General features: G+C 44.5%; 1 pseudogene across 1 annotated transcript; it reads right to left on the bottom strand.

Annotated features, from left to right (window-relative positions):
* Window positions 1-49,629: 49,629 nt before the first annotated feature.
* On the bottom strand, window positions 49,630-110,945 carry LOC308151673 (piwi-like protein 1; annotated as a pseudogene). Its single transcript has 20 exons — window positions 110,877-110,945; window positions 110,146-110,247; window positions 76,119-76,247; window positions 75,743-75,957; window positions 73,765-73,886; window positions 73,561-73,641; window positions 73,250-73,447; window positions 72,901-73,009; window positions 72,677-72,803; window positions 72,473-72,576; window positions 72,229-72,343; window positions 71,839-72,026; window positions 71,426-71,498; window positions 71,121-71,321; window positions 70,414-70,507; window positions 70,234-70,313; window positions 69,924-70,077; window positions 50,485-50,610; window positions 50,223-50,374; window positions 49,630-49,746 (listed from the first exon to the last, which is right to left on the bottom strand). The product of its transcript is annotated as a piwi-like protein 1 (transcript).
* Between the last annotated feature and the right edge of the window lie 33,234 nt (window positions 110,946-144,179).

Genomic DNA, 144,179 nt, shown 5'->3' with positions numbered 1-144,179 from the left:
AAAGGAGCCGCGAGCCTCACACGTAACCATAACAAAACAGCTCACCTGACGACGAACACGCAGCTTGAGGACAACGGTAAGATCATACGAACTAGTAGTTCATACTAGTATATATTATATAGTAGTATACCAAAGTCGTTGACACTACCCTTTCATTAACCCAAGAAATGATAGTCTGGCTAGCCAGCTTTTTCAGGGTTTGCTAGCTAACGTGTTAGCTTCTACCACACTAGTAAGCAGCCGTCTTGCTGGGTAGCTAGCTGGGTAGCCAGTCAGCCAACTACGAACTCTGGCTTGTTGATTTTCAACCTTTATCTTTTCGAGAGCATTGATCATTAAGCAATATCACACGAGAGGGAGTGTGTTATACTGAATATCAGCACGACAATCACAGCCGTGATATTCAGTATAACAGCACGACCTCGAGTGTGATATTGCTTTTATACAACAGTTCTACAGCGCGATTTATTAGTTAACAGTAATAAGCGACAACAGATTATGATTTGTTTGTTTATTTAATCATAAAAATAAACAAAAAATAGTTCCGCAACTGAACTTCAAATGGACTGTTGCCTAGTAACCTGAAAACAAACAATGTAGTCTAATTAACGGTCATTTAGTAGAACACCTGTGCGGCGGAGTGATACATATAGTTAAAAGTCCCAGTGCTGTTATACTGTATCGTAACTCATGGAATGCCTCTCGTCCAATCAAATTACTTGGTCGGAACTAACTGTTGTATAATATGTAAATAACGGTAGTGAGCTTTTGTGGCTGCAACTGCTAGCGTTTGTCTGTCAGTGATGGATCTGTGGCTAGACAATCAATGTATTGCTATTGGGTAGAGTTACTGCACACAAAAAAAAAAGTTAATATAGATATTAGCTTCAGCCAGCTCTGTCTCAAAACGTATAAATGTCACAGCTTAGAAAGTCACACCGTAGTAATCCTGGGAACCAGATGTACATCTGTATGTTTTGTGTACCTTAAAAGTTGTCGAAAATGGGTTTGAAATGGAAATTCCCAACTGCCAAGTGTGGAGTTTTGAACATTCCACCACTAGAACACACACCACTACATGAAATTCCCAACTGCCAAGTGTGGAGTTTTGAACATTCCACCACTAGAACACACACCACTACATGATTGAAAGCCTCATCGCGCAGAAACGGTCACTCTCTGCGTATGTGGCTGAACATGACCACTGCCCTCAGCTGCCGACTGTCTGCATGATCAGCCATCTCCTACCTTCCTCCCAGGTCTCCTTCAACAGTACATCCTCTTGATAATAGCACTTTTGGATTTGGAAAAAAAACATTTTAGCCATCAGAGATAGATAGAATAAATACTGAGAGGACATGATGCTCAGGACATATTACTTATTAAATTGGTCTTCATGTAAAACATCAGATTTGGGTTGTAGATTTATCATGCATCACACGTTTTGTTTTTACAAAGTAGTTTTTTGCTTGTTTTTTTGCAAGCTTTATAAATGAGGCCCCTGATGCCCATTAGAATACTCTGATACCCAATTCAGATTTGATCTGAGATTTATATTTACATTTATGACATTCAGCAGACGCTTTTTTATTTATTTATTATGATCTGTAAAGGCAAGGAAGAGCTGGAGGCCATGCTGGAGTCCAAAGGCGACCAGGTGGACCTGTTCTCCCTCGCCCAGGAGGACGAAAGGTGGCACAGCTCAACAAGGCCCTGCTGGACTTTGACTCCCGGGTGGGGCCTGGCAAGCTGCACCCCAAGCACCGGCTCATCCCCGACTGTGGCCGCAGCACCAAGATGCCCATGTATCAGCTGTCACTGACCATCAAGATGCCCATGTATCAGCTGTCACTGACCATCAAGATGCCCATGTATCAGCTGTCACTGACCATCAAGATGCCCATGTATCAGCTGTCACTGACCATCAAGACGCCCGTGGTGTTTGACAAGCTACACTCAGAGGCGTGGAGCATCAGTGCCAAGCTGCACTGGTTCGTCTTTGGGCATGCGCCCCAGGACCCGCGGGAGAAGTTTGAGATCTACTACAAGCTCTTGCCAAGCTGCAATCAATGTACACCTTCTCAGAGAGGACGTTTGAGAGCATTCAGTCAAGCCCTTTCTCCATCAACCTGGATAAGAGCACATCAAGCTCCAATAAGAAGGTGCTGTCAATCCTTGTTGGTTACTTTAATCAGGAGCTGAAGCATGTGGTCGTCGAGCACCTTGGCTCCATTGAAGTACTAAAGGGCACTGCTGAACATCTGGAAAAGGCCCTAGTGACCTTTTTCAAGGAACACACAATTCCATTTACTGACATGGTTAGCATGATGATGGACTCCTGCAACGTCATGCGAGGGAGTAAGTCCGGGCTGGAGACCAGGATAAGGTCCAAGTACTGTCAGAACCTCCTAGATGTTGATGGAGATACCTGCCACCACATCCACAATGCCGGCAAAATTGGAGATATACAAGATCCACAGTGATATAGTGGAGATATACAAGGACCACAGTGTTGGTGAGCGGGCAAAGGCCAGGATACAATTTTTCCACCAGGACCCCCCAAAAAATTCTTTAAATTAATCTAATATTGTAAAGGGGAGCCTCAGCCGCCAACAATCTTATGTGATTAATCCTCTTGTATACTGTATGTAGCCCAAAATACATATTGTATTTAATCTCTCTCTTCCAGGAATGACGCAAGTTGGGAAGGACAGGAAAGAAAGGGTGTGGAAGAAGCTCTGGTTTGAGAGTCGCGACACAGACCTCCAGCTGAGCATTTACCTCGGCGTCCTTCCCATCATGAAGGAGTATGTTACGGTGTTCCAGGTGTGTGTTTTCACACTAATGAATTAGTGAATTATCAATCTCTGATAGATAAACTAAATAGGCCTATCCTTGTATGCTCTCATCAGTTAGATTGTGATATAAACAGACCCTCAACTGCATGTCTGTGTATGGTAATAGAATTGTTGTAGCATTTTATAATAATGCCATTATTCACAGGGCAGCCAAACCCTTGTCCACAAGCTGCATGACAAGCAGCTTGAAGTTGTGAAAACCTTCATGGGGTGCTTTATCAAGGCTGAGAATCTGCATACCACCCCAAAGAATATCATGGAGTTGGATTTCAACGACAAAATGCTGCCTCTCTGTGAGCTGTATGTCGGACAGGTGGCGGAGAAACTGAAGGCAGGAAATCCACGTAATCAGGTTAGTAAATGTATTAAAAACGGCAAATCAAACATTTATACATTTTTTCCAGGTAAAATGATTTAATTGCAATCGTTTTAATGTTTTACAGAGTGTGCTGCAGTTTCTCGAAACAGCGAAGACTGCATACATGTCGACAGCAGCCTATATGCAGAAAAAGCTGCCACTGGACAGCAGGACCCTGCAGTCACTGTCTGCCTTGGACCCATTGGTGAGGGGACACTCAGAGACAGGCATCCTCCTGAAGTGGCTGGCAGGGATGATGAGCCACTTGGTGCCACACCCCAATTTGACGTGCCACTGGAAGTTGTCAAATTCAGCACAAATTCCACCCTTCCCCTGTACACTGATGGGGACAACATGGTTAACTGGTGGGCAAATGTCATTGACACTGGAAGGTACCCAGGCCTCAACCATGTGGTTCGAGCAGCGCTCTCCATTTTCCATGGACCAATGGTGGAGTCATCGTTCAGTGCCATGGGAGATATTATTGACTGCAAAAGCACCAGAATGAGCATGGACACCTTTAGGGACAACCAATCCAGACAACCAAGTATGCCCTCAGGTCCAGGGGTCAGACAGCAATGCAGATGTTCAGGAGAGAGGATGTCAAGTTCTCAAAGGTAGACAAGGTCCTATGCAGGAACATCCACACTGCAGGCTCAAAAGACAAAGCTCGCAGACAACAGGCCCTGTTGAAGACAAAAGGGAGGCAGGAAGAGTTTGGTTGCCAGCCAACAACCAGTGCTGCACAAAGCAGGAAGACTGCAGTGGAGGATGACAGGCAAGCCACAGTGAGGCACATGGCTGCTCAAAAAAGAAAAAAAAGCACTGGAAGTGCTGGTACAGGCAAAGAAGGCAAAAAAGCACAAGTGATGTGCTTGGTGGGATGGACTTCATCAGAATTTGTTTTATTTGTTCAAAAATAAATGTTCAAAATATATTTACAGAGCATCTTCTCCTCTTTCATTTGGGAGAGTAAGTCACCAAGGATTAGCCAACAAGTTTTACAACTTCCATATAATGATGGTGGCTTAAACCTACCGAACCTTAACATTTACTTTCTGGCTGCCCAACTTACCCAGATTAGGCAGTGGTTCTCTAGCTCATCTAGCGCATGGTCAAGACTGGAATCTTATGACATTCTTCCATATGAACTGAGATACCTGCCTTATATTGGTTTACAACAGGTTAAAAAAATCACAAATAATCCTATTATTATTAACAGTTTACTAATATGGAAGAACTCCCATAAACGTATGGGTCACAAGGAACACCTTTCGCCCTATACTCCTATCTGGAGAAACCCCAATTTTACATCTTGTTTTAATGATGACACCTTCAAGTCTTGGTACGACAAGGGGATAAGGGAAATAACACATCTTTACGACAGTGGTACATTTGTTTCTTTCCTTCAGTTAAAGTCAAAATATAATTTATCTTCCACACATTTATTTTGATTTTTTTCAAATCCGCCATATGATACAGACAACTCAAGGCACTCTTGAAGAACCCAAGCCCTCCAAAATAGAAGGCCTTATCAATAAGGAGGTTCAAAGTTCTAAATGTATTTCTCAAGTTTATATATCTCTGCTTGAATGCTTGTCTACAAGTACAGATGCTACGAGATGTAAATGGGAAAAGGATTTAGACATGGATATAAGTAAAGAGGACTGGTCTTTCTTTTGTTTTAAAGTTCATAAATGTTCTTACAATATGAGGCACAAACTCCTTCTTTTTAAAATTTTTAAATTTTTAAAGTTTTGTCACAGCGCTGCGCCAAGGACAATAAGACTCACCCCTGTGCCTTTTTTTCTCGCAGGCTGTCCGCGCCGGAGCGCAACTACGACGTGGGGAACCGCGAGTTGCTGGCCATCAAACTCGCGCTGGAGGAATGGAGGCACTGGTTGGAGGGGGCCGCGCATCCTTTTATAGTTTGGACGGACCACAAGAACCTGGCCTATATCCAGGGGGCCAAACGCCTCAACTCCCGACAGGCCAGGTGGGCGTTATTCTTCACCAGGTTCCAGTTCACGATCTCCTATCGACCGGGCTCTAAGAACACCAAGCCCGATGCACTGTCGAGGCAGTTCGATCCTGTGGACCTGGTGGAGAGTACGGATTCGATCGTCCCCACTGGCCTGGTCGTCGCCCCCGTGTCCTGGGGAATCGACAGGGTAGTGAGGACAGCGCTGAGGCGGGAGCCTGACCCGGGCGGGGGTCCGCCGGGGAGGCTTTACGTTCCCAGGACTGCGCGCGCACGACTGCTGCAGTGGGCGCACGCCTCCTCCCTCACCAGTCACCCAGGGGCCACCAGGACATTGGACTTCATACGAAGGAGGTTCTGGTGGCCCACAGCGGAGGGGGACACGCGTGCGTTTGTGGCAGCCTGTGCCCTATGCGCGCGCAGTAAAGCCTCCCGGCAACGGCCGCCGGGACTCCTACACCCCCTGTCCATCCCCAAACGTCCCTGGTCGCACATAGCCCTCGATTTTATATCGGGTCTACCCCCATCTGATGGGTTCACCGCCATACTCGTGGTGGTAGACCGATTCTCTAAGGCGGCGCACTTCATCCCCCTCCCCAAACTCCCCACGGCCCAAGAGACGGCGGAGCTAGTAGTCCAGCATGTCTTCCGGGTGCACGGACTACCCCTGGACATGGTATCCGACCGGGGTCCTCAATTCGCCTCCAGGTTCTGGAAGGCATTCGCCACCAGCCTTGGCGCCTCCGTCAGCCTCTCCTCCGGGTTCCACCCCCAATCCAATGGGCAGACGGAGCGCGTCAACCAGGACCTGGAGGGGGTCTTGAGGTGCTACGTCTCCAGCAATCCGGCGACATGGAACCGGCGGCTGGCGTGGGCTGAATACGCCCACAACACCCTCCTCTGCTCCTCCACTGGCCTCTCCCCTTTCCAATGCCAGTACGGGTATCAGCCCCCCCTTTTCCCTGAGCAGGAGGAGGAGGCAGCTGTACCATCGGTCCAAGCCCATGTCAGCCGCTGTCGCCGTACCTGGAGGCGGGTAAGGGCGGCGCTTGTGCGGGCTTCGGACAGGTCCCAACGCCAGGCCAACCGCAGGCGCCGTCCGGCCCCGGTCTTCCGTCCTGGTCAGAGGGTCTGGCTGTCTACCCGGGATCTCCCCCTCCGGGTGGAGTCACGCAAGTTGGCTCCTCGCTTCGTGGGGCCGTTTAAGGTGGTGCGGCGGGTCAACGCCGTGGCCTACAGACTGCTACTCCCACCCTCCATGCGAGTTCACCCCACCTTCCATGTATCACTCCTCAAGCCCGTTGTTTTCTCCCCCATGGCCCCTCCACCCCGCCCCGCCCCCCTGCCCCGTCTCATTGATGGACAACCTGCCTACACGGTTAACAGGATTATTGACTGCCGGAAGGTGGGGAGGGGTCTCCAATTTCTGGTGGACTGGGAGGGTTATGGGCCTGAGGAGCGTACCTGGGTGCCTCGGCGGGATATTCTAGATCCGAGCCTCATCACGGACTTTCGCCGGCTCCATCCCGAGGCACCCGGGTGAACTTCTGGTGCCGTTCGTCAGGGGGGGGCACTGTTACAAGGGGGGTCAGCGAAGAGGACTCCCCATCGCCCCTACTGGTCGAAGAGCGACAGTGCTCCAGCCCTGGACTAATTATCTGATGATTGTTGTCACCTGTGAGTGTTTGTCTGTGTATATAGGTGTGTCCCATTTCCTTGTTCCCTTGTCAGTCGATCACTTGTGTTACCCCGTTTGGAATGCTTCAGTATCCTGTGTATGTATTACCACTTCACGTATCCGTTACCCGGAACGTAATTTGAACTTTGACTTTGTTTGCTGGTTTGCAACCTTGTACCTCTTTTGGAGCCCTTTGCTCAAACTTTAGTTTTCGTGCACTTTATTATTGACCGCAGTGCCTTAGTTATTATTACCTACGTGCTGAGCCCTACTGCTCCCCTTTTGTTGTACCGTCTAAGTTTATGTTTGTACCTGCGAACCATACGTCTCAGTAAAGAGAGTCTTTATTTTATTATTATCTCCGTCTCATTCTTTACTTACACCGCACCTGGATCCGACACTATTGTGTACATACTGAACCTATAGAGAAACGTAACACTATTGTTTGATGGACAGTGTTTCTTGTAGGGATGCACGGTGATGTGAATTGCTGTTAATATCATAGCGCATCCCTAATGAATGTATTATTGTGTGTGTGTGTGTGTGTGTGTGTGTAGGCATGTGTGTTTTGTCTTATTATTATAATATTTTTGTTGTGTTGTCGTTGGGCGTTGCCGCACAATGGTGGGTGGGGGGGGGGGGGGGGATACAAGGGGGCTGCGAAACAAGAAAAAATTTGTTCAATTATATTGTAAAAATGTTTGAATCTTTGAAAAAAAAAAAAAAAAAAAAAGAGGCGGCCCCAGGTCATCCAGGAGTTCCAGAGCCCCGCTCCTGACGGCCCCACGATCATGCTGCTGTCACTCAAAGCTGGCGGGGTGGGACTCAACCTGACAGCCGCCTCCCGTGTTTTCCTCATGGATCCAGCGTGGAACCCTGCAGCAGAGGACCAGTGTGTGGATCGCTGTCACCGCCTGGGCCAGAAGAGAGAAGTCTTCATCACCAAGTTCATCGTGAAGGACTCTGTGGAGGAGAACATGGTGAAGATTCAGAGGCAGAAGCAGGATCTGGTGGACAAGGCTTTCGGCTCCAAGAACCCCACCGACAAGAAGGCGTCACGCATTAATGAAATAAAAGCCCTCATGGAGCTGTAGACGTCCCTACGTATGGGAACCTTGTTAAGAAATTCCCATTTTGAAGTTTAGTTTTGATAGTTTGTTGTGGAATGTTCTCTCAGCACATATGTCCATCGTTACATTCCCACTCACCACACTGCCCTTGGTTAACAAGTCTCATGATACATTTAAATTTTTGGGCATTTAACAGATGCCTTTATCCAAAGCGACTTTTCTTTTTTGGGATTGATGTGTGGTTTCATGTATGTGGGAATAAATGTTTTAAGTGACAAACCCAAAAAACAAAAACAAACAAAATATATTTACAAAATAAATACATCTTTCTTCTAATTCTAATAGATGCGTTTTCATTATTGTTACCGCTGCTTCATAGGTCTGAATAACACTGACAGGCTTTATATGTGTCCCTTGAACAGAGCTTGTATAGAAAAAATATAGCATGCATCATAGGAAGGTGCCTGGGCGCCGCGCAATGATAATATCCGTCGTTTTCAGTGAAAATAATTGTGTCACCTTTTTGGGCCAGCACCCCTGCATTCCCAAAAAATGTGATAGAAATGAGCCATTGAATTGTTGCACTCTCTCCAGCAATTCCCAGTTCCTGGTGTACCATTCTGTAAGTATTTTCTTCGTGGGGTAATAAAAAACCTAATAATGTTCTTCCATGAAACTTCTCTCCATTGTCCAGAGCTAGAGGTGGTGGATTGTATTTTACATGTTCAACCATTCTTCCTCAGTTAGGACTATGTTTGCTTTCTTCTCCCACTTATCCCTAACATATAAGGTGGAGTGATTCTTGGTGGACTGTATACTCTTCTGTATAATACTTGACACCAGTTTCTTGTGGGTGTTGCCCTTATACGCATCAATAAAAATGTTGACGAGACTCATTTCAGAAACCTCATTATTCTTTATATTCTTATAGAAGTAGTAATGCCTCAGTTGTAAATACCTGTAGAAATCTTGTTTCTCTAGGTTGTGATTATCAATAAGATATTGAAAGGCCTGTATTGGATGAAATTAGGTAGGGATGTCCCGATCCCATTTTTTCACTACCGATACCTGGGCTTCAGGTATCTGCGATACCGATATCAATCCGATATTTGTATTTATTGTTTTACTCCTGAATAATAACAAATACTTCCTCAGTATAGTCCACAACATTTGGCTATTAAAGACTGCCAGCCTTTATTCAAGCAACAAAAACAGTACTCACTGAGTCTGTTACTCACTACTCAGTGACCAACTGGTTTCAAGTTAAAACAATTTAAACAGCAGCATTCAGCATTGTAGAAAAAAATGAGTTACTGTCTGATTTCTAGTTGTAGTGCCTTCAGTTCTCTTTCATTGTATTTTTTTCGTATCTCACTATGGGGAACGCCCCCTGCGTGACCTCATCAGAAACTGAATTACACTGCGCCAGCCCATTGGCTGGCCCAGGCGACGCTTGTGTCACGAGGGACGGGACCCTCCGCCTATATAAGATGGACACACGGCATCCAAAAACCTTTGCTCCCTTCTCACTGGAGCTGTGCGGGTGGCTAGAGCTAAACAGTCCACAGATACGAGCGACCACAACACACACACACACACACTGTATGGAAAGTTTGAGCGGCAGTGACGGCCGCGCGCTTCACTTAGTATTTATTCTTTATTATTTTGAACGTCTCGTTCAGCCCGTCAGTGACGGTGCAGTGTGTGTGTTAGCCCGTCAGTGACGGTGCAGTGTGTGTGTGTGTGTTAGCCCGTCAGTGACGGTGCAGTGTGTGTGTGTTAGCCCGTCAGTGACGGTGCTGAGCCGTGCTGTACATTAACAAACACGTTTGTACAGCTGTTCCTTTGTGTCGACATCCCTCTGTGCCTAGAGACTCTTACACTAACGTTACCACCAGGTGCTAGTTAGCTACGGTAGCTAACGTTACCACCAGGTGCTAGCTAACTAAGGTAGCTAATGTTACCACCAGGTGCTAACTAACTAAGGTAGCTAATGTTACCACCAGGTGCTAGCTAGCTACGGTAGCTAATGTTACCACCAGGTGCTAGCTAGCTACGGTAGCTAACGTTACCACCATGTGCTAGCTAGCTACGGTAGCTAACGTTACCACCAGGTGCTAGCTAGCTACGGTAGCTAACGTTACCACCAGGTGCTAGCTAACTAAGGTAGCTAATGTTACCACCAGGTGCTAGCCAGCTACGGTAGCTAATGTTACCACCAGGTGCTAGCTAGCTACGGTAGCTAATGTTACCACCAGGTGCTAGCTAGCTACGGTAGCTAACGTTACCACCAGGTGCTAGCTAGCTAAGGTAGCTAATGTTACCACCAGGTGCTAGCTAACTAAGGTAGCTAATGTTACCACCAGGTGCTAGCTAACTAAGGTAGCTAATGTTACCACCAGGTGCTAGCTAGCTAAGGTAGCTAACGTTACCGATGCATCATCAGACAGAAATGAGCAACTGCGACTCCGCTGGCAGAAGGGTGAAAGAGGAGAAACGCTTTGAAATGGATACCATTTCCACCGACATAAGAAATATTGCCTCTCACGTAGGCTATTATGAAGGAGTGCACACAAAGGATACGTGCACACTGCACATATCGTATTCGTCCATGTCCTATACGCATCACACTATATACATATATATTTACTGTTCATATCATATTGATATTCATGCAAATATATTTACTTTTTACATTCATATTCATTGCACGTATAGCGCGAGGTTGACCACCGTCCGCATTGACTTCACAGTAATGTACGTCTTTGAATGAATGAATGAATGGTCTTTATTGTCATTGCTATAGTACAGGTACCAAACAACGAAATTTAGGAGGGGTGGCTCCCCTGGTGCTAGGAAAGAAAAAAACACAAAAAAAAACACAAGAAGGGAAGGAGCTGGTTTACATAAATAAAGGCTATGTACACTATCCACTATACTATACAGATAGACGACTAGGGTTGTCATAATGCACATAGTGTTATTGCACATTCATTTGAAGTGTCGCAGTTTGCAGGCTAGAAATGTACATATTTGTGCCTCTACTACTTTATAAGGGTAACATTCCCGATAAGTCCAATGATTGCAATATCCATACAGTGAAGAACATGAACAGGCCCACTGTAGACAATTGACTATCATCCCCAAGTAGGCCTGTATGCATGTTATTTAATTATCTTGTATCCACCTAAGGTAAGGTGACCAGATTTCTCAGATGCAATCTGGGGACATTTCCAACTTTTTAGGAAAAATGTATACATTTTATCATGATGAAATACAGAAACGGGGACAATTGCGGTTTCATTTAGTTTGACCTTATTTTGACCAATGTATACACATTCAAGCAAGAATACTCAAGTGTAACAACTGGAATGTGCCTCTCAACATTAGTGTCAGTGTACTGTAAGTGGTATTAAAAGTAATTCTTAGAACTGTTCAGGTTGACGAGCCAACCAAAGCTGTTCTGGTTGCATTATGGATGATGTGGGCAGGACAACCCAAGCCAATCACCTCCCGCTGCAGAGAATCTTTTACTTTGGTGTGGACATTGACCCTCCCTGCCCTATTCAGGCCCCCAAAGTTTGTGTTTGTATTATCTGCAGAGAATGCCACCACTTTGTTCTGAAGAGTGTATTTCTCTATGACAACAAGGATCTCAGCTGCCAGTTGCTCTGCTGTTTCCCCCGTAAGCTCAACAAAATCAAGTAGCTTTGTTTCTACTGACAGGCTCCCATCATATATTTTGCAGTACCTGACTAGTACTGGCATCAGCTTAACATGTCCATGATTTGAAGCATCAGTTGAAATGGACACAAATTCAACTCTATCTAGGTCCTGTGTTACCATAGTGGTTGCCCAAGGTGCAAAAACATTCTGAACAATAGCATCACCTTTTGTCCTGGCACAGGTAAACTTCGGCTCATAAAGCTTCCTTGTCAGTTGAGCAGTGCAGTCGAGGGAGCGGTAACTATGATTGTGTTTCAATGTATGATATGCCAAGATTCCCTCCTTTATGGCCAGATCATACTCATGTTGGGTAGGCTCTACCCTTTTAAAGAAGGTGGTGACACTGGGAACACCTGCACTGGCAGTTATAGCGCTTTTGTGTCTCTTGGTCTGTTGGTGGTGCTCCACCACAGCAAACCTCCCACCACTGCCTATTGAAAAGGAAGATTTACAAAGGGAGCAGAGCACCATGGTCTCAGCCTGGCCAGGTCTACAAGAATGAATAAATGGAAATTCTGCTTGTAGTTTATCAGTGAAATGACACTTCCTCTTCTTTGAAAGAGCCATCTTTTCAGCCTGTCTTCTTTCCTCTTCTTTCCTTCCAATAGGCCTACTCTTCTGCTCTTGTCAATCCTCTCTCCTCTCTTCTTCACTCTTCCTAATCAGTCCTCTTTCTTGTCTCTCCTCCACTCGTCGTCTCTCCTTCACTGTTCAGTCTTCTAAAACAGAGACACAATCCTGTCACAACACATGGTAATCTATTAATAATACATTTATTTTATAAGGCGCCTTTCAAGACACTCAAGGTCGCCGTACAATCAGATTAAGATTAATGACATTATTACTAGTTTGAGAAAGTAATAAAGGCACACTTCCATAGGCTATTATACAAATACATAAACATTTGTTGTAATATGTATAGGGGTCATTATACGAAAACGTGCCATTTTATGTCACTTGAACAAAACTGCTCTAAGTTTTGAATAAAACGATTGGTTCCATCCATACTATCATCATTTTTCATCACCGTCTATTAATAAATCTGTGTCCAGACTATTCTGATTAGTAGTTTTGAGTTAAAGGTTTATGAATGTACCATTAAGCTCCATTAGACCTATAACTGTAACTTAAACAAGCAGTAACCAGTTGACAACCAACTGGTGTCAACCCTGTTACTGAGCTGTCAGCCCTGTTACTTGTATAATATTATAATATAATTTAAACAATGAAAAGACTAATGCAAAATCAACTCATTTTATATGTAAAGTAAAATAGACCAGTAATCCACACAAAGACATTTTATTATTATATATTATATTATTATATATTATAGTATTATTATGTTGTTTCCATAACTTTTTCTTAAAACAGAAGATGCTGTTAAAGTGTCAATTGTAAATGAGCATATTCATCATGGAAAAAAAGTAAACTCCTCATTATTCTCACTTTACAAACACACTTATTGTAACAAAGGGGACTTTATTTACATTTACATTTTTGGCATTTAGCAGACGCCTTATTCCAAAGCGACTTACAATCAATACATTTGAATACTAAGCATGTGAATCAGCAGTCCACTATTCGTTGCAGGAAGAGTACTCTAGCTCGGGCCCGGGGCCACTGATAGAAGGAAAAACCTTCTCCCTATTATCGCTTCTACTAAAACTATATATATATTTTTTTTATTATTATTATTTTTTTATATTACTGGAGAAACTGAGAAACAGTACAAGGGGGGCAGTAGAAGTTCTTAGGGACACAGTAGAGGGGAAAGCGGGTGTCTTTAGGAGACGTAGTGGTGAGGGTCAGAAGATGTCTCAGGAGGAGCAGTTAAGATGTAACCTGAAGAGATGGGTCTTCAGTCTACGACGGAAGATGGGTAGTGACTCTGCCGTTCTGACAGCCGTGGGGAGCTCATTCCACCAGCGGGGAGCCAGTGTTGTGAAGAGACGTGATCGGGCAGCCCGACTGCTGTGTAGAGGAGGTGGGGCCAGTCGGCCAGCCGAGGTGGAGGAACGGAGTGAGCGGGCAGGGGTTTGGGGGGGGTACCATTTCCTTCAGGTAGGCAGGGGCTGTCCCTTTAGCTGCCTGGTATGCAAGCACCAGGGTCTTGAATCTGTACACAGCTGAACTGAACAGAAATACAAACATAACACTGAGACAACAAACTATGAGTATAAGTAAGTTATGTTAAAACTATTGTTTGTTACATTGAGGCTCTTCAACCTTTAAACTTTCATAACATCAAAAATAAGAAAATCACATTTATTAAAAAAAACATCATTAAACAATCTGTACACGCAGGCTAGAGGCCAATCTAACAAATGTGGGGGAGGAACAGTGTTGGAGTACGTCCAGGCGTATGTCCAGAAAATAAGCTGTTCTAATAGAAAACTGAGAAGTGATAGGATCTATATCTTAATATAATATGATGTACAACATCTCAGTCTTCCAGCTGAAACGTTAGGAGGATGTATTGCAAACATAACAACATACCAGTATTCAGTCACACTCGGCTTCTAAACACCAAGGCCACATCTGGGTGGAAGGGGCGGTGACATGACGCAGGAGGGGACAAGGACATCTCAACTCCTACAACCTCGATTCCTCCTTCACTCTCCATGAGGGAGAGGATGGGAGGAGAGGAGAGGAGGGGAGGAGAGGAAAGGAGGAGACAGGAGGAAGAGATTAGGGAGGAGAGGATGGGAGGAGAGGAGGGTATGAGAAGAGGACAGGAGGATTTGAGAGAAGATGATCTAGAAAAGGCTCATGTCATGACACAACCTTCTCCCTGATCCGATCAACAAGCACATGCACATACAGTAGATGATGGTGCAGCCAGCAGACCCCCCCTTCTTCTTTAGGGCTCCTGTCTCCTTTAAACTCCTCCCACACTGGGAGCAGTCGTGTTAACTAGTGTGTGTGTTCTCTGGTGTTTCTTTAGGTTTCCTGCCTGACTGAAACTCTTCCCACACTGGGAGCAGCAGAACGGCTTCTCTCCTGTGTGTATTCTCTGATGTCTCTTTAGGTTTCCTGCCTCACTGAAACTCTGCCCACACTGGGAGCAGTAGAACGGCTTCTCTCCTGTGTGTATTCTCTGGTGTGTCTTTAGGTCATCTGCCCGACTGAAACTCTTCCCACACTGGGAGCAGCAGAATGGCTTCTCTCCTGTGTGTATTCTCTGGTGTTTCTTTAGGTTTCCTGCCACACTGAAACTCTTCCCACACTGGGAGCAGCAGAATGGCTTCTCTCCTGTGTGTATTCTCTGATGTCTCTTTAGGGATCCTGCCACACTGAAACTCTTCCAACACTGGGAGCAGTAGAACGGCTTCTCTCCTGTGTGTATTCTCTGGTGTATCTTTAGGGATCCTGCCTGATTGAAACTCTGCCCACACTGGGAGCAGCAGAACGAATTCACTCCTGTGTGTGTTCTCTTTATATTTCATAGAATATCAGATTTGTTCTAAATATGGATTTAAAACATTTTCAAACATTAATTAATATGTCGGTAACAGGGTTGACGAAACAGACTTACGCATGTTGATTATGTGAAAATAAATAAATAAATAAGATACCCTGAGATGGCACGTCATTTTTTTCTAAGAGGTGAGGATCTACTTCATCCAAAAAGGGGCTTAAACTTTTAAATCAAATACTCCGAAAACCAAACATTAAAAATGGAAAATGGCACGTTTTCGTATAATGACCCATAGGTGATTACCAGCAAGACAAACAACATAACACAACGCAAAGCACTCAGCTAGTACAAGCACAACCCAGTCCTAAACAAAATAAAGTAAATTCAAACATACCAAAATGCAGTATCTCCAGCCAGGAAAATCCTCAAGCCGTGCCTGGGTCAGTCACTGGAACAAATGACAAGGAGGCTGTCAGCAACTGCACTATTTATACAAACAGAAGCTAGCAATCATAATGAGCTCGCTAATGGGGAACAATCACTGAATCGTGGCTGAAATGATTCCTATTGAATGTAACGATCGCCCATTAACGTGGTAATATGCATACATTGACATTATAATAGGGTCTATAATTCTAACGTAACGCTTCACACAACAGCGCTGACATTATAGCTACCAATATTAGTCTGGTTAAGTGATCACTAGCTAAAGTAAATGATCAATGCTCTTTACAAACACCACGAAGCATTGTCAGCTCAAAATCAGCAGATTATTCTGTATTTATAACGTCAGGGCTTAAAGTGGGAAAAAATCCTGTGCCTGAAACTTTTTCTTGGGGAGGGGGGTCACAGTTTGAGATATTGGGAGAGCGGGTACAGAAGACAGCTTCTTGTCTCAATGTTTAAATGCATTAATACTGTTTTATACTCAATACAAAATAAAATAATATATTTTGATGTCTTTAAAAGAACAAACTGATTAAATCACTTAAGGCCAAACTGATTGCATCACTTATTAAGCCACTATCACTATAACAATAGATCAATAGATCTACATCAAGTAGAATACTGATGACTAGTGACCAGTCAAGACCATTGGACTCCAGGATATCTTTTGAGCTCCTGCATGAGGGCTGATGAGTTGGCGATGTTTACTTTCCTGCTGACTAGGTGTTGTGTTGTTACTTTGGCCAGATCATCATAAAAAAATCGAACAAGGACATTGAGGATTGTGTCCATGTTAAGATTAGTAGCTTCGTCGATATTAATTGAAAACGTTGCTTTTTTAAGCTTTTCACACAGCCGTTTTTTCAATTCCGGGACAAAGGCCATGTGTGTTTAAATAGCTGGCGTGCTGATTGGAAACGGACAGCTTTGTCAGTGCATTTTTGTCTTCTGATAGCTTCTTGCACAAATCGACCAGTGGCTGAGCCATTGTGAAAGACAGATCATGTTCAGCTATAAACGCGCACACTCGGATCTTTTGCTCGCAAACACGGTCGGCCATTGAAGATGGCCTTCTTAAGGCCCGCCCCACTACTCTGCCTCCGATTGGCTAGAAGTCGTTGGTTGCCTTGAGCAATGTGATACCATCGGTAGGCGGAACTGTCTCTTTGCTGAAGATGACTCTTTAAATTACGATGTAAACAAATGGCATGTGATTTTATTTTATTTTATTGCTCAAAATTCCCCCGTGCCGGAGAACTTTAAGCCCTGGTGTCCACCATACTAGTGGCACCACCTTCACCAGCTGTGACACTGCAGGTCTGACCAGCCCAAGACTCTCCGGAGGTGATTGTCTCCAGCGTGGCGTCAACCTCTCTCCTCATCTCCTCAGGGGTCTGGGAGTGCGAGGAGTCTTCCTCTCCTGAAGACGTCACTGGGGAGGGCTCAGGGGAGGATCCAGAGGGCAGTCTGGCTCTGTCAGAACGGAGTTTGACCTGGAAGACGCCGACCAAAGGCCTGTGGTCTGAGGTCTTAATCGCTGTACAACTCTTGTACTAGGTGGCCATGCACTGAGTCCTGAATAATCATATATAGCCTTATAATACCATCACCATCACCATCAGTAACAACGATCTCTGGCAGAGAACGGGCGAACAACCAGTGGAAGAACAAATCAAGAGAAGAAGGTGGGGATGGATCGGCCACACACTACGCAAACCAAACACCAGCACCACCAGACAGGCCCTTAGATGGAACCCCCAAGGCAAAAGGAAGAGAGGCCGGCCCAAGAACACCTGGTGCAGGGACTTGGAGACAGACATCACACAGAGTGGACTAACATGGAAACAGCTGGAAAGCAAAGCACAGGACAGAGGACCCTGGCGAACTGTTGTCGACGGCCTATGCTCCTCCAAAAGGAGCGATAGGCCTAAGTAAGTAAGTAAGCCTTATAATAGGACTTCCAGAATCAGGCACAGAGGAGGAGTGGGGTGAGGAGGGCTCTTGTGCTTTCAAGACCTCTTCACCCCCACAGCTCACTGTGTCTGTGTCCACCATACATGCCTGTCTCCACTACATTCTTCTGGGATTCAACAAGGAACGCTGAAATCAGCTTCAGACAGTGAAGGTTTTCCTCAGGCTCCCATGTGTTATCCGTATCTGTAAATCCTTTCCATTTGAGAAAGAATTCAACCTTCCCGTTGACGATTCGTTGGTCCATCACCTTCTCTACCTCAAACTCCTCTGGTGGCCCCTTCTTCCCCTTCTTCCCCTTTCTCCTCTAGATTCAAAGTTAAGCACAGTGTCAGATTTGTACAAATAAGAATGATTTCCTTGTAAGTCAATGAGGTTTCAGTGTAATAATAACTTTAATTTCTATAGCGCCTTTCAATTGTGTAATTGGGATGTTTCTGGTAACATGGAAAGCATATCAAAGTACAAAAGACATAAGTCGTACCTGAGGCATTTCTGGACTCAAAATCCACCCCATCCCAGTAAAACGGCCAAGTTTGGACAGGGATGCCAGTGCCCATTCCTTGTCCTCCTGGGTGACCGGTCTTTTGATTCCAGCTGAAATAATAGTATGAAATGAGTAATACTAATTGAGAATATGTGTTGTTGTAGGAGTTGGAGCGTACAAACGAAACGGAGACTTGCTGCCAGTATAAAGCCGAACTTGTCGGCGTTTATTTAACTCATGACATAGCGCCCATAGCAACACACAACACTTCCTTATATGTTACCTGTAACCCCATACGTCACACCCCAGTGACCGGCGTTAAAGTGCCCGCACACAATTCCCCATTACCAAACACACAGGTGAATTATGTACATCATACATCATAGTATTGTCCGCTACAGACCTCCCCCCAGAATTCACCATAATTGAGAACAGTCACCATTGCGGGGCCCGGATCACCCGTCCAAAACGGCTCCGTAAAACCGGAGCAGGGACTGAAAGTTCAACAGGGGTCTGCTTATGAGGGACAGCAGGTGTTTTTTTAGAGGCTTTGCGGTGGCGTGGGGGCATAGCTGGAGGGCGGCCCCGCCTCGGGGGCCGAGCCAACCCCACGGGCTGGTCCAGATCCACGTGAGCTGGTTTAAGCCTGTCCACTGAGATGTAATCTGGCTTACCCCCGATGTCCACCAGAAAAGCCTTGTCTCCAGCCTCCAGAACCCGAAACGGTCCGTCATAGGGCGGTTGAAATGGCCCTCGGTGGGCGTCATGGCGGATGAACACGTACTCTGCCGTTCGCAGGCAGGGTGGCATATATGACTGGGGTTGCCCATGCTGTGAGGTGGGTACAGGTGCGAAAGCCTTGGCCTTATCCAAAAACTCGGCTCGCTGTTTGAGCGCCGACCAAGGGACCGTGGCGTTAGGGACGAAATCCCAAGGAACCCGTAGCGGCTGTCCGTAGACCAGCTCGGCGGATGACGACCGAAGGTCTTCTTTAGGGGCGGTCCTAAGGCCCAACATGACCCACGGGAGCCTGTCGACCCAATCACTGTCCTTGAGGCTAGCCCGAAGTGCAGCTTTCATAGAACGATGAAACCGCTCACACAACCCGTTGGCCTGTGGGTGATATGCGGTAGTGCGGTGTAGCTTCATCCCCAGGCCTCCGGCAACCGCACTCCAGAGCTCAGACGTGAACTGTGGCCCCCGGTCAGAGGAGACGTCAGATGGAGCACCGAACCGGGCGACCCAAGTGCCAACGAACGCCCGAGCCACCTCAGCAGCCGTGGTAGATGATAGTGGAACGGCCTCCGGCCACCGTGTGGTTCTGTCGACCATTGTGAGGAGGTAGGTGAACCCATGAGAAGGTGGCAAAGGCCCCACCAGGTCCACATTGACATGATCAAACCTCCTTTCCGGCACTGAAAAATGTGCCAGAGGGGCCTTCGTATGTCGATGCACCTTAGAACGCTGGCACATGACACAGGCATCTGCCCACTTCTGAATGTCCTTTCTAAGCCCGTGCCAGACAAACTTAGCTGCCACCAGTTTTTGAGAAGCCTTCCTCCCTGGGTGGGACAGGCCATGAATAGCGTCGAAAACCTGTCGTCTCCACTCAAGGGGCACGACGGGCCGTGGCTGCCCAGTGGACATGTCACATAGGAGTGTGGTCCCGGTGTCGTTGAAGACCACGTCCTCCAACTTAAGCCCTGTGACAGCAGTCCTGAGGGCCTGAGCCTCTTGGTCAGAGGCCTGATCGCCTGCCATGCGGGCGTAGTCAATGCCCAGGTGAACCGCACTGGCGACCGCCCGTGAGAGGCAGTCAGCAACCTGGTTGTCCTTCCCTGCAACATGTTGGATGTCGGTCGTAAACTCAGAGATGAAGGACAGTTGGCGCTGCTGACGGGCAGACCATGGCTCTGAAACCTTCGCCATCGCGAATGTCAATGGCTTATGGTCCACGAAAGCTGTGAATGGCCTGGCCTCCAACAGAAAACGGAAGTGCCGAACGGCGAGGTAGAGGCCCAGGAGCTCCCGATCGAAGGTGCTGTATTTACGTTCGTTAGGGCGGAGCTGCCGGCTGAAAAAAGCGAGTGGCTGCCAAGCTCCCTTCACCCACTGCTCATGCACCGCCCCGACTGCATAGTCAGAAGCATCCGTGGTTACGGCAATCGGTGCATTCGGCGAGGGATGTGCCAGCATAGTTGCCCTAGCCAAAGCTCTCTTAGTCCCAGTGAAAGCATCGTCCATCTCCACCGACCAGCCGATGATGTGCTTGGCGGTCTTGCCTTTAAGAGCCTCATACAAGGGCCGCATGAACCAGGCTGCTCGGGGAACAAAGCGGTGGTAAAAGTTCACCATGCCTAAAATCCACGATAGCGTTCACTTTTGAGGGCAGGGGCACTGCCCCGTCGTTAGTGATGCGGTGTCCAAGGAAATCAATTGACGTCAGTCCGAACTGGCATTTGGCTGGATTGATGATCAGGCCATGCTGGTTAAGCCTTTGAAAGAGAGTTCTTAAATGCGACACATGCTCTGCCATGGAAGCGCTGGCGATAAGAATGTCGTCCAGATAAACGAACAGGAATGGCAGGTCCCTAAGCACGGTGTCCATCAGCCGCTGAAAAGCCTGTGCCGCGTTTTTAAGACCGAACGGCATACGGAGGAACTCAAAAAGGCCGAATGGGGTGATCACTGCTGTTTTCGGGACGTCCTGTGAATGGACAGGAACCTGGTGATAGCCACGAACTAGGTCCACCTTAGAGAACACCAACCTCCCCGCCAGCCGGGTAGAAAAATCCTGAATGTGTGGGATTGGGTAACGGTCAGGGGTCGTAATGTCATTGAGACGGCGGTAATCGCCACATGGACGCCACCCACCACCAGGTTTTGGGACGATATGTAGTGGAGAAGCCCAGGGGCTGTTTGACCGGCGAATAATGCCAAGCCGCTCCATGGTGTCGAACTCCGCCTTAGCAACGTCGAGCTTAGCTGGATCCAGGCGCCGGGCATGAGCATAGACTGGTGGTCCAGTAGTGGCGATGTAATGCTCAACCCCATGCTTAGTGGAGGCTGACGAGAAAGTGGGCTCCGTAAGACTCGGGAACTCAGCTAAGAGGCGGGAAAACACATCAGCAGCAGAAAGAGCACTAGACAGTCTTGTTGTGCCCGTACCACTGAGTGCACATGCGAGGGAACTAAAAGTTTCTGCGTTGATGAGTCGTCGGTTCTTGACGTCCACCAAAAGGCCATTAGCGCAGAGGAAGTCGGCGCCAAGAAGGGGAGTAGACACAGTAGCCGTAATAAACTCCCAGTTAAAACGCTGTCCTCCGAAGCACAGTGGTATTTTCCTCATCCCAAACGTGCGGATGGGGCTGCCATTGGCAGCTTCTAGAATGGGGCCATGTTTATCGCTCTGGATCTCTATCCGTGATGCAGGCAGGACGCTCAGCTGAGCCCCTGTGTCACAGAGGAACCGCCGTCCCGAAACTAGACACTTGTCTCTGCCGATTGGGCACTCGCAGGTGCTGTACCTGACTGACTGACCCTCAACGTGCACCTGCATTGAAAACAATGTTATCCCTAACCACCCTTACATAAATAACTTACTGCTAACTTAACTCACCTCAGCCAGAACATGGCATATCATCTCAACTAGCTAACTTACTGCTCACCTCAACCTCGTAAATCTTTTTTTTCATGGATGCCTGGACACTACCCTTGATAATACCCCCTGAGAAAACCGTGACACTAACCACTTTGTTGGAATTGAACGAATTTAGACCCTTTTTAACTCTCAATGGTGCCTCACTAAAGAAAGACGTGATCGTGAAAAGGTTCACAGGTTCAGCCATTGTTGACTAACTTTGTAATTGTTAGCTAGTTATATGTTACGGACTGGATCAAGTGGTCAAATGTGGTAGTACCCCAGAACAGACAGACACAGAGACTAGTGTAATAATAATGGTATTTATTAAAAGGGGCAGGCAGGCGGGTAGGAGGGGGGCAGGTAGGCAGGAGGGCAGGCAGGAGGGCAGGAAGGCAGGAGGGCAGGAAGGCAGGAGGGCAGGTAGGCAGGAGGCCTTAGGCAGGAGGGGAGTAGTCGGCTGGCAGGCAGGGAGGCAGGAGTAGACTGGGGGAGGAGAGAAAACAAACAAGATGATCAGATTACAGATCCGTACTGTACTGTCGCTCTTCAACACTGGAACAATGGGGGCGGCCCAAGCTGAAAACTGTACAGGCTGGATGACGCCCAGCTCCAGTAGACGGTCCAACTCCTCCTCTACTTTGCTTTTCATAGCATAGGCTACTCCCCTGGCTTTGAAAAACCTAGGGGTAGCCTCCGGGTCCACGTGCAGCTTGGCTGTTGTCCCCCTCAGTGTACCGAGCTCATCTCTGAACACATCTGGGTACTTCCCGATGACATCCTCCGTCACCCGGGTGTGTTTGATCTCGCCCAAGTTCCACTGGATCTTCTGGAGCCAGTCACGTCCCAGCAGACTGGGTCCATTCCCCTTCACAACTACAAGCCGTGCCTTTGCTTCCTGATGGTTGCATCGAATGTCCACATCTAATGAACCTAACAGTGGTATAGTCTCTCCTGTATATGTCCGTAAGCTGATACTTGCTGGGGTGATAGTGGGTGCATTGGCAGCCTGGTGCCATGTCTCTCTGTAGGTCTGTTCGCGAATCACTGATGCTGAGGCTCCTGTGTCGACCTCCATCCTCAACTCCCTACCATTTACCTCCACTGTAGCATAGATAGGCTCTGCCCGGGGCCCGCTCAACTGAAACATGTTGTACTCTTCCTCCCTCATATAATGCTCTGTCTCCTCAACATAATGTGCTGCTGACTGAGGCGTCCTAAAGCTAGCATTCCCCTGCTTTGCTTTTCCCCTAGCCCCCCTGCACTTTTTAGCAATATGCCCCTTAATGTTGCAGGCATGGCAAACAGCTTCCTTGAATTTACAGGTGTTAGCATAATGACTCCCCTGAAACATTCCACTGGCTTAGCCCTCTCTGCCCCCCTGACAACCTGGTGGACCTCCCCAGCCTGCCCTCTAGCCTCCGGTCTGTCTGACTCCTCCCCCACCTGATGCACTTCCCCAGCGTAGGTAGTAGCGCTACTGCATGCCCTCTGAATGTCCTTGACATTGCTCGCTGCCCATCTCGATCTCCATACCCTGAGCTAGCTCAAAAACCCTCTTGAAAGTCAGGGTGGCCTCTTTCAGCAAGCAGCGCTGCATCCTCTCATCACTGACTCCCACTACAAATCTATCACGGAGCATCTCTTCTAACAATTGGCCATATTCACAATGTTCAGAAAACTGCCGCAACTCTGCTACAAACTGCGCCACCGACTGACCTGGCTTGCGGGACAGAGTATTGAACCTAAACCTCTGCACAATCACTGAAGGTTTGGGGCAGTGGTGATCCTGAACCAACTTGACCAGCTCATCAAAAGTATTTTCCCCTGGCTTCTGTGGCGATGTCAAATTTCTCATCAGTTTATATGTCTTTGCACCGCATACACTCAGGAGTATGGACCTACGTTTAGCCGCGTCATCAATCCCGTTAGCCCAAAAAATTTGCTCCAGACGCTCCACGTATTCCGTCCAGTCACCGTCCCCTTCAACAAACTCACTGATAGATCCAAAAGTCGCCATGGTCGCAACTGCTGCTCTCTCTGGGTGATGAATGTCCCCTCTCGCGTCGACGCTGTCCTCCGAAACCGAATTATTAACGCTGTCCCCGTCGTCCTCTTCTCCGCTCACGAATCCGACTGGAAACTAGCTAAAAACAGCAAAAATATCCGCACGATGCCGCTGTAAAACATCCTCAAACTTCCCAGTTTATCCTCGTCGCCAGTTGTGGTAACCTGACTTCAATAATCACGCCAGTGGTGCGGTTTCATAACTTTAATACCGGAGACTTGTAGTTCACAATACAGAGTACATTCACAGACTGATTTCCCCTTCCACATAACACACATTGACCACACCCCCACTTCCTGTGTCATGACCTGTAAGGTTAGGGGTCATCACCATAACGATCTAATAATGTATCCAAATTACCCATTATAACAAAAGTCCCGGGGCAATTTTCTCTCTTCCACGACCCACAAGTTGACCATCAGAAGTGGAGTGAACTGGCCGTGCTTCCTCCTGAGGGGGAGCCTTTAAGAAAAAACATTCAAATGTAATCAAAAATACTTTATTGAAAGCCCTTACCAGTTCCTATAATAACTCATGTTTCATATCAACAACACTCCACAAAATTACTGTGAAAACTCATAAAGGTAAGTGAAGTAATCTTAACCACTCAATTAGCAGTGCAAGAGCATTCAAATACAGTCAGAGCTGAATTAATGATATGCCTGAAAACTATTACAGTGACAGAATACAATAGTGACCTTATAAATTCAGCATTACATTTGTTGTCTTCTGGCAGGGATGCCATCATAGGATTATTTAGCCTGATCCATTCTCATCCTATTATATTTATATCGAGGATACACTACACAATTTATAAAATCTTCATACCGGAAAACCTCTGACATTTTGTGATCACCCTTGCCCAAATTATTGTGTCTTGCTGTTGCTCTCTCCAAGATCAGGGGTTCTCACATCACACATTTTAATTTATACATTTACATAAGATTTGACCATCAAGACCCTACAGTAGCCTAAATTCATACAGCCATGTTGGTACAGCCATGCGTAACGGCGAAATCCTGTGGGCAGAATTAATTCCTACAATATGTTGGTAATTGATGTGTATAAGGATTATTAATGAACTCACCGACACCGCCCCTGGTGGCCCAGTCTCTTGACCGCGTGCACGACCCCTCGATCTTGCTCTGGCTCGACCCGTCATTTTAGGGTTTGGGTTAAAACTGGAATGGAACTGGAAGAAACATACAAATTAAACTTCTCATTCTACAATTTTAACATAGCAAAGTTTGACATGACTACCACGTGTACATTTGGAACACAATTAAAGACAGTCACGAGCACATGTCGTGACCACAGTCGTGACCACATACTGGCACAAAGTGCTGCACGAGGCAAGAAACAAGACTTAGCTAGCTAACTAACAACCACTTTGTAGTTCATAAATTAGCTAATGGAGTCATCGTTGCTTCTGTAGTCTACAGTTAAAATTCATTGCTTTAGATGTATTAATTACTAACTGGCTAATATTATTGAAAATGTAAACATTGCGTTAGAACAGGCGGCCTGTCTAAACTAGCTCGCTAAAATCACAACTGGCAACTGGACTTGAAACCATCTTGTGTGGCTCAATTAAAAGTGTATATTCTTTAATTACTTTTACAGTGATTATCTGCCCAGTGAGCAATTTTACGTTGATTAGACGTCTAAACAACGTCTAAATGGCCCGTAGACATCTAGGCCAAATCGAGGCTAAATATCAGCCATTTTGGATATTTAAAAAACGTCTATGTTTAGACGTTGAAATGCCGTTGAAACATAGACGTTGTTTCCCTTTCTATGTTTCAACGGCATTTCAACGTCTAAACATAGATGTTGTTTCAATTTCCAATTTAGCCTAAATTTAGCTTAATTATAACCTACACATTGAAACACCGGTGTTTAAACGTCTAGGCTAAAACAAAGCCAAATGGAGGTGAAATTGAAACGACTGTTTCTATAGGCATTTCAACGGCAGACTATATATAGCTGTTGAAATGCAGTTTAAACAGACTTTTCAATTTCCAATTTCACATCAATTTAGCTTTGTTATAGCCTAGACGTTTAAACACTTAGTATAAGTAGACAAATACAATGAGTACTTCATGAGTAATAAGTAAATATAAATAAGGAAATATGAATAGGAACATGTATTTATTTAGGGAACTAGTAAATACAAAATAAAAATAAGGAAAAAAGAATATGAAATAATAACAATGTTGATTGTTGTGGAACATTTAACAACATAATAACAAAATGTTTAATAACATAATAACAATTAAATAGGAACATTTAACAACATAATAGTTTTTATTGACAGTTATGAGACAACATTTAGGTTGTATTCTGTCTGTAGCCAGCACCGCCCGTTCTGCCTGGGGCCTGCTTCAGGTGATCTCCGATGCTCGCCCTTGCCTCCACCTCTGTGGCCTTTTTTAGGTTCATGACAGCTTCTGTAATTTAATAAAGCAAAAGAAAAGTTATTTTCACAGAAGAATCCCATTTAAAACTTTAAAAAGCAAGAATAAAGAGCCAGATAAATTGTGGATTGCCTACTATGTGCCAAAGAAAATGTAATATGCTTGAATGTCTGGTGCCCTGTAGCTCTTGTTCCTATAGTGAGCAAATGTTTGACACTCGCCACAAAATAATCTGTAGTATGCTACCACCCACCCTAGACCCCCGTGTATGGATAGTAGAGTTGAAGCCGTTGCTATAGACAACAAACCTTTAGTGCACACCTTTTTGATCATGTCAAGTTAGCTGATGACGGTGCAGGCCTGATCAACAACAACATGGCGGCCTACAGTACAGAGGATAAGTTAACCACCTAGTATAATGCTGCCTGGAAAATTACCTCAGCATCGACAAGACCAAGGAGCCGATTGTGGACTATAGAAAGGGTAGCAAGAGGAAGAGAAGCAAAAAGCCCCACCCCTTGCAGATACAATGCTTCTTGCCCAGTTATCGTTTCCAACCTACCCAATATGACACGGTACAGGGCAGTCTGCCCAAAGGCCCTCTTGTTCCGCAGCCCCCCACCACTGATGTTGAAAAGGGACATCAGTCTATTTGTCATGCATCTGTAAGAGAGAGGGGGAAAAGCCGTTACATGACTAATGTGCATTATGGGTGAAATTATGTTATACATGAAGTCAACCTGCGTCTTTGTTCATGCATTTAAATACCTGTCCATCATCTTGTTTGTGCAGTCCCTTGCACTTTTCCCTCCGATGCTCATCATCACGGAGGTCTGTGTGGATTTTTTTTTTTACAAATCATGTACAATCATTTCAACCCTTTGAAGTTTAAATATTTTGCCATCTCCATTGAACTCATTTTCAGGTGTATTATACATTGAACTCATTTTCGTGTATATTACATTTTTGGGGGTTTAAATTTGTCGCGGTAAATGCAGCCGTAAACTTTTATTTTAAATTATCACCATGCTTTGTCGGAAATTTTCCTTCTTCAGCTCCTCCTCCTGCTCTGTGAAATCTGTTTCTGTCCCCAGCTGTCGCAGTGAAAATGTTTGCCCTGGCTCTCTCCTCCTCACCTCGTCCAAAATTTCGAGGAGTAGGCCCACAACTGTCCTCTGGAATGCTGATGTAAATCACAATGTAATAAGTTAAACAAAGTGAAAACATTCCGTGCTTAAGCAAACCACAAAGATCTCACAAATATAACCATTCTGACTGAGGCAATGGAAGGAGCTTCTTCTTTTGTATTTTCACATACTTAACAGGACTGAAGTCAAATAACATGAAATGTTACTAGCTTCAATTGGAATTCTTACTTTTCTCTGAGAGTGGGTATTTGTCTTTAGGTCCTGTTGAGATAGAGAGCATACGAACAAGTTTGCTAAATCAGTTTGGAGCAGAAGAAAAAAATCACAAACATGCAGATAATCGTGAGATGCATTTGAATACATACGTTTAGGGGGAGTCAGGCTTTTCTGGGGTGTACCTGAAACAAGCAAGTATATTTTCTTAAAACTCTGAAGGGTCACTTTTGGCTTCAACTGGTGCAACTGAAACATAGAATCATTAGTATTCAACTTCAATGGGTTGCTTTTGACTTCATCTGTGTCAAAACAACAACAACAACAACAACATGTAGGACATGGTGTGACAACGTGATTTGAACACGAACCTCTAGGAGTCCTGGTCTGTGCTGGTGAAGAAATGAGGGCCCTGGACCTTGATATTTGACTCAGCCTTCTATGTGTCAAGCCTGAAACAGAATCATTTGTATTCAACTTCAATGGGTTGCTTTTGACTTCATCTGTGTCAAAACAACAACAACAACAACAACAACAACAACATGATTTGAACACGAACCTCTAGGAGTCCTGGTCTGTGCTGGTGGAGAGTCAGAGAGGGCCACTATTGAAATGAGAATGAAACATGTTAGTGATACAGGTCACTAATACAGACCTGTAAGCTTCTTACTATCAAAAGGAAGTACCATTGGAGCTCTGTGCCCTCTGTGGAGTCAGGCGTTTCTGGGACAAGCCTGAAACATAGAATGATTTGTATTCAACTGTTAAGGGTCGCTCTAGACCTCATCTGTGTCAAAACATCAACAATAACTAAGACATGCTGTGACAACGTGATTTGAACACAAACCTCTAGGAGTCCTGGTCTGTGCTGGTGAAGAAATGAGGGCCCTGGACCTTGATATTTGACTCAGCCTTCTACGGGTCAAGCCTGAAACATAGAATCATTTCTATTCAACTCCAAGGGGTTGCTATTGACTTCATCCTTGTACGGTAAACTTAAGAATAAGTCGGACATGTGCTGTGACAACTGTTGACAATGTGATTTGAAAACGAACCTTTAGTATTTCTTGCTTGTGCTGTTACATTTTTATGTTTCATCAGCACAAAAGAAAAGTAATAATCCTCAAGCTTTGTCACCAAAAGCTTGAGGATTATGACTTTTCTTTTGTGCTGATGAAACAAAAATGTAATGTCTGTGACATACTCCCGGTGCTTCAATTACTACCTTCGCATAATACATCAAAATCTGTAATGTAATTTGCCATTACCTTTAAATGGCATTTCTCTGACAGGAGTGGACGTTCGGGGGTCTTGAGACACTGGGACTATTTCAACAAGAAAGGTGTTATGAGTCTTTGCAGCTCCATGACAGACCTTACCATATTCTCATGTAACAACAACATTAACATTTTTAATAATACCTGGTGTGGATGAGTGTTGAGTTGGTAAGGAAGTAGAATCTTTTTCAAAGTGAAAAACAAAACAAAAATAAATCACATGATCCCATATATTCAAGTTAGTTTCACTAGGAATAAATAGTAGAGGAGGAAAGTTAGACCAGTTATATATTTAGAATACTAACTCATTACTTACATTCATCATTCTCAGGCAGGGTGTAGAGGTTCTTAGAAACTGTAAAATAAACTAAAACATTAAAACCTGCTTTCTTTGAAGTAAATGTCAGTTCAACACAATATGGAACACAATACGGAAAATGAAGATGGGTGGACTAACATTGTGGCTAGCCTACTTAACATCAAGACCGCCCCCAATCTATGGACTTTCAAGACTCTGCTCAAATCCCACTATTGCTACTCTATGACTATGAGGCTGGGAAGACAAATCGGCAACACACTACATGAACTGAATTGAGATTATATAGAAAAATAGTCATAGTACCTGGTGTTGATGACTGCAGAGGAGAGTCTATCATTGTAGAGTCATCAGTGGCTTTTGAAACAAAGATCAAAGCACATGAACAACTTCAAACAGGAACAAGTAGCACAGAATGAGAGGAAAGACCAGTTATATTTAAAAAATACAAACGCATTGCTTACAGGCATATTCTTCTTTGTCCTTTTCTTCTATTTCAAAGAGGTCCATAGAAACTGATCGTTAAAAGGAAATATCGTTAAAATGTGCTTCCTTAAATACAAATTAATTATTAAATTGAGATGGGTGAACCAACATTGTGACCTCAATACTGAGGCCTGCATAGATCTTTTATGCCCTGGATCCTGGAACCAGGTGGGGCACAATCAGCTGTCCACCAGCTGACCTGCCTTTCACTGATTGGTAACCCTGTCCAGCAGGAGTACTCTCTGCAGACAGGGAAACAGATGTTTATTACAGGCCAGGACACAATATGGGGCCAGGGCCGTCACAATACCAATACCAATTTAATAAAAAAGTTTTGATGACCTCTCCAACACAGGAGTGTCTTAACATGTTTTATTGAGAACTGATGGGTGAGACGTTTTCAGGAGGTTTGAATAGACTAGTCTAGTCTTGATAATCATAGCTGGCGAACATATCTGCCTAGAACAAAGCAGGCTAGCATACAACACTTGAAGATAAGTTACCACTGTGCATAGAAATAGGCATATCACTTAGTAGATGTACAAAAAGTATAAATCCCAATGTAATATTCTCCAGAGGCTTAAAAAAATACAGACTAAAGCATTTGCTCAAATGTTTATACATTCTCATATAAATGATATTCAATTATTTTCCAATTGAGTATACGTAGCCATGTATAAACACACAACATGTCTAGCCATGTTCTTTTCACAAAGTGTCAATGAGCTTCTCAAAAAGGCTGAGGAATCTCTCCCTCCTGTCCAAGGATTGGGAGTCTGTCCTGTTGCTGTTCTCCCCCCCTGTTCCCTCTGTCCTTTTGCTGTTCTCCCCCCCTGTTCCCTCTGTTCCCTCTGTTCCCTCTGTTCCGTTCCCCATCCCTGTCTTTTTTTGCTGCTGCAAGGCCACTTTGTCTCTTTCCAGGAGCACTCTCTCCCTCTCTAGTGCACTCCTCTCCCTGCTCACTGCCGCCTTGTCCGTCTCGAGCAGCGCCCTCTCTCTCTCCATCACCGCCTTCTCCCTCTCCATCGCCGCCTTCTCCCTCTCCAGCAAGGCCCTGTCTCTGTCCATGGAGGCCATTTCCCTGTCCAGTCCCCCCCTCTCTCTCTCCAGGGCCATCTTCTCCCTCTCCAGCCCCTCTCGTTCACTCTCCAGCACCGCCCTGTCGCCCTCCAGCACCTCTCTCTCTCCCTCCATCATGATCCTCTCGTCCTCCGCCTCCCCCAGGGCGCAATCCATCACCCTGCTGCTCCCCTCTTCTTCCTCTTCTTCTTCTCGCAACAAATATACTGATATATGAAATGCCCCCCAAATCCATGTGAGTTTGGTCACAATGTTGGGGGGCAACAAATATACTGATATGAACAATAACTACACATGAACAATCAATTTGTAGCAAGACAGACATCCGGGGTGAATAGAAAGTTAACATTTATAAGTATAGAATAGAGCGCCAACTAGATTTTACCTGAAGTGACTTTTTGGAATTTTGGCGGTGGGGCAGGGAAGACAACACCTGTAATGACAAAGACGTGTCAATACCTATGCTAATGCTACTGAACATTTGCAGGTCTTGCAGAAATGAATAAAGGTATGGATTACTCGTACATTTCTTGGCTGGTGGAGAGATGGATGAATCCCCAGAAGACATATCTAGGCATAAATGGATGAAAAAGTTTGGTGTTAAGTTTGTTCAATTGTTGTAATAACAAAATAGACAAGCTATAAAAATTAAAACATACCTTGCACATAATCAACATAGTTTCTTTTTTTAGGGATGCGCTGAGAATGGCGCGCCATGGTAGCCTGGAAATATTAATGAATATTATTAAATATTGAATGAAACTTAATTTCGTATACAATTTTGGCTATGTTATGAAAATAAGTGCATTTAAAATTAAGCATATTTACCAAGAGAAATAGTCACTCTATTCCGTGCAGCAGTGGGAATATGGCTAACCCCTGTAAGTGTGGAAGGCAGGCCGCCTTGCGCCGCAGGTCTCCTTTAGTAATTACTCTTTGCTGAGCTTCATTCCTCGTGGTCCGCTCCACATAGGCAATGTTAAGCAGCATGGAGTTGCATGGACGCTCAAAGACATTACTAGCGTCATTGAAGTTGACAACATCAGCCACCATTGTGCCATCACTCCTCTTCTCCTGGACAAACGCGATCCCTTCGTCGATTATAAAACATCCGTCTCTCATGTTGGTGGACACAAAGCATGTCTTGCAAGTCTGTCTTTTTGGTTTGACCAACTCTTTTTCCGCAATTCTTTTTGCGACTTGTACCGCTGGGTTGTGGCTACTTCTCACCATTTTCTTGATTGAGTGCAGATGGTTTTCGAAGGGAAAGCTTGAGATGTCATTGAGAGAGCACTGGAACTTCTCAACATCATCACTCAAGTGCTGAAGACTGTGGATGTTGTACACTGGAAAGGTTTCCCCATAGAAATTCACAGCATTGTCTACAAAGTGCTTTAGCACATCCCTGGCATAGTCCAAATAGGCTTTTCTCTGTTCAGTGTCAGGCTGCAGGAGAATTGAGATACCAACTGTGAGACACATCAGGTGGTCATAGTGGGCATCGGGCAGTATGCCTTGAAGCACAATTGGCCCAGTGTAGAGAAGTAACTGACGAAGTTCCGTAGCTTTCCATCTATCCAACTCGTCCAGAGACCTGGGTTGCCTTGCAAATTCAGATGGCATTGCTCCTCTGAGTGCCTTTAGCCGGTCTGATATTTCTTTTCTCAATTTTGGTGCAAGTTTACATTCCTCAGGACCCTTCAGCAAGTACGTGAGAATCCTCTTAACACTCCCATGGCAAACTAGGTGCATGTAATCAAGTACAAACTGGCTTACACAACCAACACCAGCAGCAATGAGGGGCGACGCCTTCTTCTGGTGGACTGTGTACTGAACCTGGTTGAATTTGTCATCCGTTCTTTTTACATGTTCACCTCCTGTTGTGTAAGCCATCCTGCCCTCAACCATGTTGGACGCAGCCTCACATCGTTCGCAGCCCTGGTAAGCATTATGGCCTTTAATGCACTTCAGAAAGGCTCTTGCTGGAGCGTCGCAGATAAAGGCATTGAATATGAGTTTTAATGTTGTTCCCAGATAAGAAATGCCATGTTCCTGAATGCTTTTCATTTCCTATATCATGTCGTCCAAATAGTCATCCACCGAGTTGGGTTTTGTATTCCCACAATAGAGGGCAACAAGAAAAGGCTCTACATCCTTTAATTTCCCCAAAATAGGCCAGAACTGGGTTTGAGAGGACTTGTACAAGGGAAGGCCGTCTACGTTGATATCAACTACTACCGGTCCAGTTGGGTTAGTGCACTGCGTTAGATGCCTGATGATGCCACTTTCAAGCCCAAAATACATATATGTTCCCCCACACTTAACTTGGCTCTCAATATACCGTGGAGTTGCAAGCAGTGTACGAGCATCTCTAGGCAGATTCAGGCCATGTATATTGAGGACGCGGAGCAGCTCATTCAAACTCCTCTGTGTTTGCTGTGTGCCGGTGGCCCAAGCTGCAAGGTCCCGTCTTAAATTGGACTCTTCAGCCTCTGGTGCAGCAGTCTCATCTTCCGGTGCAGCAACTTCATCCTCTGGTGCAGAGTCTAATTCTAAGAGCTCTCCATCTGAGCCACTGGAGTCTGGATTTTCCCCAAAGTCCTCATGCTCCTCTGTTTCGTCATTACTCTCATAGTTAGAGCTTTGCTGAGTCAAGTTAGACACGTCCTCTTGCATGTCCCCCTCCTCACGTGTGTCCCCCCCCTCCTCCTGCTGTGGCACATTCTCTTCAGATGGCTCTTCATCACTGCTTGATGCTACGGCAGCATCCAATCTAGCCCTTTTTCGTTTCCAGTCCCTTATATAGTTGGAAGCCATTTTTATTTGTGGTGTGTAAGTAACATACAACTCACCAAATAGTGTGAAGTACTGGTGTCAGCCACCAGCTGAGAAACTGGAAAAGAAACCAGAAGTTCGTAAGTTCTCTAATTACACAATACACAGCACCATTAGAACTGCACATGAGCAGTATTGCAGTTTGATATTGATGATTGAAATGGAGACTATTTACAAAGGATGAGTCAGGTCATAAATTCATACAGAAAAATTCCAGTTAAATCAATAACTAGGGGTGTAACGGATCACCAAACTCACGGATCGGATCGTGTCACGGATTTAGAGTCACGGATCGGATCATTTTCGGATCAACACAAAACATTTTATCTTTTTATAAAAACTATTTTTCCTTGAACATCACTGCTGCAATCTGGTTGCCAAGTGAAACCTAACTTTACCTAAATAATAAAGTGAAATCCTTTAAACATGGTATAAAAAATAAAAAAGCAAATAAAGCAAAGCAGCCTCAAGTTTATAACTTCATATTCATTTTCAAAAAGATGATGTCCACATTGTCTGGGGAGAGGGTAGATCTATTTGCAGTCACTATGGCTCCTGCTGTGGAGAATAATCTCTCGCTAGGAACTGAAGTAGCAGGCACAGCCAGGTAGCGTGGCTCAAGCACGTTGACCATATTTTGAAACCCTCTGTTCTCCACAACGGAGTATGGCCTCATGTCTGTCGCGATAAACTTCCCAATGGAATTTGTAATGGCTTTAGCACGGTTTGAGTCTGCAGGAATGGGTTGTTTAAATGACATTTGGAGAAGTTGTTGTTGAGCTACCTTTTTCTTGCTCCCCGGTCAACACACCAGGGTGATGTCGAGTCAGTGAGTACGTCACAGATTTGTTTTTTTCTCACAGGGCTCAGGGTATCAGATTTCAGGGTATCAGGTTGCACACAGCTTCATGGCAACTCTACGTCGTGATTTACAAGAGACATTAACTAATATTAAGTAATGTTATTACTTGATTACATTTTGCTATTGTTCCGCAGGTACACATGCGTTCCGAACTGTGGAGGGTGGATTATCCGTGATCCGTTACACCCCTATCAATAACCCTTAAAATCAATAACTTAAAATAAAATACAAAACTGAAATTAAATGCCCACAATGAATCTCACAACCACAAATGTTACACATACCATTGTAAAATATATATGTATTTATAAATAAATGAATAAATTCTCATATCAACACCCACTTTCATCAAATAAAAAGTTCGTTTGGGATGAGATCGCCTGTCTGATCTGCTCTCCTGTCACTCAATTTGCAAGTGCAACAGTGTCTCTCAGTCAGTAGAAAACAATGGTGCCATTTCACTGACAAGAGTAAAGAGAAGGAGAAATGGCTCAAGTTTACAGGTTACCTCAATGTTTAGGTACCTATTAAGCATTGGGTTTAAATCCGAAATTTTAGGCTACCTAATAGGCGCACTTTCACTTGCGTTCATTGCAAATCGGCAGCAGCTAGCCAGCACTATTTGCCTGCAGTTAGACAAACCAAGGCCATGGCCAGTAACGTTAGCTAGCTCCACGCGGCCAATGGCGATTCCTAGAGTAGCCCTAACTTAAGCTTCCAATTCACCCAAAGCTGGTTAAACTCATAGCAATGCCATTACGTTCTTTTCTGCAGTGTTTAACAAACAATCAAGTAACGTTATCTAAAACTCTAAAAACGTATCTAAAAATCTAGATAACGTTAACGTAGCTTTGTGTCGTAGGTTAGCACTTGCTAACCGCTTAGCTAGTTTCATTTACGTTCTTCGACAGCATGGTTTGTTCACAACAACGTATTTTTGTACTCACCCGCAAATACCCCTTCAAATACCCAGTTAATGAATTTGTACAAACCTTCGTGGTGAAAGGACAGGGTTTTCGACTTGCTTCACTGAAAATGTGATGTTTTCGCTGGGAAACTTCTAGTGAAACTTCTATGTGTCCTTCCGCGCCGAGGATTGGAGGTGTGTGGTGCGATGACGTATGGTAAGAGCGACGCTTCATTGAACTGCTCTTGTCAATTGCTCAAGTAATACTTTATTATTCATTAAGTGATGGTAAAAATGCCAGCACATGGATATATATAAATATATATCATCCCATAAGTGGGTAAAATGTATAAAAATAAGAAATTAAAGAAATGAAATAAAATCATCAAGTAATTTAAAAGTCATACTAAGGCTTCCGGTCACCTCAGTCCCTCCCCCTTTTGTCCTTTCTGGCTCATTCATTGGCTAACAGAGGCAGAATGGGGACGAGTGATTGGCCCTCAGACCTGTCAGGCATTTCTGTGCTTCATAATGAGCAGGAGGTGTATTGGGACTACCTGACATTTATTTATAATGAGTACATTATAATTAACACAAAATGTTAAGAGATGTTAACTCCAAAATAAGATTTTGCTGGTCTGGAAAGGAGAAAGCTCAGCTGGAGGGAGCTCTGGGGAATGGAGGCAAGCAACATCAGCTTCATCATCAGAGCTACCTATGATGTGCTCCCATCTCCAAAAAACCTTCACCAGTGGTATGGTGAGGACCCAACCTGTGCCCTCTGCCCAACTCCAGCGACTCTCAAACACATCTTGTCCGGTTGTAAGACCAGCCTCACACAAGGCCGCTACACCTGGAGGCACAACCAGGTCCTCAAGAGCCTGGCAGCAGCTCTTGAGAGCAAGAGGAATACCACCAACTCCTTGCCCTTGAAAGCAACCAATTCCATCACGGCACCAACATTAATCCGAGAGGGACAGAAAAAGTCCAACCATCCTCCAACCAAACCAGAAGCTGGACAGCTAGCCATGGCCCGGGATTGGAAGATGCTAGTGAATAAATGAATAAAATGTTTAAAATGTTTAAAATGTTTAAAACAAGCACATTTATTCAATTAAAAGCTTCACACACCAAAGCCACGTGTCATTATCACTCTGCCTGTCAAACGTGCGTGTGTGGATGTATCAACTCATCTGGGACGTATTCTGACAGTTTAGAGGGGTTTAATAACGGTTTTAATGCATTTGAGATAAGTAGAAAATATGTTTAGACACAGACCGCATTTAGCTGGGTTAAAGGACAGCGATGTATAGACGCAATTTAAACCACCTCTTCTGCATGAATAACTATGCTAGACTACATGGAATCTCAGACTAAATGACGGTCTGGTACATATTTTGACAATCTACAGGCGTTTAGGGTATTAATTTAAACTCAACGTGCTGCTAGACTAAAACAGGTTTAGACACAGACCGCATTTATCTGGGTTAAAGGACAGCGATGTAAAGACGCAATTTAAACCACCTCTTCTGCATGAATAACTATGCTAGACTACATGGAATCTCAGACTAAATGACGGTCTGGTACATATTTTGACAATCTACAGGCGTTTAGGGTATTAATTTAAACTCAACGTGCTGCTAGACTAAAACAGGTTTAGACACAGACCGCATTTATCTGGGTTAAAGGACAGCGACGTATAGACACAATTTAAACCACCACTTCCGCATGAATAACTATGCTAGACTACATGGAATCTCATACTACATGACGTCTGGGACGTATTCTGACAGTTTAGAGGGGTTTAATAACGGTTTTCATGCATTTAAGATAAGTAGAAAATATAGCCGTAATATAGCTGGTTTATATTGGTTTATATTGTAGACGCGAGGTTGAAAAGACGTCTATTGCTCACTGGGTGGCAGCATGTAAGGTAATAAACATCCTTTAGCTAGCTCTATTTTCTCATAGAACGCCTTAGATGTACTTACATAGTGACTTCTTTCAAATCTCAACTGTCTGCGATACGAATTGTATCAGGTTATTTGTAGGGCTTCTCAACCTGAGTATTACTGCGCACGTAATACAATTCTCGTATCATTCATTGGTTCACAGAATACTGAATTCTATAAATATGTTATTTATTGAATACACGGGCATTATTTTCGACTCAAAGGAAGTAAAACAAATGTCTTACTATACACTGTACATATACTCATTGTATAGTAGGCTATACAGTTGGGTAGGAGAGAGAACTATATTTTGGTAGTAATAGCGCAGTAATCACTTCGACCATGGACATTTCGGGGAGACCTCTACCTCAGTGGTCTTCAACCGGGGGTCCGCGACCCCTAGGGGGTCCGCAGAGGTACTGCAGATACTCACCAAAATAATCAGTGAGAATTAACAAATATAACAAATGATATTGAGTAAAGTACAAGCATTAATAGGCAATAATAAGCTACTTTTGACAAAAACTATTTACAAAATAAATGATGCCCATGATTCTAGAGTCTCACATAACGTCAGCTGAAAAAAAAAAAAATCTGCGGTTTCCGCGGTGCCTCGCCTGACGTGAAATGCGCAATTGTTGATCACTTGGAGGCACTCGAAAGTCAATTTGAGAAGTACTTTTCTGAGACTGAGTCTTGGAGAAAGCACAAGACATGGATACGGTTTCCATGCAAAGACAATGCATCCGACGCCTAAACCTGACAGCCGCTGAGGAAGATCAGCTGATCGACCTAACCACAGACAGTACACACAATAATGTGTACGAGTCACAGCCTCTCACCCAGTTCTCGATGAGCCTCTTGCCTTTTGCAACAACTTATCTTTGTGAAAGAGGATTCTCCTCCCTCACCTACCTGAAGAGCAAATACTGTTCCAGACTGCAGCCTGAGGATGACATGATGCTCTGCCTGACAACCTCCATCTCCCCCAGAATAGACAAGCTGTGTACCACCAACCAGGGCCAGTCATCTCACTGAGGTAGGCATACCTGGCTTCCTGAAGCTAAAAGTTTCATTGTTGAAAAATAATAATAATAGAAAATAAGCCTCATCAACAACAACAACAACAACAACAACAACAACGACAACAATAACCAATCATAATTATGCATGAACGTTTTATCAATCATAAACACATATAGGCTAATAACCCAGTATATAAATAGGTTAATAAGGTGAAAGAAAAGGTGAATGAAGTAAATATAAAAGTTATTATAGGCTTTAAAATGTGAGACATTTAAAAAGATATATTACATGTGGGGGTCCCTGTTCTGTTTGTCTCTCGTCCAAGGGGTCCTTGGGTTGAAAAAGGTTGAAGACCCCTGCTCTACCTCCCTTTTTCACAATCTAGTCACATGCGATTTGCTCCAATCTAAAATATGTCCACTAGGTGGTAGCAAAGTACAGGCGTGGCTCCCACAAACCCATGTTGCCCCAGCTAGGCCTACCTGACTTCAAGTCAGTAGGATAAACTGTAACACTACAAGACATTTGTTGATATTCACAAAAATAGATGCAAAAGCACATTAAACATGAATTACATACTGTATTCATTACAGTAATTGTCACTCAATATTTAATTGAATGTTTTCTTGTGCTACCCGAATTAAGAAATGAAAGTAATAATCAAATTATGTGGAATGTAATTTTTTTATCTTGTTATATGTATTAAGATGTACAGTAGCATTAAACTAGAAGACATGTTTTGATGCTGCTTATGATTGCATTCCGTAGTCCCTCTCTGGTCCGTCTCATCAACATCATTTGTTTTGATGTAGCCAAGATCAATGGGAAATGCCTGTTTTTGTGGAAAAGCACATAACAGAGCTGAACATGGATTCTGGATGGACATACTGCATCTAATTTCCTCTGGATGTTCAAAGGGGAAAGTGAAATGTGTGGTTACTTCCCCCCAGAAATTGATGTTCTGAAGTCAATGTTGTGCTTGTATGAAAGATATGATTTGAATTCACTATGTTGGCTGATAAGGATAATGGAAGGAAGTTTAGACAGTAAAACGACATATATGTTAACTATGGTTGCCAGCCAATGCCCTCTTACTACTGAGTCAACTCTCTTTATTTGTGACAACCAGACTAGTGCAGAACACAAGAGGCAGATGGAGAGTAAAACCCAAAGCTGGGTGTATTTATTGATTCCGGGGAATAGGGGCAGAGCTTTTATAGTGAAGCAGGCAGATCAGCAGGGTCAGCAAGCAGGGCAGGCAGGTAGAGAGGGCAGGCAGTGCAGGCAGAGAGGGCAGGCAGGGCAGTGCAGGCAGAGAGGGCAGTGCAGGTAGAGGGCAGGCAGGGCAGTGCAGGTAGAGAGGGCAGGCAGGGAGAGAGGGCAGGCAGGGCATTGCAGGCAGGTAGAGAGGGCAGGCAGACAGAGAGGGCAGTGCAGGTAGAGAGGGCAGGCAGGGCAGTGCAGGCAGGTAGGTAGAGAGGGCAGGTAGGGCAGTGCAGGCAGGTAGAGAGGGCAGGTAGGGCAGTGCAGGCAAGTAGAGAGGGCAGGTGGGCAGGAGGACAGACGGTAAGGTGAGGCAATAGCAGGCGAGGCAGGGATGTAGACAGGGCCAACAGGCAGACAGGCAGGTGGGGCAGACTGGCAGGCAGGTGGGGCAGACAGGCAGGCTGGTGTAGGTGGCAGGAAAACTGTGGGCAAAGGGAGAACAGGGTAGGAATGCAGGCTAACTGACAGAGTAGAATAATATCAATGGCTGGAAGTGGGACTTAACAGGTAGACTGAAGTTACGATCTGCCAGAGTGGTGAAGGCTGGACCGGGTATTTATGGAAGGCTATAAGGTGGTAATGAAGACCAGCCGGTCACCTGACTCCTACACACCTGACTCCACTCCTGGAGTTAGGAAGAGAGAGAGGAAGGGAGAGGGACTGCCAGATACCTATAGGTAGAGTGTGTGACATTTTGTTGGTTGCTCATACAGTAGTTGCTTTCATAGTTATAAGGCCTGTATTTGCTATGCTATTTGTTTGATAGGAACTCTCCTCCTTACAGGCACTTAAAATAATAGAAAGATCATCTTGGGCTCAAACTTAAACCAGCACTCATAATTAAGACCAGAAGTTGGAACGGATCATTCGCTTTCTTGTTTCTGTGTTCCTCCTGACTTTGATGAAAGATTCATGATTCGGATGTGAAGTATTAAGGATTCTGTGACGTATAGTAAAAAAAAAAGTTAAATTGTCCTCTCAACATTCTATTAAGAGGGTTCGATTGCAAGTTACAATATCTCTTCCTTCAAACCTCTTCCTCCCATCTCCCCTTCATCCTTTAGAAAAGAACGTGGCACCTTAGAGGGCATTTTGAGGAAGATGTACGTAAGTCTTTCATGTCTGAGATCTAAGACTGATTACAGATTCAGACCTGAGGGACCAGTCTGAGAGGAATCACTCCAGTCACTGTTTACCTGCCTGAAAAGGAGAGAGTGAGTGAGGGGGGGGGGCATTCTAAATTGTTCCTATTTGGTAATCACACATTGCACATTGTAAATTAGTTGAAGATTACCCAACAGAAAAGAGAAAAGAAGAGACCTAACACAAATCACCACGGACAGGGTCTGTCTATATAATGACAACTGTTTGTGTAAATGTTTATGACAGGGCAGTTAAATGCAAATGAGAAGTAAGTACTCCGTGTAATGTCCTAATTGAACACCTGGAAACCCCCTTTAGAAAGATGAGGTCATAAAAACTGAATGGTTGCTCCCCAAAACAACAACTGGCCATTCTGTTTGAGGATTGCTTGGCTTGTCCTTCAATAACTACTGTTCCAGTAACTTATTTCCTTTGGAAACAAAGTGCACAATCTCAGATGAATGTTTCCCATTCTTCAAGTTCCATAAGGATCTGTGTCATAGAATGCATCCTGCAGGTTTCACACAGAAGTCAGTCAACGAGCATGATACAAGGCAAATATATTGTTAGGGGCATAGTGTTCAGCCAACTCAATAGATGTTGCTCTAGCAAATCCTTCATTTGCTAGAGCAAATGTCAGTCGATAAGTTGAGCATGATACAAGGCAAATATTGTTAGCAGTAAGTAGTCAGTAAGTGATAAAACAGTGGTGTGGCTTCTGAAAATAGTTTTATCTATCACACCACCTTTCACTCCAATGATAAGGACACATACTATGAAAGCATCTTTTATTTGTTGCAAAGAATATTCCTTCAAACGCCACCGTTTCCCTTATAAAACAACAAAGGCCAAAGCAAAAAAAAAGAGCTGAAAGCTGAGCAGTGTGAGGCTGAGAAAGGTGCCCCCTCCCCTGCCAGGGACGTTGATGAATGCGCTTCAGGCTTCAAGCTGGCCCAGCAGCCCCCAGCAAGTGTGGATCCCACACTTACACTAATCAACCACTGCGAGACATCCAGGCCCAACACAATTGAGTGGGCGCTTTCCTCTCACAGAAACATGTAATGTACTGTAGTTTAACACTGAATTCCAAATTGGTTATCTTGTTTTAAAAATCATTATCGTCATCACTATCAACATTTGGGGTGTTTCTGACTCAATACATACAAGAGTAGTCTGTGTCCAATCTATCATGGTCAGCACTGTGTCCTCCAACCTCACTGACCCATTTGAACAAAAATCATACAAACAAAGCAAGATCAAAGCCTTTATAGCAATAGCTATGTACCCATTTAGCTCCCACATTTGATTGCAAAAGTAGTACAAGAGGGGATTCTGAATAATAAGGATACCATGATATCAGTAAGCGGGTTAGGAAAATTAGATTACTCTATTGCCTGCTGTGGAACATAATCTGCTCAGCATCGATTCAATTTAATGGTACCATGCACACACACACACACACACACACACACACACACACACACACACACACACACTCCTGTTATTCTCACATCATAGAGATTGTTTTTCATGGCCTGTGCATGGGCAATAGACAGAGTGTACTGTATGTTGTTGGAATCCTATTGGCTACACCAACGGACAGTTTGAAGTTGTCCTGATACACATCGCAATGGTACTGTAAAGTAAACTACTGATACTCTCTCTAATGTAACATATCCATTATCTTCTGTATGATAAACATCTCAATTCTATCTCATTTACTGTGTGTTATTTGCTCCAACGAATCATCAGAATATTGTTATTAGATTAGATTAGATTCAACTTTATTGTCATTGCAGAGTACTATACAACAAAATGCAGTTTAGCCTCCAACCAAAAGTAAGTAAGTAAGCACGTGTGCATAGAGCTGCAAATAACCGCATGCACATACAAGCACGCACGCACGCATGCACACACATACAGAGAGACTACGGCTGCGAGCGGGCAGCTTTAAATTCAGCACAATGTATTGACTGGCCTTTTGGCTGCTTATCACCCAGATCAGCATCACACAAGTCTTTCTGCTGCTGCCAATTCCACACTCCCTGACCCTCTGCCAGCTCTGGGTATTAAAGTATTAATGCAGTCGCAGTCTGGCGGGAGACACTGGAGGACCAGGCTTTACTTACTGGAAATGCAGCCAATGGTTTTGAACGCTGTTTAATATAGGTTGGTAGTCTATGTAGATAACATGCAGCCACACTGATGCCCCTCTTTAGTTAACCCCTCTTTAGTTAACCCCTCTTTAGTTAACCCCTCTTTAGTTAGCCCCTCTTTAGTTAACCCCTCTTTAGTTAGCCCCTTTTTAGTTAGCCCCTCTTTAGTTAACCCCTCTTTAGTTAACCCCTCTTTAGTTAGCTCATCTTTAGTTAGCCCCTCTTTAGTTGGCCCCTCTTTAGTTAGCCCCTCTTTAGTTGGCCCCTCTTTAGTTAGCCCCTCTTTAGTTAGCCCCTCTTTAGTTAGCCCCTCTTTAGTTGGCCCCTCTTTAGTTAGGCCCTCTTTAGTTAGCCCCTCTTTTTTTGTAATCAGTATTTTATTGATTTTTTCATTTCTTGACAACTTTTGTATAAAATGGTAACAATATCACCGAATAAGTCTTGCTGTCATCAAACAGAAATAATTATCTTTAGTTAACCCCTCTTTAGTTAGGCCCTCTTTAGTTAACCCCTTTTTAGTTAACCCCTCTTTAGTTAGCCCCTCTTTAGTTAACCCCTCTTTAGTTAGCCCCTCTTTAGTTCAAAATGCTACTTTTAATGACTGCTGCAGTCTCAAAATGATTCAACCCCTTCATGACAAACATCTTCAGTACTTAGTAGAGCACCCTTTTGCTGTTATGACCTGCTGCAAACATGATGCATAGACAGACACCAGCTTCTGACAGCATTCCTGAGGAATCTTAGCCCATTCCTCATGGGCAATGGCCTCCAGTTTAGTAATATTCTTGGGATTGCGTTTTGCATCAGCCTTCTTCAAATCCCACCAGAGATTCTCTATGGGGTTCAAGTCAGGCGACTATATACATACAAACATTGTATACATACATACATCATAATAACAAAATAAATGAAAAATAAATAAATAAATAAATCAAAATACAACAGATCAGCAAACGAGATAAATCATCTATTGTTCTTTCAGAGTTAATTGTATTAAGTGCTCTTTTATTGTTTTCTTGAAAGTGCATCTAGAATTAGTTTTACTAACATGCTTGGGTAAAGAGTTCCCTCCTGTAATGGCTCTGTAAATTACAGTAGATTTGAGAAGATTTGTCCTAGGTCTAGGTGGTAAGAGATGTCCTGAAATGGCCTGTCTGGTCAGATAATTGTTTTCATTTCTGATATACACTACTTGGTCAGAAAAGTACTGTGGTTTCGTGTCATTAATGACATTCCTGAATAAGATCAGAAGACTTGATTGTAATCTATCTTCTACAGGAAGCCAAGCGAGATTTCTATGCATTTCCAAAACTTGTGTACGCATTGTACAGTGGAGAGCAGGGGCGGCGCTAGGGGGTGGCTACTTGGGCTCAAGCCCCGGATGTTTTCTGAAAAGCCCCGAATGTTTTACTTTCAACAACAACAAAAAAAACTCTCGTGAGTAACATGCAGTACCGGAGTCCAACAGAGAGGCAGCAGCTGTGCGACATTAGCCTGCGTACTGCGTAGCCTGCCCTGCCCTGAAGAAGAAGTGATTTCAATCAGTGCCTGACTTGCAAAATTTTAATCATGGATATCCCAAAGTTGTTTTCAACAAAACAAGCGCCTTGTTGCAGCAGCAGTATCAGCAGCTGACAACAATGACATCACCAGCAGTGATGACATAGATGATGTTTCAGGTTTGTGAATCTTATTAGAAAGGTGACTGACTCACTGACACTACTTTTCCGGTTTGCTAATGCTAGCTGGCTATCATAACATAACGTTATGTTGTAATGAAAATGAAACATAGCAAGGTACTGTTACGGTACATGGTAAGAAATCAAACAAAGGATAATACTTATACAAATAAAGTGAATAACAGGCTGATAGTCTTTGATATCTGCACTCTGGTTGACTGAGTAACAAGTGAAAAAGAATGATGTAACGTTAATGTTACAGCTAGTAAACATGAAGTAACCACATTAAGTATGCCCTTATGGTAGTCTGTATGTATACAGAACATGACTCAAATATATCCTAAGATGTAACGCTAACTAACTAAGTTTGTTTAATGTCCCAGGGGGGATTTGATTTCACAGTACTATACACAGGCCAACAATACATGTAATATCGTCATATAACACAGGACAAGACTCTAAATACAATATAAGTGGTGAGCACAGAGTCTGCCCTGATATACATACTGTAACATAACTAGCCTCAGCCCATCAATTATGTAATTCTATACAAATATAAATGATGGTGACTGACAGGGGGAGCTACGTGTGCTGACCTCCCTCTGTGCCCAGAACCACCACAATTAGTTTGCTTCATTAAAGGGTGTGAATGTATATGTGTTCTCCAGTGCCTTTTGTCCGCTTTAAGGTGGTGGTAAGTTGAAGGTTGAAGGCAAATTTTTCCGCGCACATTATATTCTCCCTCTGGGCTAAGCCCCGGATCTCCTACGATCCTAAATCCGCCCCTGGTGGAGAGCTAATCTAGCAGCTTTGTTTTGAGCGATTTTGAGTTTTCTTAGATCTTTCTTAGCAGCAGATGACCAAATGCCTGGACAGTACTCAAGGTGTGACAGAACTAAAGCTTGAATCACTTGGTTCAGTGTCTGATGTTACATACTTAGAACATTTCCTTGTTACGGCAATGCTCTTACCCATTTTAGTTGCAATAATATCAATATTCAGTCCATGTAAGTTTAGCATCCAGCACAATGCCAAGTAGCTTGGTCTTTTTAACTTGTTCTACTATTAATGGAGGTAAATGTAAAGGTGTACCACGTTTTCTCTGAGGTAAAAGAGAAACTGAATGCCAACTGCCCAGATGGAGAAAACAAGTTTTGATTTGTTATTACTTGTCACAGGAGAGTATGTAACACTGTCTATGAAAATTAAAACATGTTTTTCATGTTATACTTGCAACGTACCCTACAGTTCACTCTGCCTTATAATCCCATTGTAGTGCATGTCTGGGTAAGTGACAATGAACATGAAGGAAATGCAACTGAAGATGAATATTCAATAAAATCTGGGTTTAGGAGTCAAGTGCAAGTCAACATTATTCATGTCCAACAAAGCATGTGCGAGTGAATTAGTATTCAGTAGAAAGTTTCATAGTATTAATATTGTTCTGTTGAGAACATGATTCCAAACTTGCATTCTAATAAGAATGTTGTTTTCAACTTCTTCCAGAATCTAGGTTAACAGAAGAAGGTTCAGCCTTTGTACAACGAAATGTATTTATGCTCTAGAGCCATATAAGGTAACCCTGGAGCAATTAGGGGTTCAGTGCCTCGCTCAAGGACACCTCAACACGTGGACAGCCGGGGTTAGAACCGCCTGAGCTGCCGATCTTGTGATCATTAGACACTGGCTCTACCGGCTGAGCCACAGCCAACCGAAGCCAAAAGAGCTACTTATCACTATTTCATTTATGAAACTGAGCTATTTCTGTATGCCAGGCTGTGTTTTTAGTGGCACTGGGCAAAAGTACTGTATGTGTATCAACACCCAACTAGCACATAGAGTAGTGAATGTATGATGAATTGAAAGCCAATGTATTTATCAATATACTATCCTCAAGGATGTGCAGATGTCCAACTATGTCTCTGGTCCAGAGTTTGTACAGTATGTGAAATGAAACTTTTTCCCCCACCATCATCTCCTACATCATTTTGTTCACCATTCCATCTTTCCATCCACCTTTAAGAGAAACTGCTTTTTCTGAACTACTTATACATGAGATTTGAACTGCGACTGCCCAAAAAGAATGTATAAAAAAACATCCTGTATAACTTTCTGTACAATTCTCATCCTACAGTAACAGGCATTTAAAATGCAGTAAATATACTGTAGGACTATGTAAAAATGTTAAAGTCATGAACCATAGGTTCAGTCATTGCTTCAATACAGTTTGAGTGATTGATGCTCTTTTTGCACGAGTATCATGCTTCCTCCATTGAAAGGAAAAACCTATCTATTCCATTCAAAGTCAGAAAGTGTTTTAGCCTTCCCCCTTTCCACTGGTAATAAGGAATTGGCAAGAATAGATCGATATAAATAGATCAACATAATGCAGCACTATCATGCACAGATCAGCCTTAAAACATGTAACGTTAGATATATAACGGAAAGGCTGACTGACGCGGGGCTCATACAATCTCCGCGTTTGTTATAGATACGTACGATACGAGTGCTCCGGTGTCTTGCTGGTAGTCAAATATATGTATTTTTATATATACAGCATATGGATGTTACGCATGGGCGTCACCACCATATATTTGGGGGGGGACGTGTCCCCCCCACCTTTGAAACAAGGTCGTTTGGACCCCCCCACATTTGCCATCAAAAATATGTTGCATGACTGGTCAGCGTTATTTTCATTGCTTCACAATCAAATCCGTTCCACTTTATGAGTAGGGGATTGCCCATATCCAGAAATCCACTCCGCGTTTTACTTCTGTTTTTAACGGCACGCAGCATCAGACACGCACGCAGATTCAAAACATTCAGACTGAGGCAAGACGATATTTAGATCATCCACCAAGATGGATATAAGGATTTTTTTTTTCTAAGAAGAGAAAAGTAAGTCAAAGTCATCCAAGTTTTCCCGTGAGTGGCCAAACAGCAACATTGCGTTCTCCCAAGGTCAAACACAGCCAGCTTTTCTGATAAGAATGTTAGCACCTTATGAGACATTCTCTGTATTAGCAATAGAATTAGCATAGCCTACTAGCAACCAAATACGAGCTAGATCAGCTATATGGCACTAGCAGTTTTGTTAGGCATTACTAGTGCGGTTAGACATGTTTAAATGCAGAACAGACACAGGCGAAATGTCATCAAAAGCACAGAATGGCGACAAACACCTCACAGTGCTTACCTGTCCTGTCATTATTGCATCTCCTGCCCGTGTTCATTGCCCTGAGCATTTGCACTATTTAATTTGGCCATTGCACCCACCCAAAGAATCAATTTTGCATCTGATTGCTTGAGCTAGGGTTAAAAAATAAGAAGAAAACACCTGTTCCATTTATTTTTCTATTTCTAAAATGCTTGTGATTGTATTTTTTGTATTGATGATTGTATTTCTATGTCAAATGTTCTATTAGAGAAAAACAATATGAACAAGTGCTCAATGCATCCCCATTTCTCCTGATATAGGTGGTTGAGAGTGAGAGTGAGTCAGAGGCAGGGGCAGCAGGCAGGGGCAGTGGAGACAGCTCTAATTCACTCTTTGATTTTTGTTTTGTTTGTTATAGTTGTATGTTCTGCAATGCACTGAAGAGGGCTAAGTTTGATTGTAATAGGCTCTGAGTAGCCTAGGTACATATTTTATGTTTCCTCATAACTTTTTATTCAATTTGTTGACTCAAAGTTACCTCATTCTTTTCTAATTCACTCTTTGATTCTTTTTGAATCTTCATATTTAATAAAGTACCTAAAAAGTGCCACGTGTCAGTGTCAGGCCTCTGTGAGTTAAACCAAAACATAATAGTAGTCAGTAATTGCAGACCATGCCAGCTCCAAGGAAAAACAAAGAAAGAGGGAGATTATTTTGGGTGTAAAACGCACCAGAATGCAGGAAATTGAATCTACTATTTAAAAAAATTCGGGGGGACACATTCAAAAAGCTGCTGACGCCCATGATGTTACGTGCCTGTTACCTGCCGCTTTCAGTTCTAGTAGTTTAGATCTCGCAACCAGGGAAACGCCACATGTGTTAAAGGGAGCAAGACGCGAATCTACCGGCATTTGACTCATGAGTGAATGGCGAAAATGGCTGAACGGCACAGCTTGGGATTCCATTGAAGTTACAGGGAACTGTGTGTGAAAGAGGCTTAAATGTTGAAATAACAGTAATACAATGTTCATTGATAAAATGATATACGGGATGGAAAGGGGAGATGGCAGTTTTAGAAGGGGGATGAAGCGCGCTGGACTGAGGAACAGCATAGGCACAGCACATCGCCATAATAGCGATTTTTTGGGTTATGCTTGTTGTAAATAAAAGTTCTATGATGCATTGAGATGACATTAAACTAAGATAATACGATGGTTATCATATTTTTTCAAATCTTTATTAATAAGTTATTACAGAAACAGTAAGTGACATTTTCCGAGAGCGAAATCTGTTGTGGTATTTAAAAATGGTGGTTAGCGATGAAATCTAACATGGGATGACGATTTCCATTGACCAATTCTCTATATTTGCTTGATACGTACTGTATTTAAGAATGCAATGACACTGGTAATTCAGTTAATATTTATTTATTTAATGTTTCAAAACACAATCCTTCAACTCACAACTAACTGCACTTTATTTAAAACTTTTTAAATTGCTAGAGTGCAAAATAACAGCATCCGCACATTCAAACACTGTGCAAAAATAGAGTTTATTTTTTTTCTTTTTAATTCTCTAAAACAAAAGGGTCATAAGTGCAACTTCGCTGCAAAATTTCTGTCTGACAATGTGGCTTGTACTACATAAAAGAAAAGCAAACCCTAACCTTCACCATGATAGTGAAAACAGGGAGACAGCCAAAATGACAGCTGCAGTAACAACATTTTCAAACAGTATCATGCAACTTGATCTTAGTAAAAGAACAAAAAAAGAAAAAACACAAAATAAAACTTTGCACCGAAGTTTGACCATCTGTAATAAATAATTTTCCAAAGAACAGTAGTATAAAATAAAATAGCAATTCAAATTGCATTAGTTTGTGATTGTAAGTCGCTTTGGAATAAGGCGTCTGCTAAATGCCAAAAATGTAATTGTAAATGCATTAGCGTAACAAACGAAAGGAAAACAAGTTCACTCCAAAGTGCTCTTCAGGTAGCTGCTGCCCTCTCACAGGTAGTAGAGGAAGTCATCCAGGTTCATGTTGGGCTCTCTGTGGATGCTCTGTCCCACCAGGAAAGCAAGCTTGTGGGCATACTGGCAGGGTGCAGGCACTCGGATGATCCCCTGAAATAATTGGGGGAGACAAAATCAACGACAATTTATGCATCAAAAAACAACTTGCATGCCTGAAATGGGAAAACCCTATGTAAATACAGTACGTTTGATTTCATAACCAATGTGGATACATCAGTAGGTTTAAGATGTGTTTCAATGTGAACTACCCTGTTCATGCCTGCATTTGAATTACTGACCAAGAGAATAGTTTAAGCAGACTTTTACCCTGTAATTTTGTGCATTTGTTGTTTTCATTATTCTAAAGTAGACATATCCACACGCAAAGAATCATGTTATAAAACAATCTCTGAGTAAATATATCTCGCTTTGAATGCCCTGATGTTCCAAACTCCCAAGATCCCCCCCTCTCTCCCCGTCACAACAGACCTCACGTTTTGATAGCTATGATGCAGCTGCACACGAAATAATGATAGTTCAGGTAAACTTCCCTTTAAAACTACTACTGGAAAGACAACCCAGCATACCTGCCAGTTGAAGTACATGTGGCAGAGTTTGTAGGTCAGTCGCTGCATGTGGTCAGGCAGGCATCAGTCCACTGCTGTCATACACCACATTGTAGTGGGTTGGGGAGACGCTTCCCTGTCTAACAGCTTGGCTGACAATGAAGAAGTCGTACCTGAAAATGGGAAATTGCAACTGTAGCCACCGTTTTAAGACTGGATAAAGCAGACATAGCACATCTCTGAAAAAACAACATATTTATTGAATTGCGTATTGAATCGATACCATTCTGGGCGGGTGACCTCAGTGGCGATGACTGTTCCAGGGGGTGGGTTGGCCATCTTGCCGCCAATTTGGGCAAAGAACCTGGAACTGATCCGCTTCTTCACAACCACCACTGTGAGTTTGGGTCTAGGAGGGGAAGAGAGAAAATACGATCAGAATGATTGGTGATTGAATGTGGTTATTAAGACTGTGTTTCCTCTATATGCATTGATTCGTGGCGGGCCGCCACAAATACATTTTCTCCGCCACTAATTGATTCAGGCTGCGCAACAAGAAAGGCAGCGAGGAATTATGATCGGAGAATAGAAAAAGAAAAAGCAGATTTAAGCTAGATTTAGGCCGCTTTCAGACCTACATTTCGTTCCGATGTTGGAATTAACCTCGTCGGCAACACGCTTGCAAAGCAATTTTGTGATTGGTCAGAATTTTGCGGATGTCAGGAAATCCCTCTCCTCTCCCTTTAATCCCGTATCCTAATCGAAAATGCAACATCAGCGACGACTGTGGGTTATTGCATTTACTGCTGTTCTCTGGTTCATGTGCTTATACCAGTGCTCAGTATACAAGTATTTTAACACTAGGAAAGCCGTGAGGTGTCATCGGGCACCAGTGAGTACAAAAAAAAGTCTACCTTTGCACTTGATCAAATGTCAGGACCCTCCTTTCATGACTTTTCCTAGATATGTGCGTTCTACCACCCAGAATCTTTACATTTTCAAAATCGAGTTAGTATAAAGCGATTTTGCAGTATTTCTGTGTGTGCCTGTGTATTTGCCTTGGGATTCGGCTGCCATCTTTTTCTCCAAGGCTGCAATTCTCAGCAGAGGTAGCAAGGGGGCACACACTGTGCTCAACCTTCAGGCTTCAGTGCTGAATTAGATACAGTGGATAAGACTGATATTTGTAACATAATGTGTTTATATATAGACTATATATAGCAATAGTGATACATAAGATATGTATATGTACAGACAGTTATGAAAATGATAAACTGTACAGTATGTCTCCCAATCCCTTCAGATTTGTTGGAGCTGAGTTTTATTTTTTCACAGCGGGTTTACCCAAGTTCCATGCAATAGTGATAAGATATTATGATATGTGTAGCCTATGTACAGTTATGAATGATACACAGTGGTGTAGTCTAGTTTTTTCTAGTGGGTATACTGTGATTTTGCCCTCCCAGTCAGAGCGACACCTGTCCCGTAGCGACACCCCATAAGCACCACCACACTCACTTATGCATACAGTATGCATCTACACCGGTGTTTGCTGCCTTGGGGGGGGGGGGGGGGTGGCATGGACTGTACTTGTACATCAAGCTGCCTCACGCTACAGAAACAGGAGATAGGCTCCTGCCCCTTAAGGGCTGTTAGGCTCGAGAACCATCGGTTCTCAAGGCTACTTATGTGGTCTTGACTACATGTCCATTTTCTCACCTGGTTCTTGCTGTCTCTCTGGTGTGCCGACACCATCCTGCTCTCTCTCATTCTCTCCCTCTCTATCCTCCTCTCTACCTCTTTTGCTGTCAACCAAAAGGCAAATATAACAACCAGAGTATTTATAATTTAATAAGAGGTATACATTGAATTCATATCAAATCATAACATCATTCTAATTGAATATTGGGTTGCTGTGGGCAATGCAGTCAGATACTGTCTTTACTTACTCTCTCACCTGTAAGAAAATCGTATGTCCAACTACAAAAAACAGACATTTCCAATGAGTGAGGGTTTGTTCCAATGCTTCAATCCACTGTCCATGTACTGTAAATATACCATTATGGTATTACCATGAAGCCCAATTCTAGCAGAATAAGAAATATTGTATATCTACTTTAAGTAAAATAATAAAGTGCATCCAGTTAGCTCTTTAGCTGGCATGTGTGCAGCAGACTAGCTCATCTAATCACCTCTGAGCACGCTAGCTAGCTTGCTAGTTCTTTGACACTATTATTCACATCATGAAACTATAATCAGACACTTTCTTGTCACAATAATAATGACTAATTTGAACCAACTTTCTCTGTCAGAACACAGTAATTATATTTGCTAACGTTTCAACTTGCTTACTTTCTTCTGCAGAGCTTTCACCCTGCAAAAACTCTCTCGGTCAAAACAAAACAAAACCAAAACCATTCTCCAGCGTGGCACGAAGCTGTGTGTGGAGGTCTGGCCCGCCCACCCCAAGGCAACTGTAGGGGAAATACTGAGAGCATTCTGAACGACTGGTTATGCGATAACAAACACAGAGCTGCCAAGTCTCACGCAATCGCCGTGAGACTCACGCATTTCAACCAGTTCTCACGCTGTCACGCCACATCTCTATTTCTCACGGCGAGAAATAACAATTGTTTTATGGGACTTTTATTTGTGAAATTCCTTGAAAGAAAGCTACCGGACATGAGTTTCGTGGCATCTTTCTGCACGCGCGTTAACTTGAGTCTGCAATTGAAGCGGCAGGCAAGCGCTGATGGAAGAACCTGTGCACGCGAGCTGCAAGAACGTAGCAAGCAGTGTTGCCAGTGTTACACCCACCATATAGGTCCCTAGCATAAGAATGACAGTTGAGAATGTACTTTAAATAGAAAATAGTTTTATTACATTAGTTCACAATCCAGGCCCACATTGACCTCTCTCCAAAGAACCTCAGTTATTGTTACCAGGGCAGGTGTTATATTCACTGCACACCATAGGCTACACACTGTAGAAAAGGGTTGTTCACTGCACACCATAGGCTACACACTGTAGAAAAGGGTTGTTCACTGCAATCATCTATAAATATAGCACACTCAAACCTGCCCTGATGGTCGAACTGGGATTAACCCGGTGAAGTGGCAATGGTGGGGGAAAAGCGGATTTAAATAACAAATAAACAAACAAACAAACAAACAAAAAGAAAAACTAGTCCGCCCCGCTACCGGCACACTTGCCCAGGCGGACTAGATAAGAACATAAACTTTAACCAAACAAAACGTCTCACGGCAAGAGCAGCTGGCCGCACTGATGCTCTGGAGCAGGGGTGCCCAATACGTCGATCGCAAAGGTAGTATGGGTAGATCGCATGGCATTGAACAAAAAGAAAAAAAAAGAAAAAAAAATCGCCTATCATCCATCCTCACTATGGCTTTTGCCACTTGATTGACGTACAGGTAAGCCAGTCTGCGATCTGATCTTTTCACCTACACCTAACACGCGGTTCACCACGCATGCGCAGTCAACAGCACCAACTACAAAATACAAAATACCGGCGAGACTATTATTACCTAGTTAGCCTTCCAATTTCTACTATTTACTATATAATACTAAATAAAGGCTATACAAATGAGTGGGGAAGCTGGACCAAGTAAGAAACCAATAACGTACAACTTCCATCCAGAATGGGAGGAGGACTTTTTTACACGATGTGATATTGGAAATGCGTCTGTCTGATCAGCAAATCTACGATGGCTATTTCGAAGAAGGGAAATGTGGCAAAAGAGCGAAAACGTACGGCTGCAACGATAGCTTCTTATCGCGTCAGTCACGTTCTTGTTAAACACAAGAAGTCATTCAAAGACGGCGAAATTGTGAAAAAAGTTTCTCGAGGCTGCAGATTGCCTTTTCGATGACAGATCCACAGTGGCTGATGACACTTTGCAACCAGCTCCTACAGCCCTGACTATTAGAAACTAGCTGCCTCCTCCCAGTGCCAGGTCTCCCACTAAGGTAGAGAAATGCATTTATTTCCTCCTTTCAAACTAGGGAACTACCTGTTTTGTATCTGGTTTACTTTTCTGTTTGTTGGATCAGTAGTTGGCTATGGTACTGCAGACTGGCTGTCAGTGTGTGAGTGAGAGAAAGTGAGTGTGTGTGTGTGTGTGTGTGTGTGTGTTTGAATGTGTGTGAGCGAGAATAGCAAAGAGGGAGGGTTTGTGATGGTCTTCTCCTGTGGCTGTGTGACAGAGAGAGGGAAAGTGTATTGTGAGTTTACTATGCAGGCTGGGAACTGTGTGTGTGTGTGTGTGTGTGTGTTTGTAGTACGTGCATGTACGTTTGCGATGTTGAAACTAGACTGGTAGATCTTGGCAGACTGGCTACTTGAAAAGTAGATCTTGGTTCCAAAAAGTGTGAGCACCCCTGCTCTGGAGGAAACACAAATGAACAATCTTAAAACACTATTACCGACATATTAAAATACATAATGATTCAATTTACATGACGAATACATTAAAATACCTGGTACGTCGATGGCAGCGTCCTACCAGCGACTACCAGCCGCCTTCAACCCAGCAGGGAAGTAGGTGACCTGTAATACATCACACCATCAATATTACATACAATCAAAGAAATAATATAAAACGCTACGCACAGAAAATAGCCATAGGCTGCGGCCTACCTCTTGATCTCTGCCTGTCAGCATGGAGTAAGGTGTGCAACTACCTTACCTCCGACCTGATCACACGGCTGCGCTCTGGCGTTCCCCCTAAGGTGAGCCCTAAGTGCTTTCCTTTGGGCACCTCCCCTTTTCCTATTGGCGCCACCCGCCACACCAGATTGGGCTACTTTTGGTCACACTGGACGGGTGGATTCGGCAGCTTTTAGACCGGTTGGGCTGGACATTGTCAATTCCGTCTGGCAACCGTGGTAGCAAAATATGTGCATACATTACAACATCGTATCTGGTAGCCTACTGGACTGGGTTTCACCAATATGGCCTAAGTCATTACTAAATGCAGGCATTTAGTAGTTACTAAACCCCTAGTTGTTACTAGTTAGTTTCAAACTAGTTGTTTACTAATTTCGGTTGCACCACGCCAATCTTTTGCCAATCTTAGCTACTCAGTTTTGGTAACTGTTTTTTGTTTCTCTACTGTAACATAACCAGGTACATATAATAATAATAATAATAATTACTAATTACAATTTACAATACAAATACAACAATTGGGGTCCCTCAAAAAAGATATGGGCGCGCTGTGCGCGCACAAAATCACCCACCAAGCCCTCATTCGGACCGAGGAAAAACCCTGGTATGTACTGTATAACATGATAGCCATCTATGAGCAATGCACTGTATATAAGATGATGACCACGGGTCTTCCTGCTGCTGACCAAGGGGCTGAGTCCTGTTGATGGGGCCCATTTTTCTTTTAGAGTCTGTAGGCTACTGTATTTGTTTATTAAGATTTCATTAATACATTTATTAGTTATTATTTTCATTTCTTGTGCTGGTTTATTATGAACAACATGTAAAATTGCAGGAAACTAGCACAAATTTTCTGATTTTATGCTTTTATGCTTTTTCTAAAATGTGTTTTTTTTCCCTTTCCTAACACCAGGGGAGCCACCCCTCCTAAATGTCGTTGTTTGGTACCTGTACTGTAGCAATGACAAAAAGTCCATTCCATTCCATTCCATTCCATTCCAAATAATTGGGTGGGAGAGAGGGGCCGCCGCTGCCAAAACGTGCACAGTTTTTGTTACATATAGGCATATGTTAGTAGCCTGTGTTACAGGGACACCTAGGGGTGACCTGATAATGTTGCATGTAAGACCCGGATGTTGTATGTGGGCGTGCGCGGGAGGAACCGCAGTTTAATAAAAGTCATACTGAAACATGGAGTCAGAAGCGGGATCTAAGTAAAAATAAAAATTAAATAAAGACGCTTAAAGAAATGAAACGCCATGGCAAGCAACAGCATCCCCGCGCCCGATGGTATGCGCATGACTGGTGATCTGGCGAAAAACTGGGAAGTTTTCCGTGCAGAGTTTGAGGACTTTTTGCTCGCTACCGGACTGAGCGAGAAGTCGAAGCTGATCAAGGCAGCCACGCTGAGACGGCTGATGGGAAGTGAGTGCCGTCATGTGTACACACATAGCCTCACGTTGACGGAGGATGAATAGAAGGACCCAAAATCGATTATGGACGCTTTGGGGGTTTACTTCAAACCGGCGAGAAACGTCATTTATGAGAGGTACATGTTTGGAAGCTGCAAACAAGAGGCTGATGAGGCAATAGACAGTTTCCTGACAAAGCTTAAGGAGAGAGCATCGTCATGCGAATACCGTGCGCTGAAGGACGAGCTGGTTCGTGACAGGCTCGTGCTGGGTGTTGCGAGTGAGGGCACCAGGAGGCGTCTGCTACGCGAACGTGAGTTGACGTTACACACAGCGACTGAAATCTGTAGGCTCGCTGAGCTAACCGAGAGACACATGAGAGTGATGGCCCCGCTAGCACAGACGGACAATGTGAATGCCGCGGACAGGCAGAGTGAGAGGCGCGCACATCAAAGGAAAACAGCGCCAGCGGAGAGAGAGCCACAGTGGAGCTGCAAATACTGTGGAGGCAGCCACAAACGGGGCAGGGAGCAGTGCCCAGCCTACGGTAAGACATGCCGGATATGTGGCATAGCAAATCACTTTGCCAAGGTATGCCAGGCTGGCAGCAAGGCTGACAAAATAAAAAAAGTGAATATGCTTGAAAATGATGAGCAAAGAGAAGATGACTCAGATACTGATGATAGACTGTTTCTAGTAACTGAATGTGTCAATACTGCAAAGGCCCAGCAGGGGCGCAAGTGGTTTGTGAATCTATGCCTGAATGAGAAAAGGCAACAGTGTCAGCTGGATACAGGCTCCACCTGCAATGTCATGGGCCGCAAGATTAAAGAGAAGCTGTCACCCAGAGCGGCGCTAGGCCCGAGCGCAGCCAAGTTAAAGTTATACTCTGGGGAAATCATGCCATCACTGGGGAAATTCCACACTGAATGTGTCATCCGGGGAGAAAAGCACAACCTCACATTTGAAATAGTCGACACAGAGCAAAAGCCTCTTCTCGGGGGGGGGCACATGCGAACGTCTGGGCCTCGTATCCTTCACCGTTCCAGATGAACTCCACACAGTTGATGCAAGCCAATCTGTGCCCCTCACCAAAGATCAGCTGCTGAGAGACTATCATGACGTCTTCAATGACCCAATCGAGTCAGTCCCGGGCGAGATACACTTCGAGCTGGATCCTGATGTGACGCCGGTGCAGTGCGCGCCGAGGAATGTTCCAGTGGCTCTGAAGGCGAGATTCAAGGAGGAACTTGACAGACATGTCAATGTCGGCAACATTGCGCCGGTGACTGAGCCGACAGCATGGATAAGTAACATGGTGACTGTCGCAAAGCCAGAGAAAATAAGAATCTGTATCGATCCAAAGCCTCTCAACTGAGCGCTGCTGAGGTCTCACTACCATATGCCTACGCTGGAAGATGTGTTGTACAAGTTGCCCAAGGCTCGCCTCTTCACGTTGGCAGACGCTCGTGTTGCCTTTTTACAGTGCAAGCTTGACGACGCGAGCAGCCGTCTGACGACCTTCTGGACACCGTGGGGTCGGATGAGATGGCTCAAGCTCCCTTTCGGAGTCTCAGTAGCGCCTGAGATCTACCAGCGCAAGCAACACAAGCTGCTATCGGGCCTGGCCGGCATCGAACCGATCGCGGATGACATCCTGGTGGTCGGGTGTGGCGATACGGATGCCGAGGCCGAACTGGACCATGACAGAAACTTGAGTGCTCTCATGGAACGATGCAGAGCAGTGGGACTCAGGCTGAGTGAACGCAAGCTACAGTTCAAGCTCAAAGCCGTACACTTCCACGGCCACATTCTGTCCTCGGAGGGACTGAAAATCGACCCAGAGAAGACACGGGCCGTGCTGGAAATGCCGACACCCACCGACGTGAAAGCAGTACAGCGCTTTATTGGGTTCGTGACGTACCTTGCAAAGTTTCTGCCAAAGCTCTCGGAGGTCTGCTGGGGGGCTGTTTGTTACAAGGGGGACAGCCGGTGGCTTTTGCATCGAGAGCACTAACGCCGACAGAGCAAAACTACGCTCAGATTGAGAAGGAGTGTTTGAGCATAGTCTTTGCCTGCCAGAGATTCCACAAGTACCTGTATGGCAGGGAGGCTATCACTGCAGAAACAGACCACAAGCCGCTTATCATAATATTCAAGAAGCCCCTCCTGAGCGCACCGAAACGTCTCCAAGGCATGTTGCTGCAGCTGCAAAGCTACAATCTGGATGTTGTGTACAAGCCGGGCCCCGAGATGTATGTCAGCGACACTGAGCAGGGCCACGCCCCCGTGCCGTGGGTCTGACACCCCGTACGTGCAGCATGCTGTGTGCGCCGTGAACAGCACCCAGGCCGGGTATTCACAGCTGGACCAGGCGCAGCACCTGGACGTTACGGCTTTCAGATTCCACCAGATTGTGCAGCACACAGATGATGTGCTTCAGGAGCTGGCATCTGTGATCCTCAGTGGCTGGCCAGACTTTAAAGAGGACACTCCGCTGGCAGTGCGGGAATACTGGCCCTTCAGAGACGAGCTGAATGTTCAAGACGGAGCGTTGTACAGGGGACAGTGCGTCGTCATACCAAAAGCCATGAGATCTGAGCTGCTCAAACGCATACACGCTAGCCACATTGGTGGGGAGGCGTGTTACAGACGGGCCAGGGATACGCTCTTCTGGCCGAACATGAGAGCGGAGATAAAGGACTTTGTGGCGAACTGCTCCGCATGCAATGAGTATGCACGGGTCCAGCAGAAGGAACCGATGATGTCGCATGACATACCGGTGCGCCCGTGGCAGGCAGTGAGTATGGACGTCTACTCATATGCGGGCAAGGACTTTCTCGTCATTGTGGACCAGTATTCGGATTTCTGGGAAATCGACCAGCTGCCAGATCTGTCTGCTGACACGCTCATCACGCGCTGCAAAGCTCAGTTTGCACGTTATGGGCAGTCAGAGAGGGTGGTCTCGGACAACGGCCCACAGTTTGCATGCGAACGGTTCAGGAAGTTTGCAGCGAGCTGGGGGTTTGCCCATGTCACATTCTCACCCCGACATCCTCGATCCAACGGCAAGGCTGAGTCGGCCGTTAAGATTGTCAAGTCACTCTGCAAGCGGGCGAAATTGGATGGCACGGATGCGTGGATGGCCATCCTTCACTGGCGCAACACACCCACACAGGGGTTGGACAGCAGCCCGGCCCAGCGCTTAATGGCACGCAGGCTCAAAACTTCACTGCCCGTCGCGGACAGCCTGCTTCTACCACGTGTGGTGGACGGAGTGGCAGAGAAGCTGCGGTGGAAACGGCGGGTCGCCAAGTCATTCTATGACACGTCTGCCAGAGACCTTCCAGAGCTGGATGTTGGAGATCACATTAGGATGAGGCCTCTGCCAGGTGATCGCACAGGGCAGTGGCGACGAAGCCAGTGCCTCCAGAGAGTCGCTCCCCGCTCGTTCGTGGTGGATGTGGACGGCACACTGTACAGACGCAACCGAGTGGATCTGCGTGTTGCAGAGCGCTCAGCTCAAGCGCAACAGACAGACATTCTACGGCCTGAGCGGAGCAGTCCTGACCAGACCCAGGTCGCTGGGGAGACTGCCTCAGCCGAGACACGGATTGTCTCAAGTCGGGGGGAGACAGGCGGCGAGGTACATCCTCGTACACCAAGGGCACCGGCGACGCCGGGGGGTCCTGCCACGGCAGGCCAGGGTGTCTACTCACGGAGTGGTCGCCTGTCACGGCTGCCACAACGACTGGACTTATGACTTTGAAAAAAAAAATGGAAAAAAAAGGAAGGGGTGAGTAAAGGGACAGCTCTTCTCGGACTGTTTTGACTTTGCCTCAGACGGCTATACTGGACTGTTGTTCTTTGTTCAGAAAAAAAAGGGGAAATAATGCAATGTTGTAATGCTATTGTTAATGTTTGGGATTGTTATTGTCAATGGAATTGCAGACGGAGATGCAAGCATGTCATTTGCAAACAGCTAAAGGAAAGGAGATGTTACATATAGGCATATGTGTGGTGGCCTGGGAAAACCCGTCGGATGTCGCTGGCGTTCGTTTGTGGCAAACAGCAAAAATAGATGGAAATGTCCTATTTCGGCGATTTTGATATTATGTGGTATTCTAGTACTTTGAACTCCATACTACATTATGGTGAATAATAGGGGTGTAACGGATCACCTAACTCACGGATCGGATCGTGTCACGGTTTTTGAGTCACGGATCGGATCATTTTTCGGATCAACACAAAACATTTTTGTTTTTATAAAAACTGCTTTTTCCTTGAATTCTGTAAAAACACCACTTTTACTATGTGACAAAAACCAACAACATTCAAGATGTCAAAACTGGTAATATATATATATATATACATACATAATATGTATTGAGTGTATTTCAGTATAATTATGTAATGTTTGAGTGTAGAATATGTTATATATATATATTATATATATATATTATATATATAACATATTCTACACTCAAACATTACATAATTATACTGAAATACACTGAATTTAAATGATAGGAGAGAGGGAGGAGCCTCGCCTGGTTGCAGCAGTGAGTCACTGGGCTCTTTAAAGCAGATGAATAAACATGTTTTATGCCACTTTTAACTAAATAATAAAGTGAACCCTTATTTTGAACATGGTATGAAAAAAATGCCTACATTATCAGAAGTTGTCGAGCTACCTTTTTCGTGCCTCCCGTCATAGTTGACAGAGAAGCCAAAGTGCTCCAATACATGGGATTTAAATGACGAGGAGGCATTTCGAGTTCTTCTCCGCCGAACAACGTAACATGACACACTTTGGCCGCGTTCGTAAATTCGCTTTGAGAGCGCCGGAGCGCACACTGGGTCCGACGTCATAAAGGGACCAAGTAATTTGATTGGACAAGAGGCGTTCCTTGAAAGCTGATCAGATTCCAGAGCGGATTTACGAACGCAGCCTTGTTGTTGTGGATTTCCAGCTTCACGTGTAGTGAGCAAACAACGGATTATTTTTCTTTCGCATTATCAACCTATCATTGCGCTTTAGAGTACAACAAAGCCCGCAACTGTCGCGTCTATCTTTTCATGGCAACTCTACATTGTGATTTACAAGAGATATTAAGTAAGATATTAAGTAATATTATTACTTGTTAACATTTTGCAATTGATCCGCGGTACACATGCGTTCCGAACCGTGGAGGGCGATCCGATCCGTTACACCCCTAGTGAATAAACATTTTAAGAAAACAAAAGAGAAAGTACTTATTTTTATGTTTTTGTGGTGGGTAGTTTGCTAGTGAAACAACGTCACGTTGAACGTGTCTCATTCTCAGTTAAGCAACGCACGCACACATGAGCGAAAGGAGAGACGATACTTCCACCTGTGTTATTGCCAGTTTACTGATGCTCATAATAAGCATAAAGTAATACAATCTTAACTAGAAGACACACAAATGGATCTGTCCCTCGCATACCGACGACGCGAGCAGACTAAAGGCCGGTTTAGGCTTCTGCGTAAAGTCGACGCCGTAGGCTACGCGTAAGCTTACGTAGTCCCGCATGACCGTGCGTAGCCTTGACGTGCTCCTCTCAAAAAATCTATCCACGCGTCAGAGCGCACGTTAACCGTAAGCTCTGTGATTGGTCCGCTTGGTAGCACATGATTCAGACAAGATTCCGACTCTCGTCGCCCAAAATGCGGAAGTCATGACAGAAATGTCATTCACCTTTTCTGTAATTACTTATTAATAAAGATTTGAAAAATTATGATAACCATCGTATTATCTTAGTTTAATGTCATTTCAATGCATCATATAACTTTTATTTACAACAACATAACAACAAAAAGATCGCTATTATGCCGCTTAGAGCTTTGAGCTCCGTTGAGTTCTAACCGGAAGAGGCACAGCACAGGGGCTGAAAACACACTGCCACCTAGCGATGTGACGGTGTAATTGCAGCGCGGCCTACGCAGAAGTGTAAATTGCGAGACCTACGTAAGAATTTACGTAAGCTACGCACGTCAATTCGACGCAGAAGCCTAAACCGGCCTTAACACCGCATCACAAGCAGACAAACGAGACCGGACGATCTGCATAGGCTCCTCCCCCGACCCGGAGGAGAAAGGAGTCGGGGGCAGCATTTCTCACCTTTCACTTTTTTTGACATTATACATTAAAATGCTCATAACTTTTTAAAATAAAGGGCTATCTCAGTCATTCAACCAGTTATGAATAGCTGAGAACTTCTAATTTATGGAAATATTAAAAAATGAAAATGTAAAAATGCCAACATGTGAAGGTTTTTTCCCAGGCCACCACACATATGTAGCCTGTGTTACAGGGACACCTAGCCACCCCCCCTAAATTTCGTTGTTTGGTACCTGTACTATAGCAATGACAATAAAGACCATTCATTCATTCATTCATTCATTCATTCATTCATAATGTTGCATGTAAGACCCGTAATTATTAAGACCCGGATGTTGTATGTGGGCGTGCGCGGGAGGAACCGCAGTTTAATAAAAGTCATACTGAAACAGTTTTGGGTCGCTCCACCGCCAAAAAATCTCACTCCAAACTTTTGGTGAAACTTGGCAGCCCTGCAGATTCACCCAAGATGGCCGCCAGCCTAACAACACAACCAGACTCACCTAAGATGGCCGCCAGCCTTACAACACAACCAGACTCACCTAAGAGGGCCGCCAGCCTTACAACACAACCAGACTCAACTAAGATGGCCGCCAGCCTTACAACACAAACATACTCACCTAAGATGGCCGCCAACCTTACAACACAACCATACTCACCTAAGATGGCCGCCAGCCTTACAACACAACCAGACTCACCCAAGATGGCTGCCAGCCTAACAACACAACCAGACTCACCTAAGATGGCCGCCAGCCTTACAAACACTCCAAGTATATCCAGCTGCGGACATCACGCCTATCACCCGGAAGCTTGATGGACCATATTTGGTTGGAGTGGTTGGAGCGCGTCATCATACCGCGCCTGCATATTTGCATATTGCGCCTGCATATTTGCATAGACTACGTCATCGCCTTACGACGGTATGTTTTTTTCAAATCATTAATGCAAGAAATGTTTATACTAAGGATAGTTGATTGTTGAAGTGACTGGATGAAAAGGTAATGTTGTGGTAGGCTTAGGTACCAATTTTAAAGATTGCTTTTGCTGGTACAATTGATATACAGTCGGGGGCAGCATTTCTCACCTTTCACTTTTTTTGACATGATACATTAAAATGCTCATAACTTTTTAAAATAAAGGGCTATCTCAGTCATTCAACCAGTTATGAATAGCTGAGAACTTCTAATTTATGGAAATATAAAAAAATGAAAATGTCAAAATGCCACCATGTGAAGGGTTTTCCCAGGCCACCACACATATGTTAGTAGCCTGTGTTACAGGGACACCTTTATCCTGTTAGTTGACCTTGTATGTAATATGTACTTTCATGTACCTACTTCTGCAAATCTTCTAATAAAGTTTTCAATCAATCAATCAAAACCTAGCCACCCCTCCTAAATTTCGTTGTTTGGTACCTGTACTATAGCAATGACAATAAAGACCATTCATTCATTCATTCATTCATAATGTTGCATGTAAGACCCGTAATTATTAAGACCCGGATGTTGTATGTGGGCGTGCGCGGGAGGAACCGCAGTTTAATAAAAGTCATATTGAAACAGTTTTGGGTCGCTCCACCACCCAAAAAATCTCACTCCAAACTTTTGGTGAAACTTGGCAGCCCTGCAGATTCACCCAAGATGGCCGCCAGCCTAACAACACAACCAGACTCACCTAAGATGGCCGCCAGCCTTACAACACAACCAGACTCACCTAAGATGGCCGCCAGCCTTACAACACACCCAGACTCAGCTAAGATGGCCGCCAGCCTTACAACACAACCAGACTCACCTAAGATGGCCGCCAGCCTTACAACACAACCAGACTCACCTAAGATGGCCGCCAGCCTTACAAACACTCTCCAAGTATATCCAGCTGCGGACATCACGCCTATCACCCGGAAGCTTGATGGACCATATTTGGTTGGAGTGGTTGGAGCGCGTCATCATACTGCGCCTGCATATTTGCATATTGCGCCTGCATATTTGCATAGACTACGTCATCGCCTTACGACGGTATGTTTTTTTCAAATCATTAATGCAAGAAATGTTTATACTAAGGATAGTTGATTGTTGAAGTGACTGGATGAAAAGGTAATGTTGTGGTAGGGTTAGGTACCAATTTTAAAGATTGCTTTTGCTGGTACAATTGATATACATTGTTCTAGAGCATACTCTCAGAAGCACAGAGCACTTTGTTTTATGAAGATAGGACATACGGTTGCTGAGATACAACCCATTTTGTGAACCGAGACAGGGTCAAAAAGGTCGCGCACCTAACAATGGACACCTGTCTTCCGGAATGGCACCAAATGGACCTTTTTATCACTATATTTTACATACTTTACTTCATAGCTTAAGATAGGTTGGTCACACTGTAATGACATTTTCAGGGATGATAGAAACTACTATGCATGACATTTAAAATAAATAAATATGAAAATGGTATGCTAATTAAACGAATAATATGCAAATGTACATGTTAATTTACGCAGATCTGTGGGAAAATCTTGATTAAAAACCGTTTTAACAGCTCCATATACCCCAATCACTTAAAATAAAGTGTTAACTTATTATAGTATACTATTATAGTATAAGTAACATTGCTCCCTTTGTGTTGAACATGATTTTTAGTAATATGTGATTGTGATAAGTGTGATTTAAAATCCATATTATGAAAACTATTTCTATAATAGGCGAATCAGTATTGTGACCATGCTGAGTTATGAAAAGCCCATTTTCATGTAGGCTACTTATTGATTTATTTATTTAATAAACAATGAGTTATAATCAAAGATGATATATGATCAAAGGACAGCTAACACTCAATAGGCTTAGCCCTTAGCTGTACTATAGACATTTTTTAATATTATGACTAAACCAATGTCAAATGAAAGAAATTAGATTCCAGACATTGTATCAAATCAAGTTTTATTTATATAGCTCATTTCTCATAAGATGTGACTCAATGCGCTTCACATACTGACAGAGCCACAAGCAGGCAAAGGTAAAAAATCTGTACACCAGCTGCTGCCGCGTTGCTCCACTGAAAGCCCGCTGCTGTTTCAGGCTGCGGTGGCTATCACCATAAAAGAAAACCCGGATCGCATCACGGATCTGGATCAACCACCAACAACCTGTATATCGAAATTTAGCTTAGAACTTGCAGTTTCTAACTAGCTATGTTGTGAATACATATCTGTAAGAAATCCTGTCATAATATCGAAGTGAAATGGTTCTTACTTTGTATTTCAGTCAATATTCGTTGTCTGCTTTCACAACACACTTGTGGAGGTCGGGATGAGTCTTGCCAAGGAAAACTCACTTGACTCCAGTCCAGTTTTTATTACTGCAGTTTGCGAAAGAAAGATATTTGGCCACACCAGGTTTTGCGGCGAGCATTAAAAAGTGAAATCTCACGAAACCGAGCGTTCTACGGGTCTGTCCCTGTAAACATGATCTCATAACTTATGATTATTAAAACGGACATTGACAAAATAAAACAACACTTTAAAAAACACACAGGTATATTTTTATGTTGAAATGTAACAATATATTGTCATAGAAATGCCACAAAAGTGCATTTGATATTGTAGTAGCATGTTATTTTTGTAGAATTATTCCTAGCGTCCACATTCTGTCACGTGACCTAACACCCTAGTTGTGGCTTATATGCCTTGTTGTGATTTTAATAGATAGCTGGAACTCAGCCATATGTTTTACGTACCATTTTCTAGCATTGACTAATTTTAGATGCACTTGAATTCTACAGGGAAAGGAGGTTTTCATTGCTGACCTTCATGTAACCGCAACGTGGGTCCAGCCCCACAACTGTGATCCCATGAGCCATTTCCCAGTAAGTCAAATGATTGAGCCGGTATTTGAATAAGATAAACAGCTATGTAGACAACATTGTATCCAGCATTCTATTGGCATGCCCTTCATGGGTACGGTGACCAGACGCCCCCGATTTCCAGGGGGCAACCCCCGGTTTGGATGACCTGTCCCCGGCAACAAACTGTCCCCGGGAAAGTCCCCGTTTCAAGCATTTCATTTTTTTTTTTTTTAAATCTTGGCTTGTATTGTCACCGAACCTGCTGCCAAGGGTCCTACCCTACGATACGATAGTTCTTGTTCATGATTGGACAGCTCAGGGCTTGTGCCCTTTTCTATCCATCGTTTCGCTTGGATGTGGAGGTGTAGATGGAGGGGAGGAGCGGTAGCTGAGCCAATGGTAGATGGAGGGGAGGAGCAAGGGTCCTACCCATGGGGTCCTCCACCCCTTTATAACGTCAATGTATGCATATTACCCGTTAATGGACGATCGTTACATTCAATAGAAAGCATTTCAGCCCCGATTGTTCCCCATTAACGAGCTCATTATGATTGAATGGAGCAATAACAAGGTCATTCTTCACCACTCAGTGAATTACATCCAAGCGTGGGGAAAGCACGCAGACAGTCTCAATGATAATACAATGAAATATATGCAGTGGGTGTATAAAGTTGTTTTAAATTATTAATAAAAATACAATACAATATACAGAATTTTTACAACATCATTAGTCTTATGTTAGGCTTAAACATTATGTTAGGCTTAAAGTATGAGTAGGGTAGTGGAGATAAAAATGGGCATAAAAAGCACAATAGTGTGTACAGTTAAATCCTCTTTTTTTCTGGGGGAGGACCCCCAGACCCCCCGCTTGGTTGATGGTTGGCTCGTCAACCTGAACAGTTCTAAGAATTACTTTTAATACCACTTACAGTACACTGACACTAATGTTGAGAGGCACATTCCAGTTGTTACACTTGAGTATTCTTGCTTGAATGTGTATACATTGGTCAAAATAAGGTCAAAATAAATGAAACAGCAATTGTCCCCGTTCCTGTATTTCATCATGATAAAATGTATACATTTTTCCTAAAAAGTTGGAAATGTCCCCAGATTGCATCTGAGAAATCTGGTCACCTTATTCATGGGACATCAGCACATTAGCTGTGTTGGTCCTAAATACCTTCTTTTTTTTTTTTTACTTGATTTCATCAAGGTAAATTAAATGGTTTCCTAACACTAAGCCAAAAAAAACACTACATGTATGAGAAAGGACTTCATCAAATTAATGTAAACATGTAATTCATAATCATGCACACCCCAGTTAAGTGTTGGATAAAAATGATAAATGCAGTACATGGTTTTGAACAGGAACATGCTGATCAGAAGGATGCCCTTATCCTTCCACTGTGGGTTCCAGGCCACTTTGTCCTGTGTGTAAGTGTACTATACCCATATATATATATATATATATATATATATATATATATATATATATATATATATATATATATATATATATATATATATACAGAGCATAACGTTATGGTGAATGAATGAATGAATGAATGGTCTTTATTGTCATTGCTATAGTACAGGTACCAAACAACGAAATTTGGGAGGGGTGGCTCCCCTGGTGCTAGGAAAGAAAAAAAAAGGGAAAAAAACTAAAAAGACAAGAAGGGAAAGGAGCTGGTTTACATAAATAAAGGCTATGTACACTATCCACTATACTATACTGTACAGATAAAACACTGCTGTACTCTATGCTATGCTATACCTATTCTAACATTTCCTATTTCTCTGCAACCTTATTACCTAGGGTTGTCATATTGCACATAGTGTTATTGCACATTCATTTAAAGTGTCGCAGTTTGCAGGCTTGAAATGTACACATTTGTGCCTCAGCACTACACCTGATTTTTCAATCCAGCAGCTGCCATCAATCCGTCCAGACTGTCCAGGGCCCAGAACCTAGGTCTTTGCTGTGTTCAGGGCCTGGATGGCCCTGGGGTAGAAGCTGAGCTTCAGTCTGTTTGTCCTTGCGAACATGGTCCTGTACCGCCTGTTCGAGGGCAGCCGAGCAAAGTGTTCGTACCCAGGGTGGGATGGGTCTCTGGAGATCTTGGAGGCCTTCCTGAGGCAGCGTGTGTTGTACAGCTCTTCCAGAGAGGGGAGGGGGGCGCCGGTGATCTTCTGGGCCGTTCTCACGACTCTCTGTAGCGCATTCCTCTCTGCGGCTGTGCAGCTGGAGAACCAGTTGCAGATGCAGTAGGTGAGGATGCTCTCCACTGCGCAGCGGTAGAAGGCCACCAGTATCTCCTGTCTGGTGTGGTCCTTCCTGAGGACTCTCAGGAAGAAGAGCCGCTGTTGTGCCTTCTTGATGATGGCTGCTGTGTTGTTCTTCCAGGACAGGTCATCCTGTATGTGCACCCCCAGGAATCGGAGGGTTGAGACTCTCTCCACGCTCCCTCCGTCGATGAGCAGGGGCTGGACCTCAGATTTTTTCCTCCTGAAGTCCACAATGATTTCCTGGGTCTTTGACTGGTTCAGCAGCAGGTTGTTAAATGAACATTCGTAATGTAGTCTCTGATGTTCATGGTCAACTAAATCAGGCTATTTTGTGAAACAAATAATGTTCCCGCAAATGGGTTAACCGAGCAGCCTCGCACCTAACGCTAGCTTCGAACTATTCATAGCATAAACGTTGGTAAATGTCATAAACGACACAGTATTGGCAGGGGATGCTGGAAAAACATGCAGCTAAAATTCAGGGAACATTTGGACAATAAGAGACACAAGGTGTGGTCGCATGGTCTAATTACAGGGCAATATGCGCGGGGCAAAAGTTATCTATAGCCTCTAAAATCACCACGAACAGAACGGCAGAGGTACGGGTAAGCAGGGCTCATATCGGTGACATCAAAGGTAAAAGTTGGTTTTCTTTAACTCAGCTGATAGCATTACCTTGCTGTTGGTTGTTTACCGAATGCTCCATCTGACTGTCACACTGTGATTTTACTTGTGTAAACAGTTAATGAGTAACGTTAGACGGTTTTGTGCGTGTACTCTCATGTAGGCTTGCAATACTTTGTATTGATGAGCTGATGATCTTTCATTGTGACTGTCAGTCGCAAGTTTATATTCTACGGATGTTGTTCAGTGCTGTATGCGCGCTCCCGGTTCCCTGTGTACTTCATATTCGATGAGCTGATGATCTTTCTGTGTGTGTGTGTGTGTCTTGGGCGTATCTGTCAGTCACATGTATATGTTCAGTGCTGTATGCGCGTTCCACATGTTCTGCTGCAGCTGTAGGATATCTTGGTATTTGATCACCTTCTATATAAAAATCACTGGTTCGGCTTTAATGGCTTATCCACATTTTTTTAAATTCTATTTTGCCACCCTTTAGTTTTTGGTGAAATTACGTCTTTGTTTTGAGCGCCAGTGCGCGTTTCATGCGCGTGCAATTAAAATGTTTTTACCACTCCGCCACTAATGTGAAACATCCTAGAGGAAACACTGAAGACATGTAGGCCTTAATACGCTCTAATTGCCATCTCGTACTAAAATATGTTGGTAGAAAGACATGAACAATTATTATGTTAGAAATCCTCAATTAAGGTGTAGGTCCTTAAGGTCCTCTTACGTGTAGTCCTTTCTCATGGTGCTGATTGAGTCCATGATCTGTGGCACTTCGTAGTTGACCACACTCTGCAGCATCCCGTCCCCCACTCCGTCTCTGTAGATAATGATGCGTGAGGGCAGGCACTGGTTGTGCTTCAGCCAGGCCTTCAGTGCACCTGGGAAAGAGAGCCTGCACTTAGGATACTAGGGATCATTCTCATGCTTCTCTGAGGGATTATGTTGAAAAGAAGACTTGGAAGAGATTGTTACAATGTGGCAGTCAGTGGTCAATTTTGATATGGTATCTTATTTGAAATGCTTTGTTGTTTCACTGAACTTGCCTTGCAGAGCCACTTTCAAGCCATCCATGATCTCCTGACCACGGCTCTGAACCACACACTTGGAGAACCACCTGGAAAACAAGAGGAATCAGTTGGTACTGGCTACCAACATTGGTGGTAAAGAGCACATTCATAACCCAAGGACATACTTCTCCATGATCATCCACATACCTGGACATGCCCTTATTGAGACTGGCCAAATGGACCTCTTCCCTACAGCTATGTCGTGGTAGCAGTCAATGCCCACGATCATCAGCTGCTGGAGCTGTGAAACAGAGGCAGGTGAAGTTACACCTTACAAAGTTTGGTTTAGCACATGCTTCTATTGAGATACATGGGGTGGAACATAAGATTGTGGATGGAGATCACATAGGTGTGAAATGTGTGGTTGTAGAAATAGAACACGCTGTAGAAATTGTACCTGCACCCATGTGAGGTAGTCAGTCAGATAAATGTTATCCACATTAAAAAGGGGAAGTTTACCCAAAATTCATGTTCATGTGTATTTCTGGTCAATCCATAATGCATACCATCTCAAACTATCATAATTTCAAAACGTATCATAGCTATCAAAACTCAAAGTCTATGTTTACTTCCTAAAAAAGCCCCAGAGTTAATATAATCTGGAATAGGGAATCTTGGGCAATTTGGAACATCAGGACTGATGACGGCATTCAAAGCGAGATATCTTGACCATTTATATATATATCTTCATCTTTTTAAAATGTGTCTATTGAATAATGAAAACAACAAATAATAAAATTCCACTTTAAACTTATCATGAGCTTTGGTCTGTAGGTGCACAGCCGTTTTTTTATATATTGGGCCCCAACAACATTTGTGACTTTGGGTTTATTTCAATTCACTGTGCGACTTACTGGGATCTCCACACTCCAGAGCTCTCCTCCCATCTTGCAGTTCATCTGCAGGGCAATCTTGGTGGCCACCGTCATGACGACCTGTTGGCGGGAAAGGGTGCGAGCCAACACACACTGGCTGGGGGTGGGACAGTCCACACACAGGTACTTTTTCACACTGTCATACTTATCCTTCCTGTTGCTGGGGAGGATCACCACCACCTGAGGAGGTAACACACATGCTTTAGTCCTCATTCAACACCTAGAGGTGGTTACCTGGACACAGATTAAGACGATTGCTAGACATGTTATGCTCAGAGACTAACCATCTGGGTGGTCTCTGTAACGTTGTGCTGCAGAGCCCTGAGCAGAGACTCCTGGCGGTCCTCGTACTCCACCCTGTACACAGACCAAAACTGTCAAAGCACTGGGACATCTAACCAATGGGACTTCCACTGATGATACCATGTTCATTTTGAGATAACACCCAAGTATGATTGGCAAAGAATACTCAAGGCTTTGTAAAACACCTGTGGTACAATACTGCAGCTTAAAGTACTCAAGCTTGGAACCTTAATTCTAGCTGTGCCCATTCACAGCTGGACTCACCGTTGTAATTAACTTGGGTATCATATGTTGCTCCCTGCCACTAGGTGGTGCCTTAGTACTGTGTGTGTGTGTGTGTGTGTGTGTTTGTGCCTCCTTCCACAGTCTCCTCCAACCCAGAGGGAGAACTCACATAACAGGCCTCTGCATGCGGATGCCCATGGGTGGGGACACCTTGTTTAAGCCGTCCAGGAGGGCGTGGGCTACGTCAGCGTTGCGGTGGGTAAGGAACATGATCCAGTTGTCCAGTGGCCGGCTGCTGATCAGGGGGATCCCCCCCATTTCTTTGGACCAGTCTGCTGCCCAAGCGTTGTACTCGTACTGGGAGACAAAAAGTTTGTTGCAATCACAGATTATGACATTGACATATACATGCAAATACATGACCAGCAAACATTATTGTTTGGAGCTAGATCAGTACATGTTGCAGTAAAATAGAAATGTTTAGCAAGAGCTTCAAACTGCAGGTAACAAGTACTGTAATAAGCCACACTGGGGACATCATTTCTGATGTATTCAATACCGATCTGGATCCTTGGATAATCCTCTCAGCAGGGAGGACTCTGCCTGTGAGGTTCAGGAGTTTGTTGTCAAAGTTGAGCCCCCAGGTATTAATTTCAGCCTCAGCCTCAGGGTTCCTGCAAGGTGGTCAGTTTTGCAATCAACGTTGTGATATCAATATTGTAACCACTTAAAGCTGGGGTGTAGAGTCAACATTACATCAGTGCAAGGCTGCTCATAGTCAAACCATATAGAGTGTGACGTACTTGTGGATGTTATTGACAAAGCTCCCTCTGCTCTGGGTTCAGTCTGGTGTGGGTGGCCAGGTCCTTCATGATGTTGAAGTCACTGCGCATCTTGTCCGTCAGGCCTATTAAAAAAAACTAAAAGTAGCAGTGTATATAATACTAAAATAAATACTGTCCATAAGTAGTGTTTGTGAGGTTTCTCTAGTGTCAAGTCAGTGGTACCTGTAAGGTAGCAGAACTCTGGGATGAGCATGGCTGGGCCAGTGGGTGGCCCCCCAGAAGGGCCCATCTTCTTCACATGGCTTACCAGAAGGGCCTGCCGGTTGTCGGTGATGTCCAGACTATATTGCTGAATGAAAGTGTTAAATCATAATGAGTTCAGTGGTTGCTGTGACACATGGTCAGTGATATGGTCTGATAGTTTAAGTTTATGAGACAACACCTACAGTTTTGTAGTATTCTTTGAAGGAGATGTCAGAGTTCCCTCTCTTGAATGTGTTAGTAGGAGTGTGGTCCCATGCGATATCATCAATCCTGTAGGTCTTGTTATTGTACCTGAGAGAAAAAATTCCCATAGACAGTTGGTTGTTATAAATGTGAATGTTTCTTTGCAAAAATGTAAAAGTGGTTATTATAAGGTTGAATAAACATTTGGTTATAATCTTTTTAAATAAATATGAATATGCACAAATCAAAGTAGAGCTTAGTGCTTAGTACCTACTCTGCATTACTGTAAAGCGTTACCGTAGAGAAACAACAGTTGTATCTCTGCGTTCATCTAGTGGTGGGTCTTACTTGGTGAGGACAATTTGGCCCACCAGCTCCTTGGTGCAGGCCTCCATGTAGCGCTGGTCCCCACACTGCTGCTTGAGATTGCCCATGAAAGTGAGCACTGTTTCACTGCGCAGCACCTTGTGGCTCACATCCATACTCAGCATGATGCTCGACTCATACTGCAGGATGGTGGTGGTGAAGCCAGGCCAGATGGTCAGTCTGAAGAGCACATGCATACAACATGCCACACAATGAAGGACACAACAACATCTTTATTCTGTCTCTTTTGTCTTTATGGGTAAAACCACTGCCGAGACAGGTAAGGCACAGACCTGTGCTGTGGGATATTGAGTGGTTCATTTGGGTCGTAGTAATGGCGTCCAATTTGTTGCATGTTTAGCATCCGCAGCACCCTAGAACAAACAGAGAAAAACATTTTTACAGACAATGACGGAATAGAGACCGACAGAGAAACGTGAGAGTTTGTGTCTTATTATAGGTCAACACAACCATAACCTTTCACTGGGTGCTCTGACCTTCTGAAGATTATGTTGTAGAACTGCAGGCACACTGGAGAGGTGGGTGGCAGCTCATTGGTCAGAGTGATAGTGATCTGGACATCCTCTCCATGATTGGTCCGAGTCTGAAGTACAGTCTCCTAATATATGTGAATGACATGTCATCAGCATGTGATTGCAATTTGTTCCTGTTCGCGGATGACTCGGCTCTGCTGGTCTCTGACAGGGACATATTGCAGGTGGAAAAAGCGCTAAGCACTGAACTGAGTAGAATCTGCATCTGGCTAGCTGACAATAAACTATCAATACACCTAGGTAAAACTGAAACCATCCTATACGGATCCCCATCTAAACTCAGAAAGGCTGTAAATTACAATATAAAAGTGGGTAACATTACTATCACAAGAAAAGAGGATATTACATACCTGGGCTCCATCTTAGAGGCAAATCTTTCCGGAGATAAAATGGCAGCAAAAGTAATCAAAAAAGTTAACCATAGAACTAGATTCTTGTACAGGATATCCTCACTTGTCAGTAAAAACACACTGACGACCCTATCAGGAGCTCTCATTCAATGTCACTTCGACTATGCCGTAACATCATGGTACTATAGAACCACAAAGGCCCTAAAAACAAGACTCCAGACAGCCCAAAATAAACTGGTTAGGCTTCTGCTAGGCCTCAACCCTAGGACACATCTAACCGCTGCTCATTTTTTGAGCCTTGATTGGCTACGAGTACTTGACAGAGTGCAGCAGCTTGCACTGGGCCTGGTCTTCAAGATACGCTACACCACAAAGACACCCAAGTACCTGTCAACATACTTCCAAAAAGTGAACAACGTCCACACATACAATACCAGAGGAAGCTCCACGAACCACGTTCAACCGCGTTGCACCACAAACAAGGGGTTAAACTCGTTTGCAAACTATGCAGTAAAAATGTGGAACGCCCTTCCTATAATCTTAAAGGAGTGCAAAACACTGCCCACCTTCAAAACCACTCTCAAAAAACATTTACAGGAGGCTGCAATCCGTAACTGGACCCTCTAAATCAAAAATCAAATTAAAAGACTACACCCCCACCTGGACTACCCTCTATATATTCTTGTTGTTTTGTTGTTATGTCTCCCACCCCCCCCCCCCCCCCCCCACACCCGAAATACCCTCTGCACATACTAGTTGTTTTGTCCCACCCCCCTACCTGGTCTACACTCTGAGCAAACGCAATGTTATTATGTCGCCCCCCCCCCTCCCCCCCGCCTAAATCTACTGGTGTTTTTGTACCCCCCCCCCCCCACCATGACCACACACTGTACATACTTGTTGTTTTGTCCCCCCGCCCGAACTACCCATTGTACATATTATATGTCTGTCCCCCTGCCCGAACTACCCACTGTACATACTTTGTGTTTTGTCCCCCGCCCCCACCTGTGGTGTATGTCCCCACCTGTCCTACCCGCTGTACATACCTTATGTTTTGTTGTATTGTTCTTCCCATGTTGGATGTATGTTTATCTTGTAGATAGTACTAGTTATTTGTCTGTATTATCTTGTAGATAGTACTAGTTTTTTGTCTGTCTTACATGTAACGATGAATTGAGAATCAAGGACCCCAATTGAAATAAGCCAGTGGCTTTCTTGGGTTTTTATCCTGTTAGTTGACCTTGTATGTAATATGTACTTTCATGTACCTACTTCTGCAAATCTTCTAATAAAGTTTTCAATCAATCAAAAAAACAAAATACAATGGATGCTGTGTCAAGGTTTCTCAATGAATTACAATTAGAACATGCTTCTCAAAACAGCATGTGGGAGCTGATCCATCAGTATGGGTATCCATCATACTGTAGTATGTTTTTCACTCTTGCTCCAACAATTAACAGTTAACTACTGTGACAAGTTCTTACATGCCGTTTGGTAAATTATGATCTTAGTCTTTCACAAATCCGAGTGATGGAGCCACCAGAAGAACCGAACCCTCTAGTGTACTGTACCCGGTTCTCAAGTCTGTGAGGCAGGAAGAGGAGGGCTCCATCAAAGGTGCGGGCTGAGCCTAGCGTCTCGTTATGATGATACAAGAGGGCAGAACGCATGCGGCGGGACTCTATGGGGGGCTTGTAGTCCACATGGTACTGGTAAAGCACCCACTGAGGGTGGGAAAGGATGCGGAAGAAATTGGCTTTCAGTTGAATAGGAGAGCCAGAGGACCCTGAAGACATATCACAGATGACAGCATTATATTACAGAAAACAGAACAATGACATTCTTCTGCAATGGGTTTAATGAGGATTTCATACATGGATGTATCATGTTGTTAATTATTCTAAAACTATACTATAATTGTAACCATGTAATGGCTGGCTAACACACCAGTCTTGGATTCCTTGACATGTTCCATGGCCTGCCTGGTGTTGATTCCTACATCATGGAAATCACCGCGGCGTCCAACCCTCTTTCCGATCTTCACCTGCTGAAAGAGTGTAGATATCTTAAGAAGATCTGTGGAAACAAAGGGCAGAGAAATAATGCAGTTTCACTCACTCTCATTTCACATTAAACACATTGATTGAACACATTTCAAATGTAAAATGTTAGGCTTGACTACTGGTATAGGAGAGGAAGAATTCAAAGTAAAAGTGCACTTTAGGCTTGACAGGTAGGCTCGATGTAGCTCAGTTAGAAGGGCATGCTGCTAACAATGCTAATCACCATGACTTTGATTACAACTGGAACTGTCTATAGCCTATCCATATGAACAGTGGTGGGCCGTCAGGGCCAGCAAGGCCTTCTCTGCTGGCCTAAACATCATCAGAATATACATTTAATTTTTATATATTTTTTCTACAAATATGTATTAAATTATTCCCGTAGTCTATTCTCTTCATTTCATAGCTTTCCTCTTGGTTGCGCTGCTTCCAGACATTTGGAGGGCTGGCCTTTAGCTTTTATCCAATCAATTTCAGCCATAATGTGTTGCCAGGGTACCAAGAAATCTGCCCGCCTGCAGATTCAACAGTGGCGCGAGTACAGATTGTAATTTAAAGTGAGCGAGAAAAGAGCTGTGGCGTACCGTGGTCAGATCTCGAGTTGGCGAGCAAATCCAAGCAAATCCGACGAAGGGGCCTTCTGGATGGCGCACCACCTGATCAGCACCTGCACGTCTTTTGATTGGATACAAACTATTGGGAGGCGGAGCTAACACACTGAACTTGATCTCGCTAATTTGTGTAGATTTAAGCTGTTGTTCTACAAGCAGCCACAATGGCTGAAGGAGGAGGAGAAGAGGTAGATTTGGTGGCAGATATTATAACAACAAACAACCCCCCTGGTCTTGAGGAAAGAAAGGAGGATGGATTTTGTGTTCAAATAATCAGTTGTTTTGGTGAGTACAAAGCATTTAATGTTTTCTGCAAGAGATGTAGATACGGAGCGACCCTGGGGTTCGTAGATAGAGTGTGTGGTGTGGTGCGGTGCACTGGCTCAGCTGTGTGAGTAAGTGGGGCTTCAATGCGATCTTTTAACCACTTCCCGGGCTGCTACCATGGAAAACGACACACCCCCGTGACCGTATGAACACGAGGAAGATAACCAGCCTTAAATGGAACCTCGATACGGTTCTCCTATCGAGATCGACAGACCGCAAAGTTCGGGAAATAACTGACGCTTTCGTTTTCATGCAATGAATTGAATACACCCAGACAAGGTGCCGCTATAACAATGGCAACGCCCGGTTATACGGCGTTCCTGTCTAAATGTATAGTTTCTAGAGCGCGTGTCATAATGATGGTATTAAGAGGTGGAATAATTCAGGTAGGACATCACTGAAGGCCTAGGTGTGAAATGCACCGCCCGCCACTGCCTTCAACAGTACATCCTCTTGATAATAGCACTTTTGGATTTGGAAAAAAAACATTTTAGCCATCAGAGATAGATAGAATAAATACTGAGAGGACATGATGCTCAGGACATATTACTTATTAAATTGGTCTTCATGTAAAACATCAGATTTGGGTTGTAGATTTATCATGCATCACACGTTTTGTTTTTACAAAGTAGTTTTTTGCTTGTTTTTTTGCAAGCTTTATAAATGAGGCCCCTGATGCCCATTAGAATACTCTGATACCCAATTCAGATTTGATCTGAGATTTATATTTACATTTCTGACATTCAGCAGACGCTTTTTTATTTATTTATTATGATCTGTAAAGGCAAGGAAGAGCTGGAGGCCATGCTGGAGTCCAAAGGCGACCAGGTGGACCTGTTCTCCCTCGCCCAGGAGGACGAAAGGTGGCACAGCTCAACAAGGCCCTGCTGGACTTTGACTCCCGGGTGGGGCCTGGCAAGCTGCACCCCAAGCACCGGCTCATCCCCGACTGTGGCCGCAGCACCAAGATGCCCATGTATCAGCTGTCACTGACCATCAAGATGCCCATGTATCAGCTGTCACTGACCATCAAGATGCCCATGTATCAGCTGTCACTGACCATCAAGATGCCCATGTATCAGCTGTCACTGACCATCAAGATGCCCATGTATCAGCTGTCACTGACCATCAAGACGCCCGTGGTGTTTGACAAGCTACACTCAGAGGCGTGGAGCATCAGTGCCAAGCTGCACTGGTTCGTCTTTGGGCATGCGCCCCAGGACCCGCTGGAGAAGTTTGAGATCTACTACAAGCTCTTGCCAAGCTGCAATCAATGTACACCTTCTCAGAGAGGACGTTTGAGAGCATTCAGTCAAGCCCTTTCTCCATCAACCTGGATAAGAGCACATCAAGCTCCAATAAGAAGGTGCTGTCAATCCTTGTTGGTTACTTTAATCAGGAGCTGAAGCATGTGGTCGTCGAGCACCTTGGCTCCATTGAAGTACTAAAGGGCACTGCTGAACATCTGGAAAAGGCCCTAGTGACCTTTTTCAAGGAACACACAATTCCATTTACTAACATGGTTAGCATGATGATGGACTCCTGCAACGTCATGCGAGGGAGTAAGTCCGGGCTGGAGACCAGGATAAGGTCCAAGTACTGTCAGAACCTCCTAGATGTTGATGGAGATTCCTGCCACCACATCCACAATGCCGGCAAAATTGGAGATATACAAGATCCACAGTGATATAGTGGAGATATACAAGGACCACAGTGTTGGTGAGCGGGCAAAGGCCAGGATACAATTTTTCCACCAGGACCCCCCCCAAAATTATTTAAATTAATCTAATATTGTAAAGGGGAGCCTCAGCCGCCAACAATCTTATGTGATTAATCCTCTTGTATACTGTATGTAGCCCAAAATACATATTGTATTTAATCTCTCTCTTCCAGGAATGACGCAAGTTGGGAAGGACAGGAAAGAAAGGGTGTGGAAGAAGCTCTGGTTTGAGAGTCGCAACACAGACCTCCAGCTGAGCATTTACCTCGGCGTCCTTCCCATCATGAAGGAGTATGTTACAGTGTTCCAGGTGTGTGTTTTCACACTAATGAATTAGTGAATGATCAATCTCTGATAGATAAACTAAATAGGCCTATCCTTGTATGCTCTCATCAGTTAGATTGTGATATAAACAGACCCTCAACTGCATGTCTGTGTATGGTAATAGAATTGTTGTAGCATTTTATAATAATGCCATTATTCACAGGGCAGCCAAACCCTTGTCCACAAGCTGCATGACAAGCAGCTTGAAGTTGTGAAAACCTTCATGGGGTGCTTTATCAAGGCTGAGAATCTGCATACCACCCCAAAGAATAGCATGGAGTTGGATTTCAACAACAAAATGCTGCCTCTCTGTGAGCTGTATGTCGGACAGGTGGCGGACAAACTGAAGGCAGGAAATCCACGTAATCAGGTTAGTAAATGTATTAAAAACGGCAAATCAAACATTTATACATTTCTCCAGGTAAAATTATTTAATTGCAATCGTTTTAATGTTTTACAGAGTGTGCTGCAGTTTCTCGAAACAGCGAAGACTGCATACATGTCGACAGCAGCCTATATGCAGAAAAAGCTGCCACTGGACAGCAGGACCCTGCAGTCACTGTCTGCCTTGGACCCATTGGTGAGGGGACACTCAGAGACGGGCATCCTCCTGAAGTGGCTGGCAGGGATGATGAGCCACTTGGTGCCACACCCCAATTTGACGTGCCACTGGAAGTTGTCAAATTCAGCACAAATTCCACCCTTCCCCTGTACACTGATGGGGACAACATGGTTAACTGGTGGGCAAATGTCATTGACACTGGAAGGTACCCAGGCCTCAACCATGTGGTTCGAGCAGCGCTCTCCATTTTCCAAGGACCAATGGTGGAGTCATCGTTCAGTGCCATGGGAGATATTATTGACTGCAAAAGCACCAGAATGAGCATGGACACCTTTAGGGACAACCAATCCAGACAACCAAGTATGCCCTCAGGTCCAGGGGTCAGACAGCAATACAGATGTTCAGGAGAGAGGATGTCAAGTTCTCAAAGGTAGACAAGGTCCTATGCAGGAACATCCACACTGCAGGCTCAAAAGACAAGGCTCGCAGACAACAGGCCCTGTTGAAGACAAAAGGGAGGCAGGAAGAGTTTAGTTGCCAGCCAACAACCAGTGCTGCACAAAGCAGGAAGACTGCAGTGGAGGATGACAGGCAAGCCACAGTGAGGCACATGGCTGCTCAAAAAAGAAAAAAAAGCACTGGAAGTGCTGGTACAGGCAAAGAAGGCAAAAAAGCACAAGTGATGTGCTTGGTGGGATGGACTTCATCAGAATTGGTTTTATTTGTTCAAAAATAAATGTTCAAAATATATTTACAGAGCATCTTCTCCTCTTTCATTTGGGAGAGTAAGTCACCAAGGATTAGCCAACAAGTTTTACAACTTCCATATAATGATGGTGGCTTAAACCTACCGAACCTTAACATTTACTTTCTGGCTGCCCATCTTACCCAGATTAGGCAGTGGTTCTCTAAGCTCATCTAGCGCATGGTCAAGACTGGAATCTTATGACATTCTTCCATATGAACTGAGATACCTGCCTTATATTGGTTTACAACAGGTTAAAAAAATCACAAATAATCCTATTATTATTAACAGTTTACTAATATGGAAGAACTCCCATAAACGTATGGGTCACAAGGAACACCTTTCGCCCTATACTCCTATCTGGAGAAACCCCAATTTTACATCTTGTTTTAATGATGACACCTTCAAGTCTTGGTACGACAAGGGGATAAGGGAAATAACACATCTTTACGACAGTGGTACATTTGTTTCTTTCCTTCAGTTAAAGTCAAAATATAATTCATCTTCCACACATTTATTTTGATTTTTTTCAAATCCGCCATATGATACAGACAACTCAAGGCACTCTTGAAGAACCCAAGCCCTCCAAAATAGAAGGCCTTATCAATAAGGAGGTTCAAAGTTCTAAATGTATTTCTCAAGTTTATTTATCTCTGCTTGAATGCTTGTCTACAAGTACAGATGCTACGAGGTGTAAATGGGAAAAGGATTTAGACATGGATATAAGTAAAGAGGACTGGTCTTTCTTTTGTTTTAAAGTTCATAAATGTTCTTACAATATGAGGCACAAACTCCTTCTTTTTAAAATTTTGCATAGCACTTATTATACACCTGCAAAACTTTATAAAATGAATAATGAAATGTCCTTTTTGTGCTGGCGCTGCAAAAAACAGAAAGGGGACTTTTACCATATGTTTTGGTCATGTAATTTGTTGTTAACATTTTGGAACTTTGTAATTGACACGATAGCATTATGTTTAAATATTCACATTGCAAAATCATCTCGCTTGTGTCTTTTAGGCACAATCAATATGGATCCTTGGAATGAATTTCAAAAAATATATATTGATCTTGCTTTGATTGCTGCAAAGAAGTGTATTGCAATCCATTGGAAATCCGATTACTCTCCTACAATATCACATTGGTTAAATGAAATCTCTAGCTACATTCCATTAGATAAAATATACTATAATATAAGACATAAGAGTCAGGACTTTGTAAAAATATGGCAACCACATATAGATTTTATGCCAAGAAGGGCAGCTTCAGGTACTATTGTTTGATGGACAGTGTTTCTTGTAGGGATGCACGGTGATGTGAATTGCTGTTAATATCATAGCGCATCCCTAATGAATGTATTATTGTGTGTGTGTGTGTGTATGTAGGCATGTGTGTTTTGTCTTATTATTATTATATTTGTGTTGTGTTGTCGTTGGGCGTTGCCGCACAATGGTGGGTGGGGGGGGGGGGGGATACAAGGGGGCGGGGAAACAAGAAAAAATTTGTTCAATTATATTGTAAACATTTTTGAATCTTTATAAAAAAAAAAAAGAAGAAAAAAAAAGAAGAGGCGGCCCCAGGTCATCCAGGAGTTCCAGAGCCCCGCTCCTGACGGCCCCACGATCATGCTGCTGTCACTCAAAGCTGGCGGGGTGGGACTCAACCTGACAGCCGCCTCCCGTGTTTTCCTCATGGATCCAGCGTGGAACCCTGCAGCAGAGGACCAGTGTGTGGATCGCTGTCACCGCCTGGGCCAGAAGAGAGAAGTCTTCATCACCAAGTTCATCGTGAAGGACTCTGTGGAGGAGAACATGGTGAAGATTCAGAGGCAGAAGCAGGATCTGGTGGACAAGGCTTTCGGCTCCAAGAACCCCACCGACAAGAAGGCGTCACGCATTAATGAAATAAAAGCCCTCATGGAGCTGTAGACGTCCCTACGTATGGGAACCTTGTTAAGAAATTCCCATTTTGAAGTTTAGTTTTGATACTGTTTGTTGTGGAATGTTCTCTCAGCACATATGTCCATCGTTACATTCCCACTCACCACACTGCCCTTGGTTAACAAGTCTCATGATACATTTACATTTTTGGGCATTTAACAGATGCCTTTATCCAAAGCGACTTTTCTTTTTTGGGATTGATGTGTGGTTTCATGTATGTGGGAATAAATGTTTTAAGTGACAAACCAAAAAAACAAAAACAAAAACAAACAAAATATATTTACAAAATAAATACATCTTTCTTCTAATTCTAATAGATGCGTTTTCATTATTGTTACCGCTGCTTCATAGGTCTGAATAACACTGACAGGCTTTATATGTGTCCCTTGAACAGAGCTTGTATAGAAAAATTATAGCATGCATCATAGGAAGGTGCCTGGGCGCCGCGCAATGATAATATCCGTAGTTTTCAGTGAAAATAATTGTGTCACCTTTTTGGGCCAGCACCCCTGCATTCCCAAAAAATGTGATAGAAATGAGCCATTTAATTGTTGCACTCTCTCCAGCAATTCCCAGTTCCCGGTGTACCATTCTGTAAGTATTTTCTTCGTGGGGTAATAAAAAACCTAATAATGTTCTTCCATGAAAATTCTCTCCATTGTCCAGAGCTAGAGGTGGTGGATTGTATTTGACATATGTTCAACCATTCTTCCTCACTTAGGACTATGTTTGCTTCCTTCTCCCACTTATCCCTAACATATAAGGTGGAGTGATTCTTGGTGGACTGTATACTCTTCTGTATAATACTTGACACCAGTTTCTTGTGGGTGTTGCCCTTATACGCATCAATAAAAATGTTGACGAGACTCATTTCAGAAACCTCATTATTCTTTATATTCTTATAGAAGTAGTAATGCCTCAGTTGTAAATACCTGTAGAAATCTTGTTTCTCTAGGTTGTGATTATCAATAAGATATTGAAAGGCCTGTATTGGATGAAATTAGGTAGGGATGTCCCGATCCCATTTTTTCACTACCGATACCTGGGCTTCAGGTATCTGCGATACCGATATCAATCCGATATTTGAATTTATTGTTTTACTCCTGAATAATAACAAATACTTCCCCAGTATAGTCCACAACATTTGGCTATTAAAGACTGCCAGCCTTTATTCAAGCAACAAAAACAGTACTCACTGAGTCTGTTACTCACTACTCAGTGACCAACTGGTTTCAAGTTAAAACAATTTAAACAGCAGCATTCAGCATTGTAGAAAAAAAATGAGTTACTGTCTGATTTCTAGTTGTAGTGCCTTCAGTTCTCTTTCATAGTATTTTTTTCGTATCTCACTATGGGGAACGCCCCCTGCGTGACCTCATCAGAAACTGAATTACACTGCGCCAGCCCATTGGCTGGCCCAGGCGACGCTTGTGTCACGAGGGACGGGACCCTCCGCCTATATAAGATGGGCACACGGCATCGAAAAACTTTTGCTCCCTTCTCACTGGAGCTGTGCCGGTGGCAGTGGCGATTCTAGAGATGAATACATGGGGTGGCAAAGGGGTGGCAAGCAGATATTTTAGTGTGGCCATCATTTTGATAAGTGGCTAGCTTAATGTCTTACATTTATGTATATTTATCATCCCTTACAGCCTGTTCTACATATAGAACTAGTGTGTGCACACCAGTGTGTATGTGTACAGGTTTCTCTCTCATCCAGTAAATTATTACAAAGACATAGGTTTGTGGGAGAAAAAAACATTTTATTATCTCTTTCATTCTGAGACAATAAACAAGGAACATGAACAATGCGCGCTGAACTTGATCGTCAGAACAAACAAGAATGAGAGGTTTCATGTCCAAGCAAGACCTTGAAAAACTCATCCATGCATTTGTTTGGAGTAGACTTGAGTATTGTAGTCTACTAACAGGCCTATCTAAAGGAGCTGTTCGTAAATTGCAGCTCATCCAAAACACCGCTGCTAGGGTCCTAACAAAAACAAAGAACTTTGAACACATTACACCAATCCTGAGATCCCTGCACTGGCTACCAGTCTCTCAGAGAATTGAATTCAAAATCCTCCTAATTACATACAAATAACAAAATGGTCTTGGACCAAAATACATATCAGATCTCCTCCCACCCTATATTCCCGCAAGGTCCCTAAGGTCAGCTGAGACTAATCAGCTAATAATTCCAAGAGTCAAAACAAAACACGGTGCAGCAGCTTTCAGTCACGCTGCTGCATGCTCCTGGAACAAACTCCCTGAAGAAATCAAACAGGCCCAAACCCTTAAAATATTTAAATCTAAGCTAAAAACACAAACACTTCTATCAATGTATTTTTTCCATTAACTATTGTCTTATTAAATGTTTTATCTATTTACTTCTTATATTTGCTTTTATTCATTGTACTTTTTATTTTCTTACTATGCTCCTCTTGCTGTATTTTTAAATAATGTAAAGTACTTGTAAAGCCCCTGTTGTATAAGTGCTATACAAATAAACTTGCCACAAAATCTGCTATTAAAAAATAAATAAATAAAAAATACAAATAAATTAATTTACAAAAGCTGAATGCGACGATTGCTATGCTGTGCAGCAAATCGCTTCACAAACTCATCCAAATTCAGAGCTTTTGCACATTTAGACTCAATGCTGAGAACTGCAATACTTGTTAATCTATTCTCTGCCATGGTAGAGCGCAGGTGATTCTTTATTATTTTAAGAGTTGAAAAACTCCTCTCACATGCTGCACTGGTGACCGGCAATACTACAGCTATTTTAGATAATCTGAACATCTCCAAGAAAACCGTCTTGTATGGATCCAAGAAATTAACTAATTCCATTAAACTGGAGGGACTTTGTTTTCCATTTGTTGCTTGTTGATACAACAATCTTCTAATCTGCTGCAGTTCGTGTTTATGGTAATCTACATAACATAATTAGTTAAAACCACATTTAACATTACCTGAACAGGCTCCACACGGCACAGCACCAGAGAGACAGCTCAGCCGGCAAACTCAAATCTCTCACGTGAAAAAGGGTGCAACCATTTCGAGACGGAGGGGTGGAACAGACAGTGAGTTTATTTTTCAAACTTGGAAATTTGGGGATTTTACACTAAATTCTGATTAAGAATAAAGATAAAGATCAAATAATAATAATACAACAAATTATATCAGTTGGTCTGTGTAACTGGGGTGGCAGGACTTTTTTCAAGGGTGGCAGCTGCCACCCCTTGCCACCCTGGTAGCTTCGCCACTGGCCGGTGGCTAGAGCTAAACAGTCCACAGATACGAGCGACCACAACACACACACACTGTATGGAAAGTTTGAGCGGCAGTGACGGCCGCGCGCTGCACTTAGTATTTATTCTTGATTATTTTGAACGTGTCGTTCAGCCCGTCAGTGACGGTGCAGTGTGTGTGTGTGTGTGTTAGCCCGTCAGTGAAGGTGCAGTGTGTGTGTTAGCCCGTCAGTGACGGTGCTGAGCCGTGCTGTACATTAACAAACACGTTTGTACAGCTGGTCCTTTGTGTCGACCTCCCTCTGTGCCTAGAGACTCTTACACTAACGTTACCACCAGGTGCTAGTTAGCTACGGTAGCTAACGTTACCACCAGGTGCTAGCTAACTAAGGTAGCTAATGTTACCACCAGGTGCTAGCCAGCTACGGTAGCTAATGTTACCACCAGGTGCTAGCTAGCTATCGTAGCTAATGTTACCACCAGGTGCTAGCTAGCTACGGTAGCTAACGTTACCACCAGGTGCTAGCTAGCTACGGTAGCTAACGTTACCACCAGGTGCTAGCTAACTACGGTAGCTAATGTTACCACCAGGTGCTAGCCAGCTACGGTAGCTAATGTTACCACCAGGTGCTAGCTAGCTACGGTAGCTAATGTTACCACCAGGTGCTAGCTAGCTACGGTAGCTAACGTTACCACCAGGTGCTAGCTAGCTAAGGTAGCTAACGTTACCACCAGGTGCTAGCTAACTAAGGTAGCTAATGTTACCACCAGGTGCTAGCTAGCTAAGGTAGCTAACGTTACCGATGCATCATCAGACAGAAATGAGCAACTGCGACTCCGCTGGCAGAAGGGTGAAAGAGGAGAAACGCTTTGAAATGGATACCATTTCCACCGACATAAGAAATATTGCCTCTCACGTAGGCTATTATGAAGGAGTGCACACAAAGGATACGTGCACACTGCACATATCGTATTCGTCCATGTCCTATACGCATCACACTATATACATATATATGTTTACTGTTCATATCATATTGATATTCATGCAAATATATTTACTTTTTACATTCATATTCATTGCACGTATAGCGCGAGGTTGACCACCGTCCGCATTGACTTCACAGTAATGTACGTCTTTGAATGAATGAATGGTCTTTATTGTCATTGCTATAGTATACAGGTACCAAACAACGAAATTGAGGAGGGGTGGCTCCCCTGGTGCTAGGAAAGAAAAAAAAACTAAAAAAAACACAAGAAGGGAAGGAGCTGGTTTACATAAATAAAGGCTATGTACACTATCCACTATACTATACTGTACAGATAGACGACTAGGGTTGTCATATTGCACAGTGTTATTGCACAAGTGTCGCAGTTTGCAGGCTAGAAATGTACATATTTGTGCCTCTACTACTTTATAAGGGTAACATTCCCGATAAGTCCAATGATTGCAATATCCATACAGTGAAGAACATGAACAGGCCCACTGTAGACAATTGACTATCATCCCCAAGTAGGCCTGTATGCATGTTATTTAATTATCTTGTATCCACCTAAGGTAAGGTGACCAGATTTCTCAGATGCAATCTGGGGACATTTCCAACTTTTTAGGAAAAATGTATACATTTTATCATGATGAAATACAGAAACGGGGACAATTGCTGTTTCATTTATTTTGACCTTATTTTGACCAATGTATACACATTCAAGCAAGAATACTCAAGTGTAACAACTGGAATGTGCCTCTCAACATTAGTGTCAGTGTACTGTAAGTGGTATTAAAAGTAATTCTTAGAACTGTTCAGGTTGACGAGCCAACCAAAGCTGTTCTGGTTGCATTATGGATGATGTGGGCAGGACAACCCAAGCCAATCACCTCCCGCTGCAGAGAATCTTTTACTTTGGTGTGGACATTGACCCTCCCTGCCCTATTCAGGCCCCCAAAGTTTGTGTTTGTATTATCTGCAGAGAATGCCACCACTTTGTTCTGAAGAGTGTATTTCTCTATGACAACAAGGATCTCAGCTGCCAGTTGCTCTGCTGTTTCCCCCTTAAGCTCAACAAAATCAAGTAGCTTTGTTTCTACTGACAGGCTCCCATCATATTTTGCAGTACCTGACTAGTACTGGCATCAGCTTAACATGTCCATGATTTGAAGCATCAGTTGAAATGGACACAAATTCAACTCTATCTAGGTCCTGTGTTACCATAGTGGTTGCCCAAGGTGCAAAAACATTCTGAACAATAGCATCACCTTTTGTCCTGGCACAGGTAAACTTCGGCTCATAAAGCTTCCTTGTCAGTTGAGCAGTGCAGTCGAGGGAGCGGTAACTATGATTGTGTTTCAATGTATGATATGCCAAGATTCCCTCCTTTATGGCCAGATCATACTCATGTTGGGTAGGCTCTACCCTTTTAAAGAAAGTTATAGCGCTTTTGTGTCTCTTGGTCTGTTGGTGCCAGGGCTGGACTGGGACAAAAATTAGGCCCTGGCATTTTTGGCCCAGACAGGCCCACCCCAATCGGTCGGACCACACCCACCAGCACAAAAATACTTGCCTTATATACTCGTCTTATATACTGTGCTGTACAGTCATATGACAAACTGTAGTATTCCCCCAAACCACTACAAAGACGACTACATACAGTAAGCAATGGTACCAGTGCAAGTAGACCAGTGTACTCAGTGATCAGATTCCAGAGCGAATTTACGAACGCAGCCTTGTTGTTCTAGATTTTTTTTTCCATTATCAACCTATCATTGCGCTTTAGAGTAAAACAAAGCACGCAACTGTCGCGTCTATCTTTTCATGGCAACTCTACATTGTGATTTACAAGGGATATTAACTAATATTAAGTAATATTATTACTTGGTTACATTTTTCAATTGATCCGCGGTACACATGCGTGCCGAACCGTGGGGGGCGATCCGTTACACCCCTAACAGCTACCTATATTTTCCTTACCGGGTCAACGGTTACAGGCTGACTCGGCCCCGCTTCTTCTGTATCCTCTCTATCCTCTGTATCTGTACCCTGCTCCCGCTCCTCCCTGCCAGCCTCCTCTTCAACCTGTTGCTGTTGTGGTAAACTTGAGGGTGCAGCAAACATGTCCCTAATGTTTACACATTTGGCAGCATCTGCCTCGAGTTTCTTTTTGTTTTTCTCCCTAAGTTTTTCCCAGCCTCCCTTCCGTTTTAGTGTGCTTTTGCGCTCCATCTCTTTCAGTATCTATCTAGTAACTATCCAGGCTAACTAAATTTATTTTGCCGGCCGACTCGGCCCAAAACTACCGCGAAACTGAGACGGAGGTCTGGTGCTGCGTGCGTGCGTGACCCCTGACCCCCCCCCCCTTCTCTCTGTTGATTGGGCCAGCCCAGTGTCTGTACAGAAAATTGACCAATGGGCCGCTGTCCCTGATTTGAATGAATGAATGAATGAATGGTCTTTATTGTCATTGCTATAGTCAGGGGTGCAAACTTGTCACCTTTCTGCTAAATTAGCCGTTTTTACTTCAAAATAGGTCATCCACGTGAATCGTGTAGATCTGCAAAAAAATATTTGGGGTGGGGGGGGGTCTACGTCTCATCCAAGTCACATGATGACTATTCTTCTAACTAATCTTCCTGTTTACTCAACTCCGCTGCTGTTGAAATAACTTTTGGCTTCATGCAGCTAGATACAATTCTAGACAGTGTGGAGGACACAGTCACAGTAAGCAACCTGTTTTCAACATAATTATGCGGGTGTTAAGGTTAGGACCGCCGCTGAGACCACCATTAGTTTCAGATTCAGATTCAGATAACGTTTATTGCCATTATGCATTACACATATAGGAATTTGCTTCGTCATTACAGTAAGTGCGTTTATACTTTTTTCACGTGTCAAAAAACAGGACAACACAACAACAACACAGGACAGACAACAGTGCATTGGATAGTGCGGTATAAAGTGCAGTGCAGAGTTTTTACAGTGAGTCCAGTGCATATTCAGTCCTGGGCAGACTTGGGGGAGGGGGAAGCCAGAGTCATTTATCAGCCTGGCGGCTGACGGGTAGAAGCTGAGCCTGTGGCGGGCCTTCAGTGCCTTAGGCAGCCGCAACCTTCTTCCAGAGGGAAGCAGGGTGAGGAGGCCGTGGCCGGGGTGGAAGGGGTCTGCCATGATCTTCCTTGCCCTCCTCAGAGCCCTGGTGTCATGCAGGGAGTTGAGGGAGGGCAAGGGACAGCCGATCACCCTCTCTGCTGAACGTAGCACCCGCTGCAACTTGGCCTTGTCCTTGGTCGTTGCAGCAGGGAACCAGGTGATGATGGAGTGGGTGAGGATGGACTCTATGATGGCCGTGTAAAACTGGACCATCATGGACCTCGGCAGCCTGAGTTTCCTCAGCTGCCGGAGGAAGAACATCCTCTTCTGGGCCTTCTTCGTGAGGGCCTCTGTGTTCTGCTCCCACTTTAGGTCCCGGGAGATGGTCATGCCTAGAAAGCGGCATGACTCCACGGAGGCCACCGGGGTACCTCCCAGCGTGATGGGAGGGGGCAGGGCTGCTTTCCTTCGGAAGTCCACCACCATCTCCACTGTTTTCAGAGCATTTAGCTCCAGATTGTTTAAACTGCACCAGCTCTGCAGCCCCTCGATCTCACCCCTGTAGGCAGATTCGTAGTGCTAGCGCTATCCACCACAACCCCGTCAACAAAAATGTTATCCACACATTGATAATGTCTTAGTGAGAAAAATAGTGTCACCTTTTTGGGCCATCACCAGTTTGCATCCCTGTATAGTACAGGTACCAAACAACGAAATTTAGGAGGGGTGGCTCCCCTGGTGCTAGGAAAGAAAAAAAACAAAAAAAACACAAGAAGGGAAGGAGCTGGTTTACATAAATAAAGGCTATGTACACTATCCACTATACTATACTGTACAGATAGACGACTAGGGTTGTCATATTGCACATAGTGTTATTGCACATTCATTTGAAGTGTCGCAGTTTGCAGGCTAGAAATGAACATATTTGTGCCTTAGCACTACACCTGATTTTTTCAGTCCAGCAGCTGCCATCAATCCGTCCAGACTGTCCAGGGCCCGGAACCTAGATCTTTGCTGTGTTCAGGGCCTGGACGGCCCTGGGGTAGAAGCTGTGCTTCAGTCTGTTTGTCCTTGCGGCCATGGTCCTGTACCGCCTTTTCGAGGGCAGCCGGGTAAAGTGTTCGTACCCAGGGTGGGTTGGGTCTCTGGAGATCTTGGAGGCCTTCCTGAGACAGTGTGTTGTACAGCTCTTCCAGAGAGGGGAGGGGGGCGCCGGTGATCTTCTGGGCTGTTCTCACGACTCTCTGTAGCGCATTTCTCTCCGCGGTTGTGCAGCTGGAGAACCAGTTGCAGATGCCGTAGGTGAGGATGCTCTCCACTGCGCCGCGGTAGTAGGCCACCATTATCTCCTTTTGGCGAGAGATATACCCAGGCTTTGAGGTAAATTAGGCTTAATCCCAAATAGATGCCCTATCAATATTGCATTATTATAAATGCATTGTAATGGCCAGTTTTTAGATCTCCATTAAGACAATTTAATAAACCCTCTGACAAATCTCATAATCTGTTTTTCGGTGCAGTACGCCCACTGGATTTTTTAATGTATTCTAAGTATGCATCATTAAACTGAGATTATCCAAAATATATACGTATGTATATACAATCTGTTGAGAGAATAATATACAATTTGAGAACAAACTTTAGAAGATAGAATTTTTATTCATAACTCAACAAAAAAAACATCACAGTGTAAATGTTAGAAAACCATGTCAGTAGTCCACTTAGCTTTCACAAATTCAAACAAAAACTCAATCTGACATTAAAATGGATAAGAATAGGAAGTGGAAACTAAAAGACATGCTGGGATGTGTAAGTAAAAAATACAGCAGCCTACATAAGTTGGTTCTTCTATCATGCTAACATCTGTGATTTGTTATAATGACCTGTGGCAGGGTGGACTGCTCGATGCCTCCCTCTGGTGGCAAGAACCGTGGAGTGATCTTCAACAACCACTTATCCGTTTTTTAATGGGCCGTTCAATGGTAGCTTTCGATTTATGGGCCGTTCGATGGTAGCTATTTTATTTTATTTTGCCGGTCGGCTCGGCCCAAAACTACCGCGGCCCACCGGATGCCAGATGGCCAGTCCTGTGTGTACTGTCATGTGTAGTACTGTCTGTTGTCTGTGTTATACGGTGTTGTATATATGTATACTGTACAGTGGTGTGAAAATGAATTTCCCCCTGGGGACAAGATGGGTCCGGTTTTATTGAGGGTGGATTTGGTGCAGATGAGGATGACTTCGGTCTTTTCAGTTCGCCAGGGTCCTCTGTCCTGTGCTTTGCTTTCCAGCTGTTTCCATGTTAGTCCACTCTGTGTGATGTCTGTCTCCAAGTCCCTGCGCCAGGTGTTCTTGGGCCGGCCTCTTCCTTTTGCCTTGGGGGTTCCATCTCAGGGCCTGTCTGGTGGTGCTGGTGTTTGGTTTGCGTAGTGTGTGGCCGATCCATCCCCACCTTCTTCTCTTGATTTGTTCTTCCACTGGTTGTTCGCCCGTTCTCTGCCAGAGATCGTTGTTACTGATGGTATCTGGCCAGTGGATGTTCAGGATCCGCCTCAGGCATCTGTTGATGAATGACTGCACTCTAGTCATTGTGATCTTGGTTGTCCTCCACGTCTCTGATCCGTATAGGAGTACTGGCTTGATGTTGGATTTGAAGAGTCTGATCTTTGTCCGCTGACTGATTACCTTGGAGCTCCAGATGTTCTTTAGTTGGATGTATGAGGCCCTTGCCTTGCTGATTCTTGCTCTGACATCTGCCTCCGTGCCACCCTTGTCTATGATGCTACCTAGGTAGGTGAAGGATTCTACTTCCTCGAGTGCTGTTCCCTCCAGGTTTACTGGTTCTTCGTTGTTTGTGTTGATATTTAGTATTTTGGTCTTTGCTTTGTGGATGTTGAGGCCTAGTTGTGTTGAGGTGTCTGCCAGTATGTTCGTCTTCTCCTGCATCTGTTGTCGACTGTGGGATAGTAGGGCAAGGTCGTCCAGTTGTGTTGAGAGTGTCCACTGGATCCCGTTTCTCCTCTGTGCCGTTGTGGTCTTCAATATCCAGTCGATGGCCAGGAGGAAGAGGAAGGGGGACAGTATACCGCCTTGCCTTACTCCGGTCTTCACTTGGAAGCTTCGTGTGAGCTGCCCGCTGTGTATGACTCTGCAGGTCATTCCTTCATAGGAGTTCCTCATGATGTTGACAAGCTTTTCTGGTATTCCGTAGTGTCGAAGCAATTTCCAGAGGGTGTTTCTGTGGAGACTGTCAAATGCCTTCTCGTAGTCTACAAAGTTGATGTATAATGGAGAGTTCCATTCCAATGATTGCTCAACTATGATTCGGAGGGTTGCAATCTGGTCTACACATGTTTTTTGTTTTTTTTCAGTCGGTTAATGTTTATAGAAAGCAAACACAGAACTGTAAGTAATTCACACAACACACATATTTTTCCAGAACAATGGTGAACTCACAGTCATGGATTCTTCATGACACTGAACATTTAAAATACATAAAAAACGGTAAAAAAACAAACAGTAGCTCATACAAAAAACATATTTTTGGAGCAACAATGACATAAAAACACACGTCGTTGGGGAAATATATAAACACACAGTCGACAAAGAACTAAAACTAGATAACTAACAGAGAGCGATAGACCGGAGGAAGCTGCTGACGTGGTCGTTGTCGCCCCTGCCGTGTGTGACGTTGCACCACAACCGACTGGCCAGACAGCCTACCAATGCTGTGGTTACAGGAGTAACCAAGGCCCCACAGCCCCTAACAACGCTCAAGATGGTGTCCATGTACAGGCCCGGCAAAAGGGCTCTCCGTAGCAAAGTGAAGCTGGCTGCTAATTTCTCTTTCACAGCTGCCCCTTGACCGCCCCCCCCCCCCCACACACACACACATGCACACACACAACACAACTCCCAAGTGATGAGTTAATTGGCTACATTGTTAACAGCCAAGAAATAATGTTTTTTATTCTTACTCTTTAGTTTAGAGCATTTGTTTGTTATTTACTCTAGTGTCCTATAGAGACCCGTCATTAGAGTTTGTTTTACAGAGCTTGTTCATTCATGACTTGGCCTGATGTCTCTTGTTTCAGTTTCGTACATACTGGGCTTTACACACTACAGACCCCCACCATACTGGGCTTTACAGACTACAGACCCCCACCATACAGCCTAGATATCCACAGATATCCAGCACTGTGGACAATTATTGCACAATATCACCAACACATACTTAATTCTGCAACTGGGGGGGGAGAGCTAGTCTGAAATAGTACCACTTACTAGGCGACAGAACCCGACGGCTCAGTAACCATTTTACAATCACGACGAAACATACAGCTGCTATTATTTACCTGATTTAAATCCTCGTCGTTCAATGAGTGCGACTCTCTCGGTTTGAAGCAATTCTGGCATTTACTCTTGTTGAAGATGTTGGCTTGGAACTTCCGACACGGGTTTACACACTACAGACCCCCACCATACTGGGCTTTACACACTACAGACCCCCACCATACTGGGCTTTACACACTACAGACCCCCACCATACTGGGCTTTACACACTACAGACCCCCACCATACTGGGCTTTACAGACTACAGACCCCCACCATACTGGGCTTTACACACTACAGACCCCCACCATACTGGGCTTTACACACTACAGACCCCCACCATACTGGGCTTTACAGACTACAGACCCCCACCATACTGGGCTGTACACACTACAGACCCCCACCATACTGGGCTTTACAGACTACAGACCCCCACCATACTGGGCTGTACACACTACAGACCCCCACCATACTGGGCTTTACAGACTACAGACCCCCACCATACTGGGCTTTACACACTACAGACCCCCACCATACTGGGCTTTACACACTACAGACCCCCACCATACAGCCTAGATATCCACAGATATCCAGCACTGTGGACAATTATTGCACAATATCACCAACACATACTTAATTCTGCAACTGGGGGGGGAGAGCTAGTGTCTCCCCCGGGGAAGGCAGCACCCTGGGCAGCATGGCGGTCGGCCTGGACACCCTGGGCGGCATGGTCCACCTGCTCAGGCATGTTGTTCGACATGTTGGCCTGCAAACCTTACGAAGACAAACCCGCAACTTTTAACCCTCAACTTTTAGTTTTAACCCTCAACTTTTGGCCAACTTTGTGTGGTATATAATAATGTTCCGCCCTACGCGCATTTGTTGGTAAATTCAGACGTGACTGACGGCGTCTGCTGAGGGATGTGGTGGAGCAACTCATTGGTATTATATTAGTATTGGACGTTCTGAGTCAATGAATAGGATGCGGGCGTAGGTGTTGGGTGATTCCAGATGAAGTAGTGTGTGATGGAGGGCTAGATTGACAGCATCCTCAACAGATCTGTTGGCACGATAGGCAAATTGATAAGTGTCCATCAGGGGGGTGGTGTGGGTTTTTAGGTAGGAGAGGACGATGCGCTCATACGCCTTCATGGCCACAGATGTCAGAGCGATTGGCCTGTAGTCGTTGAGGCTGGAGATCTTGGACATCCATAGACAGAAGGAGGTCGCATTCTCTCTCTCTGTCCGTTTTACGCCTCTTTTCCGCTGAAGCCGACTCACTGCCTCCTTCATCCCCGTCATCGTCAGTTGTGTGATGATTGGATACTCCTACCACTAGGTGTCAGTAGAGGTCCTTGTTATAGGACATGACCGGAGATGATGTGGTGGTAGCGAGGGCAGAAGAACTAATAGGTACTAGGTAGATGCAGTTGATGTAAACGGAGCACGTTAATAAAAGTTACAAAAAGACCCTGTTTCTCATTGAACGACACGAACAACACAAGTTGGTGGCGGTGCCAGGCGCTCAGCCAACGTAATCACCTCCGTGTACACATGTTCCTTTTCCTCGTCGGATAGCCAGCTTAATTGCTTGAAGCGGGGGTCAGTGGCTGCGCTGAGGCCAGTAGCTTCAGTCGCGTCTGAAAGTCGCCACCTCCTATCAATTTCCTCCACCAATTTACTTTTCAGAGCTTTTGTGGTGGGACTGTCACTGTCGTCATCTTGCTCTAGATGTCTTTTTTTCAAATTTGTCAGCATTGGCGCTACTGCAGACAAGGACACATTTTCTTCTTTTGACAAGAGTTCAGTCAGAGTGATGAAGGGCTTAAGCATGGCAACAGTTTCCTCTGCGATGACCCACTGGGCTGTTGTCAGGTCCAGTGATCGGTCAGCTCTTTTGGTGACGATTGGGTCAGACAGGACAGCTGAAATGGGCCACCGTTGTTCGAGAAGACGCTCCAGCATGAAACACGTCGAGTTCCAGCGTGTTGCGACTTCTTGGATGAGTTTGTGGTTTGAAACTTGTTGTACGTTCTGTTTTTCTTTTAACGCCGCAGTTGCTTTTGCACTTTTCTTAAAGTGCGCCACAAGTCGCCTTGCAGCAGCCACGGTACGGTGTACAGGGTCGTGTCTTAGTGCTGCATTAACGCAAAGCTGAAGTGTGTGTCCAGCACAGCGCACCCCCCTGACAGTCCCCCACGCCTCCTCCTCCTGCAGCTTCTGAGTGCACAGAATCATATTAGCAGCATTGTCGTGCACAACTGCAACTCTTTTCTCTGCAGGTATAGCATATGCATCGACCGCCTCTCCAAGTCTCTGTGCAATATTTTCAGCTGTGTGACTCTCCTCCATTGACTTGGTCTCTAACACACAGTTCTTCATTCCCCAGTCATTATTTATCATATGAGCTGTCACCGTCATGTACGCTTCCATCTGTAGACTGGTCCATATATCCGTTGTGAAACTAATTGCAGAGCACTTCTCAATGTCGCTGCGCACTTCATCCCGTATGCATCTGTGCTGATCTGTAAGCGCATAGGAGAGAGCCTCTCGTGTCGGCAAAGTATACGCTGGCTCCAGTGTTTCGATTAGGCGTTTAAACCCTTTCCCTTGCACGATATTTATAGGTCTCATGTCTTCCGCAATAAACGAAACTAAAGCCTTGCTTATGGCTTGCTTTCTGCTTTCCGTAAGCTTCTTAGTCAGCGTGTCACCAATGGTTGTTTGTCGTGAGGTGTCGGCTGACGTTGAAGCATCCGTTTTTTTCAGACAATGCACCTACAAAAGCAGATGATTACAATTCAATTAGCCAACTTGGTAACACAACTAGCCATAGCATAGGCATAGCCTTATTAATGTGTTGTGTGGCGTCGTGTACAGCGATACTTACGTTTTTTAGGTGATTTGACAAACTCATTGTAGAGTTGTGATATGCCAATTTCTTCTGGCATATCTGGCACTCGGCTTTTTGGGTGTTGTCTTTGCATATTTTAAAGTGTAACCACACGCCTGATGACTTCTTCGACATGTCTGCTGCACACGTCCTTGTTGTTTTCAACACAGATTTTTTTTTTTTCCCGAATATTCGAATTTTATTTTCCCGTTCGAATCCCGTGCCCATCGAACGAAGCTTAGAAGTATTTAAGACAGCCCTAATACACAACTTTTTTTTTTACAGCACAGGTATTGTCAAGTTACAAAAAAACAACAATGGTTAGCATACATCGCTCGAACAACGTTTGCAACTCAAGATAATCTTGCTGAAATAGAATCCTAGGTGAATGTGAATAAGATGACCACAAACAGCAACTCTGCTGCCATCCTTAAAGATGTTGTGGCCTATGTTGATGTGTGGTCCAGAAGCAAAACGGAGAATTACTCCAAGTCCATCATCCAGCAGCTGTGCGATATGGGAGCTGAGGTGACAAAAAGATTAAATAAGCGAGTCACCCATGTGGTCTTTCAACACGGCCATCCAGCCACATGGGATAAAGCCCAGAAGACTGGTGTGAGGCTTGTATCTGTTCTCTGGGTGGCCAGATGTAAAGATGACGGTGAACATGTGGATGAAGAGCTGTATCCTGCCTTCAATGATGAAGCCAGTCCTGCGCTCAAGAGAAGGGCACATCGTTCTATGCAGCCAAAAGACCTCCCCGTGCTGACCCCCGAAAATGACACACGCATGAAGAAAAAACTGGACAAGATCATGAAAGAGCTTCATCCAGTGCCGTCGTCACCTTTTTTTTACAGATGTGTCCACTTTCATCATTGATCACGAGAATGGAATAGTCTACAGCCCTCTGCTGAAAGTGTCTGACACCATGGCACAGCGACTGAAAGAGATGAGAGAGAGAAGGGAGAACCTCTCTCCCACAGCTTCAGAGATGGCAGAGTCCAGATTATCACCTGAACTCGAGCCTTCTCTTGGGAATACACCATCACACATCTCCCAGCTGGGTACGGATTCTGATGACCCATATGTTGGTACTCAGTCTTGCTCAGAAGAAAGATGGAAAGAAGCAACAAGAAGACACTAGTGACAACTGTCCTGGAAAATCCCTGCACAAGAACGACCAGTGGTTGTCACCTTGCAGTGATGTGTAGAGACCAAAATCATTAGATCCAATTCCTTTCCCTGCTTTATCAGCTGAAGACGAAGGCATAAAACAAGACAAAAAGCCTAAGTTGACCAAAATCAAAAGAGCTGGAGTCAAGAAACACATTTCTTCAGAGAGTCCTGATGGTAGCAAGAGTGTGTTTACCTTTGACATGGCTGTTCCAGGAAACTCAAGACGATCAAGCAGAAGTAACAAAGCAAAAGGATTACCATCAGTCAACAAAAAACATACAGTGCAGTCCCCCATAGAAAGTAAATCAACCACAAATAAAGATGCTTGTAGTATTTCTGCATCTCTGTCCGCACGGTCCTTTGCTCTCTCAAGTGACTCAGTGAATGCTTCTTCCTGTCCCAATGAAGATGATGGAGCGTTTGAGGACTACTTTTCTCCAGTTAACAACCCACAAAGGCCTCTTTTGCTCAACTTGCCCTCAAAGACTAATGTTCAGATCCTCTTTGAACCCAGCCCTGGGAAGAGAAAGAGGGGCAAGAGTGAAACCACAGGGCCTATGTTGGCCCCTGCCAAGAGAAAAAAAAAATAAGTGTGAAGGAGACCTCCTGGGAGTCCAACAGAAACAAGGAATTGCCTTGTGATCCTGCCAAACAGAGAGCATTGTCAACACAGATCCCACACCTCTCAAAATGCAGTTTAACAGAAGCCAGTAAAGCTTTAGATCAGCAGGAAAGTCCAAATGTCCTACCTCATCACAATGAAAATGATGTGAATTACTATCAGACAACTGGACTGTAAACGGCAGAAACAACACAGACCCCCAGTAATCAGTGGATGTGATGTGTAATTATTAATTCCTTATGGCCGTTTAGAGCTTCTGTGTTTCGCCCTCTGTTTTTACTGTCCTTCCGAGTAGGTAAACATGTTTTGTTGTTCTGCTTTTAGCTTTTTTAGTATCCGTATGTCATAACGTTAAAGGCCTAATGTTATTGGTGTCAGCATTGGGGTCCATTCAATTTCATTCAATTTAGGCAGTTCACTGAAATTCCAGTTCTTAAATGTTCCTCATTGGAATCATGAAACACGGGACGTGATGTTATACTGTCCATTGTGCCAATGGATGGTACGCACATGAGGTTTGCCTTGATGTTGAGAGTGGCATGGGAGCTGTATCTCAGACATGGGAAGGATGTTCAATTTCGGGACACATCGTCAGTAGAGTACCTTTGAATCATGGGGTGTTTCGGCCTTTTCAACACTAGACACCCTCATCTAAGGCGGCCAGCTACAGGGTGATCAAGCCTGAGCTTGTGTCCCATGCCCAATCATGAGAATTGCCTGATTGTTTAAATGGCGCAGCCCACGGGACTATGCAAGGCAGGGGTGTCCTCTTCCCTGAGTCAGGCCTAGAGCTGACCGCATACCTTGTTCACCCTCCTCCTGGAGGGTTCTGACCTGGGTTCTCAAGTGGGAGTGGGGGTAGGGGGGGATTAGTGAGCGGGTCATGTTGCTGTTCTTTCTTTCATGTTGCTGTTCTTTTGAAAAGGATAGAGGACATTTGGAATTGGAATTGCAGTTTACTTCCTGAATTGACTAATTTTAATTGAATTGACCCCAACCCTGATTGGTGTGAACCTCATGAAGAAAGGATGCTGCAGCACTAGATGTAAAAACAATGTTGCACTGATATATTTATCTATGTGTTTTATGATATCGAATTGTGAAAAAGAGAGAAAGAGAGAAGGAAAAGACAGTGTATGGTTTATTCTTTTTATATGGTTTCAGATGAAATGATATGAGGCTGAAATGTACAATTAGAGATGTTTTTCATTATTGGAAAAAGCTATACACGTCATAATAACGTCATGTTTTATTTACCTGCTATGTTATATGATATCACCTTGTGTTTTTGTACCGTCACAAAATGTATGTGCCATTCTTTTTCTACCAAAAAGTTTTATTTTCAATACTGCTTCTGTAATTCGCTGTCTCAGATATTAAAACAAGAGGAGAAAATAACTAAGTAAAAGCAGTGAGGCCTTAAAGACTGAAGTAATGTTACTACTCTGACTGACCATCCCCTCTACTCTGCAGTCAGCCCCAACACCCAGCCCGTCTCTGTTGTCTCTGACTCAATGACTACTACATTCCAAAGAATTGGATCAAATAAATGTTTGAATAAGATTTTGTCTTTCAAGTAATTTTTTTGTTCAGATAACTGACTTTAAATAGGTTCAGAGCAGGGGAGGCAGACATGGAGGTCGACGTCGGAGGACGGGCTCATTGTAATACATGTATATCTAATGGAATAAGGAATGGTTGGTATCATGATTCCATCCCTTATTTCATGCCATGCATTACAATGAGCTCGTCCTCCGATGTCAACTTCCACTAGCCTCCCCCGGTTCAGAGAATTCCCTGCACCTATGCTGTCCATTCCGTGTTGACTGTAATGGTCTGTGCGTCATTGTAACACATATTGAACACGAGGGGGCAGTGTTGTATACATTGTAGTGTATATAACTTGACCTCAAACAGCCCCAAATCCATCTGTGTTCTGTGAACGACATTATAGTGGAAGATGGCCCACCTGCCTCGGGTGTATGTATAAAAGGAATTCTATAGCGCCCACGTTAAACTTGTCTTATTATTATTATTATGTGTTTTTAAGTGTTTGTAATTCTTCTAATATCCTAATTATCCTGATGATAGACTACTACTGCACTACTACCACTGTACTCAGCAGCACTTCTAGGATACAAATCAAGTGAGTTTCAACCATGAGGGGTGTCATACCAAGTGTTGTTGTCCCTTACTGTGCCCAAACAGTTCAAAGTGTCTCTTCTAAACTGCGTAGGTAAACATTGTCCAAGGCTAAACTGTACTTCTGAACTCACAGATCATGGTCCACACTTGTGAGTTGTAGAAGATTAAAATAATATTTACATTCATCTATCTCCTTAGACCTACCCTAGGAGGACGAACTGCACTCCAATACATTCCATGACGCGTTCGGCCGAGGTGGTCTCATCTAGTTTATTTTGCAATCGCACTTATTCTTTTCTTCAATAGCCTATACAACTAGAAAGCAGAGGAGAGAAGCGCTTCTGTTTGGAGAGTAATAATCCCAATAAGGTGCTCTTTGGAGAGAGGTGCAGTAATATCCAAGAAAAAAGGGGAACCAAGGCACTCTTATTGTAGAAAAAATTAAAAAGCCTTTATTAGGAGTGGCTATGCCGACGCGTTGCGGTCTTCTGACCTTACTCAGGGCACATGGAGTACTGGTACAAACATTTCACTTATGAAGACAATGAGTGGAAGTGACATCATAATCAATGGGTGGAGGTGACTACCCTAGTGGTCAACATGGGTTATACAGGTAAATATGTACCATGAAACACCAATTATGTACAATAAAACCAAACACCACAATACAGATATGATTGAAAACAATGTCAAAACAAAATTAAAAACAGCTGTATGGCCATACAAAAATTACAGAAATGGAGAATAATCAATTTCTTCATTTAACCCAGGGGAAACCATGGCATTGAGTTTAAAAATCCAAAATGTTTCCCTTTGTAGGAGCAGTTTGAGCCTGTCCCCTCCTCTGCGAGAGCAGTGGACCACTTCCAGAACCACCACTTTTAAAGAACTGGGGCTGCTATGGCCAGCCTGTTGGTAATGCTTAGCCATAGGATATTGGTCATTGGATGTTCTGATGGCATAAACATGCTCTGCGAATCTGTCCCTCAGTCTACGCTTAGTGCGTCCCACATAGAAGCAACCACATCCACATTCCAGCCTGTAAACAACATATGTGGTGTTGCAGTTGGAAAAAGACTTTAGCTGGTACCTGAAGCCACTTGTATCTGTGAAGTGCTTGGTTCTGATCATGTGTTGACAATAATTGCAGTGTCCACACTGGTAATGGCCTTCAGGGGCTGATAGCCAATGCTGTTTGGTTTTAGGCACCATGTCACTACGCACCAGTTTGTCCTTGAGGGTGGGTGCGCGTCGGTATGAGACAGACGGGGGCTCTGGGAGTGCATCATGCAAAGCTGGGTCACTTTCTATGATGCTCCGGTTCTTTTTTATGATGTTGTTGATGCGAGCCGCCTCCCTGCTATATCGAGTGACAAAATAGATCTGTTTGGGTTTTTGGGCTCGGTGTGATGGTCTGAGGAGGTTAGCTCTCTCCAGAGCTTTGGTTTTGGTGAGGGATTGATCAAGAAGGCTGGGTTGGTAGCCCCGTTGTTGGAACCTTTGATGCATATCACATGCCTTTTCCTCAAAATCCTCTTTCCTGTCACAGATGCGCCGCAGCCTTTGGAATTGCCCAAATGGTATATTTTTGATCAAGCTGGAGGGGTGAAAACTATCCGCTCTAAGGATGGTGTTGCGGTCTGTGGTCTTTCTGTAAATAGTGGTATGAAGTGACCCTTTGTCAGTTTTGATGATTTTTAAATCAAGGAAATTAATTTCTGTTTGACTGTAATTAGTGTTGTTCCGATACCATTTTTTGATCCCGATACCGATACCGATACCTGACCGTGCAGTACTTGCCGATACCGAGTACCGATCCGATACCACGGCGTTTGAAAAAACAAAACAAAAAAACATGTTTTTTGAGCCGCATACTAACCTCGATGTAAAATTATTGCTAACACTTAGTCTGGCACTGCTCAAAACCTTTGTAAAACTCGTAAAGTTTTTGTAAAACTTAAGTAAAAAATAAATAAATAAATAAATAATAACTTACGTTTTTGTCAAGTACTCGCCGATACCGATACCAGCATTTTTGTGCGTATCGGTGGCCATGCCGATACTAGTATCGGTATCGGAACAACACTAACTGTAATCAATACTCAATCTGATGTTCTCATTTGTGGAGTTGACATACTTGTGGAACAGTAGCAATTCTTCTTCTGACCCCGAAAAAAACTATAATCTTAAGAAGATCTGTGGAAACAAAGGGCAGAGAAATAATGCAGTTTCACTCACTCTCATTTCACATTAAACACATTGATTGAACACATTTCAAATGTAAAATGTTAGGCTTGACTACTGGTATAGGAGAGGAAGAATTCAAAGTAAAAGTGCACTTTAGGCTTGACAGGTAGACCATATACGCAGAAAGACATGATTAATCAATGCTTGCAGTTACTTTTCTGTTCACTGTTTTCGTTCCCTCAACTCTCAAATCCGCTCGCCATGAACAAACATTTGAACAAGTTACAGAAGCAACTGCGTTCCAGACAAACTCGACCTCCGACTCAATGGAACGCATCATACACCGAAAATTCACTGGTGCATATTGAACCGTGGATGGCAAACCATACAGTTCAATATAAACAGAGAACCGGTGCACCCCTAATATGCATTAGCTACTTTAAATGACCATAGAACACTGCACCTTCTGAGGACCAAAGTTGTGGTAACCTGACTTCAATAATCACGCCAGTGGTGCGGTTTCATAACTTTAATACCGGAGACTTGTAGTTCACAATACAGAGTACATTCACAGACTGATTTCCCCTTCCGCATAACACACATTGACCACACCCCCACTTCCTGTGTCATGACCTGTAAGGTTAGGGGTCATCACCATAACGATCTAATAATGTATCCAAATTGCCCATTATAACATCCCTTCCCCCTTAAGTCAAAAACCCCTTTGTAAACAAACCCCTCAACACCAACAGACTGTCCTTGTAGAACAACAAAAACTTCTTTCTTTTTTTTATTTTATAAAGAACATCACTCCTTTCCCCCCACTACCCCTTAGAAAGTCAGTTTCACCGGAGCGTTGCGACTACGCTGTGATCGGCGTAGTGCCAACGGCGTGGCAGGAAGTACTGGAGTTTGCCCCGGAGGGTGTGTCTCTGCCTGCCCTAAAGAGGTGGGTGCAAGTATGAAGCCCTCCTCTCCTGCTGTAGCCCCTGCCATCGGGTCTCCTCCACCCCCGTGACCATCTGCAGTATTCCCTGTATGTTCCCCAGCTGGGGTGCCTGGTTGTTCTATCGGGGTCAGGTCCTGCCCCCTTCCCCCTATAATGTCCTCGACGTTCACCTCTGCTGGATCGGTCAGAGGCTGTGGAGTGTCATGGCGTAGACGGATGTGGTCCTGGTGCCTTCGGAATACTCTACCGTCCGATAGCTTTACCACAAACGAGATGGGTCCACTTTGCTTAAGAATAACCCCTGGCAGCCAGCGTTGACCACTGCCAAAGTTCCTCACATACACTCTGTCTTTGACCCCGAAATGTCTCTCTCAGGCATGCAAGTCGTGGCCCTCTTTCTGTTTCTCTTGGTTTCTCTCCACTCTTGCCTTCACATCCGGACGCAGTAAGTCCAGACGCGATCTAGGCCTCCTCGACAACAACATCTCAGCGGGAGTGACACCGGTCGTTGTCTGTGGTGTGATGCGATATTGAAACAACCACCGTGACAGTTTTGTGGCCACGCTTTCGCTCCCCGTCATATGCTTCAGACCCTCCTTAAAGGTCTGCACGGCCCGCTCCGCCAGGCCATTGGAGGCTGGGTGGAAAGGTGCGGTGCAGATGTGGCGAATACCATTCCTCTCCATGAACTCCCTAAATAACTCACTTGTGAAAGTCGGCCTGTTGTCACTCACCAACGCCTCAGGAAGACCATGCACTGAGAAGATCTGACGCAGCTTGTCAATTGTCACCTGTTCTGTGATGTTGCTCATTTGGTGTACCTCCAGCCACTTAGAATGAGCATCCACGAGAACAAAAAACATATGGCCCATAAAAGGCCCCGCAAAGTCCACATGTAGCCGGGAACACGCACGGTCCGGCCACTCCCATGGATGGAGCGGGGCGGGTGGCGCCATCTTCTGGTGCAATTGACATTGGGAGCAAGACCTCCCTTTGTTCTCCAGATCCTGGTCCATGTTGGGCCACCACGCATAGGCTCTGGCCAACCCTTTCATGCAAGAAAACCCAGGGTGGCCCTCGTGAATCTCCTCCATCACCTGTGCCCTCCCTTGTGGAGGCACCACCACTCTGGAGCCCCAGAGAATGCAGCCATCCTCAATACTCAGCTCCATTTGGCGTCTGTAGTATGGCTTCAGCCTGTCGTCCTCGGCCACAGGGGGCCAACCCTGTAACAGAAACCTCTTCACCTGAGAGAGGATCGGGTCTCTCTCTGTCCACTGCTTTATCTGTCGGCCGTTCACTGGAGACTTGGCTAGTCTCTCCATCAAAAACACTGTCTCTGGTGGCGCCACCGTCTGGGATGGCGTACCCGGTAGAGGAAGTCTACTCAGGGCGTCTGCATTGGCATTGTCCAGCCCTGCTCTGTAGACAATGGTGTACTGGTACGCTGACAGGGTGAGGGCCCAGCGTTGTACCCTCGCCGACGCCATAGGCGGAATGCACTTCAGCTCGCTGAAAAGACCCACCAGTGGTTTGTGATCTGTACAAATAGTGAATGGCCGCCCGTAGAGGTACTGGTGAAACCTCTTAACTGCAAAAACCACCCCCAGACCCTCCTTGTCCAGCTGGGAGTAGCCTTTCTCAGCCGGTGTCCGTGACGCGAACCGGATGGGCTTCTCCGATCCATCCTTCATCACATGGGACAGTACCGCCCTGACGCCATATGGTGAGGCGTCACAGGACAGTATGATCTCTTTGTCTGGGTCGTAATGGACCAGAAGTCTCGCCGAATGTAGCTGTGTTTTCACATTAGTGAAGGCTGTCTCCTGTGCCGGCCCCCACTCCCACCCTGAGCCCTTGTGGAGTAAAGAATACAGGGGCGCCAGCACCGTGGAAAGGTCTGAGGAATCTCCCATAATAGTTCACCATGCCCAGAAATGATCTGAGTTCGGCCACGTTCCTGGGGCTTGGTGCCTCCTTGATTGCCTTCACCTTGTCTTCCACTGGCCGTAGACCCTGAGCTGTAATAGTGTGGCCCAGGTATGTCACGCTCGGTGCCTGGAAAACGCACTTGCTACGCTTCAACCGGAGCCCCGCCTCTGAAAGCCTCTGTAGCACCTGCTCCAGGTTGTGGAGGTGCTCCTCTTCTGTCTCCCCTGTTACCAAAATGTCATCAAGGAAAACCGTCACATGGGGAATCCTCTGTAACAGACTGTCCATCGTGCGTTGAAAAATGGCCGGACTGGAGGCCACGCCGAAAACCAGCCTGTTATACTGAAACAACCCCTTGTGGGTGTTGATGGTAGTGTACTGTCTTGAGTCTTCATCCAAAACCAACTGTAAGTAGGCGTGGCTCATGTCCAGCTTGGAAAATGTCTGTCCCCCTGCCAGGGTCGCAAACAGGTCCTCCACTCTCGGCAGGGGGTAGGCGTCCAGCTTGGAGACCTGGTTAATGGTCAGTTTGTAGTCCCCGCAGATCCGTACTGTACTGTCGCTCTTCAACACTGGAACAATGGGCATAGACGGATCATGAAAAAATGGGCCCCTGGGCCTGGACGTGTAGAAAGCCCTCCCCAGCGCAAACACATATTTTTTTTAGAGCGCAAGTAAACACAATGCCAACAGCATATAAGACATACCGGTAGCCTACGTTTACCTGCATCTCAACAGATTTTACAGCGGAGGAACACTCAAAGCCAACAGCACAATAACTAGAAAAAATTCACCTGTATTTCAACGACACAGGATTTACAACACAGGCATGCCACACTCACTTTTTTTTGAAGATCTAAGATGCCCAAGTAGTTTCCATTGTGTGGGGAATCTAGCAATTCTTCACGCCCCCTAAATGCGAGACCCCTCTCCCCTAAGAACTTGATGACGGAGACAACTCTCCTAAGCACCTCTCTCCAATATTGCCTCTCCATCGATTTGCTTCATAAGGTCGGCGTCCACGGTGGCACATGTGATTCTCTGATGCAGGGCAAGCATGCAGGCTCGATGTTCTTCACTTCTCTCGTGCTCGCCGATTCGCTCTGGGTGTTTCCAGTCACAATAGCCAGTAACGAATGCAGCATGTGACTTAGTGGACAACAGCTTGCATGCAAAACAATAAATATTTCCTGTGAATGGGGAATACGTAATCCACTCTCTATCAACCACTTGGCTATTGGGCAAAATGCATTTCAGCTGTTCATTTGTTAATACTCTGGATTTGCCACCAATCCCACTATCCCTTACAGACGCTAGATAATGTGCACGCCGATTCTGGAACACTTTAACTCCTCTGTCAATTAGAACCGCTTTGGCCCGCTTACTTTGAGTGATCTCCCACAAAGCTGGGTCAGTTACGGTTTCAAACCAAGCCTCGCTCTCCTCTCTTTGAGTAGTCTGTAACTGATCCTCCATGTTAGTAGGCGGCGGAGGCGACACGCGTCGCCGTTTGGCCTCTTGAGCACCGGCCTGCTCCTCTTCCTCACTCGCCAGCACCAACAGTTGCCCTGGTGGTGCAGCATTCGCACTAGCACTAGCAGTGCTGCTGACTGGCTCTGGCTGTTGCTCATCTCCCACGATGGGCTCGTCAGCCTCCCCCGCAACCCTAATGTTGTTCTCTTCATTTGTTTTAATATTCTTGAAAAAATGTGAAATTCGAGGAACATGATGTAAAATATCAGATTGTTTTGCTTCTTTTTCTTTTTTTATCTTTCGTTTAGCTGCTCCACTTAATGTGTGAAGGTGCTCCATTTGACCTGTGCGTTGTCAGTCTCAAGTTCGTTGTTATTGACATTGACCTCGCGACCTGCACCAGTGTGACCTCGTGACCTGTCCCTGGTACACAAACTTTAATGGCGCCCTCTAGTGTCTAGTTTCTATAGCCTACTCATTAATCTAATGGGAATGTAGCCTGTATTCGCATTATAATCTGAGTAGGCTATAGAAACTATGTAGCCCACACAAGCTTCTCTTTTTTTTGCAAGACGTGGGCCCCTAACAATAAAATTGTTCAAAATAGTATATTCAAAAGTATATTAAAAATAGTTTTTTTACGTTCATATAAGGAATCTCATTTGTCCCAGTTACAGTAGGACATTTTCTACCGGCATCCCTGCGACAAGAAATGCAAAGGGCCCCCTGATCTCTGGGGCCCCTGGGCCTGGGCCCGGTAGGCCCGTTCAGTAATATGTCTGACAATGGGGGCGGCCCAAGCTGAAAACTGTACAGGCTGGATGACGCCCAGCCCCAGTAGACGGTCCAACTCCTCCTCTACTTTGCTTTTCATAGCATAGGCTACTCCCCTGGCTTTGAAAAACCTAGGGGTAGCCTCCGGGTCCACGTGCAGCTTGGCTGTTGTCCCCCTCAGTGTACCGAGCTCATCTCTGAACACATCTGGGTACTTCCCGATGACATCCTCCGTCACCCGGGTGTGTTTGATCTCGCCCAAGTTCCACTGGATCTTCTGGAGCCAGTCACGTCCCAGCAGACTGGGTCCATTCCCCTTCACAACTACAAGCCGTGCCTTTGCTTCCTGATGGTTGCATCGAATGTCCACATCTAATGAACCTAACAGTGGTATAGTCTCTCCTGTATATGTCCGTAAGCTGATACTTGCTGGGGTGATAGTGGGTGCATTGGCAGCCTGGTGCCATGTCTCTCTGTAGGTCTGTTCGCTAATCACTGATGCTGAGGCTCCTGTGTCGACCTCCATCCTCAACTCCCTACCATTTACCTCCACTGTAGCATAGATAGGCTCTGCCCGGGGCCCGCTCAACTGAAACATGTTGTACTCTTCCTCCCTCATATAATGCTCTGTCTCCTCAACATAATGTGCTGCTGACTGAGGCGTCCTAAAGCTAGCATTCCCCTGCTTTGCTTTTCCCCTAGCCCCCCTGCACTTTTTAGCAATATGCCCCTTAATGTTGCAGGCATGGCAAACAGCTTCCTTGAATTTACAGGTGTTAGCATAATGACTCCCCTGAAACATTCCACTGGCTTAGCCCTCTCTGCCCCCCTGACAACCTGGTGGACCTCCCCAGCCTGCCCTCTAGCCTCCGGTCTGTCTGACTCCTCCCCCACCTGATGCACTTCCCCAGCATAGGTAGTAGCGCTACTGCATGCCCTCTGAATGTCCTTGACATTGCTCGCTGCCATCTCCATACCCTGAGCTAGCTCAAAAACCCTCTTGAAAGTCAGGGTGGCCTCTTTCAGCAAGCAGCGCTGCATCCTCTCATCACTGACTCCCACTACAAATCTATCACGGAGCATCTCTTCTAACAATTGGCCATATTCACAATGTTCAGTAAACTGCCGCAACTCTGCTACAAACTGCGCCACCGACTGACCTGGCTTGCGGGACAGAGTATTGAACCTAAACCTCTGCACAATCACTGAAGGTTTGGGGCAGTGGTGATCCTGAACCAACTTGACCAGCTCATCAAAAGTCTTTTCCCCTGGCTTCTGTGGCGATGTCAAATTTCTCATCAGTTTATATGTCTTTGCACCGCATACACTCAGGAGTATGGACCTACGTTTAGCCGCGTCATCAATCCCGTTAGCCCAAAAAATTTGCTCCAGACGCTCCACGTATTCCGTCCAGTCACCGTCCCCTTCAACAAACTCACTGATAGATCCAAAAGTCGCCATGGTCGCAACTGCTGCTCTCTCTGGGTGATGAATGTCCCCTCTCGCGTCGACGCTGTCCTCCGAAACCGAATTATTAACGCTGTCCCCGTCGTCCTCTTCTCCGCTCACGAATCCGACTGGAAACTAGCTAAAAACAGCAAAAATATCCGCACGATGCCGCTGTAAAACATCCTCAAACTTCCCAGTTTATCCTCGTCGCCAGTTGTGGTAACCTGACTTCAATAATCACGCCAGTGGTGCGGTTTCATAACTTTAATACCGGAGACTTGTAGTTCACAATACAGAGTACATTCACAGACTGATTTCCCCTTCCGCATAACACACATTGACCACACCCCCACTTCCTGTGTCATGACCTGTAAGGTTAGGGGTCATCACCATAACGATCTAATAATGTATCCAAATTACCCATTATAACAAAAGTCCCGGGGCAATTTTCTGTCTTCCACGACCCACAAGTTGACCATCAGAAGTGGAGTGAACTGGCCGTGCTTCCTCCTGAGGGGGAGCCTTTAAGAAAAAACATTCAAATGTAATCAAAAATACTTTATTGAAAGCCCTTACCAGTTCCTATAATAACTCATGTTTCATATCAACAACACTCCACAAAATTACTGTGAAAACTCAAAGGTAAGTGAAGTAATCTTAACCACTCAATTAGCAGTGCAAGAGCATTCAAATACAGTCAGAACTGAATTAATGATATGCCTAAAAACTATTACAGTGACAGAATACAATAGTGACCTTATAAATTCAGCATTACATTTGTTGTCTTCTGGCAGAGATGCCATCATAGGATTATTTAGCCTGATCCATTCTCATCCTATTATATTTATATCGAGGATACACTACACAATTTATAAAATCTTCATACCGGAAAACCTCTGACATTTTGTGATCACCCTTGCCCAAATTATTGTGTCTTGCTGTTGCTCTCTCCAAGATCAGGGGTTCTCACATCACACATTTTAATTTATACATTTACATAAGATTTGACCATCAAGACCCTACAGTAGCCTAAATTCATACAGCCATGTTGGTACAGCCATGCGTAACGGCGAAATCCTGTGGGCAGAATTAATTCCTACAATATGTTGGTAATTGATGTGTATAAGGATTATTAATGAACTCACCGACACCGCCCCTGGTGGCCCAGTCTCTTGACCGCGTGCACGACCCCTCGATCTTGCTCTGGCTCGACCCGTCATTTTAGGGTTTGGGTTAAAACTGGAATGGAACTGGAAGAAACATACAAATTAAACTTCTCATTCTACAATTTTAACATAGCAAAGTTTGACATGACTACCACGTGTACATTTGGAACACAATTAAAGACAGTCACGAGCACATGTCGTGACCACAGTCGTGACCACATACTGGCGCAAAGTGCTGCACGAGGCAAGAAACAAGACTTAGCTAGCTAACTAACAACCACTTTGTAGTTCATAAATTAGCTAATGGAGTCATCGTTGCTTCTGTAGTCTACAGTTAAAATTCATTGCTTTAGATGTATTAATTACTAACTGGCTAATATTATTGAAAATGTAAACATTGCGTTAGAACAGGCGGCCTGTCTAAACTAGCTCGCTAAAATCACAACTGGCAACTGGACTTGAAACCATCTTGTGTGGCTCAATTAAAAGCTTATATTCTTTAATTACTTTTACAGTGATTATCTGGCAGCATGTAAGGTAATAAACATCATGTAGCTAGCTCTATTTTCTCATAGAACGCCTTAGATGTACTTACATAGTGACTTCTTTCAAATCTCAACTGTCTGCGATACGAATTGTATCAGGTTATTTGTAGGGCTTCTCAACCTGAGTATTACTGCGCACGTACTACAATTCTCGTATCATTCATTGGTTCACAGAATACTGAATTCTATAAATATGTTATTTATTGAATACACGGGCATTATTTTCGACTCAAAGGAAGTAAAACAAATGTCTTACTATACACTGTACATATACTCATTGTATAATAGGCTATACAGTTGGGTAGGAGAGAGAACTATATTTTGGTAGTAATAGCGCAGTAATCACTACGACCATGGACATTTCGGGGAGACCTCTACCTCAGTGGTCTTCAACCGGGGGTCCGCGACCCCTAGGGGGTCCGCAGAGGTACTGCACATACTCACCAAAATAATCAGTGAGAATTAACAAATATAACAAATGATATTGAGTAAAGTACAAGCATTAATAGGCAATAATAAGCTACTTTTGACAAAAACTATTTACAAAATAAATGATGCCCATGATTCTAGAGTCTCACATAACCTCAGCTGAAAAAAAAAAAATCCACGGATTCCGCGGTGCCCTCGCCTGACGTGAAATGCGCAATTGTTGATCACTTGGATACGGGAGAGTATTAGGGCCACCAACACGAGTTTTTTTTTTTTCCGAAAGGGGGGGGGGTTATATTCTGAGTTTAAAGTCAGAATTTCTGAAATTAAAGTCAGAATTTCTGAGAAAAAAAGTCAGAATTTCTGAGATAAAAAGTCAGAATTTCTGAGTTAAAAAGTCAGAATTTCTGAGATTAAAGTCAGAATTTCTGAGTTAAAAAGTCAGAATTTCTGAGATAAAAAGTCAGAATTTCTGAGATTAAAGTCAGAATTTCTGAGATAAAAAGTCAGAATTTCTGAGATTAAAGTCCGAATTTCTGAGATAAAAAGTCAGAATTTCTGAGATTAAAGTCAGAATGGAATGTTCCTACTGGTTAAAATGGATGACATGAATTCTCTTATCGAGTTATACTTTGGAATTGGCTTTAGTAATAAGGAAATTCTTTGTCTATTGGCACAAAATCACCGTATCATAACAAGTATTCGTACTTTGAAGCGACGTTGTCGTGAACTGGGTTTTACAGAAGGACAAATCACTCAGATTTCAATGAGGTAATAGCCTTTGTGCAGGAGGAACTATCGCGAAGTGGCCAAATGCAAGGCTATCGTTGGATGCATCTCCGTGCAATTCGAATGGGATTCGTGGTCCAACAAGATGTCATACGACAGATTATCAAATTAATTGACCCTCAAGGTGTGGAACTGCGACGGGCACATCGTCTGCGGCGTCGGCAGTACTCTACCCGAGGTCCTAATGCACTCTGGCATAATGGACTCTTACGACAAACTGAAGCCGTACGGAATAGGGATCAATGGTTGCATCGATGGCTATAGTCGTTATGTGGTATGGATGGAAGCGTACACAACAAACAACGATCCAAAAGTCATAGCTGGATATTATATTCAAAGCATTGAAGGTGTTGGAGGATGTCCAGAGAGGCTGCGAGCTGATAGGGGCACAGAAAACTGAGATGTGGAGAACATGCAGGTCTTTTTGAGAAGAAACCACCAAGATGTTTTTGCCAGAGAGAAAAGTTTTGTATATGGTCGCAGCACTGCAAATCAGCGAATTGAGTCCTGGTGGGGAATACTTAAAAAACAAAGTGCACAGTTCTGGATGAATCTTTTCAAAACCCTTCAAGACAATGGTCATTCCTCTGGAGATTTCTTGGATAAAAGTCTCATCCCGTTCTGCTTCCTCAACCTTGTGCAGGTACAGTAACACTATTACAGTCCAAGTCTGTCCCTAATATAAAGCATGCACACACACACACAGTTTATCAAGAAAAGCATATATTAGATTGCATCTGCCACTCTGTTTTCATAAAGTAAGGCGTTTTAGGAACTGGATAGATTCCACTTTTACATACATTCATATAAACAGACAAATATGTATGCTGTGTGTATGATAGCATACAATTGTACACAGTCAGCACTGATGTGCAGGTAGGTATTGAGCAACATCAGGTTTATTAAAAGGGGGGTGGGTTGGGTTGGATGATGGGCCTCTCTTATTATAAACATACATTTTAGTCAGCCACCTCTCTAGGAAGATAAGATATTATGATTATCATAATTATATGCAAATTATGATCAGATGTTTACTATTGTGGAATGTATTGATTTATGTTGGTAATGAGATTAATGTTATGCACACCTTGAAACTGGAAAAGCCAAATGTGGTGGAACCCCAGAGAAACAGAGACAGAGGCCAGGAGAATATATAATGATTTATTATGGATGATCTAAACAAAGAAATAGGCCCTACACTGACTAGTGGAAAAAAACAAACATAAAGGTGTGATGCAGGCGATAGTTATGGGGTGTGTAATTATACTATGTGTGTGTGCGTGTATGAGGTCAGGGGTGTTGTATTATGTGCTGCGATACTACCCTAGTGAGCAAAGTCCGAGATCCTTTTCGGGCCAGGGAGAGTGATCCATGAGAGAGTAGTCCAGAGGGGAGTCCAGGGGTCGAGCCAGGGAGGGAAATCCAAATGAGAGTAGTCAGAGGGGGTCCATACAGAATGTTATGTCCAAGCGTTGGATCTCTGTCTGTAGCAGGGTTAAGTAGGCGGCTGTCCAGGTGGTGATTGGGACAGCTGGGCTGAAACGTAATAGCCCACACCTGCTGCAAACAGAGCCAGAGATCCGGCCCACTCAATCCGGCCGGGAGGGGGCGCCAGAACGAGGCTCACGGGGGCGTGTCAGATTAGGAGGCACAACAGTACCCCCTTCCTCAGGGGAGGCACCGGACGACGGACCCAGGGCCCCGGGGTTGGCTCGGTAGAAATCCTCCAATAAGGACGGGTCGGCGAGATAGGACGCAGGCACCCAAGTCCGGTCCTCGGGCCCGTAGCCAACCCAGTCCACTAGGTATTGAAACCCGCGACCCCGGCGGCGGACCTCCAGTAGTTTGTTTACCGTCCATACCGGGTCCCCATCATCCAGGACACGGGGCGGCGGCGGAGCCGGGCTGGGGGAAGACAAAGGGCTGGCGGCCACAGGTTTAAGCTGGGAGACATGGAACACCGGGTGTATTTTGAGGGAGGGAGGAAGGGTCAAACGTACCGCCGTGGGGTTGACGATACGGTCCACGGGATAGGGACCAACGTACCGGGGGTTGAGTTTCCGGGTGGAGGTTTGGGAGGTCTGGAGGGGCAGGTCCCGGGCCAACAGCCAAACCCTCTGACCTGGCTGGTAGTCAGGGGCCGGCACCCTCCGCCGGTTCGCGCTCCGCCGGGCGCGCTCGGTGGCGCGGAGCAACGCCGCCCTGGCGGTCCTCCACACGTTGCGACACCGGCGGAGATGGGCCCTGGTGGTTGGGACCGCCACCTCCAGCTCCTGTTGGGGAAACAGAGGGGGTTGGTAACCCAGGGAACATTCGAATGGGGACATACCAGTGGCGGCGCTCTCCATAGTGTTGAGGGAGTACTCCACCCACGGCAGGTATTTCGCCCAGGAGGAGGGATTGTGGGCGGAGACACATCGGAGAGCGGCTTCCAGAGCCTGGTTGGCCCGCTCGGCCTGCCCATTGGACTGAGGGTGGTACCCGGAGGTGAGACTGGTGGTGGCCCCAATGCCTCTGCAGAAGGCCCGCCAGACCTTGGAGACGAACTGGGGGCCCCGGTCAGAAACCACATCCGAGGGGATCCCGTGGAGGCGTACGACGTGGAGAGTTAGGAGGTCCGCCGTCTCGGCCGCTGTGGGCAGTTTCGGGAGGGGAACGAAGTGGACCGCCTTGGAGAACCGGTCCACGATGGTGAGAATGGTGTCGCACCCCTGGGAGACAGGGAGCCCAGTAACAAAGTCCACGGCGATGTGCGACCACGGTCGGCTGGGCACCGGGAGAGGCTGCAGGAGACCCGCAGGAGGCCGATGGGAGGCCTTACTACGGGCGCACACCGTACAGGCGGCCACAAACTCCCTGGTGTCCCCCCTGAGATTGGGCCACCAGAACCTCCTCCCGATGAATGCCGCCGTCCGCCGCTCGCCGGGGTGGCAAGCGAAGCAGCTGGAGTGGCCCCACTCCAACACCCTGGCTCGGACAGCTGTAGGCACAAACAAACGGTTAGGGGGTCCGGTCCTAGGGTCTGGTTCGGCCCGCTGAGCCTGTCTCACCAAAGCCTCGACGGGCCAGGTTACGAACCCCACCACCCGGGACGGGGACAGGATGGTATCTCCCCCCTCAGTGACACCCGAATCCGCCTTGGGGAACTGGCGGGAGAGAGCATCAGCTTTGACGTTCTTGGAGCCGGGACGGTAGGTAAGGGTGAAGTCGAAACGACTAAAAAAAAGAGCCCAGCGGGCTTGTCGAGAGTTGAGCCTCTTGGCGGACCCAAGGTAAGTGAGGTTCCTATGGTCAGACCACACCAGGAACGGTAGTTTGGCTCCCTCCAGCCAGTGTCTCCACTCCCTCAGGGCCTCGTGAACCGCCAGCAGCTCCTTGTTGCCCACGTCGTAATTTTGGGCCGCGGGTTCGTAGCGCCGAGAGAAGTAGGCGCAAGGGTGTATCTTCTGGTCCTCCCCCGACCGTTGAGAGAGGACCCCCCCGATCCCCGTGTCCGAAGCATCTACCTCTACGATGAACTGTCTCTCGGGGTCGGGGTGGATCAGCACTGGCGCGGAGGAGAACAGGTGTTTTAGTGTGCCGAAAGCGGTCTCAGCAGCGGTGGTCCAGCAGAAGGGCCGTGAGGTGGAGGTAAGCGCAGTGAGCGGCGCTGCGACCTGGCTGAACCCTTTAATGAACCGCCTCACAAATCCCGCGAACCCCAGGAAGCGTCTAAGTTGGGTCCGGTCCGTGGGCTGAGGCCACTCCACGACGGCCTTGACCTTGGCAGGGTCCGCCCGCATCTGTCCGTCCTCCACCACATTACCCAGGTAGGTGACCGAGCTGGTGTGGAAAACGCACTTCTCCCCCTTCACGAATAAGCGGTTCTCCAGGAGCCTCTGCAGGACTAGCCGGACGTGCTGGTGGTGCTCCTCCACGGACCGAGAAAAAATAAGAATGTCGTCAAGGTACACAACAACAAAAATGTTTAACATGTCCCGAAGGACATCGTTGACCAGGGCCTGGAAAATAGCACGGGCATTAGATAGACCAAAAGGCATGACGCGGTATTCAAAATGGCCGAGGTGGGTGTTAAACCCGGTCTTCCACTCGTCCCCCTCCCTGATGCGGACTAGATGGTAGGCGTTACGTAGGTCCAGCTTGGTGAATACCTTGGCATGGGTGAGGGGTTCGAAGGTGGAGCTAATGAGGGGAAGGGGATAACGGTTCTTTACAGAAATGTCATTCAGAGCCCGAAAATCAATGCAAGGTCTGAGCCCACCGTCCTTCTTGGATACGAAGAAGAATCCAGCCGCGAGGGGAGAGGAGGAGGGCTGGATGATACCAGAGTTGATGGACTCCGTAATGTAGTTACGCATCGCCTCCTTTTCAGGGAGTGAGAGGCTGTAAAGTCTACCTTTAGGAAGGGTGGCACCAGGCAGGAGGTCTATAGGACAGTCATACGGGCGATGGGGTGGAAGGGAGAGTGCCTCGTCCTTGCTGAACACCTGGGCTAGGTCGTGGTAGATGTGAGGAACCCCGGTGAGGTCAGGCGGAGTGATCTTAGACTTGGGGTCGCTAGAGGGAGACAGGGCGGAGCGAAGGCAGGAGGCGTAACACGTACCTCTCCAGCCTAGGATCTGGCCCGAAGCCCAGGAGATGTGAGGTTCATGTCTCTCGAGCCAGGGTCTACCCAGCACCAGGGGAGACGTGGGGATCTGAAGGACAAAGAACCGGATCTCCTCGGTATGATTCCCGGAGATCGTAAGAGATATAAGCCCAGTGGTGTGGGTGATAGTTCCTAGGGAACGGCCATCAATGGCCCTAGGCATGATGGGGCGGTCTAGAAGGACTAGGGGGATGCCCGCCTGGTGGACTAAGTTTTCATCGATTAGACAACCATCAGCCCCGGAGTCGATGAGGGCGCTGACAGACAGGGTGTCCTTCCCCCAGGTGAGAGTGGCAGGGAATAGGCGACTGGGGGTGACCTGGGGCTGAGAGAGAGAGGTGTTGCTCACCAGTATGCCCCCTGCTGGGTCTTTTGGCCGGACAGGACACGCCCGGATGATGTGCCCCTCCTTGCCGCAGTACAGGCACTGCTTGTTGAGAAGCCTCCGTTCTCGCTCCTCTCGCGAGAGCCGAGAGCGGCCGATCTCCATGGGCTCCCCAGCCCCGGAAGTAGCCACGAGAGGAGGCAGCATGGGCAGAGAAGGGGGCGGGGTCGTTCCGGCGCGATAGGTAGTGGGGCGCGTGACAGCTCGCTGGACGCGGTCGGTGCGTCGTACCTGGAGGCGTGCATCCATCCTAAGGGCCAGGGTAATCAGCTCATTAAGGGTGCCGGGATCGTCGCGCACCAACAGGTCCTTGATGGAATCATGTAACCCCTTGTGGAAAAGGCTGAGGAGGGCTCCGTCATTCCAGCCTGTCTCCGTGGCTAGAGTACGGAACTCGACCATGTACTCGGCTACAGAGCGGGAACCCTGGGAGATGGCTAACAAGCGGCCGGTTACATCCTGCCCGTCCTGGGGGTGGTCGAACACGAACCGGAACTCCGCTTTAAACAGGGGGTAATCCGTGGAGTATCTTGAACTGCTCCCGACAGCGGCTATGGCCCATTTGAGCGCTTTGTCAGCGAGTAGAGACATGATAAACGCTACCTTGGCCCCGTCGGAGGAGTACTTGGAAGGCTGGTGCGTAAATACTAATTCGCACTGGGTCAGAAAACCCCGACAACAATCAAAGTCACCATGGAATGGAGCGGGGCTGACTAACCTGGGTTCCCAGTGAGCGACAGGAGGATAGAGCGAAACGGGGTTCACAGGATCGACCGGGGGATTAGTCATCTGCCCAGATATGGAACTCGTGTCAGGGGGTGGTCTGCTGCCAGCGGCGATGAGGTCCAGAGAACGCTGGATGGAGGCGAGAGACCCGGACAGGGCGTCCATCTTCGTCTCGAGACTATTTACAGCCCCGACGGTGGCACGGGTGGTATTCTCCAGTACGGCTATCTGGCCTTGGACCGTGGGGAAGGCCTTCTGGAGCTCGGCCTGCAGACTGGTAAGTTGCGTAGCATGGCTATTTACCTCTCTGCGTAAATCTACGACTAATGGGAGAACCCCAATACCCGGGGAACCACCCTTGTTCTCTGGAGTTCCACCTTGGCTCATAATGGCTTGGACATACTGTTATGCACACCTTGAAACTGGAAAAGCCAAATGTGGTGGAACCCCAGAGAAACAGAGACAGAGGCCAGGAGAATATATAATGATTTATTATGGATGATCTAAACAAAGAAATAGGCCCTACACTAACTAGTGGAAAAAAACAAACATAAAGGTGTGATGCAGGCGATAGTTATGGGGTGTGTAATTATACTATGTGTGTGTGCGTGTATGAGGTCAGGGGTGTTGTATTATGTGCTGCGATACTACCCTAGTGAGCAAAGTCCGAGATCCTTTTCGGGCCAGGGAGAGTGATCCATGAGAGAGTAGTCCAGAGGGGAGTCCAGGGGTCGAGCCAGGGAGGGAAATCCAAATGAGAGTAGTCAGAGGGGGTCCATACAGAATGTTATGTCCAAGCGTTGGATCTCTGTCTGTAGCAGGGTTAAGTAGGCGGCTGTCCAGGTGGTGATTGGGACAGCTGGGCTGAAACGTAATAGCCCACACCTGCTGCAAACAGAGCCAGAGATCCGGCCCACTCAATCCGGCCGGGAGGGGGCGCCAGAACGAGGCTCACGGGGGCGTGTCAGATTAGGAGGCACAACAATTAATTTCTTCATGATCCTGCAGCAAGAACTTGATGAAGTTGTGAGGACATGGAATTCACACAAGATCAGACCAATGCCAGCCCGGAATGTGCCAGGAGGTCGTCCGGTCGTCCAGTTGTATACAGTCCCACAGATGTATGGTGCAGAGGACAGACTGAAATCGATTGACCAAGAAGAGGTGGATCTATGTAAGGAGGAGTGTACACCCAAGGGTCAATTGCCTTGTGATGAAACTGTGTTTGAGCTATCTCTTTTACTGATGCAGGAAAATGGATGGGACTCTCCAAAAGATGCATATGATGCTGCTGAACTGTACACATTGCTAAGAACAGAGATACTGCAAAACCTTTAGAGATGGAGTTCACTTGTCCCCACTTTTGTGTTGTGTTCGAAAGCTGTTTCTGTCCCGTGTGTTCATGGGTCAATTTTGACCTATGATTTAACTCAGTCCAAAACACTCAAAAACAATGACTATCATCCAATATTGTTATTACTACATCATAACTAACTTATTATGCATTCATAACCAATCCTGTTGTCATTTTAATGTATGGCCTCACAACATTTCAATGCACTGCTGGGTCTTCCCAGACCCGAACACCAAATTATATTGGCAGAATTGGCTAAAATTGTCAAAATCTGTTTTGTAGTGTTTATATAGCTGTTGTGGAGGATATCATGAACCTTGTTCCAATAAAAAAAAAACTAGATGGTAGTTATTATATAATTGTAACTTGAAACGGGCCACGGCAGACCCGAACACAACATAAGGGTTAAGGAGAGTGGAGTACCACTTTCAAGTAGCCTATTTATTTATTTATTCAATGAACCAAACATTTAGATAATTATACCCACCCTTTACTAATCCACTGGTAACGCTGTAACTGTTGTAGTTCGTCTCTCTGTTCTAGTCTTCAGAGTTGTGCATTCAACTTTGTCTGTAAAACCAGCCATATTATAAGGGATCCAATCCTCTGGCAAGACGGAGGGCCAATGTCATCAGAAATTGAAATAAGACACATGTAAAAGTAAATGGGTAGAACAATATGCATAAAGTTTAATTGTAGCAACAACTACAGCAATAAAAACTGTAAGATAACAAGGTCTCCAAAATGTCCTAGTAAAATGCAGGTTTCATTTTGAATACTTACATTACAGTTATATTGTTTTAAAAGTACAAATAACATCCCATATGTTGAACATTCAGTAACACCCTGCTACATACAGTACAGGTAACACATCAACATGGATTGTAAACTTATCATAATATGTGTAGATATGGACAAAAGTATTGGGACACCCGAACATCACACCCATATGTGCTTGCTGAACATCTCATTCCAAAACCATGGCTTCCCTCTTTGCTACTATAACAGCTTCCCAGAAGAATGGGGATTATATTATATTATATATATACATATTATACAACCACTGATGGAACGTTTACATCAATCTGTGCCATCCAAAGATGTGCCACAAGATGTACAGTAAAAGTAGAGCATTAACTTTCTTATGCAAACAATAACAACAATTATTCTGAGAACCTTGAATATCAGCACCTCAAATTGGCAAGCCCTTGAACATTGCAACATTTTGGCATTTTAGCTATTTTTAATAGTGTCATTGCAAAGGGTCTGAATACTTATGTACATTAAGTATTTCTGTATTTCAATTTTAATACATTTACTGAGATTCCAAAAAGTGGTTTCACATTGTCATTCTTGGGTATTGTGTGTGGATTGTTGGCAATTGTTGTGCATTGTTGAATCAATTTCCATGAAATTAAATTGAGTAAATGTGAAAAAAATTAAGGGGTCTGAATACTTTCCGGATGTAATAAATGTGACCTAGTATCAAAGAAAGAACTGCTTCAATACAAACATTCTATCTTACCATTGGTTTCACTTCAATAGTCTACCTAATACACAATTATAATCAACATTACTCAAAGATCAATGGCTTCAGCTGTTATACTTCCAGGAATTAGGCATACTACAAAAAACAAGGTACAACCCTTTCTCTAAGACTGTCACAGAGGAACATTTGAGATAAAGTGCTAAATGAAAAATACCTAAGGTCCACAATGTCCTATACAATGTCCATGACCCAAATGTTGCTGTCAAGGACTCCATTGAATTCAGCTCGGAAGTCTGGGAAATTGTCATAGCATTCAGCTAATTCTAAAACCCTACCACATGTGCGTCCTATTGGCCGTCTTGTAAATTCAGACATCTGTGAAAACATCACGGCTATACTGTCACATGTGATCAGATTTGATCCTGTGGTGAACCTAAGAAACCTGCCTAGTTTCTCCTCGTCCATCTCTCTGATGTAACGTTTCAGATGATGCCCTACGTCCTGTTGTTTGGTACTCATATCTGCTGGGAGATGCAGTAGTGCCAGTACTTTTTTAGGTGCTGGTTTGAGGTTTGCATACATCTCCAAAAGTTCCTCACGATTCAAGGCAAACTGGCTCTGAGTAACATCTTTCCAACAGTCTATCACATAGTTGGGCTTTTGCACAAGCTCCTTGTGGGCAATCTCCATTAGGATCTCTGGGAGATTCTCTGCGGTGACTCTCCTTCTACAGTCGTAGTTGTCAAGGACTTCCCCAAGATCTTCTGAGTCAATGGAGGTGAAATCGACAAGGGCTCGTCGGATGACCTCACCTGTGGTTATAAAACATTATAAAGACACAGCACAAAAAGTGGTCAGATCAAAGAATCGCCTCATAGTATACAGCTATAAATGTCTGACAATTTCACATGCCAATAAAAAATTTAACCCCACTAATATATAACTAATATAATAATCATGCATTTTTCTCAGCAATTTCGGGTCATCCATGATTTAATATTACAACCATGCAAAAATAATAATAATAATAAAGAAGAAATAATCACAAACATTCATAGTGTCCCTGGGAACATAATAGTCTATGAGTGAGCATTTGTGAACCGAATTCAAGATGCAGCAATTGATTGTGTAACCCTAATCTCACCTTCGTGGCCACTCATAAACTGCAGAAATGATTCTGTCAGGTCAGTCTGCACTACGCCATACAGCATCTCCTCCATGAAAGGGCAAGCAAGCTTGATAGGGAAGTACTGACAGTCTTGATAACCTTTGAGGAGAATTCTGCCAATGGCCTTCCAAGTGTCTCCGCTGAAGTCATGCCGGATAAAAGGGACTTTTATTGTCGTTCCCAGAGTACAGCGGTCATAAAACTCTTCCCAAAAGCAACTAAACACATCTCTCTCAACTCCTGATACACAGCCTAGTTCCTCTGAATTATCTGGGAGTAGCCTGCTTATCATGAGTGGTTTAGTGAGAATGTCTGGATCTGTGAAAGCTTTGATCATGTCTTTCAGGCAATTTCCATGGTGTATGGTTTTCTGTGATTGGAGGTGTCTGCTCCTGGGACCCAGGAGTGGGGTTTAATGGCAGTGTGACTGGAGGTGTCTGCTCCTGGGTTAGGGTTAGAGTGGGGTTATACGGCAGTGTGTCATTAAAGTCACTGCTACGGGTTTTCTCCTTCCTTGGACCAAATGTAACCTCTGAGTCAGACAAATCAACCTCAATGGTCTGTGCTGCACCTTCAACAACAAAACCCCTCTGAAGTAATTCTGCTACAGAGTGGTATTGATAAGTTATGAAGTGTCCATCTGTGATGGCATTAGCGTCAGAAATGGCAGATGGGCCATCTAGAGAACTCATATCATCGTACATTTCCAGAGTGTTGTGATCCTCTTGAGCACTGTCAGCCTCATGCTCATCAGTATCATCATCCTCCTCGTGATCATTTTCACAGTTGCCGTGTAACTCTTGCTTGGGACGAGAGGAAAGATAAAACCGTAGTCTAGTCATGCAGAGGGTATTGTAGATAAAACCAATGGTGACGTCTTCAACAACTGGATTTAGTTTGTGATCACAAACTTCAAAGTCAAAGTCTATATCAGGTCCTTTGGTTGACATGCCTTGTGGGAAGAACAGACTCTTTCCTTTTTGTAGGATATCATCCATCCCACTGTTTACATCCATTGCTACACTCCTTGTGCCCCCACCTTAATTCGTTCGAATTTGCTTCATTTAATCATTTTCTATGTGTAGCCAACCGATTTCTATTTTTCGAGTACTTGCTCTTGATCTCTGGCTTCTGGTAGGAGTTGCTCTTGATCTCTGGCTTCTGGTAGAAGTTGCTCTTGATCTCTGGATTCTGGTAGGAGATGCACTGTTGGGACCAATGGGGGGATTGAGATCACCTTCATCCTGGTTTGCCCCCTTTCTCAATTTAAGCCTCTCACGCAACCTCTCAAAAAGTCCCAATTTCCTTTTAGATATAGGCTGCTGGTTCTTGCAGAAGTTGAACAGTGCTAGTCTGTCACCATACGAGGGAATGTAGTTGGCCAGGTCTCCATCCTCCATGAGCAATATAACATCTCTGTCTATCTGTGGAGTGAGCACAACATAAGTTCAGTGAATTTCTTCATAGCCTAAAGGTAATCTAACAATTCTATATCATAAATGCTTCATGATGTATCTTCTTTTTTCTATAATCTATTTTACAGATTAGCTTGGTTAGGTGACTGTTCGGTGGCAATTTCAGACCAGTAGTAGCAAATATAAGGTGCCATGTCTATACATACACACAAGACAGGAGGCCGTGGGCGATATACGGTACGTATGTTACGGTACATGTGGGAAAACGGTTTATGTCGGCATTTCCGTCAGGACCGTAACACATACATTGCCCATTCTAGCACTGGTGATGTCATGATAACGCAGGTTGTTGTTACATGAACTCTATGTATAAGCCTCATCCCTGATCACCTCTGCATTACTATTGTTTACAATACTACCTTGCACATACTGTATATTGCACATACTTTATATTGCACATACTGTATATTGCACATACTTTATATTACACATACTGTATATTGCACATGTCACTTAATACAGCTTCCTTATACCCTGCACATTAGATACGGTACATAAACTACCACATTGCACAAGCTATCTAACTGTATAGCTTATAACTAGATATAGCCTAACTGCATACTAGCCTACTGTTTACAATACCACTTATAACTAATTACCACTGATGTTTACAATACTACCTCTGCACATACTGTACATTGCATATTTTTGTTTAAACGTTTAATCTTTCATGATTATGGTTAAAATCCTGAAGAAATATCATACCTTTTCCTCCTCCAGGCGAGAGATGGATTCTTCAGTGACGCCACGGTCACGAAGGAAACTTGCCACATCAATGTGTGATGCTGTAAAGAGCAGTAAAACAGGATCCTCTCATCAATTTTGCTAGGTTGCTGATACAAAATTGGCTGCAATTAGATAACTAACTAGCTATTAACCTTCGTTAGCACACTTGCGTGGCCTCATTGTGGTAAACACTGAGTACTACACAACACCAGTCTCGCAAACACTAATGAACCCATGTTGATAGCTAATCCAACTGGCTAATTTAGCTGTAACGTTGTAGCCAGCTAGTTACATACACTATTTAGAACCTTGCACAAAGGCAGCATGTAGTTATGTTGACTTGGCTAAATGTTAGGCCACTCTACGTCTACAGTTGTGAGTCTGCAAACTAACTCATTATATGCTTAATTGCTGACTGTAATGAACATTAGCCTACCTGCTGCCATCATTTTCTGCTGAGTGCTGACTGTCTACTGTCTACCGTGTTCATTTGACCCGCACTACATTCTGACTTTAATCTCAGAAATTCTGACTTTTTTCTCAGAAATTCTGACTTTTTATCTCAGAAATTCTGACTTTTTTCTCAGAAATTCGGACTTTTTAACTCAGAAATTCTGACTTTAATCTCAGAAATTCTGACTTTTTATCTCAGAAATTCTGACTTTTTTCTCAGAAATTCTCACTTTAATCTCAGAAATTCTGACTTTTTAATTCAGAAATTCAGACTTTTTATCTCAGAAATTCTGACTTTTTTCTCAGAAATTCTGACTTTAATCTCAGAAATTCTGACTTTAAACTCAGAATATAACCCCCTCCCTTTCGAAAAAAAAAAAAAAAAACTTGTGTTGGTGGCCCTAATACTCTTCCGTACTTGGAGGCACTCGAAAGTCAATTTGAGAAGTACTTTTCTGAGACTGAGTCTTGGAGAAAGCACAAGACATGGATACGGTTTCCATGCAAAGACAATGCATCCGACGCCTAAACCTGACAGCCGCTGAGGAAGATCAGCTGATCGACCTAACCACAGACAGCAGTACACACAATAATGTGTACGAGTCACAGCCTCTCACCCAGTTCTCGATGAGCCTCTTGCCTTTTGCAACAACTTATCTTTGTGAAAGTGGATTCTCCTCCCTCACCTACCTGAAGAGCAAATACCGTTCCAGACAGCAGTCTGAGGATGACATGATGCTCTGCCTGACAACCTCCATCTCCCCCAGAATAGACAAGCTGTGTACCACCAACCAGGGCCAGTCATCTCACTGAGGTAGGCATACCTGGCTTCCTGAAGCTAAAAGTTTCATTGTTGAAAAATAATAATAATAGAAAATATAAGCCTCATCAACAACAACAACAACAACAACAACGACAACAATAATAATAACCAATCATAATTATGCATGAACGTTTTATCAATCATAAACACATATAGGCTAATAACCCAGTATATAAATAGGTTAATACGGTGAAAGAAAAGGTGAATGAAGTAAATATAAAAGTTATTATAGGCTTTAAAATGTGAGACATTTAAAAATATATATTACATGTGGGGGTCCCTGTTCTGTTTGTCTCTCGTCCAAGGGGTCCTTGGGTTGAAAAAGGTTGAAGACCCCTGCTCTACCTCCCTTTTTCACAATCTAGTCACATGCGATTTGCTCCAATCTAAAATATGTCCACTAGGTGGTAGCAAAGTACAGGCGTGGCTCCCACAAACCCATGTTGCCCCAGCTAGGCCTACCTGACTTCAAGTCAGTAGGATAAACTGTAACACTACAATACATTTGTTGATATTCACAAAAATAGATGCAAAAGCACATTAAACATGAATTACATACTGTATTCATTACAGTAATTGTCACTCAATATTTAATTGAATGTTTTCTTGTGCTACCCTAATTAAGAAATGAAAGTAATAATCAAATTATGTGGAATGTAATTTTTTTATCTTGTTATATGTATTAAGATGTACAGTAGCATTACACTAGAATACATGTTTTGATGCTGCTTATGATTGTATTCCGTAGTCCCTCTCTGGTCCGTCTCATCAACATCATTTGTTTTGATGTAGCCAAGATCAATGGGAAATGCCTGTTTTTGTGGAAAAGCACATAACAGAGCTGAACATGGATTCTGGATGGACATACTGCATCTAATTTCCTCTGGATGTTCAAAGGGGAAAGTGAAATGTTTTGATGTTGATGTTTTTTTGATGTTCTGAAGTCAATGTTGTGCTTGTATGAAAGATATGATTTGAATTCACTATGTTGGCTGATAAGGATAATGGAAGGAAGTTTAGACAGTAAAACTACATATACTGTATGTTACCTATGGTTGCCAGCCAATGCCCTCTTACTACTGAGTCAACTCTCTTTATTTGTGACAACCAGACTAGTGCAGAACACAAGAGGCAGATGGAGAGTAAAACCCAAAGCTGGGTGTATTTATTGATTCCGGGGAATAGGGGCAGAGCTTTTATAGTGAAGCAGGCAGATCAGGAGGGTCAGCAAGCAGGGCAGGCAGGTAGAGAGGGCAGGCAGGGCAGGGCAGTGCAGGCAGGGCAGGGCAGTGCAGGCAGAGAGGGCAGGCAGGGCAGTGCAGGCAGAGAGGGCAGGCAGGGCAGTGCAGGCAGAGAGGGCAGAGAGGGCAGTGCAGGTAGAGGGCAGGCAGGGCAGTGCAGGTAGAGAGGGAAGGCAGGGAGAGAGGGCAGGCAGGGCATTGCAGGTAGAGAGGGCAGGCAGGGAGAGAGGGCAGGCAGGGCAGGGCAGTGCAGTGCAGGGAGAGAGGGCAGGCAGGGCAGTGCAGGTAGAGAGGGCAGGCAGGGCAGTGCAGGCAGGTAGGTAGAGAGGGCAGGTAGGTAGAGAGGGCAGGCAGACAGAGAGGGCAGTGCAGTGCAGGGAGAGAGGGCAGGCAGGGCAGTGCAGGCAGAGAGGGCAGGCAGGGCAGTGCAGACAGAGAGGGCAGGCAGGGCAGTGCAGACAGAGAGGGCAGGCAGGGCAGTGCAGGTAGAGAGGGCAGGCAGGGCAGTGCAGGCAGGTAGGTAGAGAGGGCAGGTAGGGCAGTGCAGGCAGGTAGAGAGGGCAGGTAGGGCAGTGCAGGCAAGTAGAGAGGGCAGGCGGGCAGGAGGACAGACGGTAAGGTGAGGCAATAGCAGGCGAGGCAGGGATGTAGACAGGGCCAACAGGCAGACAGGCTGGCGGGGCAGGCAGGTGGGGCAGACAGGCAGGCTGGTGTAGGTGGCAGGAAAACTGTGGGCAAAGGGAGAACAGGGTAGGAATGCAGGCTAACTGACAGAGTAGAATAATATCAATGGCTGGAAGTGGGACTTAACAGGTAGACTGAAGTTACGATCTGGCAGAGTGGTGAAGGCTGGACCGGGTATTTATGGAAGGCTATAAGGTGGTAATGAGGACCAGCCGGTCACCTGACTCTTACACACCTGACTCCACTCCTGGAGTTAGTAAGAGAGAGAGGAAGGGAGAGGGACTGCCAGATACCTATAGGTAGAGTGTGTGACATTTTGTTGGTTGCTCATACAGTAGTTGCTTTCATAGTTATAAGGCCTGTATTTGCTATGCTATTTGTTTGATAGGAACTCTCCTCCTTACATGCACTTAAAATAATAGAATGATCATCTTGGGCTCAAACTTAAACCAGCACTCATAATTAAGACCAGAAGTTGGAACGGATCATTCGCTTTCTTGTTTCTGTGTTCCTCCTGACTTTGATGAAAGATTCATGATTCGGATGTGAAGTATTAAGGATTCTGTGACGTATAGTAAAAAAAAAACTTAAATTGTCCTCTCAACATTCTATTAAGAGGGTTCGATTGCAAGTTACAATATCTCTTCCTTCAAACCTCTTCCTCCCATCTCCCCTTCATCCTTTAGAAAAGAACGTGGCACCTTAGAGGGCATTTTGAGGAAGATGTACGTAAGTCTTTCATGTCTGAGATCTAAGACTGATTACAGATTCAGACCTGAGGGACCAGTCTGAGAGGAATCACTCCAGTCACTGTTTACCTGCCTGAAAAGGAGAGAGTGAGTGAGGGGGGGGGGGCATTCTAAATTGTTCCTATTTGGTAATCACACATTGCACATTGTAAATTAGTTGAAGATTACCCAACAGAAAAGAGAAAAGAAGAGACCTAACACAAATCACCACGGACAGGGTCTGTCTATATAATGACAACTGTTTGTGTAAATGTTTATGACAGGGCAGTTAAATGCAAATGAGAAGGAAGTACTCCGTGTAATGTCCTAATTGAACACCTGGAAACCCCCTTTAGAAAGATGAGGTCATAAAAACTGAATGGTTGCTCCCCAAAACAACAACTGGCCATTCTGTTTGAGGATTGCTTGGCTTGTCCTTCAATAACTACTGTTCCAGTAACTTATTTCCCTTGGAAACAAAGTGCACAATCTCAGATGAATGTTTCCCATTCTTCAAGTTCCATAAGGATCTGTGTCATAGAATGCATCCTGCAGGTTTCACACAGAAGTCAGTCAACGAGCATGATACAAGGCAAATATATTGTTAGGGGCATAGTGTTCAGCCAACTCAATAGATGTTGCTCTAGCAAATCCTTCATTTGCTAGAGCAAATGTCAGTCGATAAGTTGAGCATGATACAAGGCAAATATTGTTAGCAGTAAGTAGTCAGTAAGTGATAAAACAGTGGTGTGGCTTCTGAAAATAGTTTTATCTATCACACCACCTTTCACTCCAATGATAAGGACACATACTATGAAGGCATCTTTTATTTGTTGCAAAGAATATTCCTTCAAACGCCACCGTTTCCCTTATAAAACAACAAAGGCCAAAGCAAAAAAAAAGAGCTGAAAGCTGAGCAGTGTGAGGCTGACAAAGGTGCCCCCTGCCAGGGACGTTGATGAATGCGCTTCAGGCTTCAAGCTGGCCCAGCAGCCCCCAGCAAGTGTGGATCCCACACTTACACTAATCAACCACTGCGAGACATCCAGGCCCAACACAATTGAGTGGGCGCTTTCCTCTCACAGAAACATGTAATGTACTGTAGTTTAACACTGAATAGCAAATTGGTTATCTTGTTTTAAAAATCATTATCGTCATCACTATCAACATTTGGGGTGTTTCTGACTCAATACATACAAGAGTAGTCTGTGTCCAATCTATCATGGTCAGCACTGTGTCCTCCAACCTCACTGACCCATTTGAACAAAAATCATACAAACAAAGCAAGATCAAAGCCTTTATAGCAATAGCTATGTACCCATTTAGCTCCCACATTTGATTGCAAAAGTAGTACAAGAGGGGATTCTGAATAATAAGGATACCATGATATCAGTAAGCGGGTTAGGAAAATTAGATTACTCTATTGCCTGCTGTGGAACATAATCTGCTCAGCATCGATTCAATTTAATGGTACCATGCACACACACACACACACACACACACACACACACACTCCTGTTATTCTCACATCATAGAGATTGTTTTTCATGGCCTGTGCATGGGCAATAGACAGAGTGTACTGTATGTTGTTGGAATCCTATTGGCTACACCAACGGACAGTTTGAAGTTGTCCTGATACACATCGCAATGGTACTGTAAAGTAAACTACTGATACTCTCTCTAATGTAACATATCCATTGTCTTCTGTATGATAAACATCTCAATTCTATCTCATTTACTGTGTGTTATTTGCTCCAACGAATCATCAGAATATTGTTATTAGATTAGATTAGATTCAACTTTATTGTCATTGCAGAGTACTATACAACAAAATGCAGTTTAGCCTCCAACCAAAAGTAAGTAAGTAAGCACGTGTGCATAGAGCTGCAAATAACCGCATGCACATACAAGCATGCACGCACGCATGCACACACATACAGAGAGACTACGGCTGCGAGCGGGCAGCTTTAAATTCAGCACAATGTATTGACTGGCCTTTTGGCTGCTTATCACCCAGATCAGCATCACACAAGTCTTTCTGCTGCTGCCAATTCCACGCTCCCTGACCCTCTGCCAGCTCTGGGTATTAAAGTATTAATGCAGTCGCAGTCTGGCGGGAGACACTGGAGGACCAGGCTTTACTTACTGGAAATGCAGCCAATGGTTTTGAACGCTGTTTAATATAGGTTGGTAGTCTATGTAGATAACATGCAGCCACACTGATGCCCCTCTTTAGTTAACCCCTCTTTAGTTAACCCCTCTTTAGTTAGCCCCTCTTTAGTTAGCCCCTCTTTAGTTAACCCCTCTTTAGTTAGCCCCTTTTTAGTTAGGCCCTCTTTAGTTAGCTCCTCTTTAGTTAGCCCCTCTTTAGTTAACCCCTCTTTAGTTAACCCCTCTTTAGTTAGCCCCTCTTTAGTTAGCCCCTCTTTAGTTAACCCCTCTTTAGTTAACCCCTCTTTAGTTAGCCCCTCTTTAGTTAGCCCCTCTTTAGTTAACCCCTCTTTAGTTAGCCCCTCTTTAGTTAGCCCCTCTTTAGTTAACCCCTCTTTAGTTAGCCCCTCTTTAGTTAGCCCCTCTTTAGTTAACCCCTCTTTAGTTAGCCCCTCTTTAGTTAACCCCTCTTTAGTTAACCCCTCTTTAGTTAGCCCCTCTTTAGTTAGCCCCTCTTTAGTTAGCCCCTCTTTAGTTGGCCCCTCTTTAGTTAGCCCCTCTTTAGTTAGCCCCTCTTTTTTTGTAATCAGTATTTTATTGATTTTTTCATTTCTTGACAACTTTTGTATAAAATGGTAACAATATCACAGAATAAGACTTGCTGTCATCAAACAGAAATTATTATCTTTAGTTAACCCCTCTTTAGTTAGGCCCTCTTTAGTTAACCCCTCTTTAGTTAGCCCCTCTTTAGTTAACCCCTCTTTAGTTAGCCCCTCTTTAGTTCAAAATGCTACTTTTAATGACTGCTGCAGTCTCAAAATGATTCAACCCCTTCATGACAAACATCTTCAGTACTTAGTAGAGCACCCTTTTGCTGTTATGACCTGCTGCAAACATGATGCATAGCCAGACACCAGCTTCTGACAGCATTCCTGAGGAATCTTAGCCCATTCCTCATGGGCAATGGCCTCCAGTTTAGTAATATTCTTGGGATTTTGCATCAGCCTTCTTCAAATCCCACCAGAGATTCTCTATGGGGTTCAAGTCAGGCGACTATATACTACATACAAACATTGTATACATACATACATCATAATAACAAAAGAAACGAAAAATAAATAAATAAATAAATACAAATACAACAGATCAGCAAACGAGATAAATCATCTATTGTTCTTTCAGAGTTAATTGTATTAGAAGTCGGCACGCAAAACGACAAGGTAGTTACGGCGGATTTCCTGGAGCAATACAGAATTGACAAGGACATCGCCAGGCTACCGGGAGAGCCCTGGTTCACAGTCCCCTCCCTGAGGCGGAAATGCCGGCGGCGAGACCGTAGGAAACGGCGAGGCCGCCGGGGAGGCCTGCTAGCAAGGCTGAGGAGAATCCCAAACAAACCAGCTTTGCCAAGCATTTTCCTCTCTAACGTCAGATCCCTGACGAACAAGATGGATGAACTGAGACTACAGGTGGCCAAAAACAACATCGTAGGGGATAGCTGTGTGATTATTCTGACCGAAACCTGGCTAAATGACAACATTGTGGACGCTACTGTTAGCTTGGAGGGGCGTACGTTGCACCGCGCTGACCGAACGCTGCTTAGTGAGAAGACCCGCGGAGGCGGCCTCATTATATCTACGAAGGACAGCTGGTGCTTAAACACGAAAACTGTAAGTAGCCACTGCTCCCCAGACCTGGAATACTTGACTGTTAAATGCCGACCCACATACCTCCCTAGGGAGTTTAACGCGGTGCTAATTACATGTGTGTATATAGCGCCTAGCGCAGACAGCAAAGTAGCATTGGCGCGACTATATGAAGTCATTAGTAGCCAACAAAGCACTGATCCACAGGCTATTCACATCATAGCGGGGGACTTTAATCATGTCGACCTGAAGGCAGTACTACCCAAGTTCTATCAGCATGTGATATGTGCAACGAGAGGAGAAAAAACACTGGATAAGGTATACACCAACATCAAACGTGCTTACAAGGCTAGTCCGCTAGCTCATCTAGGCATGTCTGACCATGTGTCAATCCTCCTGATTCCTGCATACACTACAATGGGGAAAAGTGCTCCCATCACCACTAAGACTGTCAGAACCTGGCCAGAAGGGTCCGCTCCACTGCAGATCTGCCTAAATGACACCCTATGGCAGGAATATGAGCATGAGGACCTGGAACAGTACACATCGTCGGTTCTGAACCACATAGTGAACTGCACCAACTCAGTCACCGTGGACAAACGGGTCCGTTGGATGACTGGGAAGGTCCAAAAACTGATCAACGAGAGGGACAACGCCTTCTTTGCAGGGAAGCGCACACCGCTGTACAGCTCCACCAGGGCCAACCTAAAGCGCGGCATCAAAGCGGCCAAGGCAGAGCACAGAGAGAAGATTGAGGAATGCCTCCTGAGCAACGACTCCAGGCGGATGTGGCAGGGGGTTCAGCAGATGACAAACTTCAGAGCCAACAGGCTCACAGCCGCAGAGGACGACCCCCTGCTGGCGGGAAAGCTGAACACCTTCTACGCCCGGTTCGACGAGGGGCGAACGGAGGTAACCGCAACACAAACACCGCTCTCAGCAGCCTCACCCTCACAGAGCATGAGGTGAGACGCGTACTGAAGGCGGTGGACCCCAGGAAAGCCTCGGGGCCGGATGGCGTCCTGGGACGGGTGCTGAGAGACTGCGCCGACCAGCTGGCCGGGGTTTTCACCAACATCTTTAACCAGTCCCTGTCCCAGGCCACCGTCCCACCCTGCCTGAAAACCTCAACTATCATCCCAGTCCCGAAGAAAAGCACGGTGAGCTGCCTAAACGACTACCGCCCGGTGGCACTCACACCAATCATCATGAAGTGCTTCGAGAAACTAGTCCGGGCCCACATACTCACACGCCTCCCGCCCAACCTGGATCCATACCAGTTCGCCTACAGAGCCCACAGGTCCACAGAGGACGCCATAGCGACGACTCTCCACGCCACTCTATCCCACCTGGAGAGGGGAAACAGCTACACGAGACTGCTCTTCGTGGACTTCAGCTCCGCCTTCGACACCATCCTTCCAGACAGGCTAGTGACCAAACTACTAGACCTGGGTCTATCACACTCTATATGTGCGTGGATCAAGGACTTCCTGACCGACCGCCCCCAGAGGGTGCGGGTGGGCCCCCACACCTCCACAGCCCTCAGCCTCAGCACTGGGTCCCCCCAGGGCTGCGTGCTAAGCCCCATCCTCTACAACCTCTACACCCACGACTTCACCCCCGTCCACCCCAGCAACTACATCGTAAAGTTTGCAGACGACACCACCGTGGTGGGATGCATCTCGGGAGGGGACGAGGCGGCGTACAGGGATGAGGTAGAGCAACTGAGCAAGCTGTGCAAGGTTAACAACCTGCTGCTAAACAAGTCAAAGACCCAGGAATTCATCGTAGACTTCAGGAGGAAAAAGTCTGAGATCCAGCCCCTGCTCATCGACGGAGAGAGCGTGGAGAGAGTCTCAACCCTCCGATTCCTGGGACATCACATGCGGGATGACCTGGCCTGGAAGGACAACACAAAAGGCACCATCAAGAGGGCACAACAGCGGCTATACACCCTGAGATGCCTCAGGAAAGAACACAACAAGCAGGAGATACTGGTGGCCTTCTACCACGGCGCGGTGGAGAGCATCCTCACATACGGCATCTGCAACTGGTTCCATAGCTGCACAACAGCGGAGAGAAACGCGCTACAGAGAGTCGTGAGAACAGCACAGAAGATCACCGGCGCCCCCCTCCCCTCTCTGGAAGAGCTGTACAACACACGCTGTCTCAGGAAGGCCTCCAAGATCTCCAGGGAGCCGACCCACCCTGGGCACGTACACTTTATCAGGCTGCCCTCGAAAAGGAGGTACAGGACCCCGGCCGCTAAGACAAACAGACTGAAGGACTGCTTCTACCACAGGGCCGTCAAGGCCCTGAACACAGCAAAGGCCTAAGTTCTGGGCCCAGGACAGTCCGGACGGATTGTATGGCAGCTAGTGCTGAGGCACAAACATGTACATTTCAAGCCTGCAAACTGTGACACTTTAAAATAACGTGAAAAAATACTTTTGTGCAATATGACAACCCTAGTTGACTATCTGTGCAGTATAGTACAGTGGATTGTGTACATAGCCTTTATTGATGTAAACCAGCTCCTTACCTTCTTGTGATTTTATGCTTTTTCTAAAATGTGTTTTTTTTTCCCTTTCCTAACACCAGGGGAGCCACCCCTCCTAAATTTCGTTGTTTGGTACCTGTACTGTAGCAATGACAAATAAAGTCCATTCCATTCCATTCCATTAAGTGCTCTTTTATTGTTTTCTTGAAAGTGCATCTAGAATTAGTTTTACTAACATGCTTGGGTAAAGAGTTCCCTCCTGTAATGGCTCTGTAAATTACAGTAGATTTGAGAATATTTGTCCGAGGTCTAGGTGGTAAGAGATGTCCTGAAATGGCCTGTCTGGTCAGATAATTGTTTTCATTTCATACACTACTTGGTCAGAAAAGTACTGTGGTTTCTTGTCATTAATGACATTCCTGAATAAGATCAGAAGACTTGATTGTAATCTATCTTCTACAGGAAGCCAAGCGAGATTTCTATGCATTTCCAAAACATGTGTACGCATTGTACAGCGGAGAGCTAATCTAGCAGCTTTGTTTTGAGCGATTTTGAGTTTTCTTAGATCTTTCTTAGCAGCAGATGACCAAATGCCTGGACAGTACTCAAGGTGTGACAGAACTAAAGCTTGAATCACTTGGTTCAGTGTCTGATGTTACATACTTAGAACATTTCCTTGTTACAGCAATGCTCTTACCCATTTTAGTTGCAATAATATCAATATTCAGTCCATGTAAGTTTAGCATCCAGCACAATGCCAAGTAGCTTGGTCTTTTTAACTTGTTCTACTATTAATGGAGGTAAATGTAAAGGTGTACCACGTTTTCTCTGAGGTAAAAGAGAAACTGAATGCCAACTGCCCAGATGGAGAAAACAAGTTTTGATTTGTTATTACTTGCCACAGGAGAGTATGGAACACTGTCTATGAAAATTAAAACATGTTTTTCATGTTATACTTGCAACGTACCCTACAGTTCACTCTGCCTTATAATCCCATTGTAGTGCAGGTCTGGGTAAGTGACAATGAACATGAAGGAAATGCAACTGAAGATGAATATTCAATAAAATCTGGGTTTAGGAGTCAAGTGCAAGTCAACATTATTCATGTCCAACAAAGCATGTGCGAGTGAATTAGTATTCAGTAGAAAGTTTCATAGTATTAATATTGTTCTGTTGAGAACATGATTCCAAACTTGCATTCTAATAAGAATGTTGTTTTCAACTTCTTCCAGAATCTAGGTTAACAGAAGAAGGTTCAGCCTTTGTACAACGAAATGTATTTATGCTCTAGAGCCATATAAGGTAACCCTGGAGCAATTAGGGGTTCAGTGCCTCGCTCAAGGACACCTCAACACGTGGACAGCCGGGGTTAGAACCGCCTGAGCTGCCGATCTTGTGATCATTAGACACTGGCTCTACCGGCTGAGCCACAGCCAACCGAAGCCAAAAGAGCTACTTATCACTATTTCATTTATGAAACTGAGCTATTTCTGTATGCCAGGCTGTGTTTTTAGTGGCACTGGGCAAAAGCACTGTATGTGTATCAACACCCAACTAGCACATAGAGTAGTGAATGTATGATGAATTGAAAGCCAATGTATTTATCAATATACTATCCTCAAGGATTGTGCAGATGTCCAACTATGTCTCTGGTCCAGAGTTTGTACAGTATGTGAAATGAAACTTTTTCCCCCACCATCATCTCCTACATCATTTTGTTCACCATTCCATCTTTCCATCCACCTTTAAGAGAAACTGCTTTTTCTGAACTACTTATACATGAGATTTGAACTGCGACTGCCCAAAAAGAATGTATAAAAAAACATCCTGTATAACTTTCTGTACAATTCTCATCCTACAGTAACAGGCATTTAAAATGCAGTAAATATACTGTAGGCCTATGTAAAAATGTTAAAGTCATGAACCATAGGTTCAGTCATTGCTTCAATACAGTTTGAGTGATTGATGCTCTTTTTGCGCGAGTATCATGCTTCCTCCATTGAACGGAAAGTCCTATCTTTTCCATTCAAAGTCAGAAAGTGTTTTAGCCTTCCCCCTTTCCACTGGTAATAAGGAATTGGCAAGAATAGATCGATATAAATAGATCAACATAATGCAGCACTATCATGCACAGATCAGCCTTAAAACATGTAACGTTAGATATATAACGGAAAGGCTGACTGACGCGGGGCTCATACAATCTCCGCGTTTGTTATAGATACGTACGATACGAGTGCTCCGGTGTCTTGCTGGTAGTCAAATATATGTATTTTTATATATACAGCATATGGATGTTACGTGCCTGTTACCTGCCGCTTTCAGTTCTAGTAGTTTAGATCTCGCAACCAGGGAAACGCCACATGTGTTAAAGGGAGCAAGACGCGAATCTACTGGCATTTGACTCATGAGTGAATGGCGAAAATGGCTGGACGGCACAGCTTGGGATTCCATTGAAGTTACAGGGAACTGTGTGTGAAAGAGGCTTAAATGTTGAAATAACAGTAATACAATGTTCATTGATAAAATGATATACGGGATGGAAAGGGGAGATGGCAGTTTTAGAAGGGGGATGAAGCGCGCTGGACTGAGGAACAGCATAGGCACAGCACATCGCCATAATAGCGATTTTTTTGTGTTATGCTTGTTGTAAATAAAAGTTATATGATGCATTGAGATGACATTAAACTAAGATAATACGATGGTTATCATATTTTTTCTAATCTTTATTAATAAGTTATTACAGAAACAGTAAGTGACATTTTCCGAGAGCGAAATCTGTTGTGGTATTTAAAAATGGCGGTTAGCGATGAAATCTATGAACATGGGATGACGATTTCCATTGACCAATTCTCTATATTTGCTTGATACGTACTGTATTTAAGAATGCAATGACACTGGTAATTCAGTTAATATTTATTTATTTATTTAATGTTTCAAAACACAATCCTTCAACTCAGAACTAACTGCACTTTATTTAAAACTTTTTAAATTGCTAGAGTGCAAAATAACAGCATCCGCACACTCAAACACTGTGCAAAAATAGAGTTTATTTTTTTTCTTTTTAATTCTCTAAAACAAAAGGGTCATAAGTGCAACTTCGCTGCAAAATGTCTGTCTGACAATGTGGCTTGTACTACATAAAAGAAAAGCAAACCCTAACCTTCACCATGATAGTGAAAACAGGGAGACAGACAAAATGACAGCTGCAGTAACAACATTTTCAAACAGTATCATGCAACTTGATCTTAGTAAAATAACAAAAAAAGAAAAAACACAAAATAAAACTTTGCACCGAAGTTTGACCATCTGTAATAAATAATTTTCCAAAGAACAGTAGTATAAAATAAAATAGCAATTCAAATTGCATTAGTTTGTGATTGTAAGTCGCTTTGGAATAAGGCGTCTGCTAAATGCCAAAAATGTCATTGTAAATGCATTAGCGTAACAAACGAAAGGAAAACAAGTTCACTCCAAAGTGCTCTTCAGGTAGCTGCTGCCCTCTCACAGGTAGTAGAGGAAGTCATCCAGGTTCATGTTGGGCTCTCTGTGGATGCTCTGTCCCACCAGGAAAGCAAGCTTGTGGGCATACTGGCAGGGTGCAGGCACTCGGATGATCCCCTGAAATAATTGGGGGAGACTAAATCAACGACAATTTATGCATCAAAAAACAACTTGCATGCCTGAAATGGGAAAACCCTATGTAAATACAGTACGTTTGATTTCATAACCAATGTGGATACATCAGTAGGTTTAAGATGTGTTTCAATGTGAACTACCCTGTTCATGCCTGCATTTGAATTACTGACCAAGAGAATAGTTTAAGCAGACTTTTACCCTGTAATTTTGTGCATTTGTTGTTTTCATTATTCTAAAGTAGACATATCCACACGCAAAGAATCATGTTATAAAACAATCTCTGAGTAAATATATCTCGCTTTGAATGCCCTGATGTTCCAAACTCCCAAGATCCCCCCCTCTCTCCCCGTCACAACAGACCTCACGTTTTGATAGCTATGATGCAGCTGCACACGAAATAATGATAGTTCAGGTAAACTTCCCTTTAAAACTACTACTGGAAAGACAACCCAGCATACCTGCCAGTTGAAGTACATGTGGCAGAGTTTGTAGGTCAGTCGCTGCATGTGGTCAGGCAGGCTTCAGTCCACTGCTGTCATACACCACATTGTAGTGGGTTGGGGAGACGCTTCCCTGTCTAACAGCTTGGCTGACAATGAAGAAGTCGTACCTGAAAATGGGAAATTGCAACTGTAGCCACCGTTTTAAAACTGGATGAAGCAGACATAGCACATCTCTGAAAAAACAACATATTTATTGAATTGCGTATTGAATCGATACCATTCTGGGCGGGTGACCTCAGTGGCGATGACTGTTCCAGGGGGTGGGTTGGCCATCTTGCCGCCAATTTGGGCAAAGAACCTGGAACTGATCCGCTTCTTCACAACCACCACTGTGAGTTTGGGTCTAGGAGGGGAAGAGAGAAAATACGATCAGAATGATTGGTGATTGAATGTGGTTATTAAGACAGTGTTTCCTCTATATGCATTGATTCGTGGCGGGCCGCCACAAATACATTTTCTCCGCCACTAATTGATTCAGGCTGCGCAAAAAGAAAGGCAGCGAGGAATTATGATCGGAGAATAGAAAAAGAAAAAGCAGATTTAAGCTAGATTTAGGCCGCTTTCAGACCTACATTTCGTTCCGATGTTGGAATTAACCTCGTCGGCAACACGCTTGCAAAGCAATTTTGTGATTGGTCAGAATTTTGCGGATGTCAGGAAATCCCTCTCCTCTCCCTTTAATCCCGTATCCTAATCGAAAATGCAACATCAGCGACGACTGTGGGTTATTGCATTTACTGCTGTTCTCTGGTTCATGTGCTTATACCAGTGCTCAGTATACAAGTATTTTAACACTAGGAAAGCCGTGAGGTGTCATCGGGCACCAGTGAGTACAAAAAAAAGTCTACCTTTGCACTAGATCAAATGTCAGGACCCTCCTTTCATGACTTTTCCTAGATATGTGCGTTCTACCACCCAGAATCTTTACATTTTCAAAATCGAGTTAGTATAAAGCGATTTTGCAGTATTTCTGTGTGTGCCTGTGTATTTGCCTTGGGATTCGGCTGCCATCTTTTTCTCCAAGGCTGCAATTCTCTTTTATATCAGCAGAGGTAGCAAGGGGGCACACACTGTGCTCAACCTTCAGGCTTCAGTGCTGAATTAGATACAGTGGATAAGACTGATATTTGTAACATAATGTGTTTATATATAGGCTATATATAGCAATAGTGATACATAAGATATGTATATGTACAGACAGTTATGAAAATGATCAACTGTACAGTATGTCTCCCAATCCCTTCAGATTTGTTGGAGCTGAGTTTTTTTTTTCCACAGCGGGTTTACCCAAGTTCCATGCAATAGTGATAAGATATTATGATATGTGTAGCCTATGTACAGTTATGAATGATACACAGTGGTGTAGTCTAGTTTTTTCTAGTGGGTATACTGTGATTTTGCCCTCCCAGTCAGAGCGACATCTGTCCCGTAGCGACACCCCATAAGCACCACCACACTCACTAATGCATACAGTATGCATCTACACCGGTGTTTGCTGCCTTGGGGGGGGGGGTGGCATGGACTGTACTTGTACATCAAGCTGCCTCACGCTACAGAAACAGGAGATAGGCTCCTGCCCCTTAAGGGCCGTTAGGCTCGAGAACCATCGGTTCTCAAGGCTACTTATGTGGTCTTGACTACATGTCCACTTTCTCACCTGGTTCTTGCTGTCTCTCTGGTGTGCCGACACCATCCTGCTCTCTCTCATTATCTCCCTCTCTATCCTCCTCTCTACCTCTTTTGCTGTCAACCAAAAGGCAAATATAACAACCAGAGTATTTATAATTTAATAAGAGGTATACATTGAATTCATATCAAATCATAACATCATTCTAATTGAATATTGGGTTGCTGTGGGCAATGCAGTCAGATACTGTCTTTACTTACTCTCTCACCTGTAAGAAAATCGTATGTCCAACTACAAAAAACAGACATTTCCAATGAGTGAGGGTTTGTTCCAATGCTTCAATCCACTGTCCATGTACTGTAAATATACCATTATGGTATTACCATAAAGCCCAATTCTAGCAGAATAAGAAAGATTGTATATCTACTTTAAGTAAAATAATAAAGTGCATCCAGTTAGCTCTTTAGCTGGCATGTGTGCAGCAGACTAGCTCATCTAATCACCTCTGAGCACGCTAGCTAGCTTGCTAGTTCTTTGACACTATTATTCACATCATGAAACTATAATCAGACACTTTCTAGTCACAATAATAACGACTAATTTGAACCAACTTTCTCTGTCAGAACACAGTAATTATATTTGCTAACGTTTCAACGTGCTTACTTTCTTCTGCAGAGCTTTCACCCTGCAAAAACTCTCTCGGTCAAAACAAAACAAAACCAAAACCATTCTCCAGCGCGGCACGAAGCTGTGTGTGGAGGTCTGGCCCGCCCACCCCAAGGCAACTGTAGGGGAAATACTGAGAGCATTCTGAACGACTGGTTATGCGATAACAAACACAGAGCTGCCAAGTCTCACGCAATCGCCGTGAGACTCACGCATTTCAACCAGTTCTCACGCTCTCACGCCACATCTCTATTTCTCACGGCGAGAAATAACAATTGTTTTATGGGACTTTTATTTTTGAAATTCCTTGAAAGAAAGCTACCGGACATGAGTTTCGTGGCATCTTTCTGCACGCGCGTTAACTTGAGTCTGCAATTGAAGCGGCAGGCGAGCGCTGATGGAAGAACCTGTGCACGCGAGCTGCAAGAACGTAGCAAGCAGTGTTGCCAGTGTTACACCCACCATATAGGTCCCTAGCATAAGAATGACAGTTGAGAATGTACTTTAAATAGAAAATAGTTTTATTACATTAGTTCACAATCCAGGCCCACATTGACCTCTCTCCAAAGAACCTCAGTTATTGTTACCAGGGCAGGTGTTATATTCACTGCACACCATAGGCTACACACTGTAGAAAAGGGTTGTTCACTGCACACCATAGGCTACACACTGTAGAAAAGGGTTGTTCACTGCAATCATCTATAAATATAGCACACTCAAACCTGCTCTGATGGTCGAACTGGGATTAACCCGGTGAAGTGGCAATGGTGGGGGAAAAGCGGATTTAAATAACAAATAAACAAACAAACAAACAAACAAACAAAAAGAAAAACTAGTCCGCCCCGCTACCGGCACACTTGCCCAGGCGGACTAAGAACATAAACTTTAACCAAACAAAACGTCTCACGGCAAGAGCAGCTGGCCGCACTGATGCTCTGGAGGAAACACAAATGAACAATCTTAAAACACTACTGTATTACCGACATATTAAAATACATAATGATTCAATTTACATGACGAATACATTAAAATACCTGGTACGTCGATGGCAGCGTCCTACCAGCGACTACCAGCCGCCTTCAACCCAGCAGGGAAGTAGGTGACCTGTAATACATCACACCATCAATATTACATACAATCAAAGAAATAATATAAAACGCTACGCACAGAAAATAGCCATAGGCTGCGGCCTACCTCTTGATCTCTGCCTGTCAGCATGGAGTAAGGTGTGCAACTACCTTACCTCCGACCTGATCACACGGCTGCGCTCTGGCGTTCCCCCTAAGGTGAGCCCTAAGTGCTTTCCTTTGGGCACCTCCCCTTTTCCTATTGGCGCCACCCGCCACACCAGATTGGGCTACTTTTGGTCACACTGGACGGGTGGATTCGGCAGCTTTTAGACCGGTTGGGCTGGACATTGTCAATTCCGTCTGGCAACCGTGGTAGCAAAATATGTGCATACATTACAACATCGTATCTGGTAGCCTACTGGACTGGGTTGCACCAATATGGCCTAAGTCATTACTAAATGCAGGCATTTAATAGTTACTAAACCCCTAGTTGTTACTAGTTAGTTTCAAACTAGTTGTTTACTAATTTCGGTTGCACCACGCCAATCTTTTGCCAATCTTAGCTACTCAGTTTTGGTAACTGTTTTTTGTTTCTCTACTGTAACATAACCAGGTACATTAATAATAATAATAATAATAATAATAATAATAATAATAATTAATAATTACAATTTACAATACAAATACAACAATTGGGGGTCCCTCCAAAAAAATATGGGCGCGCAGTGCGCGCACAAAATCACCCACCAAGCCCTCATTCGGACCCAGGAAAAACCCTGTTTTTTTTTTTTTTTTTGATTGAAGACTTTATTAGAAGATTTGCAGAAGTAGGTACATGAAAGTACATATTACATACAAGGTCAACTAACAGGATAAAAACCCAAGAAAGCCACTGGCTTATTTCAATTGGGGTCCTTGATTCTCAATTCATTGTTACATGTAAGACAGACAAAAAAAAAAAAAAAAAACTAGTACTATCTACAAGATAATACAGACAAATAACTAGTACTATCTACAAGATAAACATACATCCATCATGGGAAGAACAATACAACAAAACATAAGGTATGTACAGCGGGTAGGACAGGTGGGGACATACACCACAGGTGGGGGCGGGGGACAAAACACAAAGTATGTACAGTGGGTAGTTCGGGTCTTTTAATCTGATTTTTGATTTAGAGGGTCCAGTTACGGATTGCAGCCTCCTGTAAATGTTTTTTGAGAGTGGTTTTGAAGGTGGGCAGTGTTTTGCACTCCTTTAAGATTATAGGAAGGGCGTTCCACATTTTTACTGCATAGTTTGCAAACGAGTTTAACCCCTTGTTTGTGGTGCAACGCGGTTGAACGTGGTTCGTGGAGCTTCCTCTGGTATTGTATGTGTGGACGTTGTTCACTTTTTGGAAGTATGTTGACAGGTACTTGGGTGTCTTTGTGGTGTAGCGTATCTTGAAGACCAGGCCCAGTGCAAGCTGCTGCACTCTGTCAACTACTCGTAGCCAATCAAGGCTCAAAAAATGAGCAGCGGTTAGATGTGTCCTAGGGTTGAGGCCTAGCAGAAGCCTAACCAGTTTATTTTGGGCTGTCTGGAGTCTTGTTTTATGAGATTGTGATTGAGATTGAGATAACGTTTATTGCCACTATGCATTACACATATAGGAATTTGCTTCGTCACCACAGCAAGTGCGTTTATACTTTTTTCACATATCAAAAAAACAGGACAACACAACAACAACACAGGACAGACAACAGTGCATTGGATAGTGCGGTATAAAGTAAAGTGCAGTGCAGAGTTTTTTACAGTGAGTCCAGTTCAGTCCTGGGCAGAC

Source organism: Nansenia antarctica (assembly GCF_963989245.1).
Source record: "Nansenia antarctica genome assembly, chromosome: 2".
NCBI classification, from domain to species: domain Eukaryota; kingdom Metazoa; phylum Chordata; class Actinopteri; order Argentiniformes; family Microstomatidae; genus Nansenia; species Nansenia antarctica.
The sequence above is the reverse complement of the archived record's forward strand: the minus strand, read 5'-3'. Positions and strand labels throughout refer to the sequence as shown.